At 44.3% G+C, this 141768-nt stretch overlaps 9 protein-coding genes across 9 annotated transcripts in view; 3 read left to right on the forward strand and 6 right to left on the reverse strand.

The window, feature by feature from the left end:
• The first annotated feature begins 7430 nt into the window (after positions 1-7430).
• On the forward strand, positions 7431-12268 carry s1pr5b (sphingosine-1-phosphate receptor 5b). The gene is made up of 2 exons (XM_071913627.2): positions 7431-7502; positions 9139-12268. Exon 2 carries the CDS (start codon positions 9416-9418, stop codon positions 10643-10645), a length of 1230 nt encoding a protein of 409 aa, XP_071769728.1. The 5' UTR covers positions 7431-7502; positions 9139-9415; the 3' UTR covers positions 10646-12268.
• Positions 12269-14970: 2702 nt separating this feature from the next.
• Positions 14971-28556, forward strand: keap1b (kelch-like ECH-associated protein 1b). Its single transcript, XM_071913639.2, has 7 exons — positions 14971-15018; positions 18018-19430; positions 20564-20809; positions 22257-22933; positions 24139-24344; positions 25071-25247; positions 27107-28556. The coding sequence occupies exons 2-7, from the start codon at positions 19125-19127 to the stop codon at positions 27370-27372; spliced, it is 1878 nt and encodes a 625-aa protein (XP_071769740.1). The 5' UTR covers positions 14971-15018; positions 18018-19124; the 3' UTR covers positions 27373-28556.
• A 2628-nt stretch (positions 28557-31184) lies between these two features.
• Positions 31185-37754, forward strand: LOC139922964 (volume-regulated anion channel subunit LRRC8E). Its single transcript, XM_071913621.2, has 3 exons — positions 31185-31200; positions 31977-32160; positions 33656-37754. The coding sequence occupies exons 2-3, from the start codon at positions 32020-32022 to the stop codon at positions 35942-35944; spliced, it is 2430 nt and encodes an 809-aa protein (XP_071769722.2). The 5' UTR covers positions 31185-31200; positions 31977-32019; the 3' UTR covers positions 35945-37754.
• Positions 37755-40916: 3162 nt separating this feature from the next.
• Positions 40917-43564, reverse strand: cdkn2d (cyclin-dependent kinase inhibitor 2D (p19, inhibits CDK4)). The gene is made up of 3 exons (XM_071913643.2): positions 43068-43564; positions 42520-42686; positions 40917-41883 (listed from the first exon to the last, which is right to left on the reverse strand). The coding sequence occupies exons 2-3, from the start codon at positions 42658-42660 to the stop codon at positions 41530-41532; spliced, it is 495 nt and encodes a 164-aa protein (XP_071769744.2). The 5' UTR covers positions 42661-42686; positions 43068-43564; the 3' UTR covers positions 40917-41529.
• Positions 43565-43650: 86 nt separating this feature from the next.
• On the reverse strand, positions 43651-50056 carry ap1m2 (adaptor related protein complex 1 subunit mu 2). The gene is made up of 12 exons (XM_071913631.2): positions 49849-50056; positions 48181-48337; positions 47732-47799; positions 47327-47457; positions 47053-47200; positions 46219-46345; positions 45943-46085; positions 45364-45435; positions 44822-44980; positions 44492-44617; positions 44043-44118; positions 43651-43881 (listed from the first exon to the last, which is right to left on the reverse strand). Exons 1-12 carry the CDS (start codon positions 49888-49890, stop codon positions 43856-43858), a joined length of 1275 nt encoding a protein of 424 aa, XP_071769732.1. The 5' UTR covers positions 49891-50056; the 3' UTR covers positions 43651-43855.
• A 6222-nt stretch (positions 50057-56278) lies between these two features.
• On the reverse strand, positions 56279-70769 carry ldlrb (low density lipoprotein receptor b). The gene is made up of 18 exons (XM_071913619.2): positions 70509-70769; positions 65293-65418; positions 64615-64737; positions 63836-64213; positions 63386-63508; positions 63038-63160; positions 62533-62655; positions 62089-62217; positions 61778-61949; positions 61443-61670; positions 61169-61287; positions 60885-61024; positions 60098-60239; positions 59845-59997; positions 59487-59735; positions 58827-58904; positions 58521-58681; positions 56279-58412 (listed from the first exon to the last, which is right to left on the reverse strand). Exons 1-18 carry the CDS (start codon positions 70609-70611, stop codon positions 58374-58376), a joined length of 2709 nt encoding a protein of 902 aa, XP_071769720.2. The 5' UTR covers positions 70612-70769; the 3' UTR covers positions 56279-58373.
• A 6054-nt stretch (positions 70770-76823) lies between these two features.
• On the reverse strand, positions 76824-96506 carry smarca4b (SWI/SNF related BAF chromatin remodeling complex subunit ATPase 4b). Its single transcript, XM_071913657.2, has 34 exons — positions 96414-96506; positions 95466-95719; positions 94703-94835; positions 93542-94105; positions 92997-93095; positions 92330-92588; positions 91890-92016; positions 91602-91775; positions 91269-91442; positions 90975-91148; positions 90444-90491; positions 89766-89896; positions 89465-89522; positions 89247-89356; positions 88927-89074; positions 88505-88668; positions 88280-88346; positions 87639-87749; positions 86795-87037; positions 86426-86539; positions 86123-86230; positions 85893-85979; positions 85492-85538; positions 85204-85370; positions 84832-84995; positions 84202-84462; positions 83989-84066; positions 83573-83791; positions 83164-83426; positions 80987-81095; positions 80614-80715; positions 80068-80200; positions 79307-79446; positions 76824-78563 (listed from the first exon to the last, which is right to left on the reverse strand). Exons 2-34 carry the CDS (start codon positions 95679-95681, stop codon positions 78528-78530), a joined length of 5028 nt encoding a protein of 1675 aa, XP_071769758.1. The 5' UTR covers positions 95682-95719; positions 96414-96506; the 3' UTR covers positions 76824-78527.
• A 932-nt stretch (positions 96507-97438) lies between these two features.
• Positions 97439-106511, reverse strand: atg4da (autophagy related 4D, cysteine peptidase a). The gene is made up of 11 exons (XM_071913658.2): positions 106191-106511; positions 104292-104559; positions 103974-104057; positions 102873-103046; positions 101772-102123; positions 101547-101611; positions 101143-101294; positions 100738-100816; positions 99845-99921; positions 99498-99617; positions 97439-98878 (listed from the first exon to the last, which is right to left on the reverse strand). The coding sequence occupies exons 2-11, from the start codon at positions 104506-104508 to the stop codon at positions 98699-98701; spliced, it is 1500 nt and encodes a 499-aa protein (XP_071769759.2). The 5' UTR covers positions 104509-104559; positions 106191-106511; the 3' UTR covers positions 97439-98698.
• Positions 106512-109468: 2957 nt separating this feature from the next.
• mast1a (microtubule associated serine/threonine kinase 1a) overlaps positions 109469-141768 on the reverse strand; it is a 44812-nt gene continuing 12512 nt past the window's right edge. The window contains exons 2-26 of the mRNA XM_078282678.1: positions 139925-140013; positions 139430-139505; positions 138442-138514; positions 135696-135856; positions 133926-134001; positions 131569-131778; positions 131209-131319; positions 127551-127683; positions 126079-126146; positions 125813-125889; positions 125265-125473; positions 123934-124072; positions 122125-122257; positions 120938-121103; positions 120130-120231; positions 119888-120010; positions 119567-119676; positions 116595-116758; positions 114262-114506; positions 113865-114134; positions 113515-113747; positions 112945-113067; positions 112460-112596; positions 111748-111935; positions 109469-111234 (exon numbers count right to left, since the gene is read on the reverse strand). Of these exons, the coding sequence (XP_078138804.1) occupies positions 109469-111234; positions 111748-111935; positions 112460-112596; positions 112945-113067; positions 113515-113747; positions 113865-114134; positions 114262-114506; positions 116595-116758; positions 119567-119676; positions 119888-120010; positions 120130-120231; positions 120938-121103; positions 122125-122257; positions 123934-124072; positions 125265-125473; positions 125813-125889; positions 126079-126146; positions 127551-127683; positions 131209-131319; positions 131569-131778; positions 133926-134001; positions 135696-135856; positions 138442-138514; positions 139430-139505; positions 139925-140013 (5182 nt within the window). The remainder of the gene's footprint in view (positions 111235-111747; positions 111936-112459; positions 112597-112944; positions 113068-113514; positions 113748-113864; positions 114135-114261; positions 114507-116594; positions 116759-119566; positions 119677-119887; positions 120011-120129; positions 120232-120937; positions 121104-122124; positions 122258-123933; positions 124073-125264; positions 125474-125812; positions 125890-126078; positions 126147-127550; positions 127684-131208; positions 131320-131568; positions 131779-133925; positions 134002-135695; positions 135857-138441; positions 138515-139429; positions 139506-139924; positions 140014-141768) is intronic.

A 141768-nucleotide genomic window follows, 5' to 3' on the forward strand; every position in this document is an offset into this window, starting at 1 on the left:
GGCTGACTGAAAAATGAGGAGTCAAACATGGTTTTGACTGGAATTCCTCCCACTCCCCAGTGTGTCTGTATTGTGTGTGTGTGTGTGTGTGTGTGAGTGTGAATGCGTATGTGTCTATACATGTAAGTGTGTAGGCCGATGTAATTATCCTAGTGCTGCAATCCCTCAAAGTGGAAGGGGAAACCCTGCAGGCCCACGTTGAGCAGACTTTTCAAACTGCATTAAAACTCCCTTCCCTTTCCTTTCGCTTTTCGCCGTGGAGCAAATTAGCAGATGAGGCCAGCTGGTTTGTGTCTGTGTACAGTCTGCTGATGCATTCATAATATCCCATCTACTGAAACCTGCGCTGGACCTGCAGTGCAGCTCACCGAAACAGGACCCAGCTGCCGCTTGTGACCTGAGATCTAATTGCTAGCAATGGAACAGGCAGCTTGGAAATGTGGTTTCTGGAGCGGAGGGGCAGGGTGACTGACACACAGAGGCTCAGAACCCGAGGAAGACATTAAGTTTCTGCATTCGAATTTCTCTGGAAACCGCACTTAATAGGTTGCAGGACTTGAATGACATCAGAGCCCCGACTTCCACTAATGGACTTCCCGAAAGGTCCGACGCGTCGCTCAAAAGAAAATAGGCTATCAGAGATTATAAGAAGCTTTTGCAAACAACATATACTGCCCTTTTCCTATTGTAAAGATAACAAGATCGTGTCGTTTGCTAATGCAATCCAATAAGCTCTCTGATAAAGCTGTGTGCTTGCCTTATGAGTTCTTGGAATGAGAGTTTTTATCTGGCCTTCACTGTTTACCTTAATTTGTTGTCATCTCAGGCATCTGCTGGCGGCAGATTGCAGGGCAGCGGTGTGAGATGTGGCCGATATTACAGGCACGGTGAGAGGCTGAAATATGCGCCGCTGCTCAAATAAAACTCCCTGTCGTAAAACCTAACCAGCCAGCTTAGCAGTGAATGGGAGAGCGGCCTAAATGATTTATGGACAACACCACACATCAGTTAGGCTATCAGATGGCTGGATTCCAAGAGCGTTAACACAGCTCAGATCTAGGACACATGTTCAGCTTGTTGCTGAATTCTAAAGCTTGGCAAGCATGAGATGGAACAATGCTTTGAATTAACTTTCTCATTGTTGTCATCGAGACTTATATTTTTACAACATAATGCTCAACATGAAAAAGCTCCTTACTCACTTCCAGTGGCATTGTGTTTACAGGACCAAACAGGGAATCGAATTGTTAATTAAATCCACTCAGCCAGGCCAGATGGATTTTGGTCTCGGCTGGGGAAGAGACCACAAGAGTTCTGATAGCTCTTCGTTCTTTTAAGTAAATGTCATCTGTTTGAACAGGGGTCCAAACCCGCCTAATGATGCTGGCGTGCTGGAGGAAAGCTTCAACGGCAGCTGGCGCTGCCCGCGCTCGCTCCGCTGCGCTCATGACAACATCGCGCTGACAAGACCGCCGACAGGAGAGAGTAATGCACAGTAATGCTGTCATCATCGCTTGGTCGGGTTTTTAAAAAAAAGATGCGAGAGGCTAATTGTTTAGCTGAAATTAGCGATTTCTTTTGGAGGCGTACTTTTTAAGAAAACACACTTGAAGGAATGAAAGGGGGGGAAGTAAGAGGAACCCAGACTTAATTTCAAATCACTTCCAGTCACGCTAACCTCTTTACCCAATGGTTGACTGAGCTGGTGCTGTGCCCACTTTGCCTCAGCCTTAACCTTAGCTTCATAAAACATCTTCTGAATGGAGACAGAGAGAGAGAGAGAGAGAGAGAGAGAGAGAGAGAGAGAGAAAGAAGGCGGCTGAGCAGAAGTGAAAAGTGGAAAATGAGAAGAAAGAGTAGAAAAGGAAGGGAGAAGGGAGGAGAGCAGAAAAGGGACGTCAGGCCTGAGCTTGTCTCTTTGCCCTTCTCCTTGCTCTCACCTTATCAGCGTCTTGGCTGCACGTTTTTACAAATTAGCCCAGGATGCAGCGAGGGGCCAACACTGGGAGATCTGGCATTCATTTACATTCTTACTGGTTTCTGCTTCTCCGTAGTCTCTGTTTTTTTTCTTCAAGAAGAGAGAGAAAGATGGAATTTCAAGGGGCCAAGAAGAAACGGGGCAGGAATCGTTCAAGCAACACAATCCCTGAGCGAGCGTCCCACAGGGATCAGCACGGCTGCCGTGCGGTTGTAACGTCGTCACCCGCCCATCTCCTCTGATTACCACCATGTCTGTAGAGAGGCCCATGAGGGCAGAATTTGTGTGTTTGGACTGGTATGTGTGTAAAAGTATGTGTAGGTGAGCAAAATCTATATTTTTACTATCTTATTGGGTCAAAACATCCCCATAAATCCAGAAAAATGCTCACTTGTCGTGACTGGGAAAATAGATAATTTTTAGGTTGGTGGTAAGGGTTAAGTGTAGGGTTAGAATTACCTTTAGTTTAAGGTCAGGGTAAGGGTTAAGATTTAGCACGCATTGGTGAGGATTGAGTTGTTATGTACTGAAAACTATTGGTTAATATTTGCAATGTGACTACAATTGAAGCACTGTATTGCTTTGGCAACGTTGGTCTCTTTCCTGTCATGCCAATAAAGCTGATTTAAATTTGAAGTTGAAGTTTAGGTTTAGGGGTGTGGCCATACATCTAAGTCAAATGAATATCCTTATAACTACAGCAAATGCGTATGAGTCTATGTGCATGTATGCAAAGTTTAACTGACACATACATACCCACAGGGAACAAGCATATGGAGCGTGCCTTGTGCGTTAAGTCTGGCATGGCAGGAATGAGCGGATCATCGCGGCGTCCATCTTGGGGATTGAGCGAGACGGTTTCTCGGGAAGGGAGCGGGGGAGAAGTGCGGCGCGCCCTGTGGAGCGCCGTCGTATGATGTGTTACAGCCCCGCGGAGCCGAGAGGGGTGTCAGTATCGCACACTAACCCCCCCAAGAAAGCTCTCAATCTGGATCTCATTAGGCCTGCAGTCTGCCAGGCCTGGACCCGACACATCCAGACTGCAGCCGCGCTCACCCAACAAAGCCCCGGCGCTGAGACGCGGCCAAGCCGAGGAGAAATAGACCGCGTCGCCAATAGGGTGATCGCTGACCTTAACCACCCCACCAGTAGAGGATGGAAACCACTGGATGAAAGCTGTGGATGGATTCGGATGTGTACCGTCAAACTGCACACAGACAAAAACAGACAGACAGAAAACAGATGTACATGCACACACATAGGCACACATATGTTCACACACACACACACACACAGTGATCCCTGGTTTCTCTTTGTCCAAGGTGCTATCTGCTGTTATCAACGTAATTGGAGCAATAGGGGGCCATTTCCTGTGAGAGTGGAGCTTAATTGCGATGACTCACTGCTTGCAGATTCTTCCCCGCATCTCCCAGCAACCACACGACCGACGTCAGAAGAAGACCAGATCGCCAATACCCCTTTTCCACCACCCCCACCACCACCCCCTTTTTTCTCTGAACTCATTCCTCAGCTCATCCCTCCTTCTGAAGCCACCATGCCCTTTGCGAGAACTTCAAAAGAAAACAGATCCTCATAAATCGCCCTTGAGTGGCCCCCAAACCGCGGCAAGCGGGCTGGAAAATCCAAACAAACAATGTAACGACGAGCGGTCGGACCGGCTTAGGTCATGCCACGCAAACCCCAGAACCCAACGAGTGATCGGATACTGGAAAGTAAACATCACGCTTCGGTGAGCATGTATTGAAACCTGGAGAGGGAAGGATAAAGAGAGACTTAACTTGAGGAGGGGAGGGCCAATCTACGGTATACATTTTGTTTCTGCGAGAGAACAGAAGAGAGAGAGACACAGAGAGAGAGAGATGCAAATGCTAACAGCGAGGAATGTTTTCTTATCGTCACAGACCTGGTCTGGCTGGTCTGATGTTGGGGACTTATCAGTGGACGGGAACTGAGGAGGAGGAGGACTGAGTGGTGAGAGAGTGCAGGAGGGCCGGCGGTGCGATAGCCTTAGCAAGACCTCAGCCTGAAGTGTTTAGGTGATGAGGAAAAGGACTTGGCAGGGAAAGACCACTCAAATGGTGTTTTAAAGCCCAATATGCCAAGCCTGTATCTCCCCCTCTTAGCAGTGAATGAAAAACTCAACCCTAATGAATGGCCTGGAGGCAAGCTGTGAAATAACGTCTGGGATATTGGGATATTTTACAGTTGTTTTATTGCGTGGGTCAGGTTCATGTGCAGGACACAATTCACTTTTAAAAAGTGAAATAAATACCATGATGCCATAAGAGTTATGCGTTCCCAGCTCTCGAGCTGTAGGTGGTCCTGAGTTCCCCAAGTTTCCCATGGCAGAGAGCGGGTCTACTTTTCTCAAACATCTCTCTCCACGCAGGCTCCAAATATGAAGGGCATAAAAATATTAACACTAGGCCGCCAGCCTAGAGGAGCCGTCATGACCTCACTCCCCGGGTATAGAACCACATCAACCAGCCTCCACGGAGCAGGGAGGCTGCGGTCCACCAAAAATAATCCCCTCATCCGCCACAAACGGCTCCTATTGGTCACGTAACCGGTCCGTCAAGGTCGCCGTTACATCCACGCCCAGGAGGAGCTGGCTCAGCTGAACGCTGTCGGCATCGCAGCGGTGTGTGGCCAAAAACATACAGTGAGGACTAAGGGAGAGGGAAACCTATCTGGCATGGTTTCCCAGTGTTGATGTACAGAACGTGGAACATGTGAAGAGACTGAGGGGGCAGAAGGAATGGGAGAAGGGAGAAAACGGCAGACATGGGGTAGAAAGAGGCAGAGGGTAACAGAGACATGAACAGACAGACAGAGGAACCCAGAAATGACCCGAGAACGAGAGATGAAAGAAGACAGGCTTTCCTTCCTGTGCGGAGCAGTGAGTCCTGTCCGTCTGGTGAATCGCTCATCCCCGGTGTCAGACCCCCATTCCTCTCGGAGGCTTTGATGTGAGGCCTCTGCATTCACCCTAACAGGATATTACTCTTTAATGACCTCCTGATATGGCCTGCCCTCCTACACACAGCGGTGCACACACCAGGGAACGCACGTGAAACATGTAACATTTATATATAGATTATACACACACACACAAGTACATATGCACAAGAACGTACACACTCACACACATAAAGATCATGCACACTCTCTCTCTCTCTTTCTCACACTCACACACAAAGAGCAGTAGAGAAAACATGCAGTCACAAGTTTACCCACCAACTGCAAGTTCTTTGCTAGCCTAAACACAGACACACACACACACAATTCATGCACACACACAATGGGTACAATATATAGGTCTGCAGCCTCTGACGCAAATAAGCTGCACTTGTCCTTTGTGATGAGAGGTTCATGTTTTTATTCCAGCCAACAGCCTGGGATAGCCTCATTTCTGCTGCCTTTCAGTGCAAAGCCCTGAGCACACTGGCCTTTTCCTGAAGTTGGCTCAGGCCGTTGTGACTGTTTGATCTGCTAATGCACTGATGTGTGTCAGCATGTCAACAGTCACACTTAACTGACATTATCGGAGGCTGGAAATGCCGGCACTTGACCCCGGCTGGCGCACACAAACGCAAATAGGGATAGAGAATGAGAGGGTGGGGGGGGGAGAGAGAGAGAGATGGTAATACAGAGAGGGGGAGACAGAGACAGAGAAAGAAAGAAAGAAAGAAAGAAAGAAAGAAAGAGAGAAAGGAAGGAAGGGAGGAAGAAAGAGAGTTGTTGCTTGTGGATTGTACACACACCACACACACACACACACACACACACACACATACACAGCAGCCTGACTTAATCCCCTGGTATGATCAGGGTTGTTCGGCTAAAACAGGTAATCCCACAACAAACAGGTTTCTATTTGAGTTTGCCTGCTTGGACAGTCGGTCACTGTAGCGTAGAAGATCAGACGAGCAACAGGATCAGAGCAGGATTTCCAACTGTCAAAACACAGCCGGTTGAAAAAGGTTATTTGAATGAACTGCCTGAGTCATGGAAGTAACTCAGCAAAAGCAGGGACACGGCTGGTGGAGATACGTCCATGTATGAGGACACATTTGCATGCAGCATGTGCATCATACCCTGCAGTGACTATGAATCACACAACAAAGCAAGCCAGGATCTGACATTTGGAAAGTGCCACTCTCACCTCTCTCCTGTTTTGTTTTGTCCTGACAGACCCACAGCGCTGTCGGCCCTGCAGGGGAGGTTGGCAGGTGAGCGGTACGCAGCGTGTCGAGGCACGCCGTCCGCTTACTGTCAAGCTCTGGGAACTGGGACGCCTGCATTACTACATAAACCATGTGAATCCGGCATGCTACCAGATCCGCTTCCCTACACACAACAAGGGGATGCTGTAGAATTGATAATCGTGGGAGCGCAAAATCTAATTTCAAAGGAACTCAAGAAACTCTAAACCTGGCTGACGGTATTTCCGTTGGCTCGGGGAGTTCGGGGGGGATTGTTACTGAGCTGTTTCTTTTCAACACTGCCTCTCCCAACAAAACTGCAACAAAGTTTTACAGCATTTTTAATGCTTTGGAAAATTCCATTACATATTGTTTATTTGACAAACACCTGAAAATTAAAGGCTGTAAAATAAAGCGGTTTCTCATGATTCACTTTTTCTACATCGCCCTGGGTGCACTCTGTGGTGCTGACGGCTTGTTTTTGCAATTTCTCAAGTGTTGCACATGACCAATAATATCGTTGTTCCCAAAATCGATGACGACGACAACATCCCTTACCCAAGAGAAGGCTAGATCCAGGGAAGTTTCAGTTATATGATTAGTATGTAGCTAACATTGTGTCTTCAGGGGATATTACATACTCTCTGGTGCTATGCAAATAAAGATTATTATTATTATTATACATTATAACCCCTAGCCTGAGGTCTCAGAAGAGAGAATATTTGAGAAAGGGGGCCTGTGTAATCAAGGCCCCTTTGCCCCAACTGCTTTGTGCATCTGTCATCATATGGTTGTGCAAAGAAAGGAGGAGTCTTCATCATCATATGTGGGAGACTTGATGTATACAACCCATCTGTGTCAGCCTGGGGACTGATTACAGAATGTGAACATTGAAATGTATAGAAGTCTCAGGGCCAAAACTGTGGTGGCTGTACAGTCAGTCCAATGAAACATATAAGGGGCATCAATGTGATTCTGATGTACAACAGATTTTAGGAACTCTGTAGTATGGAGCCAGGGAAAATCATTTACACTATGCGGGTGTGTGTGTGTGTGTGTGTTTGTGAGAGAGAGTGAGGGAGAGATAGAGGAGGAGAGAGAGCGAGAGAGGGAGAGCGAGAGAGAGAAAAGAGAGAGTGAGTGGGTTAAGACCAACCCCCGAGCCGCTGCATGCTTCAACTAAGGTCCTGTACTTCACTCTCTGCCTTGTCAGTTTGCCTCTGAGTCAGGCGGCGCTTGCATGTGGATTCTCCTCCAGATGCCTTGTGGGATAGAGACAGTACTACAGCAATTTCAAGGTAACTTCAGTGCGATCCATCTGTTTTGATGCAATATGCATGTTGGAAATGTTGGGAAATGTTTGTTTCACGTATTCTTTGGATTTTTGGTTTTGTATTATATAGTGTTTAGATGGGACAGTATGTCATAAGTCTAGAATGATGATCATTAGCACTGATATTTTACAGTTTATTGACATTCAGAGTATAGTGTGTGTTACTTATGATTTTTTTGATGATTTTTTAATATGGAAATTGTAACATTTCTGTGTGAAAATATATATGTCAAGTTGTTTGTGCAGCCTGGGGGAAGGAAAGGCTATTGGAATTTTGAAACATAATTTTACTAAGAAACTACAAAAAAACATAAAACAGACATTTTATCAAACTATGCCATTGCACTTTTTGTATCAAATATAAAGTACTATAATTCATAATTTAAAGTTAAAGATGGTCTTTGTTTTAAGAAAGAAATGCTGAAACACTGCAGCTAAAAACGTATTCTTTCAGTCACATCTTTCCTGGAATAATTGGACATTCAGCTGTTCATTCATCATCTTCATTCATCTTTTTAGCGATGGTGTAGATTCAGTCAATACTTCTGGGAGACTTTGCACTCAGTTGTTTGTGCAAACTTGGACAACTCAAGTTAATTTCCTAAATGCTTGGCAGCAGTTTGAATGAGCTAAAGTCTCCAGACCATTTCAAGAGGCAAGAAAAAATTCCTTTGCACGACAAGACTCAAAGGAATGCAACCCTAATCACTGGAAATGGTTTTCAACATAACATTGAGAGCTAAAGCCACTCAATCATAGGCTTTAGTGTTTTTATCATTATAGTCTGTAAATGTCATGGGCTTTGGAGATGCTGTTTCTGTCTTAAAAAATGAAGGTGCATGTTTGAAATATATTTGCATGTGTGTGCCACTTCAAACACACCTCATCTTTACGGTGATGCTGGAGGGGAAAGCGGCTGCATGTGTGCCAAATTACACACACATGTTGTGATGGAGCTTGTCTAACAACCATATCATGATTGACATACAGTTTAAACACAATTAGAGAGGCTGTTTGTTTGACACAAAAACTATTCCTCTGTCCATTAGATCCTTAGCATGGTATGCTGCCTTAAACTCTTTGTGTGTTTTTGAGATATCACTGTATTGTTTAGATTCCATAGTATCAAAAATTATACTCATAAATCTTATCAGGTAATATGCATTTAATTGCTTTACCAACTGTTTGTTAGGGCAAGAGATACACTTTGAAGTCATTTTTTTCAGTTTCACTATTCACATAATTACCGCCCTTTGGCCTTGCTGGCTTGCGTTCTGTCTCTTTTCTTCATTGCTAAGCCACTTTTTTATTATTATGATTCAATTATACAATTATGATTCATGAATGTTGACTCACTCTTTGGTTTGCACTTATTATTTGGCTAAAGGCCTAAAATGTAATTGCAATGTAATCTAATCTCATTCAAGATGCCTGAATGTTCACCTTATCAGTTTATTTCTACTTGAACAGTTTATCAGTGGGACTATGTTTCCTGTTTACAAGTCTCTATGAAAGCACTTCAAGTTTATAAAAGTCAATATCAATGGTACCGCATCCTTCCTATCCATAACTTTTCACTCTTTTTTCTTCCCTTTCTCCAGGTTTTCTGACCTCGACAAACAGAGCTCAAGAGCACCATCTGTTGGTGGAGAAGAAAACACATGAGTGAGAGTCGGAGTGAAACCTACTTTTGTTGGATTATATTGGCTTCATGTAATCCCTCCTATTCATCGCAGGAGCTAAGACACATTTTTTTGTGTATCCTCATCAATATTTCAACACATCTAAAACTTCACAGACTTACTGCCAAAGCATGACAAGAACAATGACTTTATAGCCACAGACTGCAAACAAAACACAACCAAAGCAACGCCAACCATGGAGGCTTCCAGCTCTGCTCATGCAGGGACTCCCGTCACCACAGCCATGCCCACCAGCTTCCCAGCTCCCTCCTCTCCCAGCTACCTGGAGTTCTTCTGGGAGTACCAGGACAATGCCGTCATCGTGGAGCATTACAACTACACAGGCAAGCTGAAGGGCGACCGCTACCGTGAGGGGCTGAAACCTGAGGGCATCGCCTTCCTGGTGGTGTGTCTCCTCATCGTCCTGGAGAACGCTGTGGTTCTCCTCGCCATCTGGAGGAACAAGAAGTTCCACCTGCCCATGTATTACCTATTGGGAAACCTGACCCTGTCCGACCTGCTGGCTGGGATTACCTACATGGCCAACATCATCATGTCAGGATCTAATACTCTGAAACTGACACCGTTGCTATGGTTCCTCAGGGAGGGAGGGGTCTTCATCACACTGGCCGCCTCTGTCATCAGCCTGCTGGCCATCGCCATCGAACGCCATGTTACTATGGTGACCATGAGGCCATACCACGGGGCGAAGCGAGGGCGGATGTTGGCACTGATTGGTGCAAGTTGGGCCCTGGCAGGGTTTTTGGGGGTCCTACCGATTCTGGGATGGAACTGCATCCGCAGACTGGACCAGTGTTCAACAGTCCTGCCGCTTTATGCCAAGAGCTACATCCTCTGCTGCGTGTCTGTGTTCAGCGCGGTGCTGTTAGCCATAGTGGTCCTTTATGTCCGCGTTTTCCGCATCGTCCGCGCCAACACACAGCGCCAGCGCCTGGGCCTGTCAGGCAGCCTGCGGAAGGGCTTAGCGAGGAAGTCGCAGAAGTACATAGCCCTCCTCAAGACAGTTACTATTGTCCTGGGCGTCTTCATTGCCTGTTGGCTGCCGCTCTTCCTCCTCCTCCTCCTGGATTTTTTCTGCCCTACTCACAGCTGCCGCCTACTCTACAAGGCCGATTACTTCTTGGGAGTAGCCATGGTCAACTCGCTGCTCAACCCCATCATCTATACTTTAACCAGTAAGGACATGAGGAGAGCCATTCTTAGGCTGCTGTGTCGGCCATGTCTGATGACCAGGGACGGCCAGGTGAAGAAGATCGGGATGCCGTTCCTGGAGTGCAGCTTCAGCAAAACAGAGGTGGCCTCCCAGAAGTTAGAGGGGGGCCTGGAGACCACCATCTCCTCTGGGAACGTCATCACCACCCCCTCTCCCATTAAGGCCCTCTACCCCAAACTCTTCAAGTCCTGAAGACTTTATCAGACATGCTGCACAATGGAGTCAGTGTGTGTGTGAATGAGTTCCCCACTAAACAGAGGAGGACAATAGAGGCCTAGCACGCCTTCTGTAGAAAGGAAGCAATCCTGGCATTCTCGAATTCTGGAGTATAGCCAGAAAGACAGAAGGTGTATGAAATGTTATAGAGCCACCCAATACAGCTACGGGTTATAAGAGCATCATGTTTAGACAAATGTCTCGCTGCAGCAAGTCAGGAGTGGTGCAGTTACAGCAATATAACCATATCAAAGAGTTTCATTGTGGGAATGATTACAAAGCAACGGGCCAGGAGGATGAGACTCAAATGTGAACAACTTTCTTATGTGTAAATGTAAAACTCTCCCTTAACTAATTTGCACTGAAATAACGTAGCGAATGGAAAAACAGCCTTGGACTAAATTTTCCGGTGGGTCTCTACTTTGTGTCAAAGCTTAGAAGGACACCGTTCTGTAAAACCAAAGACTGAACCAATGTAGCGTAACCTAAAGTCGCTGGGTTCTTACGGTGGAGGAGTTGGGCTGCCTTTGTTCCTCTTCACTGTTTCCTATGAAAGTGCCAAGAGCACAACATGAACACGCAGCCTAATGCTTATGTGGACATCTGGATTTCGCTGGCTCGAAGGCCCAAGGTGTGCCATACTCGTCATGATAACCTGTTTTATACTAGCACCACTACACATTGTATCTGTGTACATGAAGCCGGGGAGAGTTAGAGGGACAGAGAAAGAAAACAGGAAAGAGAAAGGTGGCAGTTGCTCTTTCTAGACACACAAACACAGGAACTTTCGCTTGATGCAGAATGCTGTGGTGTACAGAGGAAGGGAGACTGGTGCAAAATTGAACCCCCCTCTGTTTCGAAATGAGTCGGCATGTGGTTAGCTGAACTGATTTTCATTAAATGCCAAGGGGAAAGTTGGTGTAGGTGGTGTCAGATTTTGTGTACATTAAAACCACTACAGTAACAACAAGAATGTAATCATATAATGTGATTGACTGACAGACCGGTCCAAAAAGACACATTGTCCTTACTGTCATGACATGCTGATTCTTTTGTGTCAAGTAACTCTGACTGAATCAGCTGCACTTGTATCACTTCTTTGGGAAGACTAAGACAAGTTTAAGTCCAATAAATTATCACTCCAAAGATTTATATGTGAACTTGCAAACAAGGTTGTTTAAATGATTAATCATCATCCAGCTGCATCAGGAGTTTTAAGGACAAGAACGTGCCTGTCCTTGAGTGGAATCAGGGCAAATACATCATACAAGTGCAATTATGCCAACACTTCCCTTCACTATCCCTCATGGTATTAGAAACTTTCCAGTTACAGTGCAAGGCATCAATTTCATCCTTTTTCTACTCATTAAATTTGTTTGACATCTGTCATTTCAAAAGAATGTTTTCTGTACAGTCTATCTGGGCCTTGATTGATGAAAGAGGTGGTATGCTATTTTGTACTGTAAATCATGTATTGATCTTTGTATTTTTGTATCTCTGAAGACTTTCATATCATCTGTATTGTAAATTATATGTATTTTGTATCAAGAAAAGGCTCGCAAACTTCACCTCTCACTTCATAAAAGCAATAAAATGCTTTCTGGAAAGATTCAAAAGACCTCCTGGTTTCTTTTCATTGTGTGTGCGTGTGTGTGTGTCTGCTGTAACTGCATATGCTTGTGTGTGTCGGTATGTATTTCCTATTGGGTAGTTGAAGGTGGGTGAGTGAAAGAATGGGTCTTGAAGGGGAGCCACAGGAAGTCAGCTCCCTTGTCTCACATCTGGTAAGAGCATTGGCCTAGATACTGTAGCTGGTCTCTTCTACAAGCTTCACATGTCTCAGGCCGGCCCAGGCACCGCACAATGAGCCTTTTCTTCAGTCCTCTCAATTCATCTTTCTCCATTTTCTGTCAACCTGTGGATACAATTGGTCATCACCACGCTTTGACCTGCTGCCCGAGCTTGTCATGCTTGAAATAGAGTAAGACCTCTGCAGATAGACCCCATGCAGCTGGCTTTAACATTGTTCTCTGGTAGTTGTACCTTCTGTAGACATGTGGAGAGAGAAAGTCAATAGGCTGTTACTTCAACTTTGTAAAAGTTTATGCAATTTCCTACAGCCCTAAACACACTATAGACACTATAGTTTCACCTTGGGGCCCAGTCTCAGAGAAACATGCTAGTTATCTTTTGTAATTTTAGGTCCTAAGTTTAAGAAATACTGTCCTGTGGTGTGATAATTACTATTGCAACAAATTCCAAGTTTGACATGTGAAATGAAGTTTTTATCTGCATTGTTATTGTGAGACCAGAAGCACTTAAGGAACGCCACTCCTCATGGGACCTCTTTCAAACCTTCAAACATTAACAATCCCTCTGAAACTAAACATAAGGATGTCATATGAGCAGACATTATTTTTTAGCATGTGCAAACAAAGTACACACAGTAGCCTACCTAGGGACATAATAGCAGGTTTTCCCAGCTCTCAACGAGATTTGGCTATGCACAAACACACTCTGCTTAAAAAGAAACACCTCATCCTGTGATGCAAAAGCTAGTGGTACCAAACAGGCAGACTGACAAAGCATATAGGATATAGTTGTTTCAATTTTGATTTAACCCTTGGTGACCCAAACACATACCTATCTACAATAAAACCCAGCACATAAGACTGTGATACCTTTGATAGTATTTACAGATGTTTCTCCAGATGTTAACTCTGTAAACGCGGCTGTATCCAGCACTGTGCCTGCAGTCAGACAGGCCAGCAGGTCAGGGAATCCTTCCTGTCTCTGCTTCCTTCCTGAAGCTAAATTCATAAAACAAAGCAGAGAAGGACTGTGGCCGAAGGAGAAGTAGAGAGATGAAGTCACCAGGGTCCAGTTTTCTCTGTTGCCAATTCTAACCACAGACTATTTACAGTACAGTACATGTCAGAGAAGTTCCACTTTCTGCGTTCACGCTGTATTGCTGCTGCACTGCAACTTCACCCTACACCTCCATCCTCCTGAGTCTAAACCCCTTAACAGAAGAGACAAGCTTAGGGAGACGGTGAGGTGCAGACAGACGGTGTGAAGCTTGTCTAGGAAAGTCCATTCGGTGCCCCAAGGGTAACCTAATCTAATTCTTCTGGAACTGCACAGAAACAGAGGGGAGAGTAATCGCAGCTCAACTGTGGAATTATAGGTGAAGGCCCATTCACGGCTTCCCACATATGTCATATTATATTAAGGATTTGTCATGACTGTTGAAGCTTCATCATCGATTTCATTTACCCTGAGGAATTGAGGATTTAATCTCACCATGAATGGGTTTAACCAGGTGTGATTCCTGGCTGCAGGCTGTGCTTTTCAACAAAGCTGAAGTATTTTTTATACTATACGGTCATTGGCAGGTCATTTCCAAATGATCAAAACTCATTTGTCAACATATGTTTTGAACTAATTACACCCAGTGGGTGAACATTGCCTCCTATTGCCATGACCTCTTTGTTGTCTCACAGTTGACATTTAGTGCCACCTTGTGGCTCTAAAGGAGAATACAGCATGCTGTATTGACCTGAATTACGTATTTTCTAGGAGGGGAAAACTTATTGGTGTGTCAGCACCTGCCTAGAGCAAGCAGACACTACAAAGCTGCTATGTAGCCTACTGTAGGAGCCATTCCTCCAGACAAACACACAATTTTTCTCCAGGACACCTCAGCAAGCAAGGTGAGCTGCACACAAGAGAGGAAGCATTTGGGGTTTTAGAATAATGAAGGGAATTTATATTTTCTGTAATATCATTTATATTATCCTTGTTTGCAATATTATAAGCTATGAAAACAATAGCCTTAATATTTAGTAATTTGTTGTTGGGATTTTAGAATGTGTGGTTGACTCTGCTGCTGTTTAAATGATGTCACTTATTTTGCTTTATTTATTTTCCATGCCTAACCTACTTGTAACTGAGATTTAGTTCTACGTATTGCAGCATCCTTCATAACTTGTTGTAAAGTAGCCCTGGTGTGCACATTTCACATGTTTGCGATGTTGGCCAGAGCGATCTTATTTTTAACAGATTTGATTGACGTTAAAGCTACAGTTTTCGGGCACCTTGCCAAGAATTGGCCTTTCTTTTTCCTTTATTCTGAGGCTTCCTTCTCAATAAAAGCCCCCTGCCTCCGGACGTATTCCGCTGCCGTTACGTGTCAGCGGAGGCAGGCCGTGTGTTGTGGAGGCGGACTCTTATTGTGAAAGCGAGAGGAGGCCGGTACAATGCTTAGTCATGGTGAGTTACAGCTTTCCCCCCCTTCATATGTGGCGCACAGCTCGGCAGACCGCGATGGAGGAATTGAACTAGACTACGTGAGTTTCTTTTTCTACATTTTTAAGATATCAAGATTGATTTGTACAAACGGGGATGTTAGCCATTTGAAAGCGAGGCGGTGTTTACCAATAGGAATATATTTAGATCCCGCTTTGGTAGCATTTTTGTGCGCGGATCGACTCCAAGCCATTACGCTACTGTCTATTATTAGGAGCCTATTTTGCTGTCAGCTCTATTTCCGAAACGTTCAACTTGTTATTCCGTGGGTCTCCGGTGCTGGTGGTGGATAAATTGAGCTCACTTTCGTCGTAAATCACAGACTTTGATCGAGACGGGTTCACTTGTATTGTCATTATTTCGGTGCATGCCGCCGCTCTCAATTATTTTGAGCAAAACAAGCGCAGAATTTATCAACGTTAGTGATTTGATTCGAGGGGAAAACGGTCCTTTGTGTGAAAGCCCGAATATGTTGGGTAGATCGCGCGGAAATCCTAGTCCATCTGGGTTTATATAAGGACTGGCTTCACTTCTGGGTCATGTTTTGGTACATCCAGTTCCACAATTCGCTCGTTGAAGAGTTCAGGATGAGTCACTGATGAAAGCTCGCTGCCAAATGGCTATGAAACATGTTTAACACTCATAGTTATGTGTTTGGCTCTAGCTCAGCCTCGTTCGCCTGTTTTCGGTCTCAAAACGCCTGGGCGCTGCTGTCTGCTGCTAATATCCAGTGCAAGCAACAACGCCTCTGTTAAACTGTAAGAAATGCCTCAAACTTTGGCTCGGTCGAGTTAACTCGGCTATTGTGCAATTCGTGCTGACTTGCATCCAAGGATTGTAGGCTTGGTACAGTGGTTCTCAAAGTGGGTCCTTGCAGGGCTTCCAGTTGGTCCCCAGTGAATAAGGAATAGTTTAATTGAACTATTATCCCGCTCTCCAGAGGTTAGCACTATGAGAGAGTAAGGATGTCTGTTTTGGACATAGGTTTCACTGTTGTTCCCACCCTGTGCTACACACAGTTAATGTAATCTGTATCAAATCATATCCAACAACAACTATCTTCTCAGTCGGGGTCCCTTGGGACAAAATGTTATCAGATGTCAGTTTGTGGTGTAATGCCTATCTATTTGGCTTGAAAAACTTAGACTGCTCGTCTGAAACTGAAAGTGAGTACAGCACCTTCGTGTCACACCTAAAACCGTAACAGTGTTTGTTCATCACAGGAACTATTGCAGAGAAATGTGGCGGGGCAGACTTTGAGCCAGGGATTCTCTGGGCCCGTCTGTCTGTCAGGGAGCAGTCGCCATCTGCATCTCCAAGAGAGAGAGAGAGTTGAGCAACATGTTGTCCTGCGAAACTATTTTACTCAGAAACCTGGAGGAGAAAAAGCACACCACTAAATAGGAATCACAGTGTGGTTCATACTACAGTAGGGCTTAAACGCTGGCTAGATATGACAAGCGCTATCAGAGCCTCTGTGTGTAAAGCGTTACTATCCTCAAGAAAGTTCCAGACATCATCATGAATATTTAGTTTCACTTCACCTCAACTGATTAAAGAGTAGGACACAATGACCTACTTAGTCCTGCAGAGTGGGAACCGGCAAGGCCATATAACCTGGCCTATGCACTGCGTTCTCTTATCGCCGCTCCAGGTAATGATTAGTGTGTGTGCACAACTTTAAGGTGCCTTGTTGTATAACTCTGAGCATCCACAGCTGCATTGTTGCTGAGTAACTCTGACTCTTCCTGATCAGAGGCGACTAGACAGACGGGTGACTGTTCTCCACTTGTCATTGTTACGGGCGATTCATACTCTGGAAAGCGGTAGTTTGTCTGAGGGAAAAAGGAAAACGAATGGCATGGCTTTTTTTTGTGGGCAGTCCAACAAGTTGTTTTCATGGTGTGCGAGTGCTCTTTTCCGAGAGCCTAAGTCCACATATTCCCCTTAAAAAAAGAAGAATTCCTTTCCAAGGAATTCAGTCTGCAGATTCTCATCTCGTTTTATCGTCTACTGCAGTGGATTTCTTGAAATATTCTAAATACAAGTAGCCTGTGATGCTGAGCAAAAAGGAATAATAGACCAAGTTGTGGTGGCTGTCTTTGGCTATGTTGTGGTAGAATTGTGATGTGCGTGTGTGTACACCGTGTGTTACTATTTGTGAGTGGATGTCAATGAGAGAGCATGATGGGTTTCGTTAGCTCTCTAGCACATACCATTCCCTCCATTTCAACCCCCAGCTGGATTGGTCACAGGACAGGGCAAAAACACTCAGTCACGCTGGCCGGCTAAATTCAGGCCTAATTTAAGTCACTCCGTCTTCCTTCATAATGCGCGTCACTCCTCTGCTCTCCCTGCATTCCCATGTGTCCCCCCCCCCCCCCCCCTTTTGCGCTAATAGTCTCTTTACTAGTACAAAGCTCAAAGATTCAGTCCAGAGGTTTTAGGCCTGGATTTAACAACAGTCTGTTAAACTTCTCCTCACAAGTTGTCTTATCAGAGGGCACATAGTTTTAAAAAAGAAGTACTGTTTCTGAGTGTGAGTCATGATGGCCAAGAGCACGTTCATCATGACTAGGAGGAAACCTTGACCCCGCTGCACTGTACCAGGAAGAATAGACCATGGGTGTGAACAGCTCCATGTTTTAGAACACAGCGTCTCTTTGCTTAGATAAAGTTTTGCACAAGAAGTTCCCTCAGAGCTTCTTTAGCTGAGTCACCTACATAAGTTGTTTCCTACAGAAGTTGTCATTTGAGATGCATGAGATGAGATCGCATTTGTCAGCAGACACACGAATATATGAACGCATGTCACAGATATAGATAGACAGTGGCAGCAGTATATAAAAACAGTACATAAAGCAGTAGATATTAATAACACGGCCGGTTGCAGCAGTCCGTCGAATATATAAGTCATTTGAAAGAATGTCTGACCACTGTATGTCAACACAAATTCACTGTCTCTTCCTCTCTCTCTCTCCCCTCTCTCTCTCTCTCTCTCTCTCTCTCTCTCTCTCTCTCTCTCTCTCTTTCTCTCCAGTTGTCAGCTGAGCCAACAGCTTCCCAGTAAACACAGCGGTGCAAACAGATTCCTTAGCGGGGCAACCTCGAGGAAGGCCTCTCCAGAGGAAGTCACTGAACACCCACTCATTCCCGAGGGCTCCGAGTTACGCTTATGACACTTTTGGCACCCGACCATCTTTTTTTTTTCTTTTTCTTTTTTCCCCTACAGAGTTGACAAGCTATCCGACTCTGCAGCCCTCAGCAGAAGTGTAGCCCTCTGAGGGGGAGCTTTAATTATTACCTCCGTTAAAATGTAGTAGTAAATCAGACGTGATCTTTTCTCCCTCTCTAGAGCAGGAAATCAATATGCAAGACTGACCTACCTAGTGCTTTTTCTCCCAGGCTTAAATGTTCGCCTCCAAATCTATGTGTTTTATTGAGTTGCTGTGTTGAAGAGGGCCATTGAGAAATTTCGGAAATGAGACGTGAACCTCAAAAAAAGATGATCAGTGAGACAAAAGACAGATGTTGCAATAGACTCCTGTTTTTTTAGACTGATCGACGAATCTGGTGGTCAGTGTCGACATCCCCCTCCACAGAGAAAAAAAGCTCTTGTGTTGCCAACACAAACAACTGAACTATAACAGCAGGCAAAGGATTTCTTTGAGTCTTTTTGTTGTACCTGCTTATTCCCCCTGCCATAAAACCTGCCCCAGTCCTCGCCTTGTCCGGTTCTGTAAATTATAGTAAGAACAAAGGTAACTCTTGGACAGAGCCAGAGGAATCCAGAAGCTAAGATATTATTGATGCAGTAAATCGTATTGGACCCAAGTTACAGTACAAACAGCCATGACTGGAAGTTAGCATAGACATCTCTAGTAGCTCCTTAATGATCACTATGGCTGGACTCAAGGACTAAACAGAGCAAGGGAATCCTCATATCTACATAAACTTTTCTTAAACTTGCACTTGTCCACACAAACAAAAACCCAGGAGAGTGTTCTCTTCTGGAAAACCCTCTGCAAGTTCCTTAGTTCCACCTCTTCCCTTATTTTGCCCATGCCCTCCAGTGGAGCAAGGATGCCCCATAACACCGCCCACTGTTCTTGAGTAGGTGGACAAGGAGGAGGAGAAAGGGAAGGAAATGACAGAGTGCATGACAGAATGCAAAGCGCTGGTGACGCCGTCCACGCGCAACGGCCACCGCGTCTTCAGCTACACGCTAGAGAGCCACACGGCGGCCGCCTTCGCCATCATGAACGAGCTGCGTCTAGAGCGGCAGCTGTGCGACGTGACGCTACGCGTGCGCTACAACGACCTGGAGGCGGTGGACTTCGTGGCCCACAAGGTGGTGCTGGCCTCATCCTCCCCGGTCTTCAGGGCCATGTTCACCAACGGCCTGAAGGAGTGCGGTATGGAGGTGGTGCCCATCGAGGGAATCCACCCCAGGGTGAGACAGATAGTGGTGTCATCTTTTCTTTACAGATATTTCTCCTTTATTTGATAGCTGAGAGTCATGAGTGACTCCATCCCACTTACAGCCCATTAAACATATTTTAGGGTCTCAGGGCGTTTAGAGTTATTACCACATGAATTGGATATTGCTGGGATATTGCTGTACCACACAAAACAGGAAGAGGGCGCTGTTCTTCCAGTGCAAACTGAGCTAAAGCTTTCAGTTTCTCCAATAGCAATTATTTTTGCTACAGGAAGCAGAAGTGTTTATGGGAAATGTGGTCTTAATTCTGAGAAACATTACAACACTAACAATACCACTGGCTTGGGATAGAGGCTACCAATCGTCTTGACCATGGTCTAGTTTGTATTTGATAATTATACCAAGACAATTAATTTGACAGTTATATATTTTGTTTAAAATGGTACATGTGGCACCTTAAGTTACAATATATTAGATTCTACACCTGGTGATGAAATTGGCAATGGCCAGTTTACTTAGAGTAAATACATGGCTTGATTAAGGATGATAAAACTTGGTTGAGAACAGTCAGTTTGACCTCATTAATCAAGTATTTCTGAACGGTACAGCATGTATTTTCTCTGACAGCCTGGGTGTTTGACAAACACATGCAGACACACACACACACACACACACACACATGCACACAGTTACCAATCTGCCACTTGTTAGCTGAACAGATGCCAATCAGTCCCTGGCTGGGAGACTCACAGATAGACAAAGTGTCAGAGCCATGTCTGAGCCGTGTACACTAAATAAAGATTGTGTGTGTGATTGCAATAGCAGCAACTGATAAGCCTGGCTCACTGTCATGCAGACAACTCCGACAACTCAGGTCTGTGCCACAGCTTTGACAGCTCTGTTCCTCATTCGTGAACCAGCTTATGTGAAAAATATCTGGTCAAACAGTTAAATTTCTCTTCTCTGTCCCTTTCTGCCTTGATCCTGTCCCTCTATTCCTCCCTCTTTCCCTCTCCCCCATCTCTATCCATCCGCTACCCCCTCCTCTCCATAAATCCCTCATTTCATTCCCTCTTCTTTCCTTTTCCCTCCATTCTACCCTCTCCTTCCCTGCTATCCCTCGCCCCTCTCTCCCCCCTGTTCAGGTTATGGACAGACTGATAGAGTTTGCCTACACAGCCAGCATCTCTGTGGGGGAGAAGTGTGTGATCCATGTGATGAACGGCGCAGTCATGTACCAGATCGACAGTGTGGTCAAGGCCTGCTGTGACTTTCTGGTCCAGCAGCTCGACCCCAGCAACGCCATCGGCATCGCCAACTTTGCCGAGCAGATTGGCTGCACAGAGCTCCACCAGAAGGCCCGCGAGTACATCTACATGAACTTTAGCCAGGTAAAGTTTAAGCAGGATCACTAATGAAAGGTCGCAGGATCGCAAAGTACACATGCAGTGTTAATTAAGGTGGCATTGAGAGGGCAGTAGTCAAGAGAACTACATGAAACTTAGCCAGGGACCTGTTGTGATGTGCAGAGAGCTACTTATTCTAGCCACATAATTGTTAATGGATGGATGGTTTTGTTTGTACCGTTCATTGACTTTCCCCTACTGTCATATATAGGAGTTCAAGAGCCATCAGCCTTGGTTACGTGGTTTTCTCTAGTCTGAAACAACATATTGGTTTCACCTACTGTAATTTGAGGACAATGACTCTTATTCAAAAGGTTAGCGTTTGAGCAGATTGAGTACAGGTCATCTAATCTAAAACTGATCTGGATGAACCCATCTTATCTTTGACTTTCACTGTCGCACATTCTGTAGATAAATTCATCTGTGCGGTGCCAGCTCATAACTGAAAAAAAAAAGAAACAGAACTTGCCTGTCTTCAGTCATTTTTGTGCCAAGGCACTTGTGTCTAGAGGGTGTTGCGGTGTAAGCAAATACAGTTTCACTTGTTCCATTGTGGTTTCTGTAGGCCATCTTTTCCGCTTCAGACCTGCAAACAATTGCTCCGTGCCTTTGTGTGGTGCTAGTCAAGTATGTCTGCTATGAGTCATGGTATGAGTAGTATGTGGGTTAGCATCTTGGGGTTTACCTGTGATTGAGGCATGCAACTTAAATGGAAGTCAGTAGATACCATGTGGCACAGTAGAGATAAGATGACACTTTATTGATCCCTGTGGAGAAAGGTAGGTAGGTCAGAGTACTGAGGTGAAAAGTGAATCACATCAATTCTCGCCATGGATCAGTAGGAGAAACACATAGAAATAGAAACGTCACTGACACATTCAGTTCTTCATGATTTACTCATGAGTCTCATGAGTAAAATTTCCTGGAATGAATGAATTATGGTCTTCCAGTATACGCTTTTATTGAAAGAGTTAAGCTGAATGCAAACCTATTTCATATTTATCATAAATAACAACAGAATATGCTATACTGTTTGATTAGACTTGGTGTAAAATGTAGAACTCTTAGCTACTTTCATGGCAGGACACCAGTTCGTCTGGGTAGTCAGTCTGGGTCCCAGTGTAAATGAGCCTTCTCTTTTTACTGTATTGTCTTCCAAATAATCTTGAAATTTGACCTGAGTCACACCAAGGCATGGCAAGGGTTTGTCTAAACAAAGTCTCCTCCTGTTTTTGCTGTTTTTGATCAGATGTACCACAGTTACTTCTGTGATTTTGTCCAGAGATTTACCAAATGCCTATCTAAAATGTTTGTTGTTTTCATGACTTGTAGACATTTGTTTTGATTCTTTCTCTATATATTTGAAAGGGAGCACAACAATTGTCTTCTATAAAACTTTCTTAAAAGTTTCCATTCCCACTCCCGCTCCCAGGTGGCGACCCAGGAGGAGTTCTTCAACCTGTCCCACTGCCAGCTGGTGACCCTCATCAGCCGCGATGAGCTCAACGTGCGCTGCGAGTCCGAGGTCTTCCAGGCGTGCGTGGCCTGGGTGCGCTACGACCGCGAGAACCGGCGGCCGTACGTCCAGGCCTTACTGCAGGCTGTCCGCTGCCATTCCCTCACCCCCAACTTCCTGCAGGCTCAGCTCCAGTCTCTGGAATGGGACCCCCAGTGTAAAGACTACCTGGCCCAGATCTTCCAAGACCTCACCCTCCACAAGCCCACCAAAGTCAACTCCTGCCGAACCCCCAAGGTGCCGCAGCTCATCTACACAGCAGGGGGGTATTTCCGTCAGTCGCTCAGCTACCTGGAGGCGTATAACCCCTGTACTGGAGCCTGGCTGAGGCTAGCCGACCTGCAGGTGCCCCGGAGCGGCCTGGCCGCCTGTGTGATCAGTGGACTTTTCTATGCAGTTGGGGGAAGAAACAACGCTCCTGATGGCAACATGGACTCTAACACCTTGGACTGCTACAATCCCATGAACAACTGCTGGCTGCCCTGCGCACCGATGAGCGTGCCCAGGAACCGCATCGGCATTGGTGTCATCGACGGCATGATCTATGCAGTGGGCGGGTCACACGGGTGTATTCATCACAACAGTGTGGAAAGGTGAGTGAATCAGCAGCGGTTACAACTTTCAATGTGTTGCAAGTGGAATTTGGTTTGTCCTAGGTTGTTCTTAAAGTCCAATGAACTGGGATCAACTGAATATTTCAATAAATTATAATATGTATTGGTGGTTTGGCTTAGATTATCAATTGGATAATAAACAAGCAATCGGGATATCTGACTAAAGGCAGCAGAGGTAATAAAGCTTATGCTCTGGTCTGTTTATTGTATTTGGGCAGTAAGTGCCTGGAGTGCAGGGATCAGGTAATTTCCTCTATCAATCTCCCCAGGAAATTAATTCGTTTTGCGAAACATTTTGTTCGACTTCCTATAATATATTTTTAGATCACAGTCCGCTACAATGAGGAAGTCTTAACCTCCAGGGAAGAATTTTTGTGTTCTAAAACTAAACACCACATGAGGTGAGTGCTAAAAATAGAAGGGGAAAAAGTTCCCTTAGAATAATTGATCACATCCACTCCAGAAAACACACGCCAACATTGTTCCTTCACCAAATCACAAAGAATTTAAGCTGTTTACCATCTCTTCAGCTGTTATATGTGTCTTTTTGTCTTGTAAGAAACAATAAAAAAAATGCTGATTTCTTTTAACACCCAGGTTATTAGCAATTCATCATCTTAAAAGTGCATTTTTGTTTGTTCGGCTGCTTCTCGACAGTTATTGGCTAGACAGTGAGCCAGCAACAGCATAAATTTTAGGGGACAATAAAACGGGCTGTAGGAAGCATTAAACGCCCAGCCCATCAACATGTCCCATCAACAAGTGTTTAATGTGTTTGTCCTGATCCACAGGCACAACTCAGGCCCAGAGAGGCACCGGTGACAAATGATGAACGTTAACTGGACAAACAAAATTGTCTGCAGAAAGAGCAAAATGCTTAACCTGTCAAATTGTCTGTAACACAGTGTATTACATTAATAGTCTATTGAGAATTCAGTGCCTAAAAGTCATACAAGCAGTGGGTTTTTGTGTCGGTCGTACTCCTCAGCTGTGACGCAGGCGGGGGGCGATGACAAATGACAAATATTAACCGGGCAAACAAAGCTGTCTGTAGAAAGGGCAAATGCCTAACCTGTCAGAATGTCAGCCTAATATTTCAGAATAAAAATTGATTGCGTCAGCTTAGCAGACTAGGGACACTGAAAGCGGACTCTAATGGATTCGTGCCGGTCCTCCCTCCGCAGGTATGATCCAGAGAGGGACCAGTGGCAGCTGGTAGCGCCCATGCTGACGCGGCGGATCGGCGTGGGGGTGGCCGTCATCAACCGGCTGCTGTACGCCGTGGGGGGGTTCGACGGGATCCACCGGCTCAGCTCCTCTGAGTGCTACAACCCCGAGAGGGACGAGTGGAGGACCATGGCCGCCATGAACACCGTCCGCTCCGGAGCAGGTGAGGAAGAAATGGAGAGCTGCTTTCAGATGAAAACCCTGTGTCTCCAAAAAAAAAAAAAAAAAAAAAAGTCTACTTTTCAGGAATTAAGAGAAACAACCTTATTTTCATATTGACAGCCATGCTTTTTTTTTTTCTTAAATAATGCAATGGGGCTTTGGACAGAATTTGTGAGTACTGGGGTCATGAAAGTTAGATAGTTAGTTATAAAGCTTCAATTCAAGTTAAAACAAAAAAGGTTTTTCCTAGTAAGATCACACCAACCAACACCAACCAGGAGGAGAGATGGAGTGTATTAGCCTTATCATCCATACAAAAACAAGCAATAGTCATTTCTTATTCTGTCACAATAAATAAAAAATAATGCCCACTCTATTAAAAGAAATTAAGGAAATGTCATCATAGATGCATTTATCTATGGGTGGTGGTTGTACCTCAGTTAAGGAAGAGAATACTTATATAAATTAGTTGTATCAAGGTATTTCTAATTTGTAAATTTCTTTTCTAATCTTGTTTTATTAGTTTTATTGTTGTGAATGTGTATCATGAAATTCATTTATAGATTATCTTCAGACCATACAGCACTCTGTATCTGCTCCGCACAACCTCCTTCTGAACATCTGTGTAAATGACAGGCCGTTGTAACAAGATATTTGAAAACTATTTCAAATATTTTAAACTGCTTCAGATACTTACCTGCTTTCGACCCCTTCCGTCTCCCTCCAGGTGTGTGCGCGCTGGGGAACCGCATCTACGTGATGGGCGGCTACGACGGCACCAACCAGCTGAACACAGTGGAGCGCTACGACGTGGAGACGGATACCTGGAGCTTTGCTGCCTCCATGAGGCACCGGCGCAGCGCTCTGGGAGTCACCACGCACCACGGACGCATCTATGTGCTGGGTGAGTAGCTGGGATATGCAAAACAAGGAAACCTCATGCAAAATTGTTTGCTGCAAGTTGTTTTTTTTTTTAATGCATGCAGGTACTAGACCTTCATCATGAAGGGAAACGCAAAGAGACTGAGGATTATACACTAGTAGGCTCACACACTGACATGGTGATACATCCCACTCCAGCTGTTCTCATTGATCTAACACCTGTCTATATACAGTATTTACACAGTTAACAGCCCTATGATTTAACCTGCACCTGTTGTTGTTTCCCTGAGAGTAAACAGCTATTTTCTCTGATGTTCAAAGAACTTTGCAGTGATTACAAAGTGAAATGGGCTTATGTATTAATAAACACCTGTCTCTATTCAGTATTCACCCATTATGCAGAAAAAAATTAATAAAAAAATTAGCTATATGGATCCATTACATGGGGGTTGCTATTAATACATAGTTAAATGATCTTATGAATTAAATTACACTATGTAACAGTATTTATCTGTAATAATATATATTCCATTATTTATTTAGAGGAGGTCAGTATAATTACAGAATTGAAGGACCCTATGATTTAACCAACACTTGCCAATACAGCTGCAACATCTGTTTCTGGAAGTAAATTTAACACTCATTTTCCCATAGGGAATTTGATTATTAGCTATAACGTTGACTAATAAGGTGTAAGGTAGATTTACTGTGAAACGACTATACATGCTCCTGTAGAAGCCGTCAGTCAGTCTGATTTCAACTTCATTGTTAAGGAATCGTGTTCCCTGTGAAATATTACACTACCCACAAGCTTTAGTGAGTTCCCACCAAGAGAGACATCAGAGAGGTTGCTGTTACCATAGAAACAATACCCGCTCCAAAGTTACGTGTAGTTGGTAGGAAGAACAGAGTGATGTAACGTTAGTTGGCTAGCAAACTATCGGTGATTGAAGCCACTCCAACATGTTGTTGTCAGACATGATGACATCAGGGAAAATCAGGGGAAGGGAATCAATGACATCACTCAGAATGCTCTATGGGATGAGTAGTTCATTCCCTCTTAAAGTGTTGCGTACACAGTCTTGTGCCCTTTTTACGCCTCCGTGCCGGCGATGGCCGTGGCCGGAGGCATAATGTTTTCGGGTTGTCCGTCCGTCCGTCCGTCCCATTCTCGTGAACGTGATATCTCAGGAACGCCTTGAGGGAATTTCTTCAAATTTGGCACAAACGTCCACTTGGACTCAAGGATGAACTGATTAGATTTTGGTGGTCAAAGGTCAAGGTCACTGTGACCTCACAAAAGACGTTTTTGGCCATAACTCAAGAATTCATACGCTAATTATGACAAAATTTCACACAAATGTCTAATAGGATAAAATGATAAAGTGATGACATTTTATATCCAAAAGTTCAAAGGTCAACTTCACTGTGACATCATAATGTTTTGCTTACCACTGTAGCTGAGAAAACGAAGTGCTGTCACTTACTTTTGCAGACACCAAAATCCTTTAAGTTGACCTAATAATCACATTAATTATATATGTTCAATAAATAAAGTCTGTCCTTGCAATGATAAAACAAAGTTTATTGGCGGAGGCATACAACCGCGAGGCGGTTATTTCTAGTTTTGTATCTATTGTTACAAGCTTCTATTGTTCAAAGATTCAACTGGTAGCTGGTTGATTTGGTTCAAAGATTAAAACTCTATATTGGGAGTTTATGACATTTCTATGGAGAAAATGAATGGGAAATTTACTTCCAGAACCCAGGCCATTGGAAAAGGGAACAGACACGTTTCAGCTCTATAATCAGCATTCACCGTTAATGAGAAAATAAACAAGACTATACCCATATACTAAAACATCTGTCGTATGTTTACAGGAGGTTACGATGGCAACACTTTCCTGGACAGCGTGGAGTGTTACGACCCAGAGACGGACACGTGGTCGGAGGTGACGCGCATGACATCGGGCCGGAGCGGCGTGGGCGTGGCCGTCACCATGGAGCCCTGCCAGAAAGAACTGTCTCAGTGTCAGAAGGCGGAGAGGGAGAGCGGCGCGGCGTCACCGGCCTTCCACTCGACCACCTCCGGCTTCGGCTCCCACCACATCCCGCGGCACAACGAGCCCTTCGGCAAGGGCACCTGAGACCTGGACCCCCCCCTCTTCGCTCTGAGCTCTCTCTTCTGTCTTCCATAATAAAAAAAAAAAATGGCTCCTCCCAGTTGAGAAGAAACAGAGGCGTACTGAAACACTCAAAGCTGCCTCTTTGATTCTCCAGCTGGTACTTGATTTGAGTGAGGAGTTAAAAAAAACAAATCCCTAACACTTTATTTGGATAGTCCAATGTTGATTCTCTACTATCAGGTGACAAAAAGTAAATGTTCAACAAAGAGTCACTTGCCTATTTGCTGCATCTCTGCAGACTATGTAACTCTAATACTGAACCCATTTCTAACCCTAAGATTAACCCTAACCCAGACATTGAATATCTATGGACTACTTTTCAGTAGACTTTTTAGCGACTCATCATTGCCATTTGATGGTAAGTTGAGTATCAGCGCTGGACTATCCAAATAAAATGTGACCACAAAAATCTTTCAGTTCAGTTCCCAAGATCTGGACTTTGAGTTGTGATCGGTCAAATCAGACAGACCTCTGATCAGTCCACCTTCTGGCATTTGAAGTCCCCAATCGGACCAACATCTCCCGGGTTTAACCCACGGGAGAGAAGGGCTGTACACTGAAAATGGCCGTTTCTTGGCCTAGGGCTGCTCGAAGAGTAGCCAGGGGCTCTTTTTCTACTTCAAGACCAGCCTGTGCAGAACAGCTAAATCTACGCGGGGAGAAACATATTTCAAATAGATCCATTGTTTAAAAAAACACAAAAGGAGAGAAGAAAAAGTAGCATTTGTCAGTATAAGGCAGTAGAGTTCAAAGTGCCATTACCATGCCTGTAGGCGTTAACTGTCGTCAGTATATTCTCTCAAGGTGCTTGATCCGGAAAGGCACAAATTGAGGCACAGTGTGGTGTAGGAATTGGCGAAGTTGACCCAGACAGCCACAAGATGAAGCTTAGACTTCAAGACAATGTCTAAAATTCAGATATAAAAAAAAAAGCAGGTGAATCCGATCTGAAAGTGTTGAATTGGTTTTAGCAAAATGGTGAGCGTCGCCTCTTGTGAGTCGGAGCGGGTTCTGATGGATCGCTGTATGTGGAGTGCCAAGAGAACGGAGGAACAGGTTTTGACTATGTTTTAGAGGAAAGGGAATACTGTAGCATTTAGAAACTTATGATTCAAGACATCTCACTGAATGTGTTTTTTTTTTTTTTTAAAACACTAATCGCTGAAATCGCTCAGAACCTCCCCTACAGTCGACATTTGGTTTTCACATCCACCAGACCTCAAAAACACAAGTGACCATGTTTGTGCATTAGTGTTCAAATATTGTAATGAAAGAAAAAAAAATTGCTTAAAGAAATGTATTTGTAACAGCAATTTAAGCTACAAAGGTTTTTTAAGTGATGTTTTGTACATTGATATTCTAAGAAGTCTTGTACAGAATTTAAGAGCTCAGTTTTTTATTTATTTGTTCTGGTCCTCTTGTTTTCTTGTTCCTCTAAACTGACATCGACTTTGTATTGAATTTGACTCTGGTGTTGTGTTTCTGACTAACTAGCATGCATTGTAACTAAATAGGAATGCCTGTGAATGCTAATTTTGAATGTTTGTAAAAATTTTGCTTCAGTTTGAAAGGGACGACTTTTCCTGTCCATCAGTAGTTGGAATGGAAATTAGAATATTTAAGGTCTGCTTTGTAAATTTTTTTCAGCAAACAATACCCTGTACAAAAATACATTGTAAAGTAAAAGTATATGTTTATTGTACCACCGTGGTCATGTCTTGATTTCCCTTTGTGAGCAGAAATTTGATGCAATGTAGACATTAATCTTAAAAAAAAAATCATTTTAGATAAATCCTAACCATATTAACCCCATGAACCTGGAGACAATATCTGCACACTCTAAACCTCTCTAATCACTCCTCCTTTCTCCTTTACACACACACACACACACACCCTCTCTCACTCTATGACATTACACCCCCCACTGGGTTCTCTTTCACCAGAGTGATGTATCAGTGAGACCCAGACACAAAGGTCTCACACATGCTTAAAACACACCCAGAAGCACACATGCATATGGCAGACACCCCACTTCTATGATGTGGCTATGGGGCCCCTCAAGGGCCAATGTTTGGAGATGACACCAGAGACAGCTGTGCCCTCCACACATGTACATGAGCACGCACACACACACACACACACACACACACACAAAACCACCCATTCATATGAATCTACGTGAGCACATCTGCTTTATTATTAATGGATGTGGCTAAAACGGTTAATATGTATTTTAGTAAGAAGCAAGGGTCTAGCTCCTGAAACATGGGTAATACATTAAAATATATGCACGTTTTCAGAGCGACATTGGCCACTAGATGGTGTCAAATCCCCTTTTAAATTGAACACAGCCTTTGTGTCAATGATATTACTAATAAATAATATCATAAATACAATATTACCGACTTAAGTTCCATTTGAGATACCAACAGGCTAAGTCAAACTTTACTTGGATGTTTTGTCATAATTACAGTCTTACACATATGTCATAAAACCAGACCCAGAAAGTCTTACAAACGTGTTATTAATATAATCGGCCACCCATGATAGTTGTTGACACATCTCATTTCCTTGCTGAATCTGGCAGATGGATGTGATGGAGCGGCTGGCAAACCATCATTATCCAAAAGGAAAACTTCCCTGTTTGTGTTGGCTTATTTCAGTGAAAACATCATCTTTGGTGCCAGATAATAATAAAATATAGCGGCCCTCAAGAAAGAAGATTAACACTGAAAGCTACAGGAAAACAGCATTTTGATGTTTTAATATGTGTCTCCTTAGGAAAAGAAAAATATTGTAATCCTTTAATACATTACAGACCAATACTAGCTTGTACAAATAGCACAGCAAATCATATAGGAGTCCCTGTTGGAGTATTATAGGAATATTATAGTCAAGTCAACATTAGGGTTATTATGCCCTAACCCTAACAGAAAATCACTATAATATCCACTATAGGGACTCAGAGTGGGGTCAAGGTGCTCAATAATGAGTTTAAAGTGACCGCGCACTGTATGGTATTTTATCTCCTGGTATCACTGTAATATTCCTAAAGGATATATAGTTATTATAGTAGCTACTAGCCTGCTACTATGCCACTACTGTGACATTTGTAGTAGGCTCTCCCTCTAAAGGTCATTATAGGATTACTGTAGCTCTTTTTTGGATGAATATGAAGGACGAGTACTGAGCAAAAAGTCTCTGTCAAGCATAAGAATTCCTGTTGTCGGCTGAAAGACTCTTCCGCCCCAATATACAAATTAGTTTGAACTTGATGCGTCAAGCAGACAGATACAGCACGATAAGACAGGAAGTTAGAGTGTTGCCTAGCAGTACTAGTAGCAGTAGTATAGTTGCCTAGTATTTATATAGGGCCTAGTACATATCAAAACAGAGTAACAAAGTGTTCTACAAGAAGAAGAAAAAATAGGCCTAAAGAATAAAATACAAAAGGGAAAATGCACAAAATAATAAAAAAAAAATGAGTTGGCTAGCTTGAAATATATGGCTATGAGTAGCTGTGAAAAGGGCATTTCGGGATTTCGGGAGAAAAAAACTATTTGTCTTTTTCATTTATTGCAGATTCCGTTTTGGATATGGTCTTTATTTTCTTTTTGGTAGGCTACTTTGTATTACTCAAAAAGCGTTGTAACAGGTTCGTCGATTTTATTTTTATTTTGAAAATCCTGCCCGGAAATCTTGTGTTCATTCTGTGTGGCTTGACACGTTTTCCTCTTTAACGATGGAAAAAGGCTCCTGAGCGCTCCAGTGGATCCTGCTCGGACGCAGGTAAGTCGACTTCACCTGTAAAAGACTGAATCAGGTAGCCTACACTTTGTACTGCACACAGCAGGCTCATACTTTAGGGACAAACTGGAAACATTTCCAAGACATTAAGTTTAGATTGTTCTGACTGTAATTGTCAGGGAAGAAAGCAGCAGAAGTGAGACCACAAAGTGTCTGTGATTTCGCAATTACAAAGTCCATACCTCCAGTGGTTTGATGAGGGTGACGCTTATTAATCATCCACGCCAGTTTAAAGATTTAAAAACAACTTGAATTACTACAAAACACTCGTGGAATAAATGTTTTTGAAGTTTCTTGGTCTGCTGCAATGGTTTTCTTGATTTCTTAACCCGCCTGTGTGAGGTTTCATTTTCAAACAGCTGACATCAGGGACTAAATAATAATAATTGTTCGTCTTATTTGGATGCAGTGGCATTTGCAAATGTAGTGCGCATTAGTAAAGTTCTTTACCCCCATAATAATACTCAAGATAATATCACCTCCCTATCTCTTCCCTGAAAGTGTCTTTCCTGTCTTTTTTGTTTCCAGACGTTGTCAAACTAGTTTATCCGCTTTGAATACCCGTACAGTGCAGAGGCAGACCATTCTTGTGTTCATGCCAGGCCCATAGATACCTTCAGCTATTTATCCACCTAAGTACTTCTTGCATAACTGTGTTTTTGTGTCCTATACCTTTCAAACTTCTGACAAGTTGTTAAGAAACTGGACCTTGTTTCATCCAGCCTATTTGAGCCTCTCTTCTCTCCTCTCACTCTCAGTCACTGCTTGCCTTTCCATCATCAGTCTGGAGCAGCAGCCAGGATGATCCCAGTGGGTGAATTCAGAAACTTTGCCACGGAACAGAATCCACAGTTTCGGGTCCTGAAGCCGTGGTGGGACGTTTTCTCTGAGTACCTATGCATTGCCATGCTTATGATTGGAGTCTTTGGGTGCACCTTGCAGGTGAGGCGGCCTACAAACCAACCACTTTGTGATCATAAGCTCTTAAATCCTCAAATGTTAGGGTATGGGTGGAAATGGATTTAGCGACATCATTATTACCAGCCTAGTTGACGAGGGTGAAACATTCGCATCATTTGTAACTATTATGGCATGTCTGACTAACCTGTTGAGGGAGCAATGCTTTGTTCACAAACCCCCGCTTTGTCTAAATCTGGTGGCACATACCACAACAATTCCTACATTATCTGACCTCCAAGTTAAAAAAAACAGAGACAGTGTAACCGAACTAACCTTTGTCTCTCCTGACTCACTTACTGTGGATTCAGATCACTAACTTTCTGCTTAATGTGTCTCTCATCACCTGCTTATCATTATTGTGTCATATTAACTGAATCTAAAATAGAGCAGATAACTTGCAAGTTCCAGTACTTGTTTTTTTACATTGTCTCTCTGTAGATCAGGAGAGAAGTGTATAGGTGGTGCTTTAAAAAAAACAAAAACAATAGGGACAGTCAGTTCTCCTCAACAATTCTTCTTAAGAGACAGTAGTATTGACAAGGGAAGTACAGAACATTGAAGACAAGGCCAGCAGAAACATTTGTGCACCCAGAGGCGGCTGTGTAAACCACTACACCATCTAGGCACTACTTAGACTGTTGCTTTTGGAAACAGACAGACCAGACTCAAGGAAAAAGGTTGGAGAGAAGAATAAAGATGTAAACTGCGAGACACCCCCTAAAAAACACCAAGGCACCATGTGTTGGTGTGAGAAAAGCTGGAAAATTATTTTATAAATAGTTACATCTGACTTTAAAGCCATGCAAGATCTAGATTAGAATTCTTCTACTTTTCTTTTCAAATAATATCATCTCTCCGTTTTAGTCGAGTTAAGGTACTTGAGCAAAGTTTAGTAATATATAAAATATAACGTAGTTGTAATATATAGTTAAAAATGTAGAGATGTTACAACTTTTGGAGTATGTTTTCTGTACTTTTACTTGGCTATATTTTAAATGCTTACTCCTACTTTAACCTAAGTTTTATTTTTACAAAGAGTAGTGAATGCAAGGAGATCTAGCAGCATCTTAATCTCACTTAATCTGCCATAAATGGCACTATTGCCTTGCAGCTGCTGATATGAGATGAAAAGGAACCATCCCCAAATTATTTGAATTGCTACATTGAGCCAATCCATTAAGTTTTGGAGGGAAGGTTCAGGAACATGCAGAGAATCGTAATGTTTTTCAGTCAAAAGTAACCCCACACTCACATTCACTAAAGTAATTTTCTTGACAAAAACTGAAGGAGCCATACTTTGATTTGAGTGAAATAGTTTAGGACTGACTGCCTTGTATTGGTGTACGTAGCAAAATGCACTGTCATGTATTCTTAATAATTTCCATGCTTAGTTTCCACATACAGTAGTTCATTCATTCATTCATTCATTCATTCATTCATTCCTTCATTCATTCATTCATTCATTCAACTTCCACAGCTCACCCAAGACAAGATCTCCTGTCTGCCCAGCCACCTCTCCAGCCCGACCCCTGAGGCGATCGACTGCAGCCACATCCGGGGCTACGGGGAGAACGAGACGTGGGAGCACTCACTGGTCAAACCTGCCAGCCCCATCATCCGGGAGGTGTTTGGCCGCAAGAACAACCTGGACATCCACCAGTATGTGTTTGTCAACCATTACTGCTACGAAAGGGCTGTACATTGGTATGGCAAGTACTTCCCATACCTCGTTGTCATCCACACCATGATCTTCATGGTAGCCAGCAGCTTCTGGTTCAAGTTCCCCGGGACCTCTTCTAAAATTGAGCTCTTTGTCACCATCCTTGGGAAGTGCTTTGATTCCCCCTGGACCACGAGGGCCCTGAGTGAGGTTTCTGAGGAAAGAGGAGAGGAGAAGTTGGTTATTTTGAGGAGGAACACCATGTCAAAGTCTGTCCCAGATGGGCCAGCAGTAGAAGAGGAAACTGTAGGGCTTCTTAGGTCCTCCTCTGTCAAGTCCAATCCAGACAAGAAGAACCCAGAGCCTCAACCAGCCCCCTCTGTGCTGGATAAGAAGGAGGGAGAGCAGGCCAAGGCTCTGTTTGAGAAGGTGAAGAAGTTCAGAACTCACGTGGAGGAGGCAGACCTCCTCTATGTCATGTATGTGCTACAGACATCCCTCAAAGTCTTCAAGTTCCTTTTAATCACCATCTACAGTGCAGCGCTGGTTCCTAACATTGAGATTGTAGTGCGCTGTTCTGTTCCTCCTGAATTGACTGGTTTTGATATCTATTGCTGTAACCACAACAAGGCCCATCTTTTCTCTAAGCTAGCTTACTGTTATATCTGCTTTGTGGGAGTGTATGGACTTCTGTGCATCTACACCCTCTACTGGCTGTTCCATCGCCCTCTGAAGGAGTACTCCTTTGAGCAGGTGAGACTGGAGACAGGTATTAACGACATACCGGATGTGAAGAACGACTTTGCATTCCTCCTCCACCTCAGTGACCAATATGATGCTCTGTACTCAAAAAGATTTGCTGTCTTTCTATCTGAGGTCAGTGAGAGCCGTCTCCGCCAGGTCAACCTCAACCATGAGTGGACTGCCAAAAAGCTGCGCGCCCGTCTTGCTAAGAACTCCAGTGACCGGCTGGAGCTCCACCTGTTCATGCTGCCGGGGCTCCCAGACACAGTCTTTGAGATTGCAGAGGTGGAATCGCTCAAACTGGAGCTCCTTACTAATGTCACTATCTCAGGTAGTGTGGCACAGCTAGGTTCTCTTCAGGAGTTAGCACTGATCCACTGCCCCGCCAAGCTCCAGCTAGCTGCGATGACCCACCTCAAGGAACATTTAAAAGTCTTGCGTCTGGCGTTTGAGAGTTTAGAACAGGTGCCTGTGTGGATGTACACCCTGCATGGCATGGAAGAGCTACATCTGAGTGGTCCTCTAACCAATGAGGTATCCCGAAGCGCCACTCTGGACTCCCTGAAGGACCTTAAAGCTCTGAGAGTCCTCACTCTCCGCAGCAACCTTACTAAGATCCCACCCAGCGTAGGGGATGTGGCATTCCAGCTACAGCGGTTGTGTATCTATAATGAAGGTGGCAAGCTCCAAGCTTTTAGCAGCCTGAAGAAGTTAACCAACCTAGTCTCGTTGGAGTTAGTGGGCTGCGACCTGGAGCGCATCCCGAGTGCTGTCTTCAGCCTGGCTAACCTCCAGGAGTTGGACCTGAAGGAGAACAAGCTGACCACTGTGGAGGAGATCCTGAGCTTACAGCACTGTCGCCGTTTGGTGACACTCCGGCTGTGGCACAACGCCATCACCTACATCCCCGAGCATATCAGCAAACTGCACTCCCTGGAGACGCTGGACATTAGCTGGAACAAGCTCCGAAAGCTGCCCTCCAGGATGTTCTACTGCACCAAGCTCAGGCACCTGGATGTGTCCCACAACCAGATCACCTCCCTCCCTCCTGAGGTGGGCATCCTGCAGAGCCTCCAGTTCTTCTCTGCAGCTTACAACTCCTTAGAGATGCTGCCAGAGGAGCTGTTCTCCTGTAAAAGGATAAAGACTTTGGCTCTTGGAAACAACTGCCTGTCTTCCCTTAACCCCAGAGTGGCCAACCTGGCCCAGCTAATCCGCCTAGAGGTCAAGGGGAACCGCCTGGAGTCTCTACCGCTGGAGATAGGAGACTGTCCCGCGCTGAATCTCAGTGGGGTGGTAGTAGAGGACAGCCTGGTGGATCAGCTGCCATCAGATGTACGAAACAGAATGACTGACAGATGAGTTAGAAGAGCTAAGAGTTTTCATTACCATTTTTTTTTTTTTGTAATGTAGTGGTCTATGGTGTTCGGACTTGCATGGAGGGCACAGAATGTGTCAAGAGTAGCAGTCCATGCCATTAGGGGACATTTTTCATACAATACACAAGGGAAACCATAACCAAAACCATCACTGAACATAAAAGGATAAGCAAACACTTAAGACTTGAGATATGAACAATTTTGAGTAAACGGTTTGTTTTGTCTTATTTAAAATCAGTCATCATACAATGTGTGGTCAAATGAGTGTAATGAGTGAATGATCTACTTGCACATTTTTATTTGAAAATATTGTATACACGTTTTCATCTAAATATCTTTTTATAAACATTTTTCTATGTAAATGGATACCGTGTAAACTTTGCTACATTTGTTTTTACTGAAACTGGATTTCTATGCAACTGGTTTTACTGGTTGAGGCAGGGGAGGACAGGTCATATAGTCATGTGAAGTTTGCCAGAAAAGACTGATGAAATGGGCTTTAGGTTCCTGTTATGCTGAAGCAGATGGCAGATGAACTAACATGACTTAACACCACAAGAATAAAACTGTGTGCAACACTTGACCTTCAAAATGTCATGGGCCAAAATTTGTATTCAGGTGTTCAGGTACCTCCGCCAGTGGAGTTGGACAGCCGGTTTCTGTTTGTCTGTTTGCAGAATATCTCAAAATGTTATAAATGGAGTTGCACAAAACTTTGTGGAAAGGTTGGGGCAAGGAAGAACTGATTAACTTTTCACACCAATTGGCCAAAGGTGGGTGTGGCTTCTCACTAAAAAACATGTAACTTCAAAACGGATTCACATAACACCATCAAACTTTGTGTACCTATCAGCAGACATAAGAAGACGCACTGGAGAGCGGTTTAGACATATCCACTGTGCCAATTTTTGGTAGAAGGGCAGCCCTAAAGGCCACTGAACAGATATAGAGCTGATTGGCCATGTGGTGTTGTGATAATCGGCTAAAATGCTTAAAAGTGGCTAGAATTTGAACAGGCATATCTCATGACCCATTTCAGGTCCAGTCATGAAAATGTGTGTATCTCCTGATGTGAAACAAGTTGGTAATGGGGTATGGAAGAAATTATTAACTTTTGGTGAAAATCCGACATATGGAACTGGCATATATTGACAATTGCATAGCATTGGTGGATGTATGCGCTCTACTGAGTTCCATCCAGTTTGTGTATTTTTCAGGGCAAGAGGGGATGGGTTACTATCCTGTATCCTGTTCAACAGGTTTATAGAGCATGAACTGTTTCCTACAGCGCAGTGGCTCATGTTGCTGCCTTTCAATAGAAGCACAATGGGTGTTCATCTCTCTCTTCACATATTCATTCAAATGGAGGGAAGCCTGAATTCATACATGGGATTATGAATCAGATGAAAGTAAATATGATATTGAGTGTGCATAATAGAATACAGTAAGAAATGTTTTTCTGAAAGAAAAAACTGTAAAAGTGAAAGCTGCTCTCTTTGAAATGTCTTTTAGATTAATATTATGTTGAATACAGTGATGACTGTGGTGGTAAATGAATTTTGTTTGCTTTTACCATTTTTCAGTACACTACACAAATATTAATGGGAAGATTACTGCTTCTCTTTTTTTTCTCTTTACTACCTCGTCAGCACAACTCACTATTTACAGTAAGATATGGGGAAATCTGTACTGTTAATGAATCTGGCTGTAATATAATAGTAATAAGTAAAGGTACTAAAAACATTTGAACACACATTGTTGCCTGTTCAATAACATTATCAAACACTTGAGCAAATAACTTAGAGTGCCTTATGAATGATGGTCATTGAAACAAGAAAATAAAACAATTTGAACTTTTTCTGGTGTCAAATTGGGTGTCAGTGTAGTTACTCATGCTTAGAGACCTATTTACACGTGGGTGTTCATTACCTTATACTAGGCAATCTCTTTCAGATACCGTCTCTCTCTCTCTCTCTCTCTCTCTCTCTCTCTCTCTCTGTTTCTCTCTCACACACACAAATGCACACTTGCTTTCCCTCTTTATCTTGTCTTTCTCTTTCTTTCTCCCTGTCCCTCTGTCTCTCTTGCACTCACAGACTCACACAACAAAACTGTGCTCCGCAGCCAGTGCACAGTCATGTCCTGGCTTGTATCTCCACAACAGGGGATCCTATCAGCCGTGTAGGGACATACCTCAGTAATGCCCAAACACACACTGACCTGCCCACGCTGACACACACCTCCAGGCCGTAGGGAAACCTTGTCTTTTCTCTTTCAGCTTTTCTAATTGAGTTGGACCGGAGCAGAATATGCCACTGTTGTTGAAGAAAGAGAGAGAGATTGAACCCAATGGAAATTTCCAAAGGTGCATAGCTGGAATTGTATGCACCACTTCATAATGCTCTGGCAATCATTTCCCTATTTCCCTTCGCCTCACCGAAGGTGGCAGTAAAGTGTCGCCAGTGTTAGCCAAACAGATGAGATTGTGTCAGTGGTATTAAAATTATGCTAATAGCTTACAGCACAGCACACTCAGGGTGCTTTCCACTGGAAGTACAATTAGCTTGGCTGGATTCACTAACAACAGTTTATTACTCCAAGATCCTTTAGTCCTTAAAGAGGGGGGTTGATACAGTATATTCAGTATGGTATGCTGACTTAAGTCTATAATGCTACTACTGCTGCCAAATACTGTGCCTCAGCGTCAAGTTTATGTAGTATGCCAATAGGCCTGGTTGTCCTAATGCAATATTTACACTTGTTTGACTTACAGGAAAATCAGAGTGGGAAACTCCTTGACAGTTAGTTCCTTTTGTTCCGGAGTCTAAAAGATTAGAATTCCATTCCAATCGGCTTTAATTCCACGCAACCTGCATGCAAACTTTCTCATGAATCCAACTGAATTGTGATTTGAAGTGTTGCAACCTACCGCAGTTATAAAGCATGTGTTGGTGCCAGATGTGATCACATTTTACAATGACTCACCATGTGTGACTTCAATGTGACATAAATCAAGATGAAAGTTCAGAACTCATAGAATACTACAGTATATTACCACTGAGTGACTATCTTGTTTATTTTATGGAGCTTTATTTTAAAGACTCATAAAGGAGAACTTTCTGCACTGTAACCTCTACCCCCTGTTGGACTTTTTAACAAAACGTATCATGTACAGCATGAGCTGCAGAGGCTGACACCAGTGACATGAGTTCAGACAGTTCACCCCTTGTCATATTCTCTGGAAGAGGAACTAAAACTCTAAAACTTTACGTCACAGCTTGGTTTATCTCACTGCCATCATCATGTATTCCCATGAATCATGGATTCAACTCTGTTTGGGTGTGTATGTGTGTGACCATGTGTAAGGGGGTGGACTCACACTTGAGCCACTTCTCTGTTTCGCTTTTCGCAGTCTTATCTCTCCTAACTTACATGGGAGATGAACCACAACAGTGTTTACCCAAGGAGCATTTTCAGATCCAGAGCCACACCCACATCTGTGCTCAGTGAAGTCAGGAAGCTCGAGTCTGCATTTTCACTGTCATGCTTACCTAACTGTTTTGTACCTGATTTAAGTGTTAGGGTAAGAAAATATACTTTAATGCAGCCAACAGGTCCAGAGCGCTGTGTCTTTATTGCGCAAGATGAGTCAGTGGTAGCATAGAAGACAGAGAAGCAGGCTGCTGACCAGAAGGTTGCGGTTTCAAAACCCAAGACCGGCTGGGAAAATCTGGGTGGGGAAAGTACATTACAAACACTCCCTCCTCCCACAACAAGTACTGCTGAAGTGCCCTTGAGGAAGGCATTTCACCTCCAGTCACTCCACTAGAGTTGTTGTTCAGTGGCCAACAGTGGAAGACTGTGGTTGTACTGCGCAGCTCCCAGGTGTGAACGCATGGAACTATATGAATGTGAGGCAGGGAGGTGAAAACAGTCAAACCCACGCAAACCCATGTTACTAGATCACAGGGTATCTAGAAAGAAAAAGAAAAAAGAAAACCTAATGTAAGTTTTCTATGATTTCCCTCTGTCAAAAAAGTCGATAAAAGGATAACAGGCAGCATAGAAAAATACAAGATAGAGAATGAAAAATAGGGATTGTCTTTCAACCCGTACCAGTGTTGATACTGTGAGAAATGCGCATGAAGAACATGCAACAAAGACCAAATGCATTGTCTTTTAGTGACGATGACATACGCCTATACACAGAGGGCCAGGGGCACAGCAGTTGAAACGTATCTCTTCTCTGGCCAGGTTAAGTTTTGCCCGTGACACACAAGCAAACAAAATGCCCATTGTACCGTCGAAGAACCCCGAGCACGAACATGAGCAAACTGTCCCGCTCTGACCGACAAGCCTCAACAACACAGGGCCCTCATTCATTTAGTGTGTTTTAATCCAGCTATCTGTGTGACCTTAAGAGCATTTTCACTGTGCAGCGCATTCCATTGTAGAGTCATTATAAATGCCCTTGGTGAATCACCTTGGGGAAGCGCTGGACCCTGGGTGTGTGTGTGTGTGTGTGTGTGTGTGTGTGATGTGTTGAACAAAGTACACAAAGAACACTGATTTGCTTCTGTATCCTAAAGCAGAATTTGTTTTATCAAAGCATTTAAAATGTCAAGGGAAAAGGCTGTTAATCTGGTTTAAGAAGGACCCCTGTATAATTCAGACACATTTACCCACTCTGATTATGAATTGAGTGGTGACCTCTTGTGGATGTAAAACACAAATACAGGACATGACTACCCACTGAGGAGGCTTTTGCCTCTTCCTTTCTGTGTCTCATTAGTACTATACTGCTCTCATTGGTTCAGGTAATCAACAGTACGACTTTGCAGTTTGCAATAATACTTTCTTATAAATAAGAGTCAATTTAAGCTATTTACCTTTGTCTTGCCAATTACATACTAGCTTACTGTTCAGAATTAAAAAAAAGAAACAAAACAAAGGCATCAAGTTCAACACTTTATTTTGTGCTTCCGTCCTCCAATAGGAAAGTGAATACTTTCAATTTTGTTTTAAAAGTATTTATATAAATAACATTTCAACAATTCACAATAAATGTAGCTATTTACAAAGTCACTGGAATATTCAGTCCTATTCCAAAAAATAAATAAGAGTAAATTCAAAATCTAAGTACATCTAATTAAGAGAAACACAACTATGCAAAGCAATCAGGGTGCACCATGTCAAGTTTTGTAAAAGTTTAAAAAAAACACAAACATCAACAGTTAAAATTCTTACACAATGTGAAATAATAATGCAGTCATTACAAAACACTGGGGAAAACTATCTACAATTGTGCACTCCCAATCCATAGGGAAAAGAGATACATATAAGGTGCCTAAATTGCACTGTGCAAAAGAGGTGTCTACATGTCCACCCATCCACTGAAAATAAGCTGCCAAGACAATACGTCCAGTATCATCAAATATCAACGTTGAGCCACTATTCAAAAAAAAAAACATCAATCCTTTACACAGCAATGAATTCAAGTCACCAGGTTTAAAGAGAAGAGTTTTGGGGGAAGGTTACCCAGAAGGCACCCAGCACGCAGAATGCTGACTAACCATGAACGTGAGCGAACACCAAGTCAATCATATCAGGCACACATGATGCTCGGGCCACGTCTACCGCTGTCTGACCGCTGGTGTTGGTGTGCTTCAGGTTGGATCGCGGTGCCAAGAACTCCACCACGTCCCGGTGGCCCTCCCGGATGGCAATGTGGATGGGCAGGGCGCCGCTCTGGTCCGGGACGTTTAGCGACGCGCCGTACTCTACCAGGACCTGCAGAGTGTCAAGGAAACCTGTTCGGGCCGCGTCGTGGACCGGAGCTATTCCGTGTTTGTCCTGGACGTTGGGGTCTGCTCCATATTCCAACAGCAAACTGGCTACCTTGGAGTTCCCCATCATCATCACCTTTAGGAGATATGTGAAGAGAGGTCAGATGACAAGATACCAAATTCAACATCTGTGTGTAAATGGCAGGATTTGATCCTTGGTTCTCTCACATAGAACAGAGGCTTCTTAACATTTCCATGTCAACAATCTCTAAAGAGATACGCTTTAATACTGGCCACTGACTCCAATTTGATAAGAAAGTGTTATGACTTGGTATTATATAACTGTCTATAGTGTAGGTGGGAAGACAGCAACAGTGGGGAGAGGGAAACCTGTGATGACAACAGTCATCCTTATACATTCTCTCTGTACTACTTTCTAGTGAGTGAAATAATAAACTATTTATCATACTGCTGGTGCCTCCCTGGTCCCCAGACTCCACTGTGGGGACTACTGACATAAAAGACATAATCACCAACACATATCTGAATGTGTGGAGTTATAACACATTCATAACAGTCGATTATTTGAGAGATAACTGAAGAAAGCTATAGGTTAGTCTCGGTTAGAGGTCTAAGAGGAGGCGAGCTGAATCAATAACTAGTCAACAAACGTAACGCCCTCCCACACTACAGAAAACGTACTTCAGTTTTACAGACAACAATCAGGTTGGTATGAATCATGTGTTATTATTACAAGCTAACAACTCCTCACCTGTAAGGCGGTCCTGCCGAACTCATTGAGTGTGTCAGGATGCACCCTGCATTCCTCCAGGATCCTCTGCACCTCGCTGCTATTCCCGTTGGCTGCTGCCGCCGTCAGAGCTTTACCGGCATCCATCTGACTGAGGACCATTATAGATAACGGGCTGGTCTTTCTGCCTGTTCAGTGGGAAAAATTACATTAGTTACAGTTACAGTGAAACCTAATTAAGGGCAGCTTATATCGCCAGTAAGGGTATGGTGAACAGTAAAGTAGCCTAATGACGCGACTGACCAGGATTGAGGAAGATAGTTATAGCTAGCTACAGTATCCGGCTAACTTCAGTTCCCCATTGACGCCATGTTAACTGACGATGCTGACTAGCTTACGTAACACCGTTTTCACAAATCGTACATTTAAACAAGGCAGGGAAGCCCCGTGAATGATATTACTGCCGAGGGAGAGATACGTCAACGGTACAGACAATTAGCACCCCGGCTAATGATGCTAACGTTAAAAGGCGAACAAATGAGGGGAAATTGTAGAGAGTTTTTACATACCTTGTTCGACTTGAGAAGATCCAGAGGTCAGCACGCTTTTCTATACCGGTGTTTCTAAAGACCAGTGACTTTCAAATAATATCGAGACAAGAATTGTTTATCAACATTACAAAATACGACATTTGCGCGCTGAGATCCACACAGCAGTGTCCCCCTGGCTACAATTTACAAACATTGGAGAGAACTTACTTTGGCCAATCACGGCACGCCTAGTGGGCGTTGCTCTCCCATATATGGCGAAAAGGGTGGAGTTACAACTCTGTTACTATACTATCACTGTGGTAACAACAGCTGCCGACCAATGAGAGCATCGAGCGCAGAAAGCGGGCTATTCGTATACGTTGATGTCTTCAAAGGACAGTTCATTCATATTTCTGACCTTTGGTTGTAGATCTCCAGAGGCGAGTGTGGAAAAAAGGCGGGTGTGAGTTTTAATTTTAGGCGGAATTAGTACTGTGATTGCACAATGTATTGCTTCATTATGAAGAGAAAATCAGCCCTAAAATGTTTTTCCAAACAAATAAGAAAAAGAAAGAGTGTGCAACAAAAATACAATTACCAATAACAAAAATGTTTTTAAGGGTATAATTTGATAAACATTTTAATTTTCATTTGCAACGGTTTAGCAATCAAACCATTAAAATCAAGATTCACGCTGTTTTCATAAAACAAAGTCTTTTACATCAAGCAGAGCAGGTGAAATTCATAGACATTCTTTAGGAGTGCAATTAAAGTGATCATTGGACGGGCCTCTGGAAGTCCTGGGAGTGAGGAACAGCCCTTAGGTATTAAGTGTTTGTCCGCAGTTGGTAATCTAAATGAAAAGAGAACAAGTGTAGAGGGGGAAATTATAAAGTTCAAATGTCATTCAAATTCTAACATGCATCCAGTGTTTACCACTTGTTTATATCTGTGGCAAGTCTTATATATTGAGGTCTTATACTGTATATGAGGTGGAAAGTTAGCCCAACTTACCTCCACTCTGTGTAATGTACCGGACCCAGGGCAAAGCCTGGTAACCACTTTTTTCTATGATCTTCATATATCGCACCTGGTGAAAGGGAACAACAGAGACAGAACAGGTTAAGGCAAGAAACAATGTGCCTTGCCAAACAAAATAAGTCAATTCCAGTTTGCCAGTCCAAGCATATCAGCTGTGTGTGAATGTGAGACTTCCCACAGGCTATAGATTGTTAACGCCCTTTGCAGAGCAGTGATCTTCTCAGCTGCTGGTTAGAGCTGGTATAATTATTCATATAAAGGTGAAAGTATTATACTGCACTCTGACAGGTTTAGACCCAGAATAAGTGCGTAAGCTCTCAGCTGAACCTGACTTATTTAACCATAAGCTATATTGTTGGGTTGTTTGAGCTAAAAAGAAACCCTCCGCATGCACACATAGACACACACACACACACACATACCTGTATCCCTGAGACTGTGAAGTATGGGATTTCAAAGTTGACAGTAATGGGAGGCTTGCCCTCCATCTCAGCATTCTCCACACTGGGCAGACCAAAGTGAGCCCTCATTAGAAACTCTTTACCTCCCTGGATGGATGGATGGATTAGACAGACAGAGAGACAGGTAAACAAGCAGACAGACAGACAGATAGAGAGAGGGGGGGGGATACAAAACAAATCTAAATCTTTGATCAGAACATCACCGAAATACAATATTTATTAAAGCAAGCAATATCATATGAATTTATTGCTGTTTATTGCATAAAACACATTGATTTGTGGGCTTCTTACAGGGAAAGATTTGATGGTCCACACCACCAGGTTCTTCTCAGGAACATATTTGGCGTGGCCTGTGCTGGTTTTGAACTTGGGCGAGTCGGCATCACTGGGTACAGGGACCCTCACCTCCACATTATTCGCCACAGACTGTTTTTTAAACTGTCCTTTAGCCTAGAATAGAATAGAAAAAAACACAATACACAAGACAGTGGGTGAAGGCCTGCAAGTTTTGCTCTGAGCTCAAACACAACTGCCTCTGGGAGTGAACAACTTAAGTTACATCCGCAAAGACAGCGCATGCATCAGTGTGGATGAAAGTGTGATGAAAAACTGGACACACGAGTTACAGCTGGAGACAACCTCAATACTGTATTAGTGAGTTGTATTAGCAGCTACAACAGAAATCATCTTTTCTCTGTTCCTTGTTCATTTCATGTTTCATAACAGAACGCCATACTCTTCTCCAGTGATGACAAGGTGCAACCAAAAATGTTTAGAAATATGCATGTGACACATTTTGTTGCCTATGTAATTAAATGATCATAAGTCAGTACCTTAACCATGATTTCCACTCTACTGTGAGAGAATTTCTCTATGACTGATTCAATCCATATCAGAGGCTTCACCTGTAAGAGACAGAGGATGGGGTTTAATCTTACAATAGAATCTAAAAATGACATAACATGACAACACATTTTTAAGTTACATCAATAAATTGCATTGCATATGAATTAATAAATACTTTGTCATTCAGTGTGTTTTCATGCACACCAATATCCTGCTATTTGTTATGCATTTGTTATTTTTCCCATATTGGCAATGCTGGCCCTGTATAGCTCAATGGGTTAAACAAGGCACTAACACTGTCAGGAATTTGATTCCTACTGGGACCACCTATACTAAAAATATATATATTATTCGGAGCTTAGCTGAGATATAAGCTATTGTCTGACATACTGTGTGCATGTAAGCACGCTCTAATTACAAAAGCCCTTGAGCTTCAAGAGATACTGGACCCTTATGCGTTATTCTGGATAGGCATTCTGTCAGAGCATAACCCTAACTCTGCACTTAGTATTAGGTGAGGAATACTAACTATTATATATGAATATGAGGGACTGAACAGGACTAACGTGAGTGTTGATGCGGTAGGACATGAGCTCAGACTCCCCATCTGGAGGGATGAAGGAGATGGTGCGGTCGCTCTCGAAGCGTGAGAGGCGCACGCACTGGTGGAACTTCACATCTTCCATGGCCACCGTCTTCCCCTTGTCACCTGAACACAAAAACGACAAAATGATTGGTCATTTCTTGATAAAACAGAGAAACTAAAGTCATTTATGACAGACAGACAGACAGCTAGATAGATAGGCAGATAGGTAGATATAGACAGAGAGGTGTGCACATACGTCCAGTGAGGGCGAACAGCACCCGATCGTTGAGGCCCAGCCGTAGCTCAGGCATCCCAGACAGCATGGTCTTCAGCTTGATGCTGCCCACAATGTCACTGCTCATCACACTGCCATTAGCATTGACCTGTAAGCAAACAACACAGTGGTGAATCAATGTTTGATTAAATCAGATAAGGGTTAGATAATCTCATGTATTTAGTCAATTAAACCAAACAATAATTAGATAATAAGCACAGCATACATCACAAGATATATAGATTGAATTTCCATGCATGAAATCACTTCATATTCTACTAATAAAGTGATGTAATGACACTACTGTCACTAGTACTACTCATAATAATAATAACAATAATTTTGTATAGAACATTTCCTACCGTATTACAGAGCGATAAATAAGAAGTAACTAATGTGTTAAGTGTGGCATAAAAGCAATAACACAATGATATTAATAATTCATTAGCTATAATACAGGGAGGTCTTGCACTACTTGCTCCATTATGGCCTATTTGGCAGAACAGAAGTTTACATAAAACACACCTACTCTACTGTCTATATTCCTGACCAGTCACCAGTCAATTCTACCTGTGACCGACTAAATCAACAACTACAAATGTAGCCATCATAGAAATCCCACTTTTTACAAGCTTGCCCCATTCCAACAGAATATTAAACAACATCCTACAGTGACAACATAGGACAGATGCGGGGTGGGGTGAGCTTTTGCAACAGTTACCGTGCTGCAGTGTCTTTTCCACCTGCTGTGGTTATGCTGCTGCCTCTGACTTGTTAAAGGAGACTAATAAATCAGCCCCCCATATTCCAGCTTACCAGCACATTAATGGACTCGATGACGTCAATAAAGACCTCATTCTTCTTGTACTTGATGCCCTCTGACCTCCAGGAGACGGCGTTGGTGACGGTGGTCGGCACCTTGCTCTTGGCCACCTCCAGCTTGGCCCCCTCCTGGGTGATGTACCTGCAGAGAGGAGACGGTCTGCTGTGACACACCACCACGCTCCTATGTTTTGGGATCAGTGCCTCAAAATTACAGAATGCTCTGTGTGTGTGTGTGTGTGTGTGTGTGTGTGTGGCTGAGTCTCACTCCTGTAGGATCTTGCTGTCGGTAGTCTGGGGGAATCCGAAGTCCATCAGCTCGTCCAGCAGCTCGTAGACGACCACAAAATTGTCCTGAATACTCTCCTCCTCCAGCTCTTTAAAGTACTCTGTAAACACCTACATTACACACAACAGACATCAGCCTTAAATGTGGCGGCTCTGCTTAATTGACGGTTTTTACTTTGGATCATCTTTCCTTCTGAATTCTGAATAGTGAAAGAGGCAGGTGTCTTTGCCTATTCCAAAATGCTCAGTACACCTCTATCATACACTTTAATGCCTTCAGCTTCATAGATCTGATAGGATGATATGCGGAAAGGAAAAGAGGAACTACAAGGGGAATACCATTTGGAAATAAACCAAATCTGGGGCGTGTTTCATACCAACTCACCTCAACTAGTTTGTAGAGAAAGGAGTACACAAGAGAAGCATTGGAGTTCTTGTTTGTAGTGGCCACCACTGTATAGGGATCAGGTCAAGGAGTACTTAACACATTTATGTTATATTACAATCAAGGTCACTATTATTGTTCACTAATTTACAGTGTCACCCTATGACCAAAATTTGAACGTTGAATTTGTTAAGATAAGCGTAAGCGTGATAAGATAGCGCTTTATTAATCCCCTTGGGGAAATTCAGGTTTGGGGGAATCCTCTTTTAATCACTGATGATTGACAACGATGGATGAAATTCATTAATCTGTGTCACATTAATCAAGTTATTGGTGTCAGTGTTGTTGCTGAATGCGCTTTACTTGTGGGCCACATGTCACACATCAGGACTGTAATTGAAACTACTGTATGGTGTAATCTGTGCCAGCAACATCCAGGAAGAAGATACAGTACAGGTTGCTGTGCTTGATCCACAGGAAGTGAACATTGCCGTGTGACATCACAGGGCAGACGAGCCCCTCCTCTTCCTGTTGCATAAGTAAAGGCAGGAAGTGGTCGATCTCCGCCATGTCCACATCGCCTTTGTAGTTCCGACAAATCAGCACCTGAGCGAGGAGAATGACATCACATGGTCATCTGACTTGTATCTTAATCTAGGTGTGGTAGCTACTAGTTAGAATAAGCTTTCTATATTTGTTCATTAGAGGTGGACCACCACAGCATGAAAATAAAGTAAGTAAAACAGAAAAATATGGCCCAATTTCCCTATGAAATCCAAAACACTTATGGGGCTAATATTTAGAATTGACACTTGACCACAATAAATATCCAAGCAGAACTGTTAAACTGCAACCTGCCCTAGAACCAAAACTGGGACCACATAGGCCCAATATGGCAGAAAACAATAACTGCTACAAAGTATGCATTAAAGGAAAACAATGTTATACATTATAATAAATGTGCATTGTGTAACATGCTGGAAATAGCTGAATAGAGATAACAATGCAGCCTCTATCTGTCTCCAATCTGCTCCGAACGCTGAGTGATGGGTGTGTTCTCAGTGTCATCTCTATGTGGAGTGAATGTGCAATCTGTTCATCCTATCTCTCTTGACAGTGCCTTACCAGGGGGGCTCCGCAACTTTTCCACATCAAGGATCCCCAGACAGATCCACATTAGATCAACGTCCTGTATTTGAAAGAAATTCTGTCCTAAGGAACCACATCTGAGATGCTTTTCTACTTGTGATTTAGTGCAGAATTGCATAACTATGTGAGGAACAGTCATCCTTCCCCATTCTGTCACTGAGCTTCCAGTGAGTGAAAGTGAAATTAAATTATTTCTGGTGTTGCTGGGGACCAACTGGAACCCTTTCAAGGACCCCTGGAGGTCCTTAGACCGGACTTTGGGAACACTGTGTTACCATGCTACAGTGGATAGATAAGATGTGAAAGATAGGGTCAGAACGGGTCTAACCTGACTCCTGCTCAAGATGCGAGACTTAAGACTATACTGCAAGGCTCTAAGCAGCACCTTGCCTGGATTAGATGAATTAAATGGATTGTGAATGGCATATGCTGCTGTACAAAACACACATTCGTGTATCGCAGGCTGCTGCTAATACCGGACACCTGAAACCGTGTTTACTTCCCCTCCCTTTTCTTTGTAGAACTAACTTCTGTCTCAAGTTACATTTTCTGTCTGGAAAGAAAGGGATGGTTTCTCCCCCTCGTGTAAAGTAATGTTATGAAGATAATAATACAAATGCCATGACTGTAGGCTACATGTATGTGCAGCAACACACAATTGGTCACTTTCACTCTCTGGTGTCATGAAGTTATTTGAGGCTGCAGGCTGCATTTCCACTGACATGTTTGCGGAAGTGACAAGGATAAAGGCCGATGAATGGGTCAGTCGCGAGCTATTTATTAATTTTTAACGACGCAGAAGAATACTATTAATGTTTTACAGATTAAGACAACAGTTAAAACTTGACCGAAAGAGGAGCGAAAGAAAGTGGGTCTTTGCGGTTTGATAAACGGTCGTGGCACAAGCCCACTCTAAGCCGAAGTAAATGATCAATAAAGTCTACAATGAGCCTGAGGATTGATCTTACCTTTCCCTTCAAATCCAGCACAAATACAGCGGAGGCAGACATTGTGTTTGTTTCCACACAGCCGCAGCACGCGAGTCTAAAAAGCTACACAAACTAAATGTATTCTTCCACTCCGGTCTTCACTTGTATGAATTTAGTGTCGCCATGTAACAAACTAGAAGTATTCATAGGCTAAAGGTGATCATGGATTCCACCGTTTCTTTTTCCTGAAGGTGTCGTGACGTCATCACATCCAGGTGAAACATTCACCAGAGTCGCGCTCACCTGAATGGGAGGGAGGTGGGTGCGCTGCTCGGTTTATCCGCCAGAGGGCGCTACAGATCCACAAATCAACATGGACTTTGTCCTCTGCCTGGCCCGCTGACTTCATGCCCTTTGATTTATATGGCAGGCCGTTTTGTCATTTATTCCCTAATCCACTACTCATTAAAAGTATAGTATTGGTAAGTTATGGTTTACCATTATTCATTTTTTAGTCACTAGTCACTATTTTGCCAGTCATAAGTTGCTATTGTAATTGTACTAGTTGCTATGTAATATACGTATACTAGATCTAATTACAGGTACTATAGTGACTGACTTGGTTATTGCTAGTCACTTTTCTTCTTTTACTACTAACAATTTAGTAGTACAATGAAGTACTAGTACTTTTTTCTTAGTTACAAGTAACTAATAAAATTTTTGCTAGTCACTTTTATATTCTTACCAGTAAAAATGACTAGTGAAATAATAACTAGTAAAGTCGTATAACTTGTGTATGTTCATATGTGCCCTCAGTCTGCATGTAATTTTTTGTCCATCAGGAATACAGGCTACTGTGCCATAATCCTGAGGATCCTAAAGAAGAGGTTCCTCTGCACAGTGGAGCATTTTTCCACCAAAAGGTGGCAGACAACAAGCATGCACACTTCATAAATATGGCTGCATTTTTATACTGGAAGCCAGTGTATGTAATGTAAGGACACACTGACAGTGATGAATCAGTGAAAATGGTTATGTGATCTCATTAACACACAAAGATAACACACACAAAAAACAAGGCTGGCTTCTATTAAAGTATGAATTATATTGGATTGCACATGTCAAAAGAGAAATACATCTGAATTTCAGTTTCTAAATACCAGGTGGGAATAGAGGGAAGTTGAGGGAATTCTTGACACATACTGTACGTTATTCTTAGCTCTTCTTTTCCATAACAGATATTGTCACAACTCCTTAGCTGTGATGAGTCACAGATGCACAGCTCCATAGATAATGAATTTACAAACATGAACAGAAGTATCTGTGACAATATTCAGGATATCTGCAGATCAGTATGTACTGGCCGGTTTTGGACTGGCGGCACTACTATGATATGAAGTGAATTTGAATGTAAGGCTTAAGATAAACATTGTACTCCAACAAATCCGTCTCCCATTCACTGTGTACGGAGCCGCTCCAGATTCAACATCGGTTTGACATCTCAAATTATAGCTTCAGCCCATTATTTACTTGCTCGTAAGAATAGCACCGCTGAATACTTGAAATGAGTGCTATCACCCTTTCATCGCACATTTACCAACCCTGTCAGCCTTGTCAAATTATCTGTCAAAGTTATAAACGACTTTAAGAGAGTGTGGCGGCCTTGAGTCAAGTTATTATCTCAATATCTTAACTGAACTTTAGGGTTTTTACAATGACCTACATCCCGCAGCAATAACAGAAGCACTTATTGCTCATGTGCTTTTGGAACTTCTTAAGCCATAAACCTTCGTCTGCAACACCTACCAAACCCTCCTACCTACCTTGGGCCTTTTTGTGTAGTAGTGTGCCCTAGATCCCTGTCCCCCTCCATAGACCTACAGTAGGTCTGGTTCTTATCAGTATAGGAAGTCAGTGACAGAGAACAACACTGTGCCATGACGGAGGCGTGTGAATGTGTGCTTTGAGGGCCAGATTGACATCAGTCTTCTCCAACATCCCACTCCTTTTGTACATATAGGCTTGGTTCCTGTTATCTGCATGCTGTTTATCTAATGAGACATAATCAGATCTGAGCTATAAACCAGACAGCAATGCCTTGTTGAAACACATGTAATGTTCACACAGGATGTGATCTATAGCAAGAGTGTCATGAAGGCTCTGCTGAAGCATTATGTGGCGCTACAAAACGCACTTGGAGCCATTTACTTTTTGACTCAATTACTTGTATTTACACATTTTATAGTAATTAGTGCATAACCACTCTCCAGTTTGCCTGCATTCAAGTCAAAGTTAGCATTCACAAATATGTGGCTTTTAACCTTTAGATGCATAACATGGGTCATTTTGACCCAGGCTGTTCTTTTTGTTTATATAGGTCTGCAACAAATACACTCATACTGTTGTCGTTCCATGTATTCCTGAAAAAAATTGTTATGATCACTACTCATTTTGAATTTTGTGACTATCTTTCTAGTTAAAATGTAAGAAAAAATTAATTCTAAAACATGTCATACGGTTTTATTTGCACTTATGTTATGGAAAAGAGGAGTTTTAAAATGTCATGCATCTAATGGTTAAAAGTTTCCCCCACAAGCCAATTCAGTCTGAGGCAGCAGGAGGAGCATTTTCACTTAATGTAAACATCAACATTCTGCCCTTCAGCTCCCACTTCATGTATTTTGATGGCTGTTCCCATTGGTTTCTGTGATCTGGATTAGACAGGAGAAGAAAAGAAATGCAGACACAACTGCTTCCCCACACGGAGTCTGAGGCCCAACACACACATATGGAAACACTTCACTGGTCAGACAAGCTGAAAACAAAAGATTTTCCCTCTCTTTACCCCTGCAGCTCTAAGTCAGTCATACCATATTTGACCTAATGCTACTAGTAGCTTTCTGCCAACATATGCCTACTTTATTATGATCAATCCTTTATTACATGCAATTTACAGTCAATACTCAGCATTAACCAGGGGTCAATATAGTTGATATGTGGTGTTATGAGCTGCTGCAGCGACCCAGTTGTAGAGTAATAGTGAACATCTATGCCAGTCTTTCCCTCATCTTTCTAACCCAGTGACACGGGTCAAGAGATGGTGATAGGGGGCTGCAGGTAGTGCAGTGGCACCCCAGTCCATGATACTGGGTTTCTCAAGCACATGAGATGAGGTGAACTGGGATTTCTAAAAACTTCTTAGCACCAAGATTGTCTTAGATCCATTGTAGAGCAACATTAAGGTCTGATGCCTTGGGAAGGACAACACCGAGTTGTATTCTGCAAGCTTTCCTGGATATCCATCCATGCACTCTGCTGTTAAAAAGCAGAGTTTATGTGAAAAGACCTGGTCGGGGTCAGACCAGTTCAGCTCAGCATGGCAGATTAGAGTGAAAGAGATACTGAATGATATGCGTCATGATAATAGCTGCGGATGCTGACTCAGGAATTGATATGTGAGACCCAACAGAGACGCTCACGACCTCCATCACCTTTAAGTAATGGATCTTCCCCAGTTAACATCCTAGAAATACACGAGTGTATTAAAAAATACAATTATCTCTATTACAATACATTTGATTTGGCTCGACAGCGGTGTGTCAGGTGCATCCCCCCCCCCTGTTGCCTGAGCAGGAGACGCTGCAGTTCGGCTTGTTTGGCTTTCGGTCGCCAGGCAGAGACGAAACAGGCTATTGTTGTTACCTTATCACCAGGACAGTTAGTGCCCTGTGTGGTAACCTGACAGGGGAATATCTATCCTCCCATCCACCCCCCTCCTCCCCCCCTATTGTCATTTTTTTCGAGGACACTCCCCCCGTCGCTTACGACTCAGTGGTGTGAGATTCAGCTCCGCCCCTTTTGTGGCCGGTCGGCCAATGGGGAGACGGCGGACATATGTAAATAGTGAGGTGAGGAGAAGACACGGAAGAAAGACGGCATTGTGCAACCCCGCCCCTCCACCCCCCCTCCTCCCCCCCCCTTTCCTCTTCCCCATAGACACATGCCTCCATCCCTCAGGGAACAGGTGTCATTTGTCACCAGGGCTTCAGGGCTTCAGGTGTATGCATCTGTTGCCTCAGGGCAATGCGCCCTCCGCATTGGCACTGAGGTTAATTTGTTATGAATAGAGCCAAGTGTCAACAATGGCGTTGCTAATGATGGAAAGACAAGACGCCAAGATTTCCACTGGTGCGCAGTATGTACTTTGTCCATAGATGTGATTGGCTGGAAATGACCTTTTCATTTATTAGTCAAGTGCAAGCTGGAAGTAAAGTGGCACACACACAACTGATGATCAAAGACTTACAGAAGTGTAGGCCTACGACTCTTTGCACAGTTGCAGAGTTTGATGTTTGCAAATGCCATCAGGATGACGGCGACAGGAGATACTGGATGTGATGAGTCTCTACAGTGGAATGTGGATCCCAGTTCCTGACAGGCAACATACCACAGTTTCCCAGTGTGATGACCTGACAGCAGGGCTCGTCCCTGAGCAGGGCCTGTCCCTGACGTGGAGCTCAGCTTACACACACACACACACACACACACACACACACACACACACACGTAGACACATGCAGACACAGAAACACACAATTTCTATGAGACACGCTCACGTTTCTGGCTCAAGGCTTTGCAGGCCTTGGAAGCGCGGGGCAAATTTCCACAGTTTCTGTAATCCGAGAAGCAAAGGTCAGGACTGTGGGTTTGTCTCTGTAGGAGAGGTCGGAGGCATGAGCTAGCACCCATGGGAGAAACTGTAAATTTTGGCCGCTAGGCTGAAATATTTTAGAAACCATGACCTGTGGCGTGAGAATCCTGTTCCTTCAGTCTCTGTGTCATATACTACATGATTTACATCTGTTTTTTTCCTACCGCTCAACACTTCCTCATGATGATATGTATATTATTGGCTTGTATTTTGAGCCTCATAAAATGAATACATCCTCCTTCTCTATCTAGACCGCTGTATGCTATTGGCTGTATCACTTCCCAGTCACTACAGCACTACTCTTGAAAGCTATTTCATACATTACATTACTTACCCACTCAACCTCTGCCACTAAAAATGGCTTCCCTTTCTTTCTCTCTCTCTCTCCGATGCACTATAGCGCTGATGGGGCGTGTCGTTTATGGAGAGGAACCATCATTAAGGATGAATTATGGATGAGGCTGATTATGTTAGGGAGGGGATGATGGCTGGTTGGCTTGTACGGGTCTGTCAGGTCCATCCGGACTAGACGAACAGCTTTGTTTCTTCACCCATGTATGATTTTATATCCGTCCTTTTTTATCTAGTGTGTGTGAGGCACCTTGAATTGCACTCTTCATACGAATTTCCGCTTCATTTCACGTTTTCCTCTCATTTATGGGAAATCCTGCTGAAGTGGTTAGGAGGAAATTCCAACATGAGGTTATGAAAACGGAGAGACAAAAGAAATTGTCCATGCTTGGCTTTCCAAAGTCGAAGCCAAGTCAAGTTTAGTCACTTCATGACATCACCAGAGTAAAAAAAACCACCAACTCATGTTTTTTGTATCAAATTCCTTTCCCCTTTGATCCGGTGGAGCAGGGGAGGCGCTCTGGGTGGTTCCCAATGAACCACTTTAAGGAAAACATGAAACATTACAGCGTGCACATCCATCATTCCCCACTGTAATTGACCCAAATAACCGTCTCAGTTCCCTGTAATGTGAGGAGGCAAAAGGAGTTTTATACATTTGGAGCTCTTTTAAAAATTGAGATTACTCGGTGACTTTCTGTTGAAATGAGTTATAGTTTCAGAATCAGCCTGACTCAATCCACGCCGAATCAGTAGTTTTGGTCGTAGTGGAACTCAATAGGAAAATGAAAATTTTTTATAGATGTCCTGGGCCTCTTTCACAGGCAACAGGACAGGCCAAAGGCTGTCCTGACACACACAGATACTAAATCTGCCTCTCAGCCAGTAGTGGAGTGACAGGTGAAATCAGCAGATCATTCAAATGAGAGGAAACACATTTGTTTAAGTTGGATTAGGCACAAGCACGTTGCATTCCCCCTCGTAAGACCTCAACATGTGATAACAAATCTGGAAAACAAAGGCAGCGAGGAGAGACAGGAGTGTGGTGGTGATTAGTCCTGGTGCATGTTCAGTATTATGTTATAGATGGAGACTAAATGTAGGCTAATGTTTCCAGTCAGCATACACAATAGACAGGTTTCATGACAGGTTTCATGGACATTCATAGTGCCTAGTCTCGGAGTAATTTTCTTTTTCAAAGGAGAGCTCCATTAAAAATTGTTTTAGTTTAGTGCTGAGATTAATCCATATCTCATGTCCCATATATTAGTGTATAATCATGGGTTATTATCAGGCTTGTATAGGACAGTGTCTCCTCTCAGAATATCATGTTGTGTCTTGTAATGTTAGCAGTTCATCTCCTGTACCAATTGTACAACTGTCCCTTGGGAAAGTGAAAGACAGATAAACAAATAATTTTCTTTTATTTAACAAAGCACAACAAAAATAAACAGGTGCCAAAATTCAAATAGCCGAACAGCAAGTTGAACAAAGCATTCTGCGTGTAACAAGCAGACTGTTACTGTGCACTCGATCCTACAGACTGGTGCATACATTCTGGTGTGATGGAGAACATTGTGCTTTGCACACTATGTGCCTTCGACAATAATCTCACAGTGGAAAAAATGTCACTTTATGAAACAAAATTAGCATCATTTATCACTGCATGTGAAACAAAAACAGTGAGGAACAAGCAGAGCGTCTTGTACTTCATTACTTTATAACATGTAGCCTACTGTTGCAAATGACGAGCGCTACCCAGCAGCAACGATGAACCCATACAGTTGTCTAAGGATGTCATATACACAAAACAGACCAGGATTGCAAGGGTTTGATTGAACATAAGTTACATAACTTAAATTTACACTGTAGCGGTTAGACTGACTTGTCTGGAACAACAGTTCACCATGGAAGGTGCTGATGTGTTGATATATGTATTTACAGCCAGAGAAGTACTACAGTAAGATGACAAAAATCAAAAACCTTCACTCATATATTCATATAAATAAATAAAGGAATCTCCAGTATTTACAGTATTTCTTGGTTTACAATGTACAAATGTAGAAAGGTAACACCGCGGCGAACATATGGAGTGTTTACAAAATATTTACACAAACTATTTACAGTGTCCTGAAAAGTAATCACCCACAATGTCATTCAACAACTTTTTACTTAACAACCTTCAGCTATCCACACCAGCACTACAAAAGAAAGTGTTTTCCTTCAATTTGGTTTGGAGTTCAGAAAATTCAGCAGCTTTTCCACTCACAATGTAAACCATCTCTGAATCATCATCTCTCACCACACAAAAAACTTATTTGCGGAATTGGTCACAAAAGGGAGAAATAATATAAGGGTGCTGATTTAGATGGGAGTATTAGCTTGCTGCAAAACTACAATGGACGATAATGAAGATGATGCCTTTGATATGGGAGCTAACAAAATGTGCAACTCTGAACCCAAGAGAAGAGTAGGCAGCAGTGTAATTACTAAGGCAACTACTGAGTGGGACTAAAGCACCATGGTATTAACTAAAACTGAATAGTAATAATAATAATAATAATAATAAGGCATTTACTGTATGTACACCCAATAAATGTAGCTAAAGCTGGGCAATACTGCCAATATGGGCAGGCAAATGTTAAATGGATGGAAAAGGCACACAGATAGGTTGCACTTTACACATTAGACTTGCAAAATGAAGACCCAGTATCAGGTCCATTTGGGAAATCCACACACTAAGCCAAGCTGTGTAAAAAAGCACGTGCGTCCTTGTTAAATTAGTGCTTGTAAAATGATAAGCCTATCTTGAGATCTCAATAACTGCTTGTAATGGCACAGTAAACACTACCCAATATAACCTTAACATGGCTACAAACACATCTCCTGCCTTGAGCCGATTCTGTGCAAAACAACATTCTGTATAATATTTCAGCTCAGGAAAGTAAAATGATAGTGAACTCTGCAACTCTAGTTAGATGGAAATGAAATCACGGTCCAAAACAGAAGAGAATGTAATGTCACAAGTGATTATGCAAAGTTAACAAAGTGAAGAGGACAAGCAAGGACAAGTAAGCTGGACAGTGTTTCTCAGATAAGAACTTCAATGTGTCAAGGAGTCGAGGAGTCAGAGCCAGCGCTCCGGAGTAAAGAAAATAATCTACTTCAACCATGCATCAGTCCTTCATTTTGAAGCCATTTTGTGGTCGGACAAAATGGCTCCCTGCAGTTTTATTCCGTTTTGTCATACTAGACCACGGCTTCAAGGATCTTCTGTTTTTCTTCTTTTTTTTCTCCTTTTCAGTTCTTCCTTCAGACTTGGACGGCACAGTGCTGAGGTCAGAAACGTAAGCCACAGAATGAGGTCACGGGGGGGGGGAGGGAGGGGCGTGTAAGCAGCAGCAGTACATAAGATGGCCTTTGTTGCCTCACCTTTGCGTCAGAAAAAAATATATATATATATATCACTTTAAATAAAACGACGGTCTTCTTCATCTCTGCGTCATGCAATGTCCACGTCCTCCATGCTCAACATTTGCCTCTGAAAAAAAAAAGGGGGAATTTGAATGAGAAAAGACGAAACACAATATTTCTAAATTTTGAGAGACAAACAATAATAGTAACATTTCAGGCATTAAAGTGAAGCTACCTGAGGATAAACGTAGCCCTCGGAGCTGTTCCTGCAGATGTGCAGCTCGTCCTCGGTGGTTTTCTGGTACACCGGGTTATCAAAGTGGATGGTGTTGGTGTTCTTCAGACGCCAGTGTCTCCATAGCAACACCGCTCCAAAGACCACCAGGCACATCACCACTACAGAGGAGGAGAGGGGGTCAGAGGTCGTTTGGTGAGATCAGAGGGACCAGTGGAAATGAGTGGATATCAAACAGGTAGTTAGACTGAATCTCATAGGACAGGCTGTGTTTGTGTTGATGCAGAGACCGGGGCTGAAACTCACTTATGGGCAGCACAATGTAGAGAGCAACCGGGTGGGAGGACTGGGCTTCTTTGGGCAGCGCTGCAAGTCTGTTGTTAGCTGAAAAAGCAGAGAATACAATTTTTGAGTTCTATAATCTTATAATATGATATTCTAATAACATAACATGAATCTAACATGTGAGGGATAATGTACAGTGAGATCTTGACTCAAAGCAGTTTGATGACCGTACATTATCCTGCTTATTACATGGCTACTTACCAAATAAAATTAATATTTGATTAAAAAAAATATTGATTTAAAATGATTTCCCTAAGTAATTTAGAAGCTTTCACCAAACAATAGTAGTAACTGAGGAGTAACATCTTTCTGATGTTGCAAGTTAATTTGATTCGATCGATTTGATTGAAATCTACAAAATCAACTGGACTTCTTCTTGACATGATTAGATGCGAAACAGCCGTCTGTTATTCAGAAATAACAGACCACAGAATGCATTCATTGGCCAGAGAGGCAGTGTAAAACTATACAGTATCTGAGTCATTATTCTTAGCATGGACTCTACAGATTGTGGGTGTAAATTCTGTGTACCAATGTCTCTTCTGTTGCAGATATATTATACTCATGACAAGGGCTGGCATCACTTTATCAATATATTGTTCTGTTGCCCCCCTCCTGTACCTTGAGCAGTGACCTCAGAGTGCTGTGTGCTCTGAGCGGAGGTGAGGTCGGGCTCCTGGGGCTGGACGCCGGGGGCGGAGGAGGTAGATGTAGCGGATGTAGGTGTTTTGGTAGCTGTGGTTGTAGTAGTGGTGGTGGGAGTAGTAGTAGAGGTAGTAGTGGGGAGAGGCTGTCCGGCTGTAGACGTGGAAGGGGCTCTGGTTGTAGGTGGTGCAGCAGTTTTGGCCTCAACAGGAGGGGAGACTGGGCCTGTTGGGAAAGAGACGTATAAGAGACGCATTTGATTTTGGTCCATTTGTCAGTTTTTAATGACAAATGGCCTCATTGTGTGTGTATGTCAGGTGCAAGAGCCGCTCACCTGCCACACATTTCCTCATGTCAGGTCCCAGGCTCATGCTGTCAGGACAGGCGCAGGTGTATTTCGGAGAGCGCGGGTTGATCAGAGGGGCAGGGAGGCACAGAAACTCACAACCTCCGTTCATACCGTTACTCTCTCTGCACCAGTTCTTACCTACCGGACAGGGGGGAATAATGAAAGAGAAAGCATTAGAACCTGACAATATTTTGTTGTTTTGTTTTGGTAGTTTTGAAGTGTGGCGAGGCTGCTGTACCGATGGGCTGCTTGAGGTTGTGGTACAGTACGATGTCCTCTGGCTGGTCCAGGTCCTCCACCAGCTCTGTGATGTCTCCTCCTGTCAGACGGTTGGCGCTCATAACCACACTGTTGGCCACGTCAGTCCAGTAGACTTTCTCCTGTGAATACGGAAAATACCCTACTTTTTGTATTTAATTACAGTTTAACAATGACATTACTTTGTTTTATTGCTTCATTCTGTATTTATTTGCTACAATTTCTTCAATACACGCGGCTTAATTATGATTACAAAAGACTTAACACCACTGATCCTAATTTACAGGAAATAAAGTGCCAACTCAGCAGTTCTGGCTTTAAAACCATTTTGGCTGGATACTGTTCAGCCTTGTTGCAGGGATGAACTGGATAACTGAATGGTTTGAAATAATACAGTTAAAGCTGGCCGATTGGCTGAGCTCATTAATATGGGATAATGAGTATAACAATACATTGGTAAAATTAGTAAATTGCACTACAGTGTGCTAAGCAGAAACCAAGGAGGGATTATTTGCCCACTAGGGTGATCGGGTTGATTCATATTTATGACCAACCTTCCTTTTCCTTTTAATTCTTCATGCCATTTAAACCAACTTATAATTCGTTATAGTTAGTTATGAGAGCATTAGATGCTGTCTTCTTAAGTAATCATATCAAATTACCCATTCAATTTCATTATTGTCATGACACAACATGACCGTGTACATATAACCGCATGACATCTTTTTCACATGGCAATAAACTGACCATTTAGCATCGTCACTAACCTCAAAGACAGTCAGAGAGAGGGGGTGGGACAGCTTGTCCTCACTGAAAATGAGAGTGTGCCGCGTCCCTCCGTTCACGTCGATGCTGGAGAGAGTGTGCATCTTGGAGTCGACCCAGTAGAGACGCTGGTTGACCATGTCTGTCCAGACAGAGGGTGAGACACAGAGAGAGAGAGAGAGATTTGACTGACTGTTAGCAAAAATACTGCAGTACATTCATTGTACAGTATCAACCGAGGAAAATAACTCTTTCCATGTAACGTGTCTATGAAGTGTCCTCTTACCCAGGGTGATGCCATTGGGCCAGACGATGTTGTCCGTTACCAAGGCGATGCGGTCGGCTCCATTCAACCCGCTCTTCTCAATCTTGGCCTCGTTGCCCCAGTCGGTCCAGTACATGAAGCTAGAAAGGACACGCAAAACGATATATAAAAGTTAGAACCACAAGCCTGCATAATTACTGGAAAGTTGCAGTCGATCCCGATGTTAAAAAGTCAATTTCAGTAATCGAGAGTCATTAAAGTTGAGATATCTGTCCATGTATGACACGTTACTCACTTATTTACTGGGTCCACTGCAATGGCTCTTGGCTTCTCCAGGCCCTCTGTGATCAGCGTCTTCCTCTTACTGCCGTCTGTAGTTGCCACGGAGATAGTCTTCATGCCGCTGTCAGTCCAGTAGATGTTGCCATGGATCCAGTCGACTGCGATGCCCTCGACCGTTTCAATCTCGCTGCCAATTACCACAGCGTGGTGAGAGGAATTACCAGCCACGTCCATCTTGGAGCTGAGGGGGATGGAGAGGTAAAGAGTAAAAGGAAGGTAAGCAAATGACGACGCAGATATCGAGTGATCGAGATGGAGAGATCAGTAAGGTTTCACAGTGTTATTAACCTGTAGATTTTCTTCAGGGAGAGGTCAGACCAGAAGATCATCTTGCTCGGCATGTCCAAGTCCAGAGCCGCCACATTCTTCAGCTGGGGGATCACGCGAACGTACTCCCTGCGGTCCACCGTCATCTTCCTCACCTCGTGTTTGTTGGTGAAGAACAGGTAGGGGACGGTGCCTGGAGGAGACAGAGTGGAATAGTTACAGTCCAGTGTTGGTTTTTCAAATAGCGCGGTCGATTTGCGGTGTTCACGATGCGATGTTACAAAGCACTTTACACTTAAAAAAAAAAGATCCTCCACAAATTCAAATGATACCTGATTCAGCCTTGCAGGTCTTGCTGGCTGGGTCGATCTCGTAGCCCGTCTCACAGTCGCACTTGTAGCTGCCAGGCAGGTTGATACAGATCTGACTGCAAGTGTCTGGGTCAGCACATTCATCAATGTCTGCAGGTGGGGGGAGGAAGGGGTCAAAGGTCAAATTAGAGTGATAGCAGAGAGGATGTTTCAAAAAAGACCTTTTCTGTACCTTTGTTTTTTTAAGGGTGAAGGACATTTTCTCACAAAAGTCAAGTTTCCTACGCTGGTTTCCTAAAATACTTGTCAGGACCCAAAGCTGGATACTGGCCTACTTCTAAAACCTCTTCATTAGTTTGGGTCCCAGGGTGAGACTGAATTCCTAAACTCTGTTTTAGATCCTTTAAATGAGTCACATTCAAACCAGTCCAAATGCAAGTGCTGTGTGAGATCCGCTCCTCTCACCTTCACAGGTTTTCTTGTCCGCCTTCAGGCCGTATCCAGCGGGGCAGGAGCAGTTGTAGCCGACCTTCAGATCATCACAGGTGTGGGAGCAGCCTCCGTTTCCACTCAAACACTCGTTGTTGTCTGTGGGCAGCCAGATACCAACAGCGTTCATGACAGTGTTTTTCCTTATGGGAGCTCAAATCGGCAGTGAACTCACTCATTCAAACCACAAACTACCTTGGCCAGTCAGCCCAGGCTACTTGGCTGGCTGTTCCTCTCATATTTTCCTAGCTAAGATGTGGCTTCCCTTTTTTTCCCTCAGCAATGGTATGTTGGAATAGGAGCTGAGAGTATTCCCAAACAAAACTCCCTGACTTGATGTATTTTGGCTCTGGGGTTTTACAAGCAGTAAGGTTGACAAAAACATTGACAGAAACGGAGATTGGGGGCAGGAAAACGCTGGTACCAGGAAGGAAAGGCGGTCCTGCAAGTGTACAAGAGGGTAAAGTGTCATTTCACTCACCGCACTCCTTGATTGGTTCATCTGACCAGTCCCTGCAGTCCCTCTCTTTGTTGCACACCTTCTCCATGCTGATACACTCCCCACTGCGGCACTTGAACATGGTAGGGCCTTCACACATGTTTACTGGGGAGAAGAGCAGGGGAATAGAACTCGATTAGATGGATAAACTGTCATCTAATCATAACAGAGAGAATTTATGACACACTGCGGCGCATCTTAAGGCCTGACAATGTATCTTCTTAAGCTGAAATAGCTCCAGAGGCATATATTAACAACACATACAGTTAATTGTGTGGGCGAAACTAGTCTGGCTCTCAGAGAGGAGATGCGATTGGGTCTGAGTGTCACCTTTGTGGCAGCCGATCTCGTCGCTGAGGTCCCTGCAGTCGTATTCTTTGTCACACTGGCGGCTGCCATGGATACAGGAGCCGTCGTTACACTGGAACTCATCCGGGCGGCAAGTGGGACGACCTAGAAAGGAAGACAAATGGATGAAAAGGAAATAGACAGAGCGCAAGGCAGAAGAGAAATGAGGAGGAGAGTGAGAGAGCGGGGCTGGATGTGGAACAGTGAGAAAATCGTTGCTGACATTGATTCATTGCGGATCTTGTGTCATTATTGATCATGCTGAGTTAGTGCAGGTGGTTATTGTGTATGCTCCAGTATGAATGCATCCATTCAGTTCAATTTTCTATTTGAATTCAAGTGAAGTACAAGTCTGAGGATCTAAGAGTTAGAGAAAGAGATGATGAAAGAAATGAGAAAAGAGTATAAATGTCCCTGAAAAGGCCGACTCACTGCAGTTGGCCTCGTCCGATCTGTCCTGGCAGTCCGCGCCCCCGTCGCAGCGCCAGCTACCGTGGACGCACTCGCCGCTGCCGCAGTGGAACTCGTGGGCTCGGCAGGGCGCCGCCGTCTTCTCCGGCTGCCGTCCCACGCAGTTCTGCGGCCACTCGTCGGAGCCGTCGGCGCAGTCCCGGTCCCCGTCGCACGCCCACAGGCCCGGCACGCACACCGTGTTGTTGCACTGGAAGGCACTGGGGCCGCAGGTGGCCTTGGGGCAGGAGGCCTCGTCCGAGCCGTCCAGACAGTCGTTGTCCTCGTCGCACACGAACGAGGTGGAGATACACCGGCCGTTGGCGCAGCGGAACTCGTCGTCCGTGCATTGCTTGGCCACTGTGGCGAGGCGGGGAGAGAAGGGTTAATACGTGCAGGCGAGTGATGGATCAGAAGTTAAGTTGACACCTCCAACAACATGATGAAAAAGGTGACAGAGTTGAGATTAATTGTTTGTTGTAATCATAACCTTAGGTTTGTTTTTAAGTTCATGAATTCACTGGAAATCAAGAGGTCAAAAGGTCATTAATACCCATAGTATGCTGCTCTGCACATGACAGACTAATGCATGAGAGACTAATACGACTAAGGAGCTTAGGATGGCAAGATCAGTGTTTACTTCAAGTTTACTTATCTAGATAGTGAAATTAATGAAGTTGGTAGGTTATGATTCTGAGTTTTTTTTAATCATTATTTATTGTTCTTGACAAGGGGAATAAAAAAGCACCCCAGTGTCTTACCACAGCTCTGTTCATCGGCTCCGTTGTCACAGTCAGCGCTCCCGTCGCAGCGCCAGCCGGATGGTACACACTGGTGCCGCGGAGCGCCGCAGTTGAACTCCGACGGCAGGCAGGTCTTGGCCTCTGAGGACGGAAACAGGAAGCAGGGAAGAGGCGGTTAGAGATAGCTCAGTGGCGTCTGTATGTGTTTTCACATATTGACAGAGATAATAAGCCTATGCTGGCACTGGCCAATCATTTATGGATGGAACTTTTAGAGTATACTATAAAATTGATCAATCATTTACTACCACACACTACTGATTGCTACTGTGGCTTTTATATTTTACATTATTGTGTTTTGCCGTCCACTGGTGTAACTTCTGTTGATGATTATTATATTATGGGTAGGTGTTATTATAGTATGCAGTACTTTCATCACCTAAGGACAGGCCATTATGTCATTCATGGTGAAGAGAGAGCGGCTCAATCTAGTGTAAAGTCAGTGCAAAAGTCATGCTTGCAATCTGGCAAAGTTGCAAAATGGTTCTTCGTTTCTTTTGTTATTTGAGTTTTTTATTTATTTGATTAGGTTTGTTTTGTATTTTAGTTTATATTTTCTGATATTCATCTGTGTTTCAATTGAATTTATCTAGGTCATATAAATACACCTCTCTGGAGAGTGATAGAATGATTTACCACAGCTTTCAGGCAGCTCGTCAGTCCCGTCGCCGCAGTCGTTACTTCCATCACACATCCATCTGCTGGTGATGCATTTCCCATTTCCACACCTAAACTGCCTCGAACTGCACGTTATTGCTGCATCTGTGAATGAAGAAAAGTACAGAGTTGATTCAGTATGGTGTCACACTGTAATGTTACACTGACCTCCACCTACAACGTTCACATTCAGATCACCAAGCTGGATATACACTTAAATACACACTTTCTGCTCAATGTGTGCACCAGTAAGCTATCATGACCTTAAGTCAACACAAGAAAAGTGATATCCTGGTGCTGTTAATATTCAACTGATAATTACACACAGAAAGAAATCTATAACAGTAGGCTATAAAGATAAAGATTACTGACGGTGTGAAAAACACGCCTTTTACACTTTGTGTCACTCCGCAGGGGATTAACAAATTACGATAACAGATCTGTGGGGTTCCCGGACTTGTGCAGGAGCAGGATGTGAGGTAATGATACTTCAGTATCATATGAGAGTATTTGGACACAGGAAGCACTTCCCTCGTGGGACCAACATTTACTTGACCTCTCTTTATACACACACACACACACACATGCGCACACGCGTGCGCGTACGCAGAAATCTCCACTTGTCAGCCAAGACGACACACTTACTGCTTATTCCGTTTATTGTCTTTTTATTATGCGTTTTATTGTGTGCTTTTATTGTTGACCCTGTCTGCAACTAATTCCCCTTACAGGCCAATAAAGTTTGAACTGAATTCATATCTGTAGCTTATTTAACCGTTCTAGTCCCACCATGAGCCTGTGCTGTACATTCCCAACTGTAATAAAACCATCAAACACACGCCTACATCTTTCAGCAGCACAGGACTGAGTCTCGGGTCGCCCCATTCTCACACTTCTCTTATTTGTAGTTGGAGCGGCAGCAGCTTCACTGCGAGGTTTTGTGGTTTAACAGTTTGAGGAGATATGACCTCAGATTGACCCCGGCCTATTTTAGGCTCCAGAGTCTCACCCTCAGACTTCATACCTCACCGAACCCCCGCCAGTCAAAGCGCAGAGGGCATCGACATGAAAGTGAGAGCCGAGGTGAAACCGACACAGAGCGTTCACACTCGCTCCATCATCGCCGCGCGAGTGTGTGACATCCGCCGTCAAGTCTCCTGTGGCCTCATGGCAGGCGGGAGGGCAGATCAGACTATCCCTTTAAGACAATAACATGGGAGGAGTTGAACAATCACACCACCAGTTGCTCATTGGTCCCAGAGTGGCATTCCTCATAAGAGCATCACCACAGAGACCCACAGACAGAGGCGGGGACTCCAAACACAAGGAAGTCTGTCAGCTTGGGCAGTGTAGATGAGTGTCGACAGTTGAAAAAGTAACCGACCCACACTGACACACAGACACACCTCTGGCCAATTACAGTAGCGCAATGGGGGCGATGGAGGATGCTTTCTCAATCCTTGGCATGTCACCAAGGGTCACCTCCCTAACAGAAACAGAAGTGGGCAGTTTACTGTATCTCATCTTGCGTTATTGTTGGCCAGGTTTTGTCAATTCGTGGTAGGAGCGATTACGAGAAAACTTTGGCTGATCTTCAAATGCTCTCCCTGCCATACACTCATGTATCCAAGGAAACCACAAATACACACACACACACACACACACACACACAGAAACACACACAGACGCGGTGGCCAGGCCGGGCCAGGCTTGCTTCCAGTTGAGGTTCCAGGAATAGAGTTTCCCCAACACCGTCCAGCTGTTCCTGGAGAGATGCGGCGACAAATTTACGAGGCGGGCCTACTGCTGCCTGAGACTTATAAAGTCTCTTAAGTGGTGAAAAGCGAGACGTTTCCCCTGTCGCGCACGCTCTGCAGCGCTCCCTCCCCTCTGTCTCTTTGAAAGTCGTTCATTCATTCCACTCGTGAGAGTTGGAGCAAAAGTGGGTCAAATGCTGCCGCTTCCTGACCTCCACACTCCCCCCCCCCCCCCCCCCCCCCCCCCCCCCCCCCCCCCCTCCCCCTCCTCTCGGGAGGGTGGAAACTGTAAACTCTACAGTCAAATGTTTTCATTTTCCACTGCTAATCTTCCCTACTGCGTCGACAACTGGGTCACGAGCCTCCCAAGAATATTGTTGGGCGGCATGCAGGGGGATAAGTGAAGTTTCCTCCAATTCTTTACAGTTGGCCTTTTCTACACAAAAAAGTGCAGACTCAAGTCTCTCCCTGGCTGATGAAGAGTGATTCAAGGTTATTTCCGGTGCACCTTTTTTTGCCTCATCTACTGAGAAATCCCTTGTGTTTAATTATTAAGATGTGGGAAGTTCCACTGGAAACCAAATGAGCTACTCAGTAATTCCATTTAGGACGTTTAACTTGTTGTTGTTCGCCACATTTTTGGTTCCTTGCTACTCTGGAAATTGACGAAGTCACATGATTCACAATCACATTTCTCCTCAAAGCCTCCTCCAAATCTACAGCTGAGTGAGAGCTGTTCACTAAACACAACCATGACACACTTGACGTAATTTACTACAAAAACTACTTTCCACTGCTACTGCATCTTCATTCAGACAGAGGAACAAGCTTTTAGACTTCTGCCGCACTGCTGCCTGTGGTGTGCATGCTGCTTGTGACCGGCATAGAGACATTGAGCTAGACACAAGACCACATCCTGCAGGTGAAAGAGAGCTGCAGGTAAGTAGTGCATCAATCAAATTAGCTTTTACTTCTGAGAATCGTCCTTCAGATGCTATTTATACCCCACAGTCTGCACCTAACAACCAGCAGACTGTCCCGCCACAACACTACCATGTAAGGCCATTCGAGTGCTAGGAGAGAAGAACATACATTACTCACACACACACACACACACACACACTAGACTGCCCTGCTTCACTTCCAAATGTATGAAAAGAAATGGATGCTTGTTTGACAGTAGAAACCGGCAGAGTGAATGCCAAATTCTTTGAAGAGGTTAGACGAGTCGTCATCACAACGCTGCATGACAACAATCCTCCTCTGTGACAACTTGAGACTTTCTTCGTTAGGAGGAACAATGCATTCCTGTCTTTTTATGGCAAATGCACACAATACACACACACACACACACACACACACACACACACCACAAACCTTGACGGAGAGGTGTGTTTATGTACTCAGATATACAGAACAGACAAGACTCGGCTTCTATACCCGGCAGTTAATTAGTAACCAGGATGCACGTGCATTACAAGGACTGGCTTATGCTTTACCTTGCAGATCTGGGTTTGTACCGGTTCAGTAATCTGGCTGCACTTTATGTAGATTAGTTGGCCCCAAATGCATTTGAGCTTGGGGGTCACTGGGTGCAGCGTTAATGCTGCGGGTCTCTACAGTAATGTGGCCAAATGAGGTTTGATTCCCAGACACCAGGAACTTTGGACTTGCTCTAACCATCTGTCATGCCTGGAAAGTTAATGCGAGTTTTCGAATCGGAGACAAGATCAGCAAGTCACCATCTGCAGACTAATCAAACTGCTGCAGCTTGGCTTTCACTTCATTCCACCAGCTTCCCACTGCAGTCACTATGCTTACTACCTAGTCAGAATTTGGCTGAATTCAATCAAGGATGCAAAACGGTGCCAGTGAAACCAACTAATTTGCATCTAAACACACAGTATAGATGGTACAGAGGCATCTGTAGATCATTGGATGAAACTCCACAGCGAGTGTCCTGTTGGTTAAAGTCTCATCTGAAGTGAGTCAAAGCAGTGACAAAGCTCAGTCCCCCACGCAGAAAGAAACAGACCTGTGGTTTTACTAGCCTTTATTAGAGTGCATGGCCGTGCCTCGTTTGAGAAGCACGCTAAACATAAAGAGGTGAGGCTGAACAGATGACAGCCAGCCCTTCACACTCGGAGAGAAAACACACATGAGCACGTTGCTCTCTGACACCCAGAACACACACACACACACACACACACACAAGCAGGTTTGATGGCTATAAGAGAGAGTGCCGTGAGCTGGAAAAAACTAGACCAAAGTTCTAATCTGAAAATCTCTCGGAGGAGAGTTGAGATTATTGGAGGATTATTGGAGCAGCTGGCAGAACGGGGCTGAAGCCAGGTTAATTCTCAGCATATTGTCGGCCTTAAGGGCATTAGGTTCGCTCCTTTAACAAACGTGTTTTTTGTCCGACAATAATGGCACACTGTAAAGATACATGTAAATCTTTACATTCCTCAAGCCTATATTCTGTGTCATGTGACATGTGAGTGTGGCATGTCCAGGGGATGGGGGGATGGGATGGGGGGATGGGATGGGGGGGGGGGGGGGGGGAGCGCACACACACACACACACACACACACACCAAAATATGTGTATCATCTTGTACTGCAAAATACTGCACAATATATGTTGAATCATCTTGTATTGCAAAATAGCCTACAATCAATTACTCCGAAGTGTGTGTGTGTGTGTGTGTGTGTGTGTGTGTGTGTGTGTCATAAGCATGTAGAGCTGAAAGGGAAAGGTTAGCCTAATTTTCCGCATCCCATTTCCTCCAGACAATACAGTGCCGAGTGGATGCCAGACTTTAGCCGCACCCTTTCTCGTTGACAACCGCCCGTTTCTGCGTCTCTTCCGCCCACCTGAAACTTGAAACCAGCCGGCGGCACGAGCCGACGGGATTGGCTGTCCAGACGCGTTCTACGGCAAAACAAGCCAATCGCTTCGCCGTGCGTAAATTCCCCTCAAACACGCATACAGAAATGATTACCAAAGCCACACTATTATTATTATTAGGCTATCATAATTTCTCTTACCATTACTACCATTACTACCTACTTACAAGGGGAATTTAGAATGAACCACATCTTTTCCCATCTCAACATCATAAGCTCTCCTCCCACTTACAGCGTACATTTGACTTCGATGTATTACTGTTTTATAGACTAAAAACAACAAAAGTCGCTTTCATTGTAGTTTATGAAAATATCTAAATATCTCGAATCAATGGAAGTGGACAATTCTCAAATGTAAAGCCATCTTGTGAGGCATAAACACTGACACATGGGATATGATGTTTGAGCTCTTCAAATGTCGCTGAAGCAAGAAAAAAAACATCCACCATGCAAACTTTAAAGAAAGCACCATCATTACACAGTGAGCATCCCTCTTTGGGCTGACATACTAAATCAATCCTTCACTTACCCGCTTGCGCCGGACCGTGAATCAGCAGCAGCAGGACACAACATGTGGACAGTCCGGTGATCCCCCTCCACATCCCAAACATCTCCTCTCCTCCTCTGGCCATCCACACACACCAACTGACCGCGGTTGTAAAAGTCACAGGTATGGAGGAGTGCGGGGCTGTAGTTTCCTGAGGGATGAAACAACTGTGCGTAAATTAAAAAAAAAAAGAAAGCCCTTGTTTAGCCGGACAGAGAGGAGAGTCGCTGTGCGTAAAGGGCGAGTGCCAGGAAAATATTGGGGGGGTTTGAGCCACATCTGACCATTTTCTATGAGGCTGACAGGAGGGCGGTGCTAGAGCAGTGGTGTGATGTTTGAAATTGGACGTGAGCACCGCCGGGAGGAGGAGCCACAATGTTGCTGTTATCACTGTCTCTCTGTGTGTGTGTGTGTGTGTGTGTGTGTGTGTTGTGTCGTCCTTGCCTCACCCCGCCACCCATCCATCCATCCCTTTCTTTTTCCTCCCACACCACCTCTAGTGTGTGTGTGCGTGTGTGTGTGTGTGCGTGCGTGCGTGCGTGTGTGTGTGTGTGAGAGAGAGAGAGAGAGAGAGAGAGAGACAGAGAGGAAGAGAGACACAGAAAGAGTGTTTGTGTGTGTGTGTGTGAGAGAGAGAGAGAGAGAGAGAGAGAGAGAAAGTCAGTTCTAATCTGACTGCATTCGGTGAAGAGAGAGGGTGACTTGCAAAAAATAACTACAGTAATCCTGTAATATTTAAATCAAATTCTAAGGAATATTACATTGATACCACAGGAGAAACAAATATAAAGTAGGATAAAATCACTATAAACTCACTATTGAGTACCACAAACACACTAAAGGAGGTAAAGAAGGGGGAAAGAGAAAGAGTGTGTGTGTGTGTGTGTGTGTGTGTGTGTGTGTGTGTGTGTGTGTGTGTGTGTGTGTGTGTGTGTGTGTGTGTGAGTGAGCACATGGGAGCCAGCAGCTGTTATCAATCAGCCTGTGTGCTTGGTGTAAAACGGGGGGAACCAGTGTTGTGGATGTTTTCTAGTGGGAGGCCAGGTATGGGATGGGGGAGGGGGGGGGGGGGGGGGGGGGGGGGGTACATATACTGTAGGGTCATGCACGAGTCAGTGTAAAAACAGCTTTCTCTCCCATACAGATGAGGCGGGGGGGGCAGATCTTTACCAACAGCTGCCAGACTCAAGGGTCCCTCCCCATGCTTGACTTTCATGGGAACCACTTTTCCATTTCTAATTTCTACAGAGATGGGGGGTTTTTTTTGAGGTGGGGCACTTTTGTTTTTGTCTGCCGTTTGGAGAACCTGCGATCCATCTTACACTGTTCATGGTACAGGAAGGGAAATGTTTAGATAAAGTCTAGATCGTTCTCTTGGAAGAATCCAGATGCAGAATGGGTATAGCTCCAGTCTTTCGCTCAGTTCATGTTATATATGTCCAGTAATGGTCTTGGGACGTATCATAAAGGTTTTTAGGTTTCAAGCAGTCAGCTCTGTGGCTGTGCTTGGTGAGTATTTATGGGGAAATCCACATGCAACATACAAACAGAGGATTTCAACAAGGATCAATGCATTCTTGCATATAAAACCAGTCAAAATACCACAGGCTGTTTCTATTGTGTTCAACAACCTAATATTTTCCAAGGCTCATTTCACTGGAATAAGACCCTAAGTCTAGATATTCAACTTGTTGCATTCAGCACAGAAACATAGTCTAATAATAATATATATATATTTTTTCATACTTTTTATTCTTTCCTTAAAAACCATACAAAACACTGAAGTAGTCACAATCACATCAGATACAAAAACTGTTAATGGTAAAATAAAAATTATAATAAAAAAATAAAAATATATATGTACAGTATATATACACACACACATACATACACATATACCTACACACACACACATATACCTACACACATACACCTAAAATGATAATAAAAAATATATAGGCTATATTTATACACATACACATGTGGAAGTCTACGTATACACATTTTAAATGAAAATAAATAAGTAAATAAATATATCAAAAGTAACAACAACAACAACAATACACAAGATAACAATGACAATAAACTTAATGATGATATTAGCGACCTTGCATAACAACTTACAATAGTTCCAGGAAACATTTGAGAAACAAATTATCTCCCAGTAGGTGCTGCATCTTAATTGCCTTTTCAATGTTTAAAATATTCAAAGTCAGATATAAGCCTATGCTCCTTTCGAATAATAACCTAGATATGGTTTATTAATCCAGGCAAACAAACAAATGCAAAACAATATATTATCTCTGTATCTAAGAGGTTCTTTCAACCATGGCACTGTGCAGGCTATTTCTCCTCAAAAGCAAACAAAGCATTTGCAAAACAAAACATGGCCATCATTGATGATGCAAACTGCGTCTTGGATTACTGATAACCTGAGCAGTGAATTCAATAAGACTCCAGTTGACAAAAGGAGCTATTATCACTGGGAGGCAGGTGCATTGCAGTCTGTGGCGGAGATGTAAACAGATTTACCAAGAGAAAACAATATAAATCACTGTCTCCTTATCCCTCCCTTTCTGCTGAGTAATGATGTCATTTCCAGTTCAATTTAACATTGATGGGAATCCACTGAATTGTTGAATTTTCCTGATTGCAGAACTGGTTTATCTCGGAAAAGTGACTCAGAGTGTTCCTGCCGTCTCCCTCACATATTGTTCTTCATGCAGCGTGAAGAAAATAACTACTTTACATGCAGGGTTCAGTTTGGATCACGGTAAAAATATTAGGTATCATGAGATCATCGATTGGAAGACTAACGAAGCCATTTTAGTTAATCAATCGGTGATCAAGCTCAGTGGAACGGAGGAGAGGGTTTTGGTGTGGAGGAGGTAGAAGGCCATGTTAATGTTTATGGAGTGAATCAGACAGAGAAATTGTTTCCATGAGGGGATACTGCGTGTGTGTGTGTTTGTGTGTGTGTGTGTGTGTGAGGAGAGGGGGAGGACCGGTAACCTGGCTCTATACTGGCTCCTGGTAGAGCCAGGGGAATGAGCTGTGGGTGGTATTCCTGGAATGTCGACACGGCTGCTGGATTACATATTCTACTACACCCACCATCACTACGCACTCTATTAACACACCCACACACATAGCCAGGCACACAAAGAGAGCTGTGTAGCAATGCAGTGCATTGCTACACAGCTTTAGTAACTCATCAACTTTACTGACTCTTGAGGAGGGAGGCGACACGTGAGTCATCCGCCATCAGTCAACTCTTCTCCTCTCTACCGGATACCAAACTAAATCCTTTAACATTTCTTCCAGGTGTGCAGGAGGAGAATACTTGACAAGCTTGTTGGTGGTTCCTGCATAAACTTCATCTTGTATTGCCTTTTCTACGGTAACTGGCAGAGAACATTTTATGAACTGGGGGCGATACCAACATGTTGAAGTTGCTAACTATATCTAAAAATATGCATGGGTGCAAATCAAAAAAATGGAAGTAGGTTTTCTTAGTTCTTGAAAAGATGATGTGTTGTTGTTTTTTTGCAGGACAATGTTTTATAATAACATAATGCACTGTAGTATGCGAGACAACTTATCCAGCGCCCAGTTTATCTGTCCAAATTAAAATGAAACCAATAGCTTCGGCATTCCAACATACTTATTCCAGCAGACCTGATGATTCCTATCTAGAAAGTCTCCTTAGACTGCATCTGTCCTGTCTTAGCACTCAAGAGTGAGTGGAGCAACCGGGCAGCCGAAGTGCAGAAAGCATGTCAAATCTAGGATTTATCCATATTATATTGCAATTCCTTCAGTAGCTCTATGGAGGAGATTAATAGAATAAAGTTATATTCTATTTTATTATGTACAAATCCATATTGGGCCCTTCAGATTCATCCCGGTCTGAATGCAGGCTGCACTGTAGCGTACTCCTCCATAGAGCTACTGAAAGAGTTGCAATTATAAAGTTCACTGAGGCTTTGAACTCATATCAACGCTCATCTCTGTATCAAACAGAGAAGCACATGGAGACTTTGTGAGAAATAGACATTCTGAATATTGTTATATTATATACACTTCTGTACATAATGCTGACTCTCTCTCTCTCTCTCTCTCTCTCTCTCTCTCTCTCTCTCTCTCTCTCTCTCTCTCTCTCTCTCTCTCTCTCTCTGTGTGTGTGGGTGTGTGTGTGTGTGTGTGTGTGTTATGCCCTTGACTACTTGGTCAGGCTGCCATGTGAATACAGGTCCTCACTTACTGATGCTGTTCAGAGAATAGTCTGTGATAAGTGTTACTCAGTGGCCAACGGTTCAAGGCCAATAGATTTGATAAGTCTTTGTAATACACTGGTAGAGCAATGGTGGAGGCAACTGCTGCACACACACACACACACACACACACACACACACACACACGCATAGAAACAGACATGAAGAAGTGCACACACACATAGCACGGACATAAATACACACAAACACCATGCACATGCTCGCACATACAGTATGTGGACACTCAAACATACGCACACACACACACACACACACACCTACACGCATACAGAGGCCTGAAGGCCAGTTGTGATGATAATAGTGATGGTAATTACATTCTAACAGGTTTGATAAGATTAGATCCAACACACGCCACACATACATATAGGGATAGAGAGAAGTATCCCTCTCTCTCTCTCTCTCTCTCTCTCTCACACACACACACACCTCATTTGAACATGTCCATGTCTAGGTGTGTGTTTATGTATGTTTGTTTATGTTTATGTTTATGTATGTGCAACCATTTAGAGTTCTCACAACTCAAGATCTATGGGCATTTCTGCATTTTCTCCCCCTCCAAACCCCATCACATTAACTCCCTTCATGTTTTTTTCCCAGGAAGACAAAGCATTCTATCTAATAATAAAGACGACTTATTGTTCCCCAGAACATGTAAACATGCAGTAGATTATCCATATGACCACTCAGTACCTTTTAAGCGGACAGTTATCCACTTTATCAGCGAGACACAACTAGTACATGACTTGATGAAACGACCCCAAAGGAACATCAGACTTCTCACTGTATAACTCATAAGGAGTTTCAGGAGAAAGCCATGAATGCAGATGAATCTACTGCTGCTGTTTTGGGGGTTTCCAGGGGTTTGCTCCTCTGCCCCTCCCCCCCTCTGCCAGATGTTAACAGCTGGTTTGAAGTTGCTGAAGCGCTCCAGAGGTTCCTAGAAGTCAGGAAACCCAAACCCCCCCCCTCCCCCTCTCCTTCTCCCTCTCCTCTGTTTTAAGGAAACGCTTCGGACTCCAACACAGGCCCCACTGTGGAGATACCACACTCTCTCACACAGCCAAACACGTGCAGGAGTGATCACACTCACACACACACACACACACACACACACACACACATACACACACACATTTCTATACCGTCCTCCAAAGGGAGACTGTATAACATATTTCTCTCGACGCCAGCCAACCCTTTAACAAAATAAACATAAATATCATAAATATTAGCAGTATAGCAAGGGTCGGTTATATTAGCTGGATAGAGGTATTCATTTATTGTCATGACCTTACTGAGATGTGGATCTAGGGGGGATTACAGCCCTAAATCATATGCTGGAGGTTGGAGGCACTGGGCAGAGTAGGCATCAGGTCATGTTGGGCTAAACTAACATCTAAATGACCAGAAAATTCAACATACATTTCAGTGTAACTAACTCTGTTTTGTTTGCTGAAAGATTTCGAGGAAAAACCTCTGGCCCATGTTCAGTTTGAAATAGAAAAAAAGGGGTTTTAAATAGGTTTGCCCTGCTTGTAGAGTAATAACATGACTTATCAGGCAGATTATAAAAGACTAGTGGTTCTGTGTTTGTATGAGATCGTCTCCTAGTGGACAAGCAGCAGCATTACACCCTGCAAATTAAATGCCTAAACGTGCTTTAAGCTATTGTTTATGGTTTATTTAGGCCAAAAATTTAAAGCTCAGACAATCATGAGCCTTTTATGAACCCAAATCTGATTAAAAATGCACCTAATGAGAGTAAAGTGGGCTCAAGTTCAAATTAATTTATTTATATGGGCATGGGTCTATGTGCGGGTTTATGTGTCATTGCATTGCAACAATGCTTTTGGTAAACAGAGGATTTGGACTCTCAGTGAGCTGGTTTTGGATCTATTCGTTCTCTAGCTCTGGTACCATAACTACTGTGTGTGAGTCCATCCGAATTCACCTGAAGTAATAGAATAACAAATCATACAAAGAATATGAATCACTTTTACTGCAATTTATTGTTACCTTTTGCGACAGTGACACACCACAATACAGACAGATCCCAATAATTTAGTGGAGAAAACGTCGATGCTTTGGTTGTACGTCCTTAAGTCTAGTTAACATAATGAAGAAAGTACAGTACATTAGACTGGAGCGCTATACACACATGCACAGACAGTGTACTCTAAAAAATACTCTATACAGTATATCCAACACCGTACAGCCGTCAGGCATTCACAAGCAGAGAAGAGCAACTGTCCCTCTGGTCCATTGTCTTGAAATCAAAAAACATAAAAAGTGCCAAACTACATCAAACAGTCAGCCGTATTGAAAGTCTAAAATCACCACACAACACTGAAGTAGAAGCGATTAAAGTTACAGTACTCATTGATGAATTACAACCTCGAAATTGTTTTTTGTCTACAATCAACAATTATAAGTGCTTATATTGGAAGAGTAACAGGTAAGCAGCACCAGTGCGGAATAAGTTGTTTTGTACAGTATATGTGTGAGAGTGAATTGGGCTCAACTCCATTTAGACTCAGTCAAATAAGTGTGGCGAGTTGCTAAAGAGGTTCTGAGAAGTCTGGAAACCCTCCTCCGACCACAGCGGGCCGTGTTCCCAACTCAAACAGTGAGCCCCGGTCAGAAATATGTGATGTACACACACCTAAGTAATCACTCCGGCTCCGTAGCGGCGGAGTATTAGAGCCTGCCGTTGCAACACATCGCCCCCGTGAAGCAGAGGGGCAATATCAGGTTTGTTTACGTCCAGAGGCAAGGTGAGGTGAAGCCGTAGCTTTACGCTGGGTAGTAAGGAAGCTTTTTTTGAAACAGAAGTTACTTGTTTCTATCAGTTCTAACTTTCCAGGTCAGCAAAGGTCTCCTATTAAATTCCAATTAATGTAGAAAATGGGAAAATGTATGTCAACCTAAATCTGGGTAAATATAGGCTAGATAGGAAATAAATACAGTAACTGATAAATCACTGATTGTGCTGTGTGATAACATGTCCACATGTTATAACATTCAATTAAATGTATTTTTATTGGCAATTTAACATGGTTTTAATGTAATTTCATTTTCCAAGTGCAGTGAACGCTTTCTTGGAGTGTGTTCCCAACTTATTTATTCTAGGCCACACTTTTCGCCTATAAAAACAAACAGACACGACTATTTGTTATTGGAGTTGATCGAGTAGCGTGTGAACAACCGTACACAGACACCATTCTTAGTAAAACTGACCAGTTCTCAGACGAGCCTCTCACCTCCTGCATTCTGAGTTTCAGCTGAGCCATAGATGGGTCAAGCCACAGAATTTTGCAACGCAGAATTAAGACGGCAAGATATAAAACCTCAATTGTAACCTGGGCCACAGCAGATAGACAGAACAGGCCAACATAGCATAATGTGCATAGAACATATCCTAATTAACCTGTGTATTTTATGATATTGTTGTCTTATATTATTGTATACATTGTTTTTTCTTTTTCCTTTTTCTAATTGAATGTCCATATGACCAACAAAATTCCCCTCTGGGGATAATAAAGTTTGCCTGTACTTTGTACTGAGGCATGCAAATTCCCTTCTGTTTGACACCTGTGACATTTGACTGAGGGTGGATGGAGTTGACACAGATATGGTTTATCTCCTGTAGGTTGTGAAGCTTGAGTTGGTGGAATATCCCTTTATGCCCCTTTTACTCTTCTGTTACAGCTTAGGACTCCTCGTCGGTGGCACTGGGGGAGCGCTCCTGGAACAGAGACGACAGAGGGAAAGAAGGGAATAAAGAGCGGAAAAGACATTATGATTTGGGAGTAAATTCATTCTACATGTGTGAGCTCCCACAGCGCTGCTACTGCACATGTCTGATGTCTGCCAATACAGTGCAGCTGAACAGAAAGGAAAGTGAGACTCTTGATCTATACTGATTCCCTAACCTAGGGCTGGACGATAATTCAATATTACCGTTTATCGTCTTTCAGTGCAATCATTTCGTGATGATATGAAGATATTTTAATATCATGACACACATTTCTGCTGTCTAAATTGATGATGACAAGAAAATTTTACTTAAAAACTCTGATAAAATGAGGTATGGTAGGAATATTATTTGAAAATTTCAGTTTTGTTTGACATCACACCTAACATTGCCATTCGGTTCAATGAGATGAACATTAATTTGATTATTTAACGTGATTTTGCATACATGAACCATATCGTGATATATATTGATATCGAGAAAAATCCTTATGATTATCATGATATTGATTTCAACCATATCGTCCAGCCCTACCCTAACCTAAACCTAATCCTAATTCTAACCTTAACCCTAAACCCAAGTCCTAACCCTAAACTAACCCCTTGAAGAAGGGATGATTTCCTCACTCTAAAGGTCTAAAACTCAAACTGGTTCTCACAAGGCTAGAGGTACACACAATACAAGTACAATACAATAACACACACACACTCTCACTCTCACACACAGTGCCTCACCTCCTCCTGCTCCTCCTCAGAGTCATCATCGCTGACGACAGGCTTGGCTCTGGTGCGTCCTGTCCGTCTGTTGCGTCCCTTCCCTCGCTCTCCGCCCTTCTCCCTCCTGCCCAGACGGATCTTCACCTTCACAGAGCGGGCTGGAGAGGGCACACACACACGCGCACACACACACACACACGGTTACTGTGTTACTAAAACTAAGCCTAATCCAAGGCATGAAAAAGCATTTTAGCGTAATCAAAAATATGAAACTGAACTGAAACTAAAGTGTCTACCTCAAAAGCTGAGGTAAAACAAAAATGAACAAGATTGTTTTTTTTTTGTTTTAGTCATTTAACCATTGCAATATTGCGTGTGACGAATGGGCCCTGATCAGCTATCAATATACTATGCACCATGGGTATCCAGAGACAATTTGTCAATTTGTCTGCCAGTATAGACATAAAACAGGTCTTCTCAACACATTTCATAAAGACATGGCCATTGAGAAAGTAAAACATGAACTAAATAAAAGCTAAACTGAAAAACAACAAACTAAAACTCGCAAACACAATCTGAAAACAAACTGAGACTACTGGAATGGAAATAAAATAAGAATAAAAATGAAAGTAAATAAAACTATAACAGTCCTGGTGGGGATATGATGCAGGTGAACCACAAGCATCCTCATCCTATTTTTTTCTTGGATTCTCAGTTGCCTCCTCTCTCCTCTCCTCTCCTCTCCTCTTTGACTGTTCTGCCCACACACGCATGCTTACATTCGGACTCTGAGCCTTCCTCCTGCTCCTCCTCCTCTTCCTCACTCTCCTCTCCTTCACTTTCCTCCTCCTTCTCGATCTTCTGCCTCAGACTGGTGAACACAGACTGGAGCACGATGGAGTCCTCATAGATCTGCTCGCATAAAGACAACATGGTGGAAAAGAACTGCTTGCATATCATATATGTATAGGTTACATTGACAGCATGTGAACCTATTCCACATCTCGACATCATGTACTACTACCATTATGGCCTTTCAAAAGTATAACTTTTGACTTTTGAATATATCGCCCCCATCAGGCCAATTAGTGTATTTTTTCAACTCCAAAACACAGTGCAAAACATGCATCATCCCTCCGAGTGTAGTCTAAATCGAACAAGTGGGAGTCTGAGATATCACAATGGACCGACCCCAGTTGCATGGGTGCTGAAAGTAGAACAGATACTGAAGGAAAGGTGTATACGCTGCTCAGCTGTGTGTGATGGAGACAGAGAGAGCAGGTATCGGTCTGTGTTGAGTGAGGACGCAGCAGGTCTCGTCTCACCAGTGATCCCTCCAGGTTGAAGGTCTGAGCGTTCTGGAAGAGCAGCATGACGTCTCTCTCCAGGTCGCCCAGGCTGCGGTACCGGTGACTCCGAATCCTCTCCTACAGCACAGCAAGAAAACAGAGCACAATACATCACTTTGTATGTATTTGCATATGTGATTGATAATGTGTATATGACTTTGTCTACAAGAGAGAAATGTGTGTGCATATCTGTAGATCTGACTCATACTGTACATGCTTTTGTACTGGACTGTACATTTGTAGATCTGTAAACATCTTTGAACCTATGTTAAAAGTCAACATTTTTATTTTTTTGTCCTGTGTTTTGCTGCTGCAGTGACTAAATTTCCCCACAGGGATCATCTTCTACCTTGATCTTCCTGAAGTCGACAGGCTTGCGGATCAGTTCGTAATACTCTGGCAGCTCTTTGCGAGACGGCAGCTGGATGAACACCTCGCTCAGCTGACGCCCGCTGGTGCTGCGGGTAGTGACATCATCAAGGTGAGCCAAACACACAGATTATTCTGTATAGGTCCATTTACCTTGCGCTAAGGAGCCGGGGAAAACTGTCAGCCCTGATTGCCATTCAGTTAAAGGGGCATTAAGTAACCTATGACCTTTCCCGACCTCTATCAGTGACCAAGGGATTGCAACAGCGACAGTTCTCTGGCACAGCGTACGGTGGCCTGTAACTGACAAATAATAAAGTCACATTTTCAGCTGAGTTCAGTTTCAGAAACGTCTAGTGAAGACAGAATATATCACAACGCCAAATACTGTTATAATAATATTGCTTTGTCATTTGCTTTTGCTCCAGAACAAAAAGTACAGGCCAAACAGTGAGTTTTGAAAGCCAGAAATCTCAGCACCTGGCAAAGCAATCGGTGAGTCATTGTTATTGATCAACAACCCTAAAAAACTAGGGATGCACCGATACTGGTATCGGTGCCGATACCAGGCTAAAATGGAATATCGGTATCGGAGATTTTACCCAAGACTAAAATCTGATACCGAAAGCCATGAGTAACATGTAAGAAATAAAAGCAAACTGTTTTGATTTTATGCATTTGTGGCACATAGAAGCCTGTATTTCTCAAACAGTGGGAAAAACAAGGATTTTATCTCAATAATTTTGTCCATTGACCCCAAACTAAGGAAGTAAGCCTGCACTGTTCAGTAAAAGTAATGGATCGGATCGGTACTCAGTATCGGCCGATACTTAAACTTTCATACTCGTAATTGGTATCGGCATTGAAAAATTGGCATCGGTGCATCCCTATAAAAAACCCTGCAGATACAGTATATTGATACATCAGATACATCATTTTGTGCTACGGGGCAGTAAAAATCTGACTTATTGCACCTTTAATATGTGTTAATGCACCCAAAAACATGTTCTCTGCCTAGAATAGCTCTATGGAGAAACCCAACACGATGTTGCAGCTAACAGAAACTGTCGAGAAACTAATTCTTCAGTTATCTTCTCAGCCTTGTTAAACGCAAAAGCTTATAAGATGTCAAGGAGAGTGCACCCAACGCATTAGATACGCAACGCACCCAACGCAGATAGATTTATAAAACAAAAACAGAAGGGAAGGTGGGGGTTATTTTTGGAATGCATTTTTGCCGGGTGATATTTTACGCAAGGAGGTATGAAAATGAAAAATACAAGTGCAAACTCCTATCATACACGTGTTATTGTTTCCCAAAGAATTATATCCATATATGTTCACATATATGAGACACAGAGAGAGAGAGAGAGAGAGAGACAGAGACAGAGAGAGAGATACTGGGTAGGAGCCATGAGAATATGCGTACCTCCATGCAAGCGACATTTTATTTTGAGCCTTAATCTTCTCAGCGCACCATAGTAGCCTATTAGCTTTAAACAGAGTTAAATGTAATAGCATTTATAGATGTGTGCGTTAACATCCGGCAAGCCTGATTTTTATTCTAGTGGAGTAATTAAGTTTCCATATTGTCACCATATCGTACAGTAATGTGGGAATAAGAATAACGCACAGCAGATCATAAATTAGACGAACTGGTGTGATCAATCAGGCCATTATGGTGATCAATATACAGCGGTGCCGGTGCGTAAAGATACAGTGGCTGCTTTGGTTTGTTGTACACGTCTGGCCCAGGTGATGACGATGCTGACGAAAGGTAGAAAGATTTCTCACGTACCGTTCTTTTCCTTCTCTTTTTACACTTTTCCCTGTAGATGGATCATAGGCAGAGTGTCGCCCTTCTTTTATCCGCAGCTCTGCAAATTTATGAGCTGGAAAGAACGCAACTTTTAGAATCCGTTTGCGTTGTTTACTGTCAGATTGGAGAAACGCGTGTATTTTATTAACCGACAGAATGAAACATACCGGAGTGTGGGGGAAAGTGTGTCCCCACCTGCGATTAAATTTCATGATCAGAGGTGGGGAAATCCCCCCCCCATCCCCCCCGGCAAATCGCACCCTGGATACGCATCTAAGAACACCTCAGCATGCGCCAGGCACCAGGACAGCTCACTTCCGACAGCTCACTTCCGCTACCTGTCCTTGTACTTGATGACGGCGTCCACGATCTTCTTCATCTTCTTGGTGAGGGTGGGGGGGTTGGGGGAGAGCTTCTCGGCGGGCGGCCGCCCCCGTTTCCTCTGCCTCTTCCCGTCCTCGTCTTTGTCCCCTCGCCCGCGGCCCCCCGACGAGGAGGAGGGACCGGGCAGATCCAGGTCGCGGTCCCGCTTCCTCTTGCGGGTCGTCTTCTTGTGGCGCACCTCCTCCTCGATCTCCTCCAGCGTGCCCTCCTCGATCGCCTGCGCAGGGTGAAGAGACGACCAAATGAAAGATACAGAATACTCCCAGAAAACAAAAAACTGATTACTGTTACCCAATCCCCACCGCCCGGTAAACCACTATCCTCTGACATCCTCTTCGTCCTCTGTCCCCTGTGGCCGCTCACCTTGAGCCACTGCTTCTCGGTCAGCGAGTCGCTGTAGTCCACCTCCTTGCGCTGGCGAGACCCTCGGCCGAACATCTTCTCCTCCTCCTCCTCGCAGGTCAGCCGCTCCACCTCGGCGTCGTCCTTCATGATCCAGGTGGGCAGCTCGTCTTCCTCCATCAGACGGGGCTTCCGCCGCGGGTTGCGGGCGTCCTCGCGACGCCGGTCCAGGTCCATGCGCTGGGAGACGGAGGGGGAGACAAAAAGGTAAAGGGACAGAAACGAAAAGGTACGGAAAGGAATGCGGTTGAGCTGGAGCTTACCTGAGCGTGGACTGTGTATATGGGATATAGATGTGTTTGCATGGACTATAGGTATTACTTTACCTTCAGAGTGCGCGCACACACACCCACACACATACACACACACACACTGACCATGAAGTGGTCGAACTCTTCCTCACTCCTGGCGATCATCTGGTTGACCGTCTCATCATCCGGAACCTCGTCCTCCTCCTGAATCCGGTATGCAAACATCAGCAACCGGAAGATAAAAATACACATGTAAGTTCATTATGCTTTCAGGTTGTTATGGAAAAACTGTGCTGCCGGTGTAAGGGATAGTAGTAAGATATATACACACACACACACATGCATGCGTGTACACACTCCTTGACTCCAGCCCTCGTCTTGTTCCTCGTGCTCCAGGATGGCCTGCAGGAAGGCCCTGCGCTCGTGGCTTGAGGATTTCTGGTCGAACATGCCAGCCTGGATGACCTTTTGGTCCACGTTTAGTTTGTACTTGGCTGCTGCCAGGATTTTCTCCTCTACACTGTTGACGGTGCAAAGACGCAGAACACGAACCTCGTTCAGCTGGCCGATACGGTGCGCTCTGTCCTGGGCCTGCAGGTCCTGCAGAGCGGTGTGGGAAGAGGGAAGAGAGTTGGGGTGAGAGTGACACTGCCATGCCAAATATCATGTAATAAGGTCTATTGCAGAGGTATGAGTCTATATAGTGAAGGTTCAAATGAGGAATAAAAACAAGAATGGTATTTCAATAGTTTACACAAATTGTAACATGAATACTCCTTTAGTTTAGGGAGAATTTAGCAGAAAACAATGCTTTTTCTTCCCACCATCCTCTTGTTGAGCTCAAACAAACTGACCACTGGTAATTATCTTTTACATTTTTTCCCCAAATCCTGAAATGCTGACTTTTTGAAGATCTCCCAGCCTCTGGTAATAAGTAAGTGTGTGTATTTGAATAAGTGTGCATCCTACCTGGTGTGGGTTCCAGTCGGAGTCGAATATGACCACAGTGTCTGCAGACTGCAGGTTCAGGCCCAGGCCTCCAGCTCTGGTGCTCAGGAGGAAGATGAAGTACTGCGACTCTGGGTCGTTGAACGTCTTCAATAACATTCCTCTATCTTCAGCTTTGGTCGTGCCTGAGAAGATAGTGGAGTGAGAGGAGAAAAAACAAGGTCAGGTGGTATGAAAGAAATGGAGTCGGGTTAGCAGAGAGCAGGAGAAGGAATGAGAAAAGGAGAAAAACTTAACACACAGATACACAGACAGAGAACATTTACAGCATTGACAGCAATACACACATAGACAAATACACACACACACACACACACACGCCCACACTCTCACCATCAAGACGCAGGTACTTGAAGTTGCGGTAGGCAAAGTAATCCTCCATGATGGTCATGAGCGAGGTCATCTGACAGAAGAGCAGCACTTTGTGGTTGGTGGCTCTCAGTTTGGGCAGGATACGATCCAACACCTCAAACTTCCCTGATGCCCGATACAGGTCAGGACTGGCACAGGGGGGAAGGGATATAGGGTTACACGGTGAGTTAGTGTGTGTGTGTATGTATGTGTGTGTGCGCTGTGTGTGTGCGTGCCCTAACGTAGAATACGAAAAAATGGAGCACTTACCCTTGGACTATCCCACCAGAAAATCCCAAATGCTCAGAAAAAGATTCCTGCAAAAATCACAAACTGAATCCATATTATCACATATACACAGTCATAAAGTTCAGTGACCGTGGGTTTGATTTGAAGCTCATATTGTGTATTTCACAAGTGTCCTACAGAAACCTTATATCTCCCAAAAGTCAGCCTTGCGACAATGGAGAAAAAACTGAGTGACTTTCCATTTTGATGTCTATGGGTTTTTTGGGGATTTTACAGAGCATTTTCAATGGTTTAGTTGGTCCCAAGATCATGAAGCATCTTCTACATATGAGAGACAACCAGAGACAATACCATCCGTCAATTACAGTGAAACAAATGAATAATTGGAGACAGACGGCGTCCGACATCGATAGCAGCGGTACCTCTATTTGTTGGAACATGTACGGGTGGTTACAGATCTTCCTCAGCTGCATGATGGTGTTCATCAGAGTCTTTGTGCCGCCTTTACCCTGGAATACACACAATGACACAAAATTAATGGCGTATCATATGTCATCCTATCCTATTATATCAAATCTTTCCATGCTGCACAAACTCCAGACTAAAAATGCTTTGATTCCGGAAAGAATAGAGGCAGAAATGACGCCCTCACCTTCTTGTCTTTCTCTGATCCGTCCGTCAGCAGGACCCCCTTGGCCTGCATGTGCCTGTACAGCACCCTCTGAAGAGACGACATGTCACACTTGATCACATACTCCACCTGAGGGGGGAGAGAGGAGAGGCTGACTGACCGACAGAAATGGAGAGAGTGAGACTAAAGACCTGTCTGCAGGTCTTTACTCTTGCTCTCTCCATTTCTTTCCACTCCGTTTTCAGTCGCAGATACGTTAACATGTTGTTTGTCTCCCATCCATTAGGAGATCAGTGGGACTAATCTGTGTATGCGTTGCCATGCCTTCTCTGGAAGCTGTGCCTCCACTTCCTTCTTCAGCCTGCGCAACAGGAAGGGGCGGAGCACTTTGTGGAGACGACGGATAATCAGGATGGTCTCCTCTTCGTTCAGGTCCACCTGGAGAGAGAGAGAGAGAGAGAGAGAGAGAGAGAGAGAGAGAGAGAGGGTTAGGAATTAGGAAGGAAAGAAAATAGTAGAAAAACTGAGGATTTCTAAACCTACCTACAGCATTCTTTAAAAAATCAGGACCTAAATATCTTTCTGATATCAGTTCAAAACAGTTTCCAAAGCTCTTGGTTGATCTGATTTCTGTCACGCAATTATGGGTACAGATCGGCACTGCGATGTGAAAAGGCTGACAGTGACTCCCACCTTCTCTCCGGTCATGGCGAAGGGGGCGTTGAACCACTGCTCGAAGGTGCTGCAGCTCTTGAAGATGGTGGGCAGGAGGAAGTTGAGCAGCGCCCAGAGCTCAGGCAGCTTGTTCTGCAGCGGCGTGCCGGTCAGCAGCACCCGCCGCGGGGCCAGGTAGTGCGTGTTCAGGACCTGGGTCAGCTTACAGTGGTGGTTCTTCATGCGGTGGCCCTCGTCCACGATCATGTACTTCCAGCGGATCTGGTGGGAGAGGAAAGGAGAGGAGAGGAGAGGAGAGGAGAGGAGAGGAGAGGAGGAAAGGAGAGGAGAGGAGAGGAGGAAAGGAAAGGAGAGGAGAGGAGGAAAGGAAAGGAGAGGAGAGGAAAGGAAAGGAAAGGAAAGGAAAGGAGAGGAGAGAGGAGAAGAGAGGAAAGGAGAGGAGAGGAGAGGAGAAGAGGAGAGGAGAGGAGAGGAGAGGAGAGGAGGAAAGGAGAGGAGGAAAGGAGAGGAGAGGAGAGGAGAGGAAAGGAAAGGAAAGGAAAGGAAAGGAAAGGAAAGGAAAGGAAAGGAAAGGAGAGGAGAGGAGAAAGGAGAGGAGAGGAGAGGAGAGAGGAAAGGAGAGGAGAGGAGAGGAGAGGAGGAAAGGAGAGGAGAGGAGAGGAGAAGAGAGGAAAGGAAAGGAAAGGAAAGGAAAGTGGAGATCACAACTCTAAAATCAAATGATCAGCAAATTAAAAAATCTAAAGCAACAAAATCTGGATGCAGCCACGTGTTCATGTAAAGAGAGACAGAGAGAAAAAGTGTGTACAGTATGTGTGTGTGTGTGTGTGTGTGTGTGTGTGTGTGTGTGTGTGTCTCTCACCTTGGCCAGGACTTGTTTGTCCTTGATGATGTACTCGTAGGTGGTGAGCAGGACGTTGAACTTGCCGCTGCGCAGCTGGGGGACGAAGGCTCGTCTGGCAGCAGGAGACCCCTGCGGACACACACACCACACACAGCTTTAATACCCAAACAATAACATCAAGTTCACAATATTGTTTTGACACGAGGAAAGGCCATAGCATTAATCAGGGCATTTGTAGAAACACACATTTGCTTTTATATACAGGAAGGGAGCTGTTCTGGATACATACACTAGGGTCTTCACATTTTTTTGGCTTAAATGAGGATTTCCATATGAGAGCTATGTTGCAATGCAGGGATTTTTAGGTACTGGTGCACAGTATATACCTGATGACAGCTTATGCCCAATGTTTTGTACATGTAACTGTCCCTATATATCCCTAAAAAACCACAAAAACTACAAAAACTTCCTTTTAAACCCGAATAATTTTTTTTTTTTTTGCTTCGATAAAGTGTGCTGAAGCTGTTTTCCTTCCCTAGTCCTGCTTTCTTCCAGCACCTTTTCTGAGTTTTTCTGTGTGTGTGGCAGTTTTCTTATAGTAGCCTATACACAGGAAGTAAAAAAAAAAAGTTTGGGTGGTGTGGCTGCTCAAAACTCACCTTGTAGGACACTTTCACAACCGTCGGTGCCCACTTGTCAAACTCATACACCCAGTTAGAAAGAGTTCTGTCAGTGAGAGAAAAACTCAAGTTACCATTTCTTCTGAATTATGATGATTTTGATGAGTGATTTTATTTGTAGTGGTTGTGTAGATAATTGGGGAGGTGAAGAAGAATAAAACCTACAGGAAAAAAGAATACAGCAAATAATGAGGTTCAGCTCACGAGAGAGGTACAATGATGAGGTAGGGCCCATTGAGGCGTTTGTACTCCATGAGGTACGTGATGAGGGCGATGGTCTGGATGGTCTTCCCCAGACCCATCTCATCGGCCAAGATCCCGTTCAGGTTGTTGTTGTACAGGGACACCAACCACTCCAGACCTTTAATCTGACAGACAGACAGAGAGTGAAGGAGGTGCAGAAACACAGGGAAGAGTTAGAGAGAGAGGACAGGTGGGGAAGACGAGACAAGGAGGAGGAGATAAGTTCTATCTATGTTGTTGCAATTCTTAATGCCCCTTTTAATGTCTTGTTTAATGATTGTTTGGAGCACTGAAATGCACAGTTTACCATGTAACTGAACGATAAAGAATCAGGGTTAAGACTTAGCCTCTGTTTATCACGTCTTTGCCTCTGCTTGTGGTACCTGGTACTGCTTCAGCTGTCCGTTTATCAACAGAGTGGACTGTCTGTCCACCCTCTCTGTGACAGCGTGAGCCACAGAGTAGTAAGACTGGAGCCCCCGGGCGAACGCCGCACTGCCATACTCATCATCCACATCCTGCTTAGCATGCCTGTGGAGGAAACACATAATGACTTACTGTATCTTCAGTTATAAGCTATATCATATAAGTCATTTGGTGGAGACTTTTATTCAAACCACCTTACGGTCCCATGAGTGGATATGTTTTTTAGTATGGGTGGCCCCAGTGGGAATGACAGTAATGAAGGTACGCCATGACTCACTCGATGATGTGGCGGACATCCACCTCAGACACTTCCTCGCTGTCCGGGTCTGGAATCTTCTTCTTCTCCTCCACCGGAGCCGCCGACGGCTGCGGCTCCTCCTCTTCCTCCTGCCAGAGGGCGGGACCAACAGCTTTGTCAGTCAAAAGGTGCCTCTTCTCCCGCTGGAGCAGTGAATAAGGAAAGTGGCTTCAAAGATGCTTTAGAAAACAACCCACCTCTTCCTCTTCCTCCTCCTCGCTGTCTTCGCTGTCCGAGCGGGGGGCCACCTCGTAACTGCGTGGACATACATGCAGACATGCGTGCTCAAAAGCATTAATTACACGGATAGAACCTCGACCCATATATCCCAACAGTAATAAATCATCCTCATGTACATGTCAAATTCATCCCAACCACCCAAAGTGAAATACGCAAGATCCCACAAACAGCTGGCCTTAAGGAAAAAAACACAATCACCCCTTCCACACACACACACACATACACACAACCCCCTCCCTCCCCCTCTCTCTCTCTCACCCTGGGTTCATCTCCAGCCAGGTCTCCAGCTGTCCCGCCTTGGGAGCGTCCACCCCTGTCAGGATGTTACCACTGTCCACATGGATGACCTTCACCGGCAGGTCGCTCATCTGGCTCGTCTCATCCAGAGGCTGCAGGGGGGAGACGGCGTGAAGATAAAACCAACGATTCTGCCAGACTGTGACAAATGTCTTTTGGACTGGGCAAGTAAATACTGGTTGTAAAAAAAAAAAAAAAACTCACTTTGCTAGTGCCCAAAATCCTTCTATAACTATTATAATGGAGCCTCTATATTGATACTGGTAGAAAGAGACATTGTCAGGGTGTGATGGGACACTGAGCTAACCAGAATGCAACAAATCACCCAATAATATTTTAATATGGTGTGTTTATACAAGCTATTCGAATAGAAGCCTCTAGCTTGACCATGGGGGAAAGATACAGTGCAGTGACATACAGTAGTGATTTTGGACACCAACGATCAAAATGCAACAAACTAGCCAATAAAGCTTTGCGTCAAATTTGATCCATGCTGTATTTGAAAGGTCTCTAGAGGCTAGAGGATGCCACAAAACAGAGAGTGACGCTTCTGAAGAAAGAGCAAATTCAGCATATTTGATGAAGGTCAAATTTACAAAGTAGTAGCAGTGAGTAACTGCTACCACTGCATCTGCTCACCTCTCCATCAGGCCCCAGTGCAGGAGTCTGGCCCTCTGCATTCTCCAGCTGCAACACAGGATGTCCATCATGTCATTTGGTTATATAGTCAACTAGTCAATTATTGTTATTGTTTTGAGTTGTTATGTTAAAGTTAGCCAATATACATGATTAGTGTGGGGTAGCAGGTTATAAAGCAGTTGTATTACTGAAGTTTGGGCATGACAATTGAATTAGCTAAGAAGTTAAACTAATATTCAATAAAGCTGGTTAGTTTTATGTGTTGAGTGATAGTTTTGAATGATTATTAGGGACTCTGTCCATTGCTAGGTCTTTTTACAACAGTGTTTGTCACAGTTAAGAGTGATCTCACATGCAGGCCATCAGCTGGCTTATAAAGATTACTAACACAGGTGCACAGTTCAACAAGGACCTAATAAAAATCCAACTGTCTCTCTCACTTCAGCAGATCTAAAGCGATCTACATGTAGATGCTTCCCGAGCCTACTCCCCTTTGAAACAAAGTATCGCCTCCGCCTCTTTTCACCATACCTTCTTCTTTTTCTTCTTCTTCTTCTTCTTCTCCTTGAGGGCCTGCACGGCCTTGTGGGCTCTGACCAGCTCGGTGAGGTTGGCCACGTATTCGTCCGTCTGCTGCAGCAGGTAGGCTAGACGCTTGTCCTTCTTCTGGTCAATCAGCTTCCGGTAGCCCTCCTCATCCTCAGCCTGGGAGGACAAACAGATACACACAGTGTGTTTGTGTGTGTGTGTGTGTGTGTGTGTGTGTACACCCAAACATAAGCACGGTATGTGCATGCTTGTGTGACGATTACAATTTGCCCTTACCATGAGCCTCCTCATCCTCTCTTTCTCAATGCGCTCATTCTCCTTCTTCTGCTCCCGTTCGGTGTTGGCATGGTAGGTGGCCACAGCTTTGGTCAGTTTCTGAATCTTGCCTGTGATGGAGCGGTGGTACTCCTTGAAGTCTTTGGCATGCTGCAGGATGCTGTTGAGGTACTCCTAGAATTAGAGTGGGAGTAGGGAGGAGAGGAGAGGAGAGGAGAGGAGAGGAGAGGAGAGGAGAGGAGAGGAGAGCTTCATAGTCCGTGAACTGTCACTCAAAAAGTACCACTTACAACATCATCCCAGGTAACTTAGCTGCAGTGTGTTCTCCTCTACCTGGTGTTTCTGCCTGCGTTTGCGCTCCTGCTCGATCTTCTGCTGCTTCTCCAGTTTCTCCGTGATGCGGGCCTCTCGCAGGGACTGACGCTTGCTGCGCTTGTAGGCCTTGGCATCAAGGGCAGTCTCTAGAGCGGTGTCCCGACGCATACACACCACCACCTCTTGACGCAGCTGCGGAGAGGTGCACACACACGTACACAAGCACAAACACACGTAGACCCATCATTTCCACCACCAAGCCACAGTTGTAAACCTCCTCCTTCACGGCGGTGGTGTAGCTCTCACCTGTCTCTGGAAGTTGAGCAGCCGCAGGGCTTTGAGCTCTATGGTAGCTTTGGTACGCAGATCGCCGGCCAGAGAGCCAGGCAGGTTCTCCAGCTCCGCAATACGATGGGTGATACGAGCCTGCAGCCTGAGGGAGCGAAGGGTAGTGAGTTACAGTTACTGTTATTCATGTTGCATGTTTTAGCCTTTTACAGTTTTATCTTTTAAATACCTACATTAAACAGCATGCATCCACAGGAGAGTAAGTATGCTAGCGTTTTTTGAAGGCTTTGATCAGAACTGAAATGAACGAAAATCAAGTGATGCATTGCTAGTGATCTGTTAAAAAGGTTTATTGTATAGTATAACGTTTCATCAGATTAAATTTGTCAAAGCTTTATTTAGTCGTATTATTCTCATCAAGCCAGATAATTTAAGTGAGATGGAAACGGTCGGCACACCTGTACTCCCGCTCCTGCAGTATCTCCACTGGGTCCAGGCCGCAGGGTTTCTGGATGGGGGTGATGCGGTTCTGCTTGGCGTGGTGAGGCATCATGGGAGTGGGCTGCGCCGGCTGGCCGGGGGACTGGGTCTGGGGGGGCATCACCGGGGAGGCAGCGGGGGGAACCGAGGGGGGAGCAGGAGAGGGGCGTCCCGTAGGCTGAGGGGGGATCAACTTCTGGGGTGCGTTGGAGGGGGCTGCTGCGTTCACCATGGGACCTGGAGGGAAGAGAGGGGATGAAGAAGGAAAAGCCATTACCATGCTGTGGTTAAATAATGCTCCAGTCTATGCAATGGCTTTACAACTATAGTTTGACTGATGTGGGATTTTGAAGGCCAATAACAATACAGACGTTTCTTTTCCAAGTATTCAGTGTGTTTCCCCAGAACGTTATTCGTCAGGGTAGAAAAAGCCTCTGGAACAGCATTTAGACAGTAATCGGACACTAAAACTCTCCCCTATTCACAACCTGTTATTGGGGTAATAAGTGCAAGTACCGTATTTCAATTTGTGCTGACAAAAATAAAATTTTTGCCCTTTTGATTACTCCAGTAACACTCGTAACACTAGTTCAATAGTGAAAGGTACAGTCAGCCTACAACAGATCTTAGAACAGCACCACATACCCTCAGGCCAGGACTTGGGAGGTCCGTTAGGGTTTTGTCCCTGCATCCCAGTTGGGACCCCTGAAGGGCCCGGAGGAGGCATGTTGGGGCCCATCATCCCTACAGAAAAAACACAAGTACAGAGTCTGTACAGTCCCATGGTGCATTTATGGCACAGTTCTTTCTGAATATGAGAGGAGTATTGGGAGAGTTGTGTGAAAATATGCAGCTAAGGTGTGAAGATTCATCGTTAAAGTTAAACACTTCAACTTTTACTTACTTTTATCAAATAGCTACTGCTCAATAAAGAGATGTGATGTGACATGACAAGTAATAACATACAGGAATAGAGGAGTGAAGTGTGTCACCCCGGACTGACTGACTGACCTGGTTTTGCCTCTCAGCACCAAGGCAATAACACCATGGTAAAAAACATGGTCAATGGAATGTGATCTTCTTTAATCTAAGGCATCTTCTATCAAGAAACCTAAACCCTGTCAACAAACTAAAAAACTGTAGACTCTCTAGATTTGTATTACACCCTACCATCTCTGTACCCCCCTCACCGTGAGCTCTGCTGTACCCTGAGCCCATGGGTCCTGGTCCGGGGCCTGGTCCCCCTGGTCCCCCTCCCGGCCCACCTCCAGCTCCAGGAGCCAGGGTGGGCATGGGCTGCTGCTGCTGCATCCCGGGCATGGGCCTCTTCCCCTGGACGGCCATCTGCAGGTGGTCCGGCAGCGGCTGTCCCCGGGCCAGCATCTTGTAGGCCATGATCTGGGCTCTGAGCTGGTGCAGCTGGTTCTGGTTGAAGGGAGTGGGACCGCCGGGGCCGCCGGGACCCCCGGGGCCAGCAGGTCCAGCGGAGCTGAGGCCAGCTCCAAGGCTAGGAACGCTGGTTCCGAGGCTGGGGCCGGGGCTCGGGCCCGGGCCGGAACTACCTGGGGGGCCGGGCCGGGTGTTGGGCCCCAGCGTCTGCTGGTCTCCACTGGGGCCGTCTAAGGGTGCAGAGGCAGAGCCGGGGCCACCGGAGGAGGAGGAGGAAGAAGACGATGGCATGAGGGGACCAGAGGGGGGACCGTTGGACGGGACGGGGCTGGAGTGGTCCGAGCCACCTAATGGAGAGTGGTAGCCTAGAGGAGACAGACAGACAGACAGACAGACAGACAGACAGACAGAGTGTGTAGACACAGTGGTGAATCACTCATCTGGGGATTTACACACAAGCTTGCAGTGTAGCCTGGGACGTCTGAGCTATTCCCACACACTATTAAATTGCCTGACAACCTGTTCTAAGTCTTTCTTGGGTTTACCAGCTCTGTTTCACAAAGCTGTGTACTAAGCCTGTCTGACTGCCTGTCTTACCAAGTGTTTGATTTATTTAATTCCCTGCATCCCTTCCTTGTAGTAGGTGGGGTGTAGGGGCCAAACCACACCTGTAAGAAGCTTGTCACCTGACTGTTATCTCTGCCTTGGTTTTGCCTGGCTGGACTGAGCTGTAACATAGTACGGTTTCTAATATTTTGACATTTAAAGAGAGAATGTTAAGATTTGAAACCAACTGTTCATGGTTTCTTTCATAGCTTGCGACAGCAGGGACACTCCCCATGAGCCAGCCAGGCCGCATCGTGACTAAACCAGCAGACAAGACATCAGACTTACAAACAACTGGGTTACACAACGCTGGAAACGATGATATTGCTTAAACTGAGTCTGTGCAGTCTGCCTACCTTGTGAGTGTTGGTCCAGAGGGCTGGGTGGGGGACCCATGCCGCTGTGGCCGCCCTGCCTCATAGTGAGGCCCTTCATCTGGCTGAACCGGCCCTCCTCACTCATGCTCTTGTCATGCATGCCCTCCATGGGCTGTGGGGAAAGTTACAACAGTGTTAAGATATGATAACATGAAACTTTATCAATACCTGCAGGGAAATTAGGTCATTGCAGCATCACAAGTAACATGATTCATTACTAACATGTATTAAGTTACAGTCGTTACTGCAGTTACTCGCAGTCATGATTGCTTAATTAAATATGAATTACTAAATAAAAAAATAGAATATAAGTATGTATTAACATTACATAATAAAATAAAATATAAAAATATCAGTATGTATCCAGCATGAAATAGTGGAACCATTATGAAAATATAATTCAGAAATGTAGAATATAACAATAAGAGAAATGTAAAAACTGAAGAAGAGAGTATGTGAATGTACAGCAAGATACATGATGTGTAAATGTGCATTGTATTCACTTGAACAAGTCTACAGATGGGCATAGAGAAAGTCTTGAGCCGTGGTGTTAACATCCTATACAGTTGCCATGGTGAACTCTAATAATGAAGATAGTGGCTGCCGCTCTGCCTCAGTTTCCTATACTGGAGGAAGATAGAATTAGCAGTATCACAACGAGACATTAGGAATGAGGTGCCAGGTGAAGTGTGCCAGCGCTACTAACAAGGCTTTTCAGCTGGAGAATTCAGGGTGTCCTTACTTTGTGCAGAGGGTGCATGTTGTCCTGGCCGTACCCAGAGGGCCCGGGCTGGGAGTGTCCGGAGGAGGGGGGGCCGGGGCTGGGGCCCATCATGCTGTGAGAGGAGCCAGGGGAGGGACCGGGGCTGGGGCCCAGCATAGCCCCGGGAGAGGGGCCCGGCCCGGGGGAGGGACCCGGGCGAGGGGTGCCTCCCATGGGGGGGTCCGGAGTCGACATCGCCCTGGATCTCCTGCTCCTGGGTGAGCAGCAGGGACCTGAGAGGGAGGGAGAGGGAGAGAGGGAGAGGGAGAGAGAGAGAGCGAGAGAGAGAAAGGGGTGGGGGGCACAGAGAGAGAGGTGGATGCAAGGTGGGAGGGGGGAGTGGCAGAGAAAGGGAAAGTGAGTAACAGAGAGAGGAAGATCATCTCTACAACACTCAAACGAATGGCATTGCAATCGCCAGTGCAAAAGTGAGCCATCTGAATAAGCATTCAGTGCCTTCATAAGAGAATACTCCCTTAATTATCATCATCATAGTAATGATAACGCTGGCTATCTATCTTCACCTATGTTTTTCTGATGAATGAAGTGGGTGCACAGTATTGGTAGGGTATGGTTTAGTTTTTCCCAACGCCTATCACATGTAGGTTCTTCATTCCCCTGCTGCGCTGCACCAAATCACCCGTTGCGCGCAAAGGCAATTACAGCTGCAGGGTCTACGGCTGAACTTGAACTTGAGACAGGGAAATAAATTATGTACGTGAGCCTATGCTAGAGAGAAATCCCTTCCACGGACCATGAAAGGGTGTCTCGTTAAATATAAAAAGGGGGAATGGCGGACTGTGCTTGTGCGACTGACCTACCCGCATCAATAGGACCAGGCAGTCCTTCGTGAATTTCTGCGCTCCTAAATTGGTATTTAGGCTAGATGATAAAGACGCAGCGGTTGTCGCAATTAAGTATACTCACCCGCTTTGTAATCTGCCTCGAAGCGTTGATTTGTTTCACCGACGTGGCTCGAGCGCCCCCCTCCACCGTTCCTATGACCGAATGTCTAGTCACGGCTGCCCGGCAATGCGCATGCGTGCGCAGCGATAGCAAGGCTCTGTGTAGGCTATTGCACCTAGACCATCCTACACACTGTACACTGTACTGTAGGCATACAGTGTTTTTAAATACAGACTATCATTTCCAGCTATACTCAAGTCTTATTTTCGTCAATATCCACTTACAGGGTGTATGCAAGTTAAATGTAAGACTTTTTAAGACCTTTCTAAACTGGAACAAATGTGATAATGAAAACCTAAAGACACCCTGAATCTAAGTAAAGCATGAATCCAAAATATGCGAAAACAACCTCAAGTTTGGAAGATTCATATAGGCCAGTAGTAGATCTACTACTTGACCTAACTGTACGTTTTCTATGTTCTATTTCCTAATGGTATTTCAGAGGAGAGAAAATATTCTACACATAGATGAGAGCAATTATCTCAAGTATCCTGATGCAGGCACCTGCATAAAATATGGGTCAGAAGTTTACCAGGTCACATATCAAGCAAAATATTACTCTGTAATAAACTACATTACACTATAGCAGCACTGTTTATACAGCAGATACGCTCTCACACCCTGTAACATTACTCCATTAGATTTAGAAACAAAGCTTTGGATGAGAATCATTCAATTAATTTTGAGAAAGGTTTTGATTACAACACATTGGGATTTAAGGGGACTTCCAACTGATTACCTGTGGTGAATTATCAATGTTTTCTGATACATTGGATATATTACTTTATGCCAAGTTATTTCTAGTTTTGAATTTTGAAGAAAATCCACTCGAAATCGATCCCAACCCTGCATTCTGTTCCAATATGGAGATCTTCAAGAAAGCATTACTTATTGCCCACAAGTAAGTTCACAGTGAAGTGGAGAGTGAAATGTGTGAGTCCCTAAAGTATGACAGATACATAGTAGATGCAAATCTGAAATGTGATTCCAGTGTTTGAAGTTTAATCAGGACAACAAACCAAGTAGCATCAACAGTAGTAGTGCAACTTGCAACGGTAGCCTTCATGTAAAAAAAGGGACGAACAAAACACAACGACATTACGACAGAAGCTTGAAGAGAACAAATCCAGGTCAAAACTCCATTCAACAGGTCAGCAGGCAGAGATACACACACATTACCACCACGTCTCCAGCTAAAGGGATCGTTTCTGTTCACCCCCGGCCTGGGAGCTGGTGCAACTCATCGGACAGTAGGAACATTGTAACAGCAGATTTCTGGTAGTGTTGCGACGTCTTGAGGGTGAATGAGCCGTAGCCAGAGCTGGACTAGTGTGGCAGATCAAAACCCTAACAAATCATGATTGACCGAATCAAGTGGGCAGTGTCAAAAGACTGTGTGGTTTATGGGGCCGACTGCAACGCTAGAATAAATTTACAGCCATTTAAGACGCTTTTGGAAGAATTTGAATCCTCTATGGAAGGAAGCATGGCCGACTCCTAAAGACAGCAGTACACTTATTCAAGACTGAACAAATAAACCACACACACGCACGCACGCACACACACAGACCCATAAAACTGATAAATTAATTCGGAGCATGAAAAATAAAAAGGTGTGTACAGCAGATGCTATGATACAAGTCTTTCCCATCAAGAACAACATCTGTGACTTGGAGTAGGCTTCCAAAATGTCACCCATTAACCCCCCTCCCTCCCCCCCTCCCTTCCCCTCTTCATTAAATATCATGTACACCACACATCAGCTTCAGTGTCTCCAGTTCAGACCAGGGCAAAAACAGTAGTTGAGTATATTCGGAGAACTTGAAAAAAGCATGAGGAGCCCTTGATTTACCTCATCTCACACACAAGTGAAATTCCCAACTTTGAGGCTTTTAAAGTAAATCAAGCACACCTCAAGTACTTCAAACATTTGAAACCATATTCCCATTTTTGAAGTTTTTGCTCAGTTGGAAAGTAATGCTCCAGCAGTACCCAGTAATGCCTGTTAGCTTATAATACCCATGTTGGTCCACACGGAGGTGATGATGCACAGCGAACGTGACAAAAGCCACACACACTTTTATTGCCATGGACCAGTGAGGGCGATAAAGCACGAAAGCGTCAGTCCACCTTGCAGCTGCACCCACAAGAGAATAGAGTCCTTCCCTTTGAAAAGGAAGCAAGGCGGCCTCTTCTGCCCCCTGTGGGCCAGAGTGGGGAGTGCGTCCTCCTCAGTGCGGGGTCTCCTACAGGAAGACGAACTCGTCAGTGCTGCCTATATTGTTACTCCGGCTCAGGTTGCCCGGGGGCAGGATGTGGGCTGCAGGCCCGCTGTGGTTGCCGCTGTGGCCCTCTAGTCCATAGTCCTGACCCTGGCCCTCCACAAAGGTAAAGATGGGGTACTTCTCCTTGGATGACGATAGGGCCTGGGAGGAAAACAAAATCGGGTCAAAACTCTTAGCTCCAGAACGCTATAGGCTGGTTTCACAGACATAGCACAAATTTTTTACCCAATTGGGATCTCTATTCAAAAATAGAGTATAAGCATGTCTATGAAACTGGCCCTGTACCTCACACACAGATGCAGGGTTAAACTGAAAAATGCATGCGATACACACTCGTCCATCAAAACCATGTATTTTTAGATTGTCTGTGACCCAAATCTAAACATCTCTAGTTTTATTAGCCTGTTATGATGTTCACTATGTTGCCTCTAACATATCTCCGCACACAGAATGGTCTCTCTAACCACCAGACTACAAACAGACACTACTTAATAGATGACTGGATGAAAAATTCTATTCTTTTCTCTCCTTTAATGCCATCAACTATAGAGTGAAACCTTTTTGGGAACTTGGTGGGCAACAAGAAACAATGAAGAAATGAATACAAATTGTTGATGAAATTGAAACATATAGGTGAAAGATTTCATTTAATGTAAATTGGTATGCAAATAGAACATGTATTTAAGACTGACAAGTGAATAACAGATATAATATAGATATACTGTCTATCAGATAGTGGGAGGAGGGTACAGAAACTCACCACACTGACAGCAGAACAGAGAGACTCAAAGTCCTTCTTGTTCTTGGCGTAAAAGCCGATAGTGCAGCTGGGATCCATGCGGCTGAAGGGCATCTTTCTGGGAGAGCTACAGTGGAATGACTGGACAGCAGTGGAGGGAGAGAGAGATCATACAATAAAGGTCAAAGGAGCAAAGTGTTCAATAAGTGGACATGTAATCTTTAATGGCCTCTACAGTCAAAACACTGTCTGAGTCATGTGTCAAAGTCCTATATGATCTGTGAGAAAGAGAGATAAAAAGCCAGACAGACCGGAGTGAGAGAGATATAGAGACAGAGATACAGAGAGACAAAGAGAGTACGACCAACCTCCAGTGAGAAGTTCACTTGTGTGGCGTCCACCACAGGCTGACAGTAGTGGGGGTCCAGATACAGCAGCTGCTCATCTGACGAACAGGAGGAGGGAGGAGTCAGGTAGAATAATTAGAACCCGCTACCAGGGTCCGAAACCAACACCCGCTAAGCGCCAAATGCCAGTAAAATTTGTCTTGGGCAGATAAATCAGTAAAGACTAAGTATACTTATCATTCTCAAACTTTGTCCCTGCTGGCTCCCTCCTGGCTGCCTGTTACGCTGCTACACATAGTAGTAGTGTCTAAACTTCTGCTTCTCCACTGTCTGGATGGTTAACTAGCCTAATGTTAGTTAAAACTTAACGTTGTTCCCAGGTGGCGACACACAGCAGCTGTGAGGCCACCCCAAAGACAAAATGAAGATAAGACAAAAAACATCCAAGTGAGTGAGCAAGTTTTAAATTAAAACTCTTCTGTAAACAAACGGGTAGTGTGATACTGTGTATCTATGAAAAACTTATATTAATTCATTTGGCCAGTAAAAATTGGCAGGTAATGTTTTTAGTTTACCAGCCCTCTGCCCACAACTGCCCAAAACAACACAGAAAGAGTGGAAAAGGAGTGACGAGTGAGGCAGGATTGGGAGTCCGACACGTCCGGTGAAGGTACACAACGTCTTAATAACACAAGCTCACTTCTTCTCGGAGGAGGTTTGGAGGCAGATACAGCCAACTAGTAATGCTTGCTACTCCACCACCCATCATAACTGGTTTAGCTTTCAGGTGGCTCCTGTTACTTGTGCAATGTCTTGCATGCACTAAACCAAATAAACCAAGTTGTGCCTGTCTGTCAGTGAGGATACTGTGCCTGCTCTCAGGCGACACACAGCGAGTAGAGGCTGGTTCTCACCTTGGAAGCCAACGAAGTACAGCGAATGCTTGGGTTTGCCTCCAATGATTCCAATACAACATTCCAGCTTCAGGATGTTCTGGAAATGAACACACATATTCTCACTTAGAGGTGGAACTAGGGATACTAGTGAGAACTTGACTTAGGCTACCATATGTCATGACTGTAAGAACATGGTTCACAAAAACATGTTAAGGGGACCTTTGTATGTGTATGACAAAATTTGTTCTTGATCTTTTCCAACATTTTAGTCACTCATTCTGGGACTAGCTGAAACATTGCTACCCTTATAATGTGGATCTGAAACAGAAACTGCCCATTTTGGGCTCCAACCTATTCTTTAGGAAACAGTGCTCCAGAGAACACAGCAGTGGATGAATGGGTGGTGTGAGACAAAACGCAGACCTTGACACATTCGATGTAGGAGGGGTTCAGGGCCTCCCCTCCCAGCCGAACAGGCACCAGTATGATGACCGACTTCCAGGCTTGGCTGGACGGATCAGGGGGACTCTGGCTTAGTGACAGATCACACAGACGCACCACATCCTCTTTGTACACTGGAGCGCACACAGGCACAGACAATCGCACACACACACACACACATACTGTACATATTAACAAGAATTGCTTCAGGTGATACCATTCAGAAAGAAAAACTTCAGAGATACTGGTAAAACAAAAGACACTGCTAACTGAACTCTGATGTTGCTAGCTGATCTCTTGCAAGGAACAGTATTTATATCACACACACACACACACACACACACACACACACACACACACAACACAAAGCTAGTCTGTTAACTCACCTGTACAATCCTGAGCCACATACACAGCCAGGTTGTGGACCTCAGAGGTTTTGGCCACTGCTTTCCTAAAAAAACAAAACAAAACAAAAAACAACATGAGTGTGGTAGGACTGTCAATATGCTGCAATATGTTTTCGTAACTCTGATCAATGCTTAACCATGTCCAACTACGCAAATCATTTCAGAAACCAGTAAAGCATCCCTCTTCAGACACGGAGTCCTTACCGCACTATGTGTGCCACGACAGAGGGGCCGTACCAGTCCCCAGCCTTCTTCCCTGAACTCTTGCCGAGCTCCACCAGCTGGTGAACCCCAAAAGGCGCCGGAGGCTGGTCCCCGAACCAGGTGACCAGCCTGCGGTGGACGGGCTCCGCCTGCCTGTCCCTCCCAGACTCGGGCCTCTTCTTCTGGGTACATTTGGGTGCCTGTTCGCCTGTCTGGGACTTCTGGGGGGTGCTGGGTCCCCGTGGAGAGCCGAAGGACGGGATGGGGACTCCTCCAGCGCGGGCTGGGGAGCGCGGTCTGAACACCTCGAAGTCCACATCGGATAGCTGCTGGGCATCTGGCCAAGCCCAGTCTGCAGAACACAAAAAGGCTTGCTCTCAGCCATCGAGTACAGCCAAACGTAACTCAAGAAAAAATATAAAAAGATTTGGGACAAAAATTCTTGTAATCCATCTTGAGCTTTAAACAGACAGTTGGAAGTCTTCTGAATTCCCTACTAAGCAACACCATCAAAACAGAAAACACGATCAACAGAAAGAGTGAGACAAATGGAGGAGAGAAGAAACACACAAGGGGCCACAAGACAGACAAAAGCAGACAGCAGAAAGCGAAAAGAGATGGAGGCAGACAGAATGAGTCAGATGTGGAAAACCAGTGAATAAAAGAACAGAAAAATAATCAGACAAAAGGAGAGAGAGAAACAGCAGAATCAACTAATGACAGAAACAATGGGTGAATAAAAAAACAAAACACAAAGCAGTGGACCGAGGGAGAGACAGAGGGAAAAGGGAGGGGTGGATTAAAGAACTCAGAAGTCAGACAAGGAAAGATGAAAAAGGTCTGTCTTTTTCCACTTAAATCCTGTCAATTAAATGTGTGTTTTAAATAAGCGTTTGCTTTGGCTAGCTTAGAGTGCAATATGGGTGAGGCTCACACTGTTGGGGGACAATCGTATTTGTCTCCTTGTCTGGGCAAAGCAAGATCAACCAGTCCTGATAAAAGTAAGTGAATGCCTTTCACACAGCGCTCTATCTATGTAGATCGCCCCACATTGCCTGTGAGAGAGAGGGTGAGAATGTGTGTGATTAGAGAGAGACAAACCTCGGGGCATCAAATGGACCAGGAGCCCCTGTGCCAGCAGCATCTGGCCGCTGCGGAGCATGCAGCCCCAGCCGCAGTCTGTGGTCCAGCTGGATCCCTCCAGCTGGGGGAACTCCCTCCTGTAGGTCAGCCACAGCCGGGACACAAAGGCCAAGCGGAAACGCTCTACCTCGTCTGAGAGGGAGTGGGGTTAGCGGAAGAGAGGAAGAGAGAGTGAGAGGAAGAGAGAGAAAGAGAGGAAGAGAGACTTGTATTCAGATTGTATGTGGATGCGATTTATCCACATTACATTTGTCTTCGGCAGCCGGATAGAAATCGAATCGCCCAACCCCTATGCTTTCCCTCGCAATATGCAAATTCCTCTTCCTGAATGTAAGCATAGTTTCTAACCATATGTAATGTTTTGGAAGGAGTATAGAGATTATGTTTGTGGCTTGGAGAAACATTTCCATTTACTCTTGGCCAACTTGCAGCCAAAATGCGTCTCAAACCACCTCCGGAGGTTGTTTATGCAATCCTGGTCCCTTACAAATAAATTAAATAGAATGAACAAATCTATATGTCCAAGAGGTCCAGAGAGTTGACACATGTACATGAACCTGGGTGCTAAATCAAGTACTTTCAAGGCCATCCATTCATTTTTCAAAAAATGTTCAGGACTTATTTTACTTTTCTTTCAATCTTTCCTCAATTCACAAACATTCAGGGATTTTCAAAGCCTGTGGGAACCCTGCATTATGGAAGCTCAATCAAGCAATCAAGGATTGCTCCTCTTGTCTGTGATGTGGATTTGGCATGAGAAAGAGCAGTTCACAGGACTATTCTGTGAAATAGAAGCGAGGGGGAAAAGCCTTCATCTTATTTTTTCTTCTATTGCTCTGTGTTTTCTAAAGTCAACCCAGCAACCTGTCAAAGGAAAAGTGCTTATACCACAGTGGTTAACCAACACATACGATACCACAACACCTTGGGTTTCCTCCTCCAACCTGCAATCATACATTTCCCTTTTCAGAGCAAAAATACAAAAACTATTGACAGACACTATTGCTAAGAAAGGGATTAACCTAAACATTTTTACACGTTTGTGTGTTCAGTGCTTACCTTCGCTGTTGAGCAGATAAGAGTGTCCCAGGACAGTGACTGGCGATGTCTTGTTGAAGGAGGTTTTAGATTTGACAGACCAGCCTGAAGGAGAGAGAGAGGAGCAGGGAAAAGGGAAGTTGGCGAGGGAATTCCCAAAGTAGTCAAGAGGGGAAGTTGACTTGCACATCAGATCCATGTCACGGCTGTTTACCCAAGACAAAAGAGTTGTCACGCAAAACATACACATGTAGTCCTACACCTGGGCACATATGCATAAATAAAAGGACACACATGCTCATAAATTCACATACTCCTCCTTCAAGAACAACAACGAACCATATTTGACGTTGTTCCACGCCGACATGAGTTTGGCCTTGAGTTTGTCCACTTCGTCCGGCTCCCCAGCTGCCTCTCTGCTGGGATCTGGACTCTGGTTCTGCCTGTGACCAAAGCTGCCCTGCCGCTCCAGAGGCTGCTGCCTCTGGGTCTCCAGCAGCTCATCCTGCATCACTCCCCCCACATACTGCACGGCGCTGGGGGAAACCGAGTTCATGGCTCAGCGCTCTTAGAGCTGGGCTCTGGCGCTCCTCATTGCAATACAGAACTGAGGGGAAGAGGAGAGGAGGGGAGGGGGGAGAGAGTGAGAGGCACAGCAACACACACGCACACACACACGCACACACACACACACTATAATACATGGGAGGGGATGGAATTATTTTTCTGCCATTTAATTTTTTTTTTTTTTAATAATTTAATTGATGATTAATCTCTTGTTACACGCTTTGGCAATATTGTTTGTTTATGAACTGTCATGCCAATAAAGCACCTTGAATTGAATTGAATTGAAATTGAGAGGAGAGTTAGGTTAGCTATGGTTGACAGGCTGGTTGGGGGTTCAGCTCAGTGTTGGATGGTGTTGAGTTGGAGGATCTTTGTAAAGGACCTATGCTTTCCAAAAGTTCAAGAGTGGTTTGAGTGGTATGCTGAGATGTTGATTCAACTACAGTTAACAACTCTACTCTATTCCTGTTTGCACTTTTCTATTCAGTGTTTACTGAGACAGTTTGTTCTTGATTGACTAAGTTAAATGATGAGGTTACAGATTAACTAGTAGAGATGCAGGTTTCTTGGCTGTCTGCAAGGGCACAAAAATCTGAAAACACTGAAGTCTTGATGTGCATGCTACACAAAATAATCAAATTACATGCTTTTCATTATATGGTATAAGGGAAATAGCAATAGAGATAGTTTGTAAGTAAAAAGCAAGTCTTAACTTCCTGAAAAAGTAGAAAAACGTTTTCATTTTAAGTTTAAAGCGAAGTCATTTTGTGAACTACAGAGGTTGAATTGCACAATGCATGAAACAAGATAACAACCACTAAGGCAAATAGGAGTGACTTTTTAACCCTGCCCTGAAACTGATGAGTAGCAGTTTCAACAAGGAACAGTATTGTCTCTATTGCTATTGATGGGAAAATTAATGTCATCATGTGACAACAGTGTGACAACCAGACTATCGGCTTTTTGACGTCACTGAAAGGAACTGATACAGGCAACTAGTAATGCGGGCTACTGCATCATCCGTCATCATACATGAAGCTGTCAAATACCTACTGTAACTATTACCTAGCTTTCTGTAGAACAATTAGGTAAAATGGTCTGTGCTGTTTTCTTATACTATGTCAGGACCCAAAATGGGTCACATACCTACTTCTGTTGGCCCACACACATACAAATACATACAAATAGCAGTACAGTATGATTGCAGTAGGCCCGGGTCCCACGGCAAATGAGTAAATTTCACATTTGGGTCACAAACTGGAACCTTTGAAGACTCGCTCATGTAAGATGATAAAAGTGTTCTCTCTTTTCCTTTCTTACAACGTCAAATCTAAACCTAATAAACACCATTGACCGACAATAGAGAGACTCCGTACCTGTGTGAGTCCCTACATCCAGGGCCGATCCCTAGACTTCGGTGCCCAGGTCCGTTTCGCCTTGAAAATGTCTAATATGACTTAACCACCCTCCTACGGTTCTGCCTTGGCTTGTCACCGTTGTCTGTCACTCCAACAGCTAAGTTAGCTAAAAAGCTACAAAGCCAGCCGATCTTCACAGGGAGCACACAACTTCACAACACTAAAACCTCCATTTGCTTTAGCTACTGAAAATAAAAGGTTCACAGCTTGTCGCTGTCGCCGTGTTGCAAAAGCTGGTTAAGCTGGTCGTTACCTGGTGGTGGTTTCAGTCATTTTTGCGGTTTCTTCTCTCTTCACCGACGAACATAATCTTCACAGCCGAGTACAGTGTATTTCCGAAAGCTAGCTTGCTACCGTTAGCATTTAACGTTAAGTAAGCGCTGGCCGGCGTTAGCTAGCTAGCGTTCAAGCCGTACTGGTCAAAGATCTTAATGCCTTTTCAAACCAAACACAGCCGATATCAATATAGTGAGACTCTCTTCCTACAGCAGATAAATTAATTTGTACACATTCCAATTGCAAAGATAATCTTTGTAGCGTATTTGGTTTTCCAGACCAGTGGTTTCACGATCACCGTTTGACAGCAGAGGACATTTACTTCCTGTTGTCCTCCCCTGACAGAAGGCGATTGGTTGAACTAATGACTGCAAGCAAACTGATTGGCTAAAATTTAATCAATAGACTTTAGCAGTTTGTCATTGGCTAATATTTACGCTGACAGTTATGCAATGTCTGACGTACACATTATGTGGACTTAATAAAAAAAAAAAAATTATGTAAAAACGTCAGCTATCATTTGTAAAAACAGACATTAAACAGTTGGAATAATATGACTGATTTTTTTTTATGATGTGATGTCAATCAATCAATCAATCAACCAATCAACTGATTGCATGTGCAGGCTACTGTAGGTTATTTTCGGGGATAAACTTGTATTCTGAGGGCCTCAGCATTCTGCAGGTTACAACAGCCACAAGAAAAGGAGAGATGGCAAAGTTTGGAACAAATCTCTGAATTTTATTACACTTACTGCACTTCAGGTGTCTGCATTTGAATTACATCTATCACAAACAAAAATGCCCCATGATACAAATAAATACATTTTCAGTGACCAGAGAAATGTGGAATGTTATTATACTTGGACTTTTGTGTTCATTTGTAGAATCCATGTATTTATATTTGTATACAGTATATTTTCTTTCCCCAAAGTAACATCATACAGACGAAACAAATACCAGCAAATGAACAAAATATTTTTTTTTAAATAAAGTGCATTTCCTACTACTCTCTCTGTCAGTCAGAATTGACAAAAACTATCCTCAAACATGTAACACTAGTATAGACACCATTGATTGGGAAAAGGCCTGAAAGTGGGCATAATAGCATTATAAGATTACATGTACAGTTATTTTTCTTAATCAACTGATCTGAACCGACCTGACGACTCATTTTATTACACCAAGATATAAAAGAACTCATGACAAGGTGTTCTTATCACGTATCAATATATTTTAAAGTGTTAATTCCTATTCCAGGACATAGAATTAACAGTCATGTGAAGAAGACAACAACAGAAAAGGAATGATTCATGTTTCAAGTGTTCATTTGATTAATCACTGCAAATATCTTGTCATAAAAACACAAATGCATATTCAGTAACCCTATCACTAATAACTTCCATTCTGCAATATATCAGTGATCTTGGCTTCATATTAACAACAATTCTGACTCTGACTGATAGTTATAGAGCATTACATGGAATCATGTTCAACAGTGGCCGTTTTAAACCACTTGAGGGCAGTATAGTCCCATACCGAATATAAAATCCCCCACTGGATGATAAATGTTAATGTACTGCATGAGACCTTCTACCAGAGTTCATAAATGGACTAGTTCCAATATAGTGACAGCAGTCCTCACACACAGCTGTAAATGTTTTGCATAAGATTATGTATATAGGATAGTCACTGAGAATGAACTGAGAGGGGATGAATGAGAACAACCAGCGGCAGAGGGACAGAAGCTTTTTTTTGTACCCTTCTTCTCAGCACTCTGAATGTATTTCAATGCAGAGTCTTGATTGAAACACCTTCATCTCTACCTTACATAGCATTCTATTGATGATCAATATCCACTACCCAACTTGTATAACAACACAGTCATTTTGATTACAGATAACCTTGTTGTCACGATAACAGGCTTATTGTGATATACCAGAATGCCCATATCCGAAAACCCTATATCTTAGCTATTCAGCCCTTTTACAAACAAATTATGCTACATCCACGACTGCCTGCGTTTCCTTTTTTGGCTCTGATCAATACATGGGTGTACTGTGTATGTGCTTATAACATATTTTCCTCCAGTCTTTACAGATATCTACAGTAGGAATCTTTACTGTGCCAGAGTGACGTGACAATCAAGCAGCAGAGGATTTGTTAGTGGACACTGAATGCTGTCCATTTCATGGTAGTATCCCTTGAAAACACACATGCAGGCTCACATGCTCACACACTTGATCACTCACCCATGTCCCAATTCACAGACCACAGGGGTATGGATTTAAATGCATGAAAATTAGCTGCTGACAGTGCTACTGTGGCTGTGTGTGTGTGTGTGTGTGTAGGCTGCAGTCGGAGGCGGAGGGAGAGCAGGGCTGTGGCGGCCCTCCTGTGAAGCAGAGATAAGGGCTGAGCCTGAGCTCTGTCAACCCCGCTTTCCCCTGCAACGGGACACAGCCTTCAAGAGCCACCAGAAATAGACCCAAGGTGCCCCCCTCACCCCACCCCCACCCCTCCCCACAACACACACTCCCTCACGTCCCCCGCGACTGACAGAGTGAGCCGGACAGTGCTTGATGTGACATCCGCTGACAGAATGCCTGGTCTGGCTTTGTCTGACTATGCAAATCAACTCGTGGAAAGTAAACTGCTGGATGGAGAATAAATTAGCTTAATCATCTCGTTGTTTGCTTACCCGCTGTAGCCAAACGGATGTTGCGCGTGTCATTGGTGTTGTTTTATGTGAATGTTATGATTTGATTGTGCCTCAGTTTATTCTCCGTTTCATTGGCTTGTGTTTGACAAACAGGAAAATAAGAAAGGGCTGGTTGATATACAAAACAGAGTGACTGGATTTGGTATTCACAGTATTCAGCATGTTTTGATCGGTAAAGCACTTTTTGACCGTTTTGTACCTATTATACATGTACAGTACATACCATATGACATGCATTCACACAGACCCACACACATATACATCTGATTTAGAGTTCTACATTACATGAAGAGTCCTCTTATTAAATAGATACTTTATAATAGAAAATCAACAATAAATGCACCTTTACAGTAGATCTTTTCCCACTCCTGAATTTAAATTAGAGTCAGTCAATAATTGGAATCAATAAATACCATATTTGATATACTCTGAAATTGGAATGTACATTGTTTTTAAGTGCTTGACTTTTGTTGCATTGTTCTTTCCAAAAAAGGCATCTCATTTCCTAAAGTCCCCCTTTGGGACGCCATGGGGTCACATTTTTGGGGGGCCGCTACCTGTTGCAGCCTTCTCTAGCTGTGAGCTGACAGGACTTTGGGTCACCACCGCCGCCCCAGCAGCCGCTCGGCCCCCAGCAGAACTCTCAAACTTTCCTGCTGAGCCTCCCTGCTTCTCCTCCGCTGCCTTGGGCTGCTGGTCTTTGCTCCTGGCCCCCTCCTGGGAGCCCAGCTTCATTGGCCCCAGGACGTTTTTGGCCACGGTGGTCAGCTGGCTGACGAAGCTCGTCTTGTCGCCGGGGGAGACGGGGCGGGACTTACAGAGGGAGGGTCCGCAGAGGGAAGGGGTGACAGCGGTAGGGGAGGGAGAGGGGGAGGGCGAGTGCTCCTCCACCACCTCCAGCCGACACTTGTCCTCCCAGTCCAGGGTGCCTCGGTAGCAGTTGACGGGCCCGAGTCCCTGCCTCACCTTGCCCAGGGAGAGGGGCTGGCCGTGGGGGGGGACGACGGGTGCCAGAACCCTGGCTGGGAGTTTGGGGCTTTTGGAGCCCAGGTCTGAAGTTCTCAAGTCGTTGCTCTCGGCCCCGCTCTTTCTCAGGCTGTCCCCCATACCTGATGGTTTAAAGGTTTTGCTCATGCTCAGAAGCCCTCCTGTCACTGTGCCCATGCCAACGCATTTATCTGGAGTCAGAGCAGCACCCTTGCCTAAGGCACCGCTGGGTAAGCTAGGCCTACCGGGACTCCTGCTGTCTCCTTCCTGCTTTGGTTCACTTCTGCCCCCTAGCTGCTCCTGGGCATCTTTAGCATTAGAAAACAAACTCCTGAGTGCCCTGTGGTCTTGTTGTTTTGGAGGGAAGTCTGGGCCCTGGGGGCTCTTCTCAGGCCCCCTCAGACCACCAAGACTTCCTGTTGTTCTGGTAGGGGTGCTAGGAGTTGTAATTTTAGTGGCTTCTGTACTTGGGGACTCTAGTCTGGAGCTTTGGCCAGCCTGGGAGCTCAAGGACAACTCACTTGTTAGAGGTTTTCTAGTTAAGGATGATGGGATCTCTGTGGCACCAATTCGACTTGGAGATCTCTCTGGGATTGTAGCTGTCCTGCTCTCCCTCTCTTTCTCCCTCTCCCTCTCCCTTTCTCTCTCCCTCTCCTTCCCCCTCTCTCTCCCGGCCAGCAGCGCTTCCCTGCTAAGCGGCGACTCCTGTCTCCCTAGTCTCCTCACAGGCTTCAGCACACCAGTCTCCGGGGCGGTCGAGGCAGACGGCGAGGCTGGGGAGGAAGGCAGGGGCGGGGGGTTCGGAGGCAGATTTTCCCCCTCGGTCTCCAGCAGGCTCTGGAGCCCCACCTCGCAGAGGAAGGCGTCTTTGCGGTAGTCGGAGTGCTGCACCTCCAGGCTGTGCTTCCTCAGCGGACCCCCCAGTCCTCCTGTAGAGCTGGACTGGGTCAGAGGCGAGCCCAGCTTCTCCGCCGACTGCACCCGCTTGAGAAGGGGCGAGCGGGGCGGCTCGGCGCTCTTGGGCCTGGGACGGACCACCGGCGGCGAGGAGTGGAGCTTGGCGGGGAAGGTCTGGGTGGTGTTGGAGCTCCCCACGGTGTGGCCCGGCAAGGGCGGAGGAGAGGACTGGGTGGGGGAGGGGGTGTGGGCCAGCGGGGACAGGGGGATGTTACCGGCGGACTTGCAGCGGGCGGAGCGGTACTGGCGGTGGAGTTTAGGGGACAGGCCGTGCAGGGAGCTGGGCCTCATGTGCTGGGAGGCGGCGGGGGAGTTAGGAGTGCTGGAGGCCGGGGAGCTGCTCTGGGAGGAAGCGCCTGGAAGAACACAGAGAGCAGGAGGAAGACGAGATCAGTCCAGATACAGACTCAAGAGTCAAATGCACATTCTGATTTGACCTTAATGTGAATGTTAGCTTTATAGGCTATGGTTTGGTAGTATTGATTTGCATCATTCATATTTAAAGGGGCAGTAAATACGATTTTTACTGCCCCATAGCGCATGCCCATAATATATCTGTGGGGGTTGATAGGGTTGTTGATCAATACCAATGACTCAATGATTACTTCACCAGGTGCTGAGATTTCTGGCGTACAAAATTCACTTTCCAGCCCATACTCTGTTTTGGAACAAAGCAATTATTAATATTACAGTGTTTTGCATTGTGATATATTCCCTCTTCACTAGGCATTTCTGTTGGATCTCTGCTCTAATTAAATTAAACGTCTCTATTCTGAAAATGTGACTTTTTTATCTGTGTCAGTTACAGGCCAGGAGGGGAGAGAGGGGTGGGGCTGTCAGTTATGTAGGAGTTCAGTTCCAGCACCTACCCAGGTATGAGGACTCGGGGGTGGAGCGGTAGCCCTGTGTGGGGGAGCGGGCGGACAGGCTGTGGGTCGGGGAGCCAGGCAGACTCTCACTGGAGGACAGAGAGCGGTTCAGAGAGGACAGGCTGCGGCTGGTGTGGAGCAGGTTGGACTGCTTCGTGATCTTACGGAACAAGGAGCTGCGCTTCTTACTGCAGGGAGGGAGAGAGAATGAAAACAGAGGACGGGAAAGAAAGGATGGTATGAAATGTTAGGGACATATAATTATAATATGTAATACACGTTATTCCATGTATAAACTAGTCCATTTTATTCTGCTATAGTAATCACAAATGAGACAGCTTGCTCATTACAACAAACTCTCCATTGATATTATATTGTTTGCACTTTGTAATGGGATTTTTAAATTGTTGTTTACATTCTAGCAAGCCAATGCTATTGCTAGAAAGATTTGAGTCTCAGAAATTAATTCTGCACAGTCATACTTTGTTGTCTTTTATTTATTACATTGTATTTCGGTTTTATCGAACCGTGAACCCCATATCAAGTGAGATAAGCATATCGTCCCATCCCTTCTAAGAAAACTGTGAAAAGACACACTCCCTATTACTATTTGAAAGGCTTTTTGACATTTGAGCTCTCTTCATGTAAAATGAGACCTGTTAAATCATCATTTATGTTGTTATTGCAGCTGTGTGGTTGTGTGAGCTCCCACCTGTCCTGGCCGTCCTTGGCAATGGTCCTCTTGTTGCGTCGAGCCATCTTACACTTATAGCTGGCTTTGCGGGCAGGACCCACTTTGATGGAGGTGTTCTCGAAAGGCGTGGTGGTCACTGTCACCTTGTTCCCACTCTGCATGGGCACATCAATCACAATCAATGACAATAATGCTTTCTACACTGATATTTATATATATCCACAGTCTAAGTTGTTATTTCTCTACCATAAATTGACCAAGAATCACGTCACTTCTATTTGTGGAGATTAATTAAAGAAGAACTCATGTGTTTGTGGTATGATTTGGCAGCCGTTACAATAACAGCCAAGTGAGAGCTGCAGCACTTTGTTCAGGTGTCTGACTGGTCTTCCCTTGAGACAGACAGCTATGAATAGACGCCTGAGTGGCGCCTTCTTTGACAGAAATAGGCAAATTGCAGAGAGATACTGACCTAGTCTGAATAGAGGCCTGATGATCCCTACCTTGAGGATGAGCTCGACCACTTCAGTGTGGACCAGGCCGTGGACAGACTCTCCGTTGACATGGGTGATGAGGTCACCAGCACACAGGCCAGCTTCCTGGGCGGGGCCTCCGTCCTCCACATGCTGCCATTAGAGAGGAGACACACACAAAACATTTGAGTGTTATTACAGGGGAATACCAATCAAATTTCAGAATTCAGTAGAAACCAGAGAACCGAGACTCTAACCTGAGATGAGCCTGAACTTTTCAACTCAGGAGGTGTTTGTATAATATCATAGATTAGAGGGAAGGACAAATACTTTTCTCTTTACTTTGGCTATTTGTGATACTACTGAATGTCCATCAATATAGAAAAACTGAAACAGGGCAGAGAAATAATCTTTCACAGATGAAATTTACCACCGAGATCAATAATCCCCTCTTGAACATTCAGTCCCATTTGTTTGAGTTCATTGATCTCTGTATAAAGCTATTTTTCCACCACACTATAAAACACTCACTCACAAACACAAAGCGACACATACTAGCAACCCACAGCTATGCATATGACTCCTATACGACTTTCTCACCCAGACGATATGATGCACGCTGTAGACGTCGCTGTCTCCGATGTAGACCCTGATGGCCCTGAGGGTGAAGCCGTACTTCTTCCCGGAGCGATGGATGGTGATGGGGGAGCGCAGCACGCTGACCGCCGGGCAGAAGTCTCTGCTGGGGGAGGAGTCACGGGACGAGGGGTTGGAGGAGAACGAGCGGGGAGACATGGGGCTGGCCAGTGGGGAGAAGCCGCCGTGCTGCTCCACTGTAGGGAGGGAGAGAGACGAGGAGAGAGAGAGAGAGAGAGAGGAAAGATGTGCTTCAAATGAATATTTCTGAAAGGAATCACAACAATCAACTGTTCTGTTCTGGCGCCTCTCACCTGCTGGTATGATAACAGAAAGCGCGGTGGCGGAGGCTGACTTGATGACCTTGTTGCCAGGTCTGGAGTTGCGCTTCTCGCTGTCCCCGGACAGATGCTGGTGGCGCGCCCGGCGCAGGACCAGGTCGTTGGTGGCCCGCGGCCCCAGGGGGTCGTACAGAGGAGTCACCACATCACGACCGGTCGCCACGGGGATGGGCAACGATGTGGCGGTGGCCGTGGCGGTGGCCGCGGCGACTCCCGGCGCGTCTCCTGGCCTAGGGGGCTTGTCTGTGGAGAAAGTAATATGGAAATTGTAGATATTTGAGTGGCATTTAGTGGTGAAAATGGCAACGTTACTGCCCACTGCCCACTGACTCCCAGTCTAATGAGGTATTATAGGCTTCCTTCCCCCCACCTGCTCCGTTGGCCTCTTTCAGACCGGCCCTCTGCTCCAGCAGGCTGGGCGAGGGGACGTTGGCCCCGTCCAGCGAGGTCCCGCGGGCCTTGACGGGGGTCTGGCGGGACAGGAGGTCCGGCTCGCCCTCTAGCGGTGAGGCGAAGCGATGCGTGTCCATCAGGGCCGAGAAGCGTCGGCGAGCCCCGAGCGGCGGGCTGGAGTCCCCCTCCATGTAGAGAGACTCTGAGCAAGACAGACGCTTCCTGCAGGAGACGGGAACAGAAACACAGTCATGGAAGGTAATAGAAACAATGTCTTTTTTATTATTTCTTATAACTCCTATGTGTGATAATCCCCTGTCCAAAAAGAGGAGAGATGATTCCTACAAAAGATGGACATGGAAACACAGTCATGAGCTAATAGAAACAATGTATTTTTTTATTATTTCTTAAACTCCTATCTGTTATTATCAATTGTTCAAAGGAATCACAGCAGGAGGGAGATGAGATGATTCCTGCTTTACAAGAAAGGAGTGAAAATCCAGTATGTAAGATAATACATAAATTGGGAGTTCACGTCTTCCATTTTTGAATCCATTATTAATGCAGAGGGACTCAAAGCCTGACAGACGCTTTCTAAAGACGGAGGCAAAATGGAGTCATGAGGTAATGGTGATACGTTTTTGTTATATGTTCCACCGGCACAAATTCATTGACCGTGTAAAAGACTCAAGTGAAGGAGGGAGAAAAATCATTTGTGTAATAGTATATGGTCAGGACCCAGCAGGCTGCCGGCCTGCCACTGTTGGGTTGCCGCATGACAAGACTAGCAATGGAGTAGAATTATGTTTTAATGAAGCCGGATCTGCAGGGTGAGAGTACATTTTTCATTTGGGTGGGCTCAAAAGTGAAAACCCTTGATGTAAGGCGATAAGAAGTCTCTTTTCTCTCTTTCTTTTTTTCTTTTAAATCCAATATGTATAAACCACTATCCATGTAGATAGGCCACACTGATAAAAGAATCAGACAGATGCTTCCTATAATAGAGGTAGAGTGTCAGCTAATAAGTCTAATGCAACAATCTCACATTTATGCGGTACAAATAGTATTGTACCACCTCTATTCAATACTCCTACAATTACCGGTAATAAGCCTTTTATGTAACTAAATGGGAAAACACTCTCCTTTGTTATATCATTCTAATCTGCATAATCCATCATCGATGAATGAAAGAGAGTGGATAAGCAGTCACTTTTGCCATCAGTAATGTGATATAGAAATTCAATTTTAGGGGATATGAGATGAAGAATACCTCTTCTCCTACTGCTAACCACAATAGACCTTTATGCACTGGATTTGAGTTTGTAAAAGCAGCCTCATTTGTTGTAACTCATCAAATTATGAAAAAAAGAATAATTTGACACATCAGATCACGCAGGGTTTCTGTGAAACATATTATACTGTGTCACTTATACACTTTCCAAGTTTCCAAACTTTGGTGAGGTGGCAGTCACTGCCTATTGTTGACTCAAAGTGAGTGTGAACTCTCTCACAAAGCTCTTTTTATAGAAGGCGTGACAAAGATGGTGTCAGTGAGACAGAAAGCAGTTATTCATTCATACTGCGAGATGACAGCTAAGCTGTTGAAAGAGAGAGGAAAAACCTTCAGGAAACACCTTCTAAACACCCACAGCCCTATTTTAGGTCCACACTCTCACTCACACACACACACACACACACACACACACAAAATCGTCTGCTTCCTCACAGATAGATGCAAGCATACCTGACACTAGGGGTGTAAAAAAGCATATGAAGTTTGAAAGCCAAGTTGATTTGAAAAGGTGGGATCAATTAATATCTATTAATATTTAAGGTTTTTTCTTTTTAAATAGAAGGGGGGAAGGGTGTAGGCTAGAACACGTTGTTGAAAATATTCTATAGACACACTGAGCTGTTGTCATTTGAAGCTTTAATTTTTGTCTTGAAAATAAATGTAATGCTTTGTAAGTACCTCAGTGTAAGGTTTAGACATGTGCAATTATTGCTGACTGAGTCAGTGAAGTTACTTTTTTACAAAGTTCTTATTATTTAGTTATTATACTTTTTGGTATGCATCGAAATTGACCAAATCGAATCATGGGCAGAATGTGAAATTTTATGATGCATTGAATCTTTGCTGAAACAACTGAAATCGAATCGTATCGTTGTTTGATTGAATCGTTACACCCCTATATGACCCCACACCCCCTCCCAACACACACACAAACACACAGAAATCATGACCCTCCCTCTCACACACCCCTCCTCCTCACTCACACACACACACATTCAACCCTGCCCACCACTCACATCTCGGGGGAGCCGGTCCTCCAGCTCTTGTCCCTCATGCTGAAGCTGCCCAGGCTCTCCCTCTTGGCCACCTTGTCCTCCCGTGGGCCCTTGTGCTCCCGACGGGTCACAGATGTCGTCGCTTTCTGCTCCAGCTGAGAAAGATGTTCCATGCTGCTGTACACCTGCAGGGGGACACAGTCAGACCAACAGACATTTTGTATTAAGAGCTAGGGAAGAATCCTGAATATGGTGAGAGCAGATCCTAAATAGAGTTAGAGCAATATACAGGCCGATATTGGCTTTTTAATAAAAATTGGATATTTACTGGGATATGGATATATACTGTATATAGAGGTGAGGATATGATTTTACTCAACCAGGTTTAGGGGTTGCAGCCTGTAAAACCTGCAATGAAACCTGCCTCACTCTGCCTTTAGAAGCTGCTGACCCACCTAAAAGAATTTAATTAGTCTAGGTTTCCATGGAGAGTTTTAGTGTCACTTGATGGTCCAAATACTGTTTCACAGGCTTTTCCACCCAGACAAGAATAACATTCTGAATCCTTTTATTTTTTAGATTGATGTTCAAATTTTAAGATGTTGGATATCGGCAAAAAATATCAGCTATTGGCAGCTTCAATCCAAAACTATCAGTATTGGTATTGGCCTTCAAAAACCCATATCACCATCGTCCCAATATTAGGTAATATTGAAGGTGGACTGCGCCTGAATTCCTATGTGGGAGTGAGTGTTAAAAAGTGAAAATGTCAAATGAAATTTTGCTCTGCGGACAAACCATATTGGTCAGATCAAAGCTACACCAGTATGGGAAAGTGACCATTCGTACATCGTTGGGTCAGATATGTTCTGAATCAATTACCCTTCGTTAATAGTTAAATTCAGTGAAAATGTGTAATATTTGGATTTTATTAAGGCCCTTTTGCTCCTTGGGGAATGGTTTTAATACATTTTTTGGAAAGCCAACTCTACAATCTGTGGCCACCTCTCTGTTTACTATCTAATGAAGCAGACATGCAATAGAATAAACTAAATATCTCAGTTCCATTAGTATCCACAGTTGCCCACTGAGTCTCTTCCTATCAGCAGCATCTCCAGCTGCCCACTATGTGCCTTTAGAGAAGGATAATAAACTCCCATAGTCTCCCAGCCTGTGACCTTTCTACATGGCAAAACATATAGAGAGCGACAGAATTGATTACACCTACTACACTGAAGTGCAGCTTGTGTGTTTCACCATGTATGTGGGCGCGGACTCGCACACAAACACACACAAACACATACACAGTTATTCTGACAGGGGCTTATTATGTGCAGGATGAGATAGGAGAGCGGAGCTGTGTGGGGGAGTGCAGCCGAACAGCAGCTCCGTTAAGGGAAGCTTAAAGATTATTCAGCAGCGCACCATGGAAACAAGTATCAGCTCCGACAGAAAGACTCGGCTTTCTTCTACAGCACAAAACCAGTAAGATGTTAACAGCCAGAACACATTCACAAGTTTATTTCATTTATTAAATATCTGATTGCCCAAGGGTTTAATGTTATCAACATTTGAAGCAGTATTTTACTAAGGCGTTTCAAATTAGGCAAAGCTGCTTCAAGCACCGGGTGATTATTCACGTGCCACTTCACGTGTCACTTTTTTTCTTTCTTTTTTGGTTTGGTGATATTTTGTTACAAGCCCTGTGTTTTTTTTTTTTTATCTCACCTGCACTAAATTTAATTTGCATCTTTCTGTGTTTTTTTTAATCTTCATTTTTTTTTATCACTTTGTTGTTCTAATCACTTGATGCTCCCTCTTGTAATAATAGGCAGGCAAATAAAGGATTTGTATGTGTACACATGTTCACTTCAAAGAAAACCTGAAGTGCCTCTCAAAAAACTATGTGTGAGCTTAAGTACGTGTGTGTGTGTGTGTGTGTGTGTGTGTGTGTGTACGTGCCTAATATACTTTCTTATGCCCGCATAAATGCTACTTTAAGCGTGTGCATGTGTGTGTTTACTGTACACCTCATTTTGCGTGCGTATCCCTGAGAAGCAAAAGGTCTTTGCTGGCCTGCTCTCCTGCAGCAGAGCCACTCAGCCGCCCTCTTCACCTTCACTATAATTGAAACTGGCCCCTCAATGAGGCACCTTCCATTTACTGAAGAGCCCCTTCTACTACTTTATAGTCCAGACATAAGAGGATGGAGCAGGTGAGAGACAGGAGGAAGGCAGATGGGAAGAGAGAGGGAGGGAGAGAGAGAGAGAGAGAGAGAGAGAGAGAGAAAAGGATGTCAACACACAAAAGACACCATGAGGTGAGAAAATCCCACCCAAGAGGGAAAGTGTGACAGACAGAACACGCCGACACGCTGAGAGAGACAGAGGAAGAGAGCCGACCAGATCAGAATGAAATAAATGAGGGCGGACAATGGAAAGAGCGGACCTGGAAAAAGAAAGAGGGATGAAAGTAAAGTTAGCCGGGGTCATTAGAAACACATCACAGGCAGACAGGTGGAGGGAAAAAAGGCTCTGACATGAAAGGTACATGGACCCCCAGATGCCTTAAAATAGAAAATGGGGAGAAGAGGGATAAGGAAGCATGTCGTTATGGTTACAGCACCCCAATTACTTTCTGGACCCCACACATGATACCTGTCCATGGCATGAGACCTGAATCCTGCCTCCAGTCCCGACTCGCTGTACTGTGTGACCTCACTTTGTCTGTCCGGGACTCTTTTCCCCCCCTTCCTCATCTAATTCTGCCAAAGAATCTGAAGTGCCAAGATGAGTGCGCTATACCCATTTCAGTCATCACGGGATGAGAAGAAAAAAGGAGTGTGACAGAAATAACAGCTTGGCACAGTGAGAGGGGGAAAGAGAGAGACAGAGAGAAAAAAAGGGGAAAAACAGAATAAGAGGCGGCAGAGAGAGAGAGAGAGGGGGGGGGGGGGGGAAAGAGGAGAGGGTGGTAGAGAGATGAAGGCTGACCTTGCTGAAGCGAGGAGAGCAGGAGGAGAACTGTCTGATCTCCACCGGCTCGTCGTCGTTGGTGTCATCCTCGTCGTACGCGTTGATGTGGCGGTAACGGTCTGAACGGGCTGGGGGGGGGGGGGGGAGAGAGAGAGAGAGAGAGAGAGAGAGAGAGAGAGAGAGAGAGAGAGAGAGAGGAGATAAAATATACGAGACATCAGTTCAACTCAAAACGTACATTTCTGAATGCAACGCCAACAGTAAATTATTCTAATCTATTCCACAACATTGATGTAACTGCTGTATTTCACACACACACACACACACACACACACTCACTATCAAAGTAGCTGGTGTCCTCCTCTGACTCCAGGTGAGGGATGAACTCGGCCTTCTGTCTCAGCAAGCTGTTCCAGTCCAGCTCGGTGAAGAACGGGTGCTGCTTCACCTCGAACGCTCCGCCTGGCGGCCCGGAGGACACACAACACAACCTGTCACCGCCTCATTAAAACACACCTGGACAAGTGGTTTAATAGTCCAAGTTGGGATGAGGGAGAGTTCCCGGTGTCAGAGGACAGTACCTGTGCCCAGCCTCATGAGGGGGTTGGTCTGCAGCAGGGTGGAGATGAGCGCCTGGGCGTCCGCAGGCAAGGCTTCATCGCCGTCAGGCCACACGATGTCATCTGGTGGAGACAGAGCAGAAAGGGTAAAGAGTCAGAGAGAGGAGGAGGAGAGGCATTCTCTCACTTTGAAGTTTTTGAAGACGACAAATCCATGGCCAGTATTTTTCAGCCCAGATTAGTGCGAAATTGTCGTTACTACCCATAATCTGAACAGGGAAAAAAAAGATGTATGTATGGAAATGGAAGAAAACTAGACTGTCTGGAGAAAGGTTAATAAACGAAAACTATTAGATGAAAACTACGTATTAAAAAACACTGTCATAAATGGAAATAAAAATAACTAGAATTTATGAAAGAAAAAACTAAAACTGAACTAAAACTATCTTGCCTACTTGTAAAGCTTGCCTACTTGTAAAGCTTGTGCTTGTGTTCTCACTTGTTAAAAAAGAGAATAAATTTGGGGTGGAGAATTTTTAAGTGGTCCCAACTTTTAAGTTAGCCAAGTATGTATTGAAAAATTCATGGAAATAAATTAAAATAATTTATCCATTAAGAAATTTAGCCTCTCTCACCATGCAACCCAATATGATGAAACACCCTCAATCAACAGCAAACTTCTGTGGTTTGTTTCCAACAAAAAGAAACACAAAATGTCCCTCTTCTTGTAAACGTTCAAGAAATCCCCACAGAAAATAGTGGAAATTTAATACTCAGACCTTCTGACACTCTTTTAATCTTTTAATGATGTAGCTGCCCCTCTCCTCACCTGTGATGACCTGTCCAAACAGCTCCTCAGGAGTGTCTCCGAAGAAAGGCACGCAGCCCACCAGGAACTCGTACAGGATGATGCCCATGGCCCACCAGTCCACCGGCTTCCCATAGCCCTGACGCAGAATCACCTCTGGGGCGATGTACTCTGGAGTACCACACACCTGGGTGACGGAGAGAGGAGGGGGGGGTGAGGAGAGAAGAAAAAAAGAAAGAAAGAAAGAAAGAAAGATGTTTTATTTTACTTCCTTTAAATTACATCAAATCTAGGCTATCAATAATAATGTGTTCTGCGATATTCAACATCACAAACAATATTGCGATATTCATGAAATATTGCGATATCGGCCCAAGCCTAAACACCAGATCTGTTAATATGCATGTACAGTATTTGCCATCAGCTCGTCTCCTCTGCTCTGTCTCTCTCTTACATATTCAACACTGATGACATGTTCAGGGGATCATCCTAATAATCAGAAATACAGTAATGGTATGCTGTTCTGCAGAGTTTGTGTGTGTGTGTGTGTGTGTGTGTGTGTGTGTGTGTGTGTGTGTGTGTTGCACATGTGCACGTTCATGTGGCTACTGTCTTACACAGCCGACATCATTACTGACTGAATGAGAAATGCTTTCCTAATCAGAATCTCCACTAGAACATGAAAGCGAAGCCCTGGTCTGTTTCATCTGCAGATGTGAGCTGATTACCGACAGCCAAACAGATGCCTGCCGCTCCCCAGAATGGCTGCAGGACACATGGGCCAATCTGATTAATTATGACTAGTTTAATTCAGAGCGTAAACAATAACTGTAATTGCAAAATGGGACTGTGATGGAGATGGAGAGCATTAATGATTCACTGATTCGGACTGCACAGGAAGCATTACAATGCCGTGTGTCTTCATTTGGAGATTATCGGTTTTGCAGGATGACTTGGCTTGTTTGCATGCGTGGCTGGGGGAGAGTAACAGAATTTGAATGCCAGTGCCTGTTTATCCCACTGTGTATCCCTTTAACCTGCTTTGCATCATTCAAGTGGGATTGTTCTTTTGGGAGGGATGGGCCTAAGCAAGCACACTCCATGTGACTTCAGCCACATCTGAAGTTATTTCTAACACAGAGTAAATAATATAAAAGCGAGACTGATCCGTCCTATTGGTCAAGGTTGGTAGGCTACAGCTACTGTACCTGTTTATCCAGGAACTCCCTGGCATCCTTCTCTATGTGTCCCTCGTACAGGTTGGTGGTGAGGCTCATCAGGCCCATCTTGGACAAGCCGAAGTCTGTCAGCTTGATGTGGCCCATGGAGGTGATCAGTAGACTATGTGGAGAGAGGCAACAGGCAGTTAATAGGTTGACACTCGTAAAGCAACTTCAAATTAAGAATAAAATAATAAGATAAGATCAATAAGATCAATAATCAATAATAATCACTATACATGCCGCCATACATGCACTTGGTGACATCATTAGAGAGCACGATGTATGTTTCCATAGTTATGCAGATGACACGCAACTGTACATCTCTGCTGAACCAAATGATGCTGCAGCTATAAACTCCATTACTACCTGTCTTTTGGCAATAAATAAATGGATGAGCAAAAATTTTTTTAAAGTTAAACGAGGACAAAACTGAAATCCTACTAGTCGGCCCTAAAACAAAAAGAGAAATGCTGTTTAATAATCTGGGAACACTGACTCCCTGGATTAAATCTGAGGTTACAAGTCTTGGTGTTATCCTAGATTCAGATCTAAGCTTCAAGTCCCACATTAACAAGGTGACGAAAACATCATTTTTTCACCTTAGAAACATAGCTAAAGTACGACCATTTATAAATCAAAAAGATGCTGAAAAACTGATTCATGCCTTTATTTCAAGCCGACTCGATTACTGTAACGCACTTTTTACTGGTCTCCCGAAAAAAACCACTGAGAGACTTCAGCTCATTCAGAACTCTGCAGCTCGGCTATTAACCAGAACCAAGAGGAGAGAGCACATTAGTCCAGTTTTAGCTGCTCTACACTGGCTTCCTGTAACATTTAGAATTGATTTTAAGGTCCTCCTCCTTATATACAAAGCCCTTAATGGGCTAGGACCAAGCTACATTGCTAACTCCCTTGTTCACTACCTGCCTTCAAGAACACTGCGATCATCTGCTGCTGGTTTATTGGAGGTTCCCAGCAACAGCCGAAAGAAAATCGGGGATGCAGCCTTTGTCAATTACGCCCCAAAGCTATGGAACACACTACCTATAGATATCAGGGAAGCCAGCTCGCTAAATATTTTTAAAAGAAAGCTAAAAACTTATCTCTTCACTTTAGCCTTTAACTAGCTATGACTTTCCCGATACAGGCCTTAAACTCTTTTTTTTTTCTCACTTTGCTTCGCACTTATGCACTGCTGCACTTCTTTTAAAATTTGTATTTTACTTGATTTTATGCATCCTATGTACTCTATTTTTTAACTTTATTTTTATTATTATTTTACAGTGGATTTTATTTTCCATCTTATGTTATGCATTCATCATATTTTTACTATTGTTATTCAGTGGGTTTTATTTTCCATCTTATGTTATGCTCATTCTATGTCTATTTTCATGTGAAGATGCATTTTATGTATTCTATTCTCCTCTTTATCTTATTCTCACTATCATTATCAAGTTTTATGTGAAGCACTTGGTGCATGTAATTTCTCTGTTGTAAAGCACTTTGAGCTGCATTTCTTGTATGAAAGGTGCTATACAAATAAAGTTTATTATTATAAGATCCGTATATCATGGAATATGTGGCCCTTATGGCAGCCTAATCATACAGACATTGTTATGTTTCACCATTAGAGTCCCCATGTATGTCACTGTGCTTCAAAGCTTAAAATGATGTAATACAGAGGAATCCCTTTATATTACAGAAAGTATTGTACAGATCAATTTAACCCAACTTCTTATTTTCAGTAATAGTCACTACGTCTTCCTCGCCACCAGAGGGGAAAACACTCACTTGTCAGGTTTGAGGTCTCTATGGACGATGCCATAGTTGTGCAGGTACTCCAAGGCTAGAACAGTCTCAGCAAAGTACATCCTCGCCAGCTCCACAGGTAGAGCCCCAATGTTCTTCAGCAGAGTGGCACAATCACCTCCTGAGAAAACACAGGAACAGCTACTGGTTATGCCTAAAATATGAGTGGAATTTGCTATTTCTATTATTTTGACAAGAGTGGACAGTGTCCTTGTTGGAGACATGATTTGATGGAAACGATACAGACAGCGAGGATGGATTGCAGCACACCAAGTCCGGAGGATGACAAGATAGGATTTGATCCTCTGCTGAGGCAGAATAATATTATGATAATATATGATGCATAATAATATCATTCCCACCAGCATCAAGTACCCTGTGCCTGTGCATGGGTTGAACAAATCTCAGTGCATATGTGTTTATTCATCTTTTTGACTTGTCATCCACCTTGGCTGCCACTAATCCATGTTTGGCAGTGTCATCATGGATGAGTCACTCACACACACAACTACCCTTCATGCCTGAGTGTGTCTGCGCACTAACAGCCAGCATAAGAAACGCTGCAGCTATCAGGGCCGTGACCGAGCTGCCCTCCAGGAAATTCAGCACAGCTAGGGAGGAAGATGAATTGGGCTTGAGCAGCAGTGTGAAACAACTGACCTTGTTTTTCGGCATCTACCACTATGGCCAGAGGAGGTACTTTGATGCAAGTCGTTTGACTTTCTGGGCCGAGTATTGTTGCGATAGTGAAATAAGAGTTGTTCAATCTCATCTGCCCTTCTGAAGATCGAAGACAGCTAAGTGTAAGCAATCGCTCTCTTTCCATTCCACCGTATTGCTTTCATTTATCTGATACGGTCACATGTCTTATGGAGGGCCTAACAAGGACAAAAAGGATAACAACATCACTTACATTTACATTTTCGGCATTAAGCTGACACTCAGAATAACTTGCAATGAGTGCAAAACTGGAATAAGCTTATAAACTCCGAGATTGCAAGCAACCAATAGCAAGGAGTGCAAGGGTGAGAGCCGCAGCACCCAGACAACCGATGTAACTAAATACTCCTGTGTCCTGAGAATGATTGTGGATGGTAGAGAAGTGCTAGGTCAGGAAGTAGGAGTCAGGGAGAAAAGGGTCAAAAGTGTTGTTGTTATTTTATAAACAAGACAGAAACATGATCTAGCCTTTCCTCAGACATCTGGCACGTCCCAGACACAATCCAAACCTGTCATGGGGGATCCAGAAAGGACAAATGGCACAGGAAATGACCAAAAAAAAAACAAAAAAAAAAAAACCCAGACTCCCTTACCCTCAACGTATTCCATGACCATGCAGAGGTGGCGCCGCGTCTCGAAGGAGCAGAACATGGAGACGACGAAGGGGTTCTCGGCGAAGGTGAGGATGTCCCGCTCCACGAAGGCCTGCTGGATCTGGTTCCTCAGGATCAGGTTCTGCTTGTTGATCTTCTTCATGGCGAAACGCTGACGTGTCTCCCGGTGGCGCACCAGGTAGACGGCACTGGGGGGAGGAGAGGAAGGAGAGGCAAAACAGGAGAAATTGAGAGGAGTGGCGGGGCCAAAAAGAGGTACGGAGGAAAGACAGCAGGGTGAGGAAGAGGAGTCAGTGGTCGGATCATTTTGCGGTATGGGAAGATCAAAAAAAAGGAGAGCAAAAAGAGGGGATAAGAGGGATGAAACACTATAGTATGTAAGAGTTTGCAGCAAAAAGGGCTTGCAAGAAAGGCTATTCTATCTACATTTAGACATGGATTTAATACAATATGGCTGAGTGGACACTAAGATTTAAAGGGGTTTATATATATCTGAGCGCTTACTTAGATTTCAATCCCCTGCTTACCCGTATGCTCCATTGCTAATCAGCTTGATGGTCTGGAAGTCTCCTTCACTTGGAGGCTTGATGGCTCTCCCTTTTCCCTGGTTAAATAAGCAACATATGGGGAAATTATAAAATTGAGATCAACATAGAAGTGGTTTAAGTTAAGTGATATTCTCAAGTGTCCTGGATTATTGGTTGATGTTGGTGGTTGCGTATGCGTTTGGGTGCTGGTGTGTACATGCATACTTCTGTCTGTATGCATGAGCGTGCGTTTGTTTGTGCCTCACCTCTGCTGAGTCATCGGTCTCCGGGGTGTGCGGACCCTCGCTGTCGTAGCTGTCGAGGCTCACGATGTCTGTTGGGGAACACGATCGTTAACAAGCGAACCCGGTGTCAGAATGAAAACACAAGGCACATTTCTCACACCGAAGCGCTGCGCCTTGCAACGCCGCTCCGAGGAGATAAAATTGAATTTGCACTTGCTCAAACGTCTTTTACAAAACAGCTATTCAAAATTTCAAAATAGCCGAAGGGGGCCAAAAGCGTCACATCCCAGCAAAAGAAAAACAGGAGAATTAAAATAGCTTCTCCCTATTAATTTTTCTCGTCTCCTTCAGCCCTCCCTCCCCCTCACTTTGTACTCCCTCTCTCCTTGAGAAGTCTTGGCAGCCTGTTTTCAGCGCCCCTGCTCTCTTGTACGCGACAGCTGCTCAAACGCACTGATTATAGCTCTGTTTTGTCGGAGCGGTGAAGTCATTTAACGATTACTAACTTCGGGAAGGGTTACGAAGCCATTCTCTGAGCGTGAACTTCATGAAACCTAAATGTCAATGAGCCAAGGAGACTAAGAAAACTAAGAAATGGTTGTTGTTAACATTCCGGCTTTTGTCTGAGCGTTATGTAAAGTAGGCTAATGTGAAAACAACTGATCTTGTCAACTGAACTGGTCTCTCTGGGGAGCCAACAGAACAAATGAGATAGTGTGAAAGTGTGCATGAATATGTGTGGATGTGTATGTATGCATGCATGTGTGTGTTTATGCATGTGTGTGTGTCTATGCATGACAGTGTGCGCGCAATACAAAGTGCCACATCAGGGTGTAAAGTGCCACATTGTTAGCAGAGATTAACTGTGAAAGACCCAGCAGACCCATATTTCTCCTGAATTCGGAGACAAAACCGCAGCAGCTTATTGTGAACAGTCATTCCGGGCCATTTACCCCATCAGCTAATGAACAGCTCTTGATGGATTAGACCGGGACGGGTTGAGCAGATGTGAATTAGAGCCGTGAGTTCGGGGGCCGAGTTTGAGCCACGATGATTAATGAAAGACAGCGATGCCACTGCACAGCCAGCCAGTAAATGAGCCAGCCAGTCGACAATCTGCATCTCAATAAATGTCCTCAGCCTGAACATCCAATACAGCCGATCAGCAGATACCACGTGAGTTTTTTTGTTTGTTTAAATGCAATACAATAAAACTGCTGATTTCTCAGTCTGCAAATACCAATCGGGCTATTTTTGCTGTTGTTGTCATGTCTACAGGCAGCCAACAATGTCTGTCTGAGAGCTTTTCACAGTGCAGTTTTCACACAGCACTTGAAATAGTAACTAATGCACTTTCTCACTGTCTAGTGTCTACATATTTCCAATTAAAGTTACATACATACAATAAACCCTGAAGCATATCATAATTCTGCCAATTTCTTTCTTCTCTTCTGTCCACCCACACTTCTTTCCTTCCTCTCCATCTCTCTCACCTTCCAGTGGGTCCCTGGTCAGCCCCAGCTGGCTGATAATGTAGCGAGGGATGTCCGTCTTCATGAGTTGTCCCTCCTTGGCGTGGTCCTCCGCTGCCTCCAGGAGATGGTAGAACTCCTCTGGGTTGAACTCCTAGCATCGGGGGGGAGGAAACAGGTTGAGATGCTCAAGCTGTGTTCAATACAGCTGCACCTTAAAGCTCTATGAACTCCACTGACTGGGTTGAACAGTATATACTTCCAACTTGTAGCTTTACAATATGAAACATACTGACTGGTTTGAGCTGGTGGAAGGAGGGGATCAAACACAGTTCTGAGAAAAAGTTTGGAATTACTTGGATTTCTGCATTGATTGCTCCTAAAATGTGGTCTGATCTTCATCTAAGTCATTACAATAGATAAACACAGCCTGTCAATGTCTTTATTGAAGACATTGTTTAGACATTCACAGTCTGGGCTGGAAAAAGTATGTGAACCTCAAGGATAATTACTTCTATGAAAGGGGGTAATTAGAGTCAGATATTCCAATTAATGTGATGGCATGCAGATATGGGTTAGAGGTGCACTTTCCACAAAGTTTGGTTCCTAATCTGCTTTTCACAGCAGACATCTGTTGAGTTGAAACATGCGCCGATCAAAAGAGACTTAAGAGGACTTCATCTGTTGAAGTGCATAAGGCCGGAAAGGGTTACAAAAGCATCTGTAAAGACTCCATCAGTCGACAGTCAGGGAGATTAATGGAACAAATAGAAGAAATTCAACGCTGTTGCTACTCTCCCTAGAACTGGACGTCCTGCAAAGATCACTGCAAAGAGCGGCATACGAATCTCAAGGTGGTGACAAAGAAGTCTAGATTAACAGCTAAGGATCTAAGGATCTGATGTCAACGTCTGTTTTCACGAGTCCACAATAAGAAAAACATGTGGTGGGACAGTGGTGTTCAAGGGAGGATACCACAGAAGAAACTACTCTCCAAAAAACACTGCATCCCAACACCAGATCCTCATCCCAGCCATGAAGCATGGTGAAGGGAGCATCATGGATTGGGGCAGCTTGCAGTCATTGAGGGATCAACGAATTACAAATTGTATCAGGAAAAAAGTAAATCTACAACACAAGGGCTTAAACTGATGGAAATTAGCATTTTGGAATGGCCAAATCAGAGTCCTGACCTTATGCCCATCGAAATGCTGCAGCATGACCTGAAGTGAGCTGTTCATGCAAGACATCCCAAAAATATCAATGAACTGAAACTATTCTGCAAAGAGCAATGGTCCAGAATAACTCTTAACAGGTGCGCCGGTCTGTTCAGCAGCTACAGGAAATGTTTGGTTGAGGTTATTTCTGTTAAAGAGTTTCTACCAGTTCCTAAATCTAAAGGTTCACATTCTTTTTCTATCCAAGACTCTGAATGCTTCAACAATATCTTCAATAAAAACATGCTTGTGTGTCATTTGTTTATTCAGGTTGTGTTTATCTATTATTGTGACTCCAGGTAATTCCCAATGGTTCACAAACTTTTTCTCACAGCTGTATGTTCTTGGAGTGTGTTTCCCAGCAACAGTGCTAATTAAATTCTGAGAGTGTAAAAATCAACATGATGCCGGTGTTTATAGAAGTCCACACCATCAACTCTCCAATGAGACCTCCAAATAGCTGTCACTGCATAATCAACACTTATTAACACTGGAAGATCAGATGTGTTGGATTACAAAGAGCAAGCAATGTTTTTCTCTTCCCTTGCAACATTTCCCTGATGCCCATATACTTCCAGGAGAGTCCAAGGAAAGGTTATAAGAGAAGGAATGATTTCCGACAATTTGAACAAAGTAATACTGACTGGGTTTACAGAAAATGACCCATGCTCATTGACAACTAATGAACACTTAGTTGTTGCAGGGACAAAGGGATGTTGAACAAGTCCATGGCCGTTGACAGATTTCATGGTATATGCTGTACCACCACATAAATGTATCAAATTAATTCCAAAGGTGTTCACGACTAATAATCATAAAACTAGAATTGACTTTCCCCTGCTGAAAATACATAATCCAATGCAGCTATGGGCTTGTCAAACAAACACAATCACTGCTAATACACTCCTAACTTTAAATTGCTTTCCTAAAAACATCCTTCTTCCGATGAAACAGCCTTTTGTGCCGTCCTGTGGGATTCTGTTTCATTCCTGTTGGTGGAATAACATTTTGATTAGAAAGCAGAGCCTGGGGCAGCCAGGATCATTTCCTTCCTCCCCTGTTCTCTCATATCTGCTCGCCTAGACCAGGGAAGAGAGAGAGAGAGAGAGAGAGAGAGAGAGGAGAGGAGAGGAGGAATAAACCTTGTCTCTGATAGCCGGCTCTGCTCCAGGATAATATTCTTGCGGCTAACGGCCTCCCGACTGTGTCTGTGACATTTTCACCAAATCAGACCTTGCAACTGACTTGAATGCTAAATGAACTCTATAGGCATGGGCAACATGGTGTCTGTCTGTGTTTGTGTGTGTGTGTGTGTGTGTGTGTGTGTGTGTTCTCCCTCTCTCCTCCTCTCTAACCTAACTGCCATGAGGATCTAAAGTCCCCTCCGCATCCTGCCTGACCCTATCGACCTCTTCCGTCGGTCGCCTTGGCAACGGAAAGATGAGCCCGGGGGGGGGTTGGGGGGCGGGACCATGCCAATGACGGACACGGGAGGCCATCAATCAGTGAGTCGGAATCCAGGTACGGCCGTACACAGAGAGGCTTGTTATCACTAAGTGAGTTGGGGTGAGTTATGTACGCATCAACACGGCAAGGACACGGCTCCCAGCTGATTCGATATGCTGCTGGGAAGACCGGCAAGGAGCGGGGGCGGAGGGAATATTTTACGGTTTCGTGTTTAGTTGGAAAAATATCCCGAGGCGATCAGCATATAGTTTGCTGCAGCAGAGATGTGTAGTGTGTCTGGCTGATGTATTGGATGACACAGCTTGAAGTAAACCATGACCTCTGCTGCATATACAGTACTATCTATACCACATCTCACATGTTTTCATGTATTAAGAATCCGGAACGGGGAAAGTAGTTATACCTGAAAAAACTGCACATTAGTAGGCATGTGAATTCGTCCCCATGTTGGACCTTGGCTTTAATACTGCATCACAAGTGCAGAAACAATGTAAAGATGCTGACTGATCACTAAATGATCACTAACACAGTCGCAGTGTATCGGCCCTTAAAAGAATGAACAAGTACAAGGAGAACAACAAGTGAAAGAAAAAAGACAAAGAAAGCCACAGATCTGTTATCCCTTTTCAGAGTGATAGCGCAACTTCTAGCAGTGACACTCGATTTAGCAGACCTGCATCTCATCACTTCACACTGAATGCACAGTACAAAGCCTGTCCCACTTTCTGTCCATCCTTTCTTGTCAGGAGCCAACCCTCCGCCTCCGTGTGGGAGGACAGGAGTCCCTCCCGGCAGATGGAGAAGACCATACTCAGTCAGACTGAAAAAGGCCCTGGAAAAACTCTTTGTCACTTGATTCAATAAATGCTCATTTGGTGTATCCTTATCAGCGTGCGTTGAGTGTCCCTGATTGAATTTGGAGCCTGGATTCTGCATTTTGTCTCACTGTTTTACAGAATCCCAGCTGCAGCATCAGATAGTGGGATGGGACTCACCAAACACTCCAGGAGCCTGGCTGGACGAGATATGATGATGAAGAGCTTTTTGACCAGCTCGGTGACGAAGGTGAGCTCCGAACTCTCCGAGCTCTCCGAGCGCTCATAGGCCTGAGGGAGAGAGAGAGAGAGAGAGACAGAGAGAGAGAGAGACAGAGGGTGGGGGGAGAGAAGACAGAGAAGAGCCTGTCAGCCAAAACATTGAACTTCTGTTGAACCTTTTCACAGGCAATCACTGCCTGTCATACCGAGCCAGTCGGGGAGGTGTGATATTTGAACTGAGGCAAAAAAAAACAAACCCTGCTTGCATTCCTGTACACCTCAATATGTGTGAACCCGCACGAGTGTGTCACAACTCACGTCATGCATCAGCTTCTCCAGGTTCTCCTGCAGTTCGCAGAAGTAGACGGTAGTAATGAGGCCCTCGCGCGACTTGGTCAGGCAGTCCCGGGACAGCTCGGCTATCTGGTGGTGGATGAAGCTGAGGACCCCGTCGGCCAGCGGCAGGACGCTCTCCGGGGAGTAGCTCTGGATGAACTCCGCCAGTCTCTCCTCCATCTGAGCTGTGGCCTGGTCGAGGACGAGACAGCGGTGAACAGCCTAATCCTGTCATGCTGTCCGAACGGTCTTGAGAGGGTAATGACATCACCTATCTATCACCTAACAGATTTCAAGAAATTGGTCTTGAAAATAAGGGAAACATTTTAGATTTTGGCATTTGAAGTCTGAATTTCCCATGTCTTATTCATAGTAGTTTTATTTCTAACTGATTTGACTAAGATAATCATTTATTTTCAGGTGATAATGGCATTACCCACAACATTTTTCATCAAATTGAGTTCAATAATTTGGACATGTTATGTGTTGGATAAAGGACAAGACCTGCAGAGGTCATTGAAACATTACATTGATCACAGAACAGCAGTCAAATCGTCTTTAGGCAAGAACACAGCACAGACCAAAGGCTGCTGATCTGACAAAGCTCCAATCCCCCCTGTGTGGTCAGGAGTTGGATATCCATCTGATTTGTGATCACTGCCATGCTTTCTTTTGTACCACCTCTACAGTGTGAAATTTACAATGTGACATTATCAGAAATTAGTATCCATTAAGTTGGCACTCTTTCCGCAGGCGCCTGGCAGCTTTATCACAGCTGCCTCCAGCGCTGTAAGTCGCTGTTATCGGACATCACATCCGCAGAGTCCAGCGCCGGTACGGCACGCTGTCCGCGACTACAAACTACACCGCTTCGGGCTTTGTTTGTGGAGCTATTTTGGGTATGCTGCTGCGAATTATTCTCATCATGATGACGGTGTGGATCTAGCTATGTTGGGCCTTCATTCATATTGCTGTGGTTAGCACTGCTTCACAATGCATCGCTGTCAGAGAAAGAATACATGGTGGTGTACAAATGCAGGTGTGTGTGTACACGCACACACACAGTCTGTACACACCTGCATCTGGGATGACACACACCCAGTGGTCTCTTTATTACTTTATTTATCACCTACCCATGTACGCAAGCAGCTCGCTCCTCTATACACTGAGTTGAATAGCTGTGACTCAGTGCATAAATATGCAGACAGGGTAGAGAGCTTGAGTTTCTGTTGGGAGGAACTTTACAATGGGCAAGATATGTGATCTAAGTGAGTTTGAACATGGTATGATCGTTGACACCAGACAGTCCGGTTCCAGCATTTCATAAACAACACACCTCCAGGCATTTTCACACACAACAGAATGGTGCAAAAAAATAATCCAGTTGATGGCAGCCCTGTGAGCGAAAATGGCTTGTTAATAAGAGAGGTTAGAGGAGAATGGCAAGACTCATTCAAGCTAACAGGTGGGCCAGAAGTATAAAAATGACATATCAGTACAACAGTGGTGTGCGGAACACACAACTCATCAAACCTTTGAGTTGATGGGCTACAGCAGCAGCAGACCATGCTGAGTTTCACTCATGTCAGATAAGAAGAGGAAGATGAGGCCACAGTGGGCACTTGATCACCAAAACTGAACTACTGACGAGTGGAAAAATGTTGCCTGGCCCGACAAATCACGGTTTCCATTTCGACGTGCTGATCGCAGAGTCTGAATTTTACGGAAACTGCGTGAGTCCATGGATCCATCCTGCCTGATGTCAACAGCACAGAGTGGCGGCGGTGGTGTAGTGATGTGTGGAAGGTTTTCTTTGCACACATTAGGCCACTTATGGAGCATCATTTGAATGCCACAACGAACCTAAACCTTGTTGCTGACCAGCTGCACCGTCTCATAGCCATCCATAGTCAACCTTTTTTCAAATGGATACTTCCATAGGGAAAATGTGCCAACATCTCAACATGGCTCCAGGAACATGACGGTGACTTTAGTTTACTCCAATGGCCTGCACAGTCCCCAGATCTCAACCCAATAGGGCACCTTAGGGATGTTCGCAGTATGGAAGTGCTGCCAAAAAAATCAGCAGGAACTGTGTAAAGCTATTGAGTCAGCAGACGATCCCAAGAACCCGGTGGAACATTTCCAGGATGTCGCTGAATCCAGGCCTTGAATAATTTACACTCTTCTGGCGGCGAGAGGGGGTCCGACCTGGTACTAGCAAGGTGTGCCTAAAAAGGTCATTGCGTGTTTGGGTGTGTGTGTGTGTGTGTGTGTGTGTGTGTGTGTGTGTACAGACGCACAGTATACACCTGTGCGTTTGTTTGTGCGAGGCTGACCTTGGGGAAGCGCTCTTTGTAGACATGGTTCATCATCACTATTTCATTGTCATAGCAGGATGGAGAGCGCCCCGGGCTGCAGAGAGACAAACACAGAGAGGATGAGCGTAATATGTAAGACTGGCAGAGAAAATGAAAGAAAAGCAAAACAGACAGGGAAGGAAGGAAAGAGAGAGAGAAAAAGAGAGATTCAATTCTGGATTTTTCACTTGAATGCAGGAATAATTTGCAGCTTCCCCGCATCTGTCCATCCTGTCTGTGCATTATGCTAATCGTCCAATCAGAAATTCAGTGCGCTCCGTCTCCCTAATGGATCCAGTGGCGTCTCCGCTCCTCAATCACAAGTATGGGTGCAGACATCAGAAACAAGCACACACACGAGCAGAGTCACACGTGCGCACACACACACAGACACACACACACACACAAAGCAGAAGCAAAAGCTATTTGCAGCCACGAAAAGGCCCAAATAATATAAATACACCTATTTTACATAACAGAGCAGAGAGAACCCACACTAGGCTGGCTTGGTTTGACATTCAGAAAAGGAGAGGATATTATTAAACAATGTTTTCGGGGCGAACGCATTACAATTTAGCTTGGTAGTACAATGCGATGTGAATAGCGTTAAGGAGGCAGGTCACGGGCCATCCTGTATGGTGAAGCGCCACTATATAAGAGCAGTGACATAGGGTATTATCTAGGCCAGCAAACGCTGAGGAGCTTAATATGAAAGCTGAATGCTGATGAGTGTAGTGTGTGGTTAGTGAGGACATGCTGCATCCAGAAGGGAGGCTGTAATAGGTGCTGCTGAAGGGGCTGTGTGGGGAGGCGAGCCCCCCGGAGGCCCCGGCTAATGGAGAAACAGTCGCACTCTGGAGACGCCCAAAGCACCGGAGGGTGGAGGGCAGCGATAATAACACCGAGGGTAACTCCAGAAGCGTTAGCAACATGTAGCACACCAGCAGAAGATCAGACACTTGAAGGAAATGGTATGCAGCATTGGGAAGATTTACATAAGCAAGAAATATCTTTTGAACTCTGTGGGCTCAATCTGATATTTTGAGGTAGAAACCCCACAGCAACTGATTGGCCCTGTTTAGAAATCCATGACAAAAACACGTTTAAAAAAAAAAAAAGAGCTGACAATTTAAATGCAGCCATAGAGAACTGAGAATCGTAGAAGTGAATCAACGCTCCAAATAAGTGATTGAGGGCTGTATTTTACTTCTCCTCATCATGGAATGACGTTGCCCCTGCCCACCGACCAGGAATCCCCTTTCATTACCTTAAAGGGCTTGTCAGGGATTGCTTAATATCCTTTCATATTGACTTGACATTTTGAATTGAATTTTGAATTTTAGTTAGTTAGTTTACTTTTCTTTACCAGACACCGGGGGGAAAATCTCCACGTTGGCAGTTCAATTATAAAGTACTTATGGCAGTACTTACTGTATACAATAACCCTTTTAGCAATGTTAGCATATGATAATCATTCAGTACCACTAGCCACAAATAAACCCGCCTAAATCACTGGTTTAAATGATGAGTCATGACTGCATTTTACAAGCAAAATGTCACCGTATCCCTTTAACTGTTAGTGAGTAAGTGAAACTCTGCTAGGTCAGAGGTTAAGTGCTGCTTCCTGCTAATATACAGATACAGTCATAACAATAGTCCTTTAATATGGCTGCTGCTCTCAGGTAGCTGTCACTGTCCCTCCCCCCACAGTCCCTCATCTCTCCCCCTCTGACCCCCGTGCGCCCTGACCTGAGGCTCCGGGAGCGCGGACGGACGTGAGGCGAGCGGCGGCCCCCGTCGTCGTCGGTGATGCTCTCGGTGCTGCCGAAGTGCTTGGAGAGGAAGTGCAACTCGTCCATGGTTGGCTGGAAGGGCAGCTGGTGCAGACGCTCCTGAGACGAGCTGGACGACTGGTGAGAGGCCAGAGACAGAGGGGAGAGACGAGGTTAGAAAGTGAAACTGAACTGCTCTCCATTTGGGTTTTTTTTTTAACAAGCCTTGGTTGTACCTGCAACATCAATAGTCCATTTTTATAATAGGCAGTGATAGAAAAAGATAGGACAACAAAAACAACAGAGTAAGAATATGCAACTGATGTGGTAACAATCATACAGAGAAGAGAAGAGAAGAGAAGAGAAGAGAAGAGAAGAGAAGAGAAGAGAAGTGATTAGAGAGAGAGCACAAGGTGTACTACAGAGTGAGTGGGCGGAAGGAAGAGAAACAAAGAGAAAGTAAGTTAAAAGGATAAGCAAGGAAAAGGGAGAGATGAGAGGGAGAGAAACAAGGCAAATATCCAAAAGGAAGGAGCGTAGGAGTGCAAACCAGAATAATGCAGATTGAAAAACAATCAGAGGAAAAAGACTGCAGGGAATGAGAAAGTCACACCGAGTAAAAGTTGACTCCGGGCTTAAGTGTCCGCTGCCTCGAGGGGTTAACGGCACCGCTCTTAAACAACAGACTTTTCTGCAGCGCAGCGGGGAAAAACCAGCCGAGATCAATGGGAGGATTAATGAACACAGCTCCCAATGGGACAGCAGGGTTGGCTTTGGCCACACAATGATTTCTGCTATGGAAATCCATTAGAAACTCCGTTCAGCTCAGAGCCACTCGCAGGCTGCAGAACGTGCTGAAATGATGAAGTCCAGTCAACAGAATCAATTAAGAACGTCTTCCCCGGAGACAGAGGGAGATGGGATGTGTCATTGTTGGTTTTCACTGATGAGGAAAATCCCTTCATATTCAAAATCTCCTTTCATGCAATCACTATGAGCAGTTTTGTTTCCCTGTACGGTTTTCTCCTTCCCACTTCCTCTCTTCCCTCCATTTTCACCCCTTTCTGGTTTCTGCTCATATCTGCTTTTTTGCATAAATATTTGCCTCACATTTAGGTAACCCCTCCACACACACAAACACACACATACACACACACACACACACATCTCTTTTCATCTGTTCTGTTCAGTATGCGAGGGTCCTGCTGTAACTAATCAAGCGAGTAATGGCCCGTGTAAGAACCGGGGGAGCGCTGGAACCTGACGTCTGCGCGGAGGGGAGGGAAGAGGAGGAAAAAAGGGAGGAGAGGAGGAAAGGGGCAGTGATGGAGACGGAGAAGAGAGCGTCGACCTCATCCGCCAGCGTATGAGATCGATTGAGTGTGTGCCTCTATATGTGCCTGCCGGGAGGAGGTGGCGGCGCGGGGGGGTGCATGGGAAATGGTTGGCGAAAGAGACGAACTGTGAGAAGCGGGGAAAAAAGGCAGAGGGAACGAAGGAAGAGAAGAGAAGGGATAGTGTTCAGCGCGGCACGACGGAGTGCATTAAGAGTCAAAATTTCTCCTCCACCTGAGCTTCCCTACAAATCCAGGTCCATTCCTCAAATGAACTATTTACCAAATGGGCCATGGCAAAGTGTTCATTTCTCTGGATAGTCTCTCTCTAAAAACGTCTCTCTGTCAGACACAAGTGAACAATTCTGCCGTTTCTCCATCTGCTTCACAACACCGCTTTACTTCCTCCCACACTCTTTGTATTTGTCTGTGTTCCTCCCTCTTTCTTTTATCATCCATCTCTCTCTCTCCGGGGAGACAGTGATGGATAGAGGAATAGATCCTGTAACAGTTTGTGACTGCGAGGCAGCATTACAGATTGGTTACATATCTTCTCCACTGCCCATCCTCCCTTTTTTTTTCAGAAAGGCCAACTCATCAGCGGCAGATAAATCAGGTTGAAAATATCTTAGCAACCGATTAGTTATTTTTAGTCCTGTTTTCCATGGGATAGATGTTCACTTGCGCTAAGGTGCTTTCAAGTATTCTGTTGAGACAGTGTCGAGTACAAAGTCAGAGGAACAAAAGGGTATGTCTGTGCGTGCGTACGCATGTGTGCGCATGGCATTTTGCTGCTAGCGTGGCATGTAATCATCTCAAAGCAGAACGAAACAAAAGTAGAACATCCAACTTCACAGAACATGAATTTACAAGCAGCATGGCGCATACCGATTTTATGCATGCTAATGTATGAAAATGAATTCTTCAAATGAGATACATATTCATGCACAGGATACAAAATTTAATTTAAATTTCTATCTACTTAGCAATGGGTGAAAAATCTAAAATGCACCAAAAATAAGTTGTTGGTGTTTTATTTTCATGACTTATGCAGCTAGATTAAAGAGAAAAGATTAAAGAAAAAACAGATTTCAAACTTTAACTTTATCACTTTTCTCCCGTCCCTCAAGAAAAATAAAGGAACTGGAAGATAGCAAAGCATTTCATCATTATGAGTTTTCACTTGTCAGGTCATGGTGAGGAAAACATGAGGGAAGTTTATCTATGAAAACAATATATAAGTTCCACTTTTTAATTTAGCTAATGCGAGTTTTGTGTTACAAAAACAAACCCAGTCAGCTCTAAAGACCAGGCTACAGTGGCTGCTGCAGTACTTAACGCAAGAGAGATGCAGGGAAGATGCATTGTGGTGCGGACATGAGTGTTTACCGTTGAACTGGGAGTATTGGTGCCATATCCCGAGGAGGGCAGGGAGGCCAGGGACCATCTCCGGCCATCAGCCCTGGAGAAAGAAATCGAAAACAAAAGTGGAGGAAAAAAAGGAGAACAAATGTTAGAATCACAACAGATGAAAGTTATTTCTCTCCATCACTTTCCACAGCCAGAACTCCAATTTCAGACTCTATTTTAGTCTTTCCAGACAACACAACTAGTAGTTACGCTGAAGCAATCCCACCACCTTTACTCTAGCCAATTACACTTTCGCTCCTTTCATTCCTCCCCTTCCCCCAGGCCTTTTTCCAGCCACCCCAGTGTCTGACACTTCCTCGGAGTGAGTGATGAGGGATACAGGTTTGGGCAAAATCCTGGCATCTCGCCATCCATCCATCTCAGCCCGCTGTCACGCCGCTGTCGCGCGGGCGCTGCCGCTGCCGGGTGGGAGCAGCGCAGGACAAAGGCAGGGGGACGACTTTACACTGATCGCTGGTGTAAATAACTCCGCTTTCACTTTTACATACAAGCATAGGAGGAATTTCACTCACACTTACACAATTATACTTTTAAATGCTTCTGTTCTTATAATGCTGTGTGTGTCTTCTCTCACAAAAAAGTCACATGTAAAAACCTAAATGTGAATTCATGTGCTTTCTGGACACATGTTGGTTTTCACATGTGAACGGTTTTCCTCATGTTGTATTCTGACGTCATGTGACAATTTTTACTTCAGATGTAACAATTTCAGTGTTTTTTTCCACATGTGATCATCAGATATGTCAATATTTGCTTCACATGTGAAAACTTCATTTCACATGCAAAGAGACGATTTGCAGGTGAAAATGTCAATGGGAAATTTCACGTGTTCACATATGAAAACCGACATGTGTCCAAAAGGCACATGTGTTTTGAATTCACATGTGGGTTTTCACATGTGACTTTTCTGTAAGGGTTAGTACGCAAATAAAGGAGGGAGGCCAACCTTCTAGAGGAGGCGAAGGAGAAGTGGGCAGGTCCACTGGGTGAGAAGTTGCGCGGGCTGTCCAATGGACTGCTTCCTGTTACAATACATACAGACATGAGAAGAAAACAGAAAAAACACTTTGCGGACTACCGAGTAGGATAATCAAAATTCATTGCGTTGTAGGTAGCAATTCTAAAAGTCGGCCCCGCGGTATTTAGCCAACCTCACACTGAAGGGAACATTACATTCCTAGTAGCCAACGTTCAGAATAATTTTAGGGCCCATGGTAATCTTCCTGCAAGCAGTCGGTAATCCAGCCTTTGAAAAGCACTGCTATGCATTATAATGAAAGCGACACCACTGTATATATTCACTCTCACACCTATAGTATTTCCAAAAAAGACGGGAAATTGATCCCAGACCGCAGGCACTCATGAAGGTTTTAACTTATGAAAGCCTTTATTCAAACATTTTAAAAACACCTTGTCGCCTTCTGACACTCTCTGTACTCACCTATGTGTCCGGGCAGTGGAGAGTGCGGTCGTGGCAGAGTGGGGGACGTACTGGTCAGGATGAGGCTTTTCCGATTACTGGTTCGGCAGCTGCAACACACACACACAGACACAAACAGCACATCAATATCTGTCTACCTTTAAAGCACCAGCGATACCGGGCAGATGACAGCTGGCAGACACCGCTCTCAGGTCATCAGGTATACTGTGTGTACATGTGTGTGTACGCTTCTCATCTTGAGTACAGCGCATATGTATCTGTGTGTGTGTGTGTGTGTCAGGCCATAATACAGGGCTTTATTGAAGTCAGCCCACCCACGGGGGAAGAGCAACGGCAACAAAGACTTTTAATTTCCTCCAGGTCCGGCCCCGTGACACCCGCTGCCATGCGAGATAATGGCAGGAGCATTGAAGAGACGGAGGGATGGAGAGACAGAGGGAGAGGGAGAGAGAGCCGGAGAGAGGACAGGTAGAGACCATAATGACGGGTTGGGATTATTCCACCGTAAAGGCTTAACCCTCCCTGTCAATGCCAACGCTGGATGTGTGGTTTATTTAACAAATAAAACCGCACACACACACACACACACACACACACACACACACACACAGACACACGCAGGTTATTGTCTTACATTATGTGATACAAACAGTTTGGGAAGTGGGAAGTGGATTCTTCAGGTGTTATTTTCATATGTGGATTGGGGTTTGCTCATAGGCCTTTCGTGAGTGCGTGCGTGCGTGTGTGTGTGTGTGTTGTGCGTGTGTGTGCGTGTGTGTGTGTGTGCGTGTGTCTTGATATCGCAGAGCAGCACCACATCTGATAAACAGTGCTGCAAAGCTTGCTCCACATTGCATCAGCTAGCATGCTGCTCTATTTCTATGCAGGTACAGCAAATCACAGGCGTACACACACACACAAAAATAAAAACACACACACACACATACACACTAACATGTGTTCCACAGTGCAGAGGCCATTTTCATAATGCACTCATGCATTTCAAATAAAAGGCAAAGCCACACTATCTATAATCTATATCCTCCTCTTCCACTCCTCCCACATCCTCCCTAGTACCTCCTTTATCTCTCCCTCTCTCTCTCTCTTTTTTCATGTCAGTCTTCAGCAGTTGTTCCTAACACTGTGAGACATCAAACCCCTGGCAGGATTTTATCAGCGGCTGCCGTGCCTCTGTGGGCGCCAGCCGAGGAGAGGCTGTACTCAGCCTTGCAGAACAGAGAGAGGAGCATATTGAAATATTTAAGGGAAATGCATTAGGTTTGGACGGGGGGGGGGGGGGGGGGGCGGGGGGCTGGAAGTGGCTTAACACCATCCCTCGCTACCGCTCTCAGAAGATGAGAGGAGACGGGAGAGCAGGGGGAGAGGGGAGAGGGGGAGGGCAGAGGGAGAGGGAAAGACAGAGGAGAGTCCAACAAAAGAGAGAAAAGAGGAGAAGAAAGAGACGGAGAGGTAGAAAAGAAACGGGCTGGAGGTGCACACAGCCTTCACATCCCTCCTCTTTCTATGTCATGCTCTGTCACTTCTCTTCTTCTCTAACCTGTTTGAAATTTTCTTTCATTTCACTTTTTCCTTAACCCTTTCTCTCTCTCTCTCTCTCTCTCTCTCTCTCTCTCTTTCTCTCTCTCTCTCTCTCTCTCTCTCTATTATTCAAGCTTGATAATCTTCACTCCGGAACATATGCTTGGTTTTTGATTCACGATTCATCACATCTAGCTTTACCAGTGACTCGTCTAATCACAGTGATTCACTGTTTTTGTGTCTAATGTAGCATGTAGCAGCAAAACACATATTAAGGACTCCATCCTCCCTGCCTTGTTTTTCTC

This window comes from Centroberyx gerrardi, chromosome 3 (genome assembly GCF_048128805.1).
Source record: "Centroberyx gerrardi isolate f3 chromosome 3, fCenGer3.hap1.cur.20231027, whole genome shotgun sequence".
Taxonomy (NCBI): Eukaryota; Metazoa; Chordata; class Actinopteri; order Beryciformes; family Berycidae; genus Centroberyx; species Centroberyx gerrardi.

What these genes read in the sequence shown, in the direction of transcription:
- s1pr5b (XM_071913627.2), top strand. Translation starts at nt 9,416, where the DNA reads ATGGAGGCTTCCAGCTCTGCTCATGCAGGGACTCCCGTCACCACAGCC.
- keap1b (XM_071913639.2), top strand. Translation starts at nt 19,125, where the DNA reads ATGACAGAGTGCATGACAGAATGCAAAGCGCTGGTGACGCCGTCCACG. An exon ending in TCTACATGAACTTTAGCCAG is followed by an intron (nt 20,810 to 22,256) that starts GTAAAGTTTAAG and finishes TCCCGCTCCCAG; the next exon opens with GTGGCGACCCAGGAGGAGTT. An exon ending in CGGACGCATCTATGTGCTGG is followed by an intron (nt 25,248 to 27,106) that starts GTGAGTAGCTGG and finishes GTATGTTTACAG; the next exon opens with GAGGTTACGATGGCAACACT.
- LOC139922964 (XM_071913621.2), top strand. Translation starts at nt 32,020, where the DNA reads ATGATCCCAGTGGGTGAATTCAGAAACTTTGCCACGGAACAGAATCCA. An exon ending in TCTTTGGGTGCACCTTGCAG is followed by an intron (nt 32,161 to 33,655) that starts GTGAGGCGGCCT and finishes CAACTTCCACAG; the next exon opens with CTCACCCAAGACAAGATCTC.
- cdkn2d (XM_071913643.2), bottom strand. Translation starts at nt 42,660, where the DNA reads ATGGTCCTCAGTCAGATGGATGCCGGTAAAGCTCTGACGGCGGCAGCA. An exon ending in TCGGCAGGACCGCCTTACAG is followed by an intron (nt 41,884 to 42,519) that starts GTGAGGAGTTGT and finishes TATCTCCTAAAG; the next exon opens with GTGATGATGATGGGGAACTC.
- ap1m2 (XM_071913631.2), bottom strand. Translation starts at nt 49,890, where the DNA reads ATGTCTGCCTCCGCTGTATTTGTGCTGGATTTGAAGGGAAAG. An exon ending in GCTGTTCGCCCTCACTGGAC is followed by an intron (nt 46,086 to 46,218) that starts GTATGTGCACAC and finishes TTTTGTGTTCAG; the next exon opens with GTGACAAGGGGAAGACGGTG. An exon ending in TCACAGTCTCAGGGATACAG is followed by an intron (nt 44,119 to 44,491) that starts GTATGTGTGTGT and finishes CCCTTTCACCAG; the next exon opens with GTGCGATATATGAAGATCAT.
- ldlrb (XM_071913619.2), bottom strand. Translation starts at nt 70,611, where the DNA reads ATGGCCAGAGGAGGAGAGGAGATGTTTGGGATGTGGAGGGGGATCACC. An exon ending in AGCCGATGAACAGAGCTGTG is followed by an intron (nt 64,214 to 64,614) that starts GTAAGACACTGG and finishes GCCTCGCCACAG; the next exon opens with TGGCCAAGCAATGCACGGAC. An exon ending in CGAGATCGGCTGCCACAAAG is followed by an intron (nt 63,161 to 63,385) that starts GTGACACTCAGA and finishes TCTTCTCCCCAG; the next exon opens with TAAACATGTGTGAAGGCCCT.
- smarca4b (XM_071913657.2), bottom strand. Translation starts at nt 95,681, where the DNA reads ATGTCGACTCCGGACCCCCCCATGGGAGGCACCCCTCGCCCGGGTCCC. An exon ending in TGGCTGGAGATGAACCCAGG is followed by an intron (nt 89,523 to 89,765) that starts GTGAGAGAGAGA and finishes ATGTCCACGCAG; the next exon opens with TTACGAGGTGGCCCCCCGCT. An exon ending in TCAACCTGGAGGGATCACTG is followed by an intron (nt 80,201 to 80,613) that starts GTGAGACGAGAC and finishes TTATGCGAGCAG; the next exon opens with ATCTATGAGGACTCCATCGT.
- atg4da (XM_071913658.2), bottom strand. Translation starts at nt 104,508, where the DNA reads ATGAACTCGGTTTCCCCCAGCGCCGTGCAGTATGTGGGGGGAGTGATG. An exon ending in TTATCTGCTCAACAGCGAAG is followed by an intron (nt 103,047 to 103,973) that starts GTAAGCACTGAA and finishes ACTCCCTCTCAG; the next exon opens with ACGAGGTAGAGCGTTTCCGC. An exon ending in GTCGTGGCACACATAGTGCG is followed by an intron (nt 101,612 to 101,771) that starts GTAAGGACTCCG and finishes TTGTTTTTTTAG; the next exon opens with GAAAGCAGTGGCCAAAACCT.